Source organism: Bombina bombina, chromosome 3 (genome assembly GCF_027579735.1).
Source record: "Bombina bombina isolate aBomBom1 chromosome 3, aBomBom1.pri, whole genome shotgun sequence".
In the NCBI taxonomy this organism is placed as follows: domain Eukaryota; kingdom Metazoa; phylum Chordata; class Amphibia; order Anura; family Bombinatoridae; genus Bombina; species Bombina bombina.
Window position 1 is genome coordinate 331262411 of NC_069501.1, and position 144179 is coordinate 331406589.

Genomic DNA, 144179 nt, shown 5'->3' on the forward strand with positions numbered 1-144179 from the left:
GTTATATGTGATTGTTGCACCATTGTGCTCAGATGAAGAGTCAATACCCTGAAAGAACATGGAGATGGGTCTTACTGTGTGAGCTTCTGTCTTGACTCTTCCTGCCCCATTGCTTACTATGGAGTCCAGCATCAATCATATGGGGAACTATTGTAGCATGATTAGGTGTCAGAGACAGGGTTTAATTTCTTTTTTTATAGCAACATCATAAAACATGCATATCAGAACATTCAAGTACATTTACCAGTACACTTAGGGCCATATTACAAGTGGCGTGCCTTCGTTCATGCACATACAACATTAGAAGTAAACTTTTAATGTGCACAGGTTAGTATGCGTATTAAAAGTTGAAAGTAAACTCTTTGCATGCAAGTGAAATCTGTTGCATGCTAACTTCAGGACTTTGGATATTGTGATCATGCTAATGCTTTCGCCTCATAGACTTCGATGGAATGTGTTATGAAAAACTACCTAACACTTAAGACTCGCACCTCAACCCAACACCGCATAAGACCAAGTGCCCTCAACCCAACACAACTTATTTATATTTCACAACCCATGTTCTTAATATATATATATAATATAGAAAAAGATCAGCACAAACGATCCAATATCCAACAGCACGGTGCACTACAAACAAACGAATATTCACACTCCACTGAAAAACATAATTTATGTAAGAACTTACCTGATAAATTCATTTCTTTCATATTAGCAAGAGTCCATAAGCTAGTGACATATGGGATATACATTCCTACCAGGAGGGGCAAAGTTTCCCAAACCTTAAAATGCCTATAAATACACCCCTCACCACACCCACAAATCAGTTTAACGAATAGCCAAGAAGTGGGGTGATAAGAAAAAAGTGCGAAAGCATAAAAAATAAGGAATTGGAATAATTGTGCTTTATACAAAAAAATCATAACCACCACAAAAAAGGGTGGGCCTCATGGACTCTTGCTAATATGAAAGAAATGAATTTATCAGGTAAGTTCTTACATAAATTATGTTTTCTTTCATGTAATTAGCAAGAGTCCATGAGCTAGTGACGTATGGGATAATGACTACCCAAGATGTGGATCTTTCCACGCAAGAGTCACTAGAGAGGGAGGGATAAAATAAAGACAGCCAATTCCTGCTGAAAATAATCCACACCCAAAATAAAGTTTAATGAAAACCTAAGCAGAAGATTCAAACTGAAACCACTGCCTGAAGTACTTTTCTACCAAAAACTGCTTCAGAAGAAGAAAACACATCAAAAATTGTAGAATTTAGTAAAAGTATGCAAAGAGGACCAAGTTGCTGCTTTGCAAATCTGATCAACCGAAGCTTCATTCCTAAACGCCCAGGAAGTAGAAACTGACCTAGTAGAATGAGCTGTAATCCTTCGAGGCGAAGTTTTACCCGACTCGACATAGGCATGATGAAATAAAGATTTCAACCAAGATGCCAAAGAAATGGCAGAAGCTTTCTGGCCTTTTCTAGAACCGGAAAAGATGACAAATAGACTAGAAGTCTTTCGGAAAGACTTAGTAGCTTCAACATAATAATACAAAGCTCTAACAGCATCCAAAGAATGCAATGATTTCTCCTTAGAATTCATAGGATTAGGACATAATGAAGGAACCACAATTTCTCTACTAATGTTGTTAGAATTCACAACCTTAGGTAAAAAATTCAAAAGAAGTTTGCAGCACCGCCTTATCCTGATGAAAAATCAGAAAAGGAGACTCACAAGAAAGAGCAGATAATTCAGAGACTCTTCTGGCAGAAGAGATGGCCAAAAGAAACAAAAGTTTCCAAGAAAGTAATTTAATGACCAAAGAATACATGGGTTCAAAAGGAGGAGCTTGAAGAGCCCCCAGAACCAAATTCAAACTCCAAGGAGGAGAAATTGACTTAATGACAGGTTTTATACGAACCAAAGCTTGTACAAAACAATGAATATCAGGAAGATTAGCAATCTTTCTGTGAAAAAGAACAGAAAGAGCAGAGATTTGTCCATTCAAGGAACTTGCGGACAAACCTTTATCTAAACCATCCTGAAGAAACTGTAAAATTCTCGGTATTCAAAAAGAATGCCAAGAAAAATGATGAGAAAGACACTAAGAAATATAAGTCTTCCAGACTCTATAATATATCTCTCTAGATACAGATTTACGAGTCTGTCACATAGTATTAATCACAGAGTCAGAGAAACCTCTTTGACCAAGAATCAAGCGTTCAAACTCCATACCTTAAAATTTAAGGATTTGAGATCCTGATGGAAGAAAGGACCTTGCGACAGAAAGTCTGGTCTTAACGGAAGAGTCCACAGCTGGCAAGAGGCCATCCGGACAAGATCCGCATACCAAAACCTGTGAGGCCATGCTGGAGCTACCAGCAGGACAAACAAGCATTCCTTAGAATCTTGGAGAATACTCTTGGAAGAAGAACTAGAGGCGGAAAGATATAGGCAGGATGATACTTCCAAGGAAGTGATAATGCATCCACTGCCTCCGCCCGAGGATCCCGGGATCTGGACAGATACCAGGGAAGTTTCTTGTTTAGATGAGAAGCCATCAGATCTATTTCTGGGAGTTCCCACATTTGAACAATCAGAAGAAATACCTCTGGGTGAAGAGACCATTCGCCCGGATGCAACGTTTGGCGACTGAGATAATCCGCTTCCCAATTGTCTATACCTGGGATATGAACCGCAGAGATTAGACAGGAGCTGGATTCCGCCCAAACCAAAATTCAAGATACTTCTTTCATAGCCAGAGGACTGTGAGTCCCTCCTTGATGATTGATGTATGCCACAGTTGTGACATTGTCTATCTGAAAACAAATGAACAACTCTCTCTTCAGAAGAGGCCAAGACTGAAGAGCTCTGAAAATTGCACGGAGTTCCAAAATATTGATCGGTAATCTCACCTCCTGAGATTCCCAAACCCTTTGTGCCATCAGAGACCCCCACACAGCTCCCCAACCTGTCAGACTTGCATCTGTTGAGATTATAGTCCAGGTCGGAAGAACAAAGAAGCCCCCTGAACTAAACGATGGTGATCTGTCCACCACGTCAGAGAGTGTCGTATAATCGGTTTAAAGATATTAATTGAGATATCTTTGTGTAATCCCTGCACCATTGGTTCAGCATACAGAGCTGAAGAGGTCGCATGTGAAAACGAGCAAAGGAGATCGCATCCAATGCGGCAGTCCTAAGACCTAAAATTTCCATGCATAAGGCTACCAAAGGGAATGATTGTGAGTGAAGGTTTTGACAAGCTGATATCAATGTTAAACTTCTCTTGTCTGACAAGGACAGAGTCATAGACACTGAATCTATCTGGAAACCTAAAAAAGGTTACCCTTGTCTGAGGAATCAATGGACTTTTTGTAAATTGATCCTCCAACCATGATCTTGAAGAAACAACACAAGTCGATTCGTATGAGATTCTGCGAAAATGTGAAGACTGAGCAAATACCAAGATATCGTCCAAAATAAGGAAATACCAAAACCCTGTTCTCTGATTACAGACAGAAGGGCACCGAGAAACTTTGAAAAAATTCTTGGAGCTGATGCTAGGCCAAACGGTAGAGCCACAAAACTGGTAATGCTTGTCTAAAAAGAGAATCTCAGAAACTAAAAGTGATCTGGATGAATCGGAATATGCAGATATGCATCCTGTAAATCTATTGTAGACATATAATGCCCTTGCTAAACAAAAGGCAGGATAGTCCTACAGTTACCATCTTGAATGTTGGTATCCTTACATAACGATTCAATATTGATAGATCCGGAACTGGTCTGAAGGAATTGACCTTCTTTGGTACAATGAAGAGATAGAATAAAACCCCAGCCCCTGTTCCAGAACTGGAACTGGCATAATTACTCCAGCCAACTCTAGATCTGAAACACATTTCAGAAATGCTGAGCCTTTGCTGGGTTAACTGGGACACGGGAAAGAAAAAAATCTCTTTGCAGGAGGCCTTAACTTGAAGCCAATTCTGTACCTTTCTGAAACAATGTTCTGAAACCAGAGATTGTGAACGGAATTGATCCAAATTTCTTTGAAGAAAACGTAATCTGCCCCATACCAGCTGAGCTGGAATGAGGGCCGCACCTTCATGGGTACTTAGGAGCTGGCTTTGGGTTTCTATAAGGCTTGGATATATTCCAAACTGGAAATGGCTTCCAAACTGATACCGCTCCTGAGGATGAAGGATCAGGCTTTTGTTCCTTGTTGTGAGGAAAGGAACGAAAACGATTATTAGACCTAAATTTACCTTAGATTTTTTATCCTTTGGTAAAAAAGTTCCCTTCCCTCCAGTAACAGTTGAGATAATAGAATCCAACTGAGAACCGAATAATTTATTACCCTGGAAAGAAAGGGAAAGCAAAGTTGACTTAGAAGACATATCAGCATTCCAAGTTTTAAGCCATAAAGCTCTTCTAGCTAAAATAGCTAGAGACATATACCTGACATCAACTCTAATGATATCAAAAGATGGTATCACAAATAAAATTATTAGCATGTTATAGAATAATAATAATGCTATAAAATTATGATCTGTTACTTGTTGCGCTAAAGCTTCTAACCAAAAAGTTGAAGCTGCAGCAACATCCGCTAAAAATATAGCAGGAGTAGAGACAGCCCCATTAACCTTAGGGATTTTGTCCCAAAAACTCTAATCTGTCAGATGGCACAGGATATAATTGCTTAAAACGTTTTAGAAGGAGTAAATGAATTACCCAAATTATTCCATTCCCTGGAAATTACTTCAGAAATAGCATCAGGGAGAGAAAACACTTCTGGAATAACTACAGGAGATTTAAAAACCTTATTTAAACGTTTAGATTTAGTATCAAGAGGACCAGAATCCTCTATATCTAATGCAATTAATACTTCTTTAAGTAAAGAACGAATAAATTCCATCTTGAACAAATACGAAGATTTATCAGCATCAACCTCTGAGACAGAAACCTCTGAACCAGAAGAACCATTATCAGTATCAGAATGATGATGTTCATTTAAAAATTCATCTGAAAAAAGAGAAGTTTTAAAAGACTTTTATGTATACTAGAAGGAGAAATAACAGACATAGCCTTCTTAATGGATTTAAAAATAAAATCTCTTATGTTATCAGGAACACTCTGAAAATTAAATGTTGACGGAACAGCAACAGGTAATGTAACAGTACTAAAGGAAATTTTATCTGCATTAATAAGTTTGTCATGACATGCAATACAAACAACAGCTGGAGAAACAGATACCAAAAGTTTATAGCAGATACACTTAGCTTGGTAGCTCCAGCACCGGGCAGCGATTTTCCTGAAGTATCTTCTGACTCAGTTGCAACGTGGAACATCTTGCAATATGTAATAGAAAAAACAATATATAAAGCAAAATTGATCAAATTCCTTAAATGACAGTTTCAGGAATGGGAAAAAATGCCAGTGAACAAGCTTCTAGCAACCAGAAGCAATAAATAATGAGACTTAAATAATGTGGAGACAAAAATGACGCCCAATTTTTTAGCGCCAAATAAGACGCCCACATTATTTGGCGCCTAAATGCTTTTGGCGCCAAAAATGACGCCACATCCGGAACGCCGACACTTTTGACGCAAAAAAACGTCAAAAAAATGACGCAACTTCCGGCGACACGTATGACGCCGGAAACAGAAAAAAAATTTTTGCGCCAAAAAAGTCCGCGCCAAGAATGACGCAATAAAATGAAGCATTTTCAGCCCCCGCGAGCCTAACAGCCCACAGGGAAAAAGTCAAATTTTTTAAGGTAAGAAAAAATGATTGATTCAAATGCATTATCCCAAATATGAAACTGACTGTCTGAAAATAAGGAATGTTGAACATCCTGAGTCAAGGCAAATAAATGTTTGAATACATATATTTAGAACTTTATAAAAAAAGTGCCTAACCATAGCTTAGAATGTCACAGAAAATAAGCTTACTTACTTACCCCAGGACACTCATCTACATGTTGTAGAAATCCAAACCAGTACTGAAACGAAAATTAGCAGAGGTAATGGTATATATATATAAGAGTATATCGTTGATCTGAAAAGGGAGGTAAGAGATGAATCTCTACGACCGATAACAGAGAACCTATGAAATAGACCCCGTAGAAGGAGATCATTGCATTCAAATAGGCAATACTCTCCTCACATCCCTCTGACATTCACTGCACGCTGAGAGGAAAACCGGGCTCCAACCTGCTGCGGAGCGCATATCAACGTAGAATCTAGTACAAACTTACTTCACCACCTCCATAGGAGGCAAAGTTTGTAAAACTGATTTGTGGGTGTGGTGAGGGGTGTATTTATAGGCATTTTAAGGTTTGGGAAACTTTGCCCCTCCTGGTAGGAATGTATATCCCATACGTCACTAGCTCATGGACTCTTGCTAATTACATGAAAGAAATCAGGACCTGATGTGGATCCTATTGGATTTCCAAATAAAGTAGACACACAGGATTCTTTGTAAACATCTTTTACTCCATAACGTTTCGGCTCTACACAAGAGCATTGTTCACATGGAAAAAGCAAGCATACACTATACATCAAATGCACCCTTATAAATACCCCTAAATGTTAACTAAATCATGTCTCAGACCCGGGAAAACTATTTAAACACGCTGCATCTCCGGGCATGGCTGGCGTACCTATATCATCATAGTGCTGCCGTAGTAATGGTGACTGTGACTAACATTCCTGAAGCAATACACCCGACTTTGTTTGTGTGCAAAAGAAGCATCATCTCATTGCGCAGGAGAATATGCATCATCACCAATGGCCGTAACCATGATGACATGGCAACAAACTGATAGATAGATTGTAGTAAGTATTTTAATTGGTGTTGCATTGGTCTGTAGACATGCACTAACTTTATAAAAATAAAACAAAACACTCATTACCACATAGAACAGTTATCTCAAAGGTATATGCTATAATCACATGCAAATCATTGCCATGGACCCTACATACTTTGAATAAAACAACTTGTGTACAGATACACTGACAACAAATCTAAGGGCAAAGAGAATAAACAACATATCTCAAAGGATATGGTAGAAATTTCTTATATATGAAGAGACCCACAGTCTTATTTATAGAAACAGCTGTAGTCGATCATTGTGTTTAGTCCTTTAGGCATCAGTGTATTCAGAATGTATATCCATTTAGACTCACAACCCAAAAGGGCTTTCCCCCTGTCACCACCACTTTTAGTCTTAGGTTAGATTATAGTAAAGGGTGGGGGAGGGCTAGAGTATTAATTAACAGGAGACCAATATATGATAACAAATAAGATAAATCTTAATATATTAGAATTGGTTACCTGTCACAGATATAGAGCAGAAAACAGAACACAACTAACAAAGTAATTGTAATAGATTATACAATTGTATATAGTAAGCTCATATCCGTGTATCTATTTATACCTCTGCCCTAAAGATAATAATTAACATTTAAATTATAAATATCATTCATTCATACTTAAACCTTTAATGAAAAACATGAAAAAACTGCACACATACAATAGCTTAAGCTAATATTAAAAACACTAACGGCTAGATTACGAGTCTTGTGTTAGCCTTAAAAAGCAGCGTTGAGGGGTCCCAACACTGCTTTTTAATGCCCGCTGGTATTACGAGTCAGGCAGGTACAGGTGTACCGCTCACTTTTTTCCCGCGATTTTAGCTTACCGCATATCCCCTTACGTCAATTGCGTATCCTATCTTTTTAATGGGATTTTCCTAAAGCCGGTATTACGATCGCCTAAAGAAGTGAATGGTAGACCCTCACCTGTCCAGACTCCTACCGCATTTAAAAGTCAGTAGTTAAGAGTTTTATGGGCTAACGCCGGAACATAAAGCTCTTAACTAAAGTTCTAAAAAGTACACTAACACACATAAACTACCTATTAACCCCTAAACCGAGCCGCCTCCCACATCGGAAACACTTAAATAAAATGTTTAACCCCTAATCTGCCGCTCTGGACACCGCCGCCACCTACATTATACTTATGAACCCCTTATCTACTGCCCCCAACATCGCCGAACCCTACATTATATTTATTAACCCCTAATCTGCCCCCCCTCACGTTGCTGCAACTATATTAAATTTATTAACCCCTAATCTGCTGCCGCCAATGTTGCTGCCACTATAATAAATGTATTAACCCCTAAACCTAAGTCTAACCCTAACCCTAACACCCCCCTAACTTAAATATAATTTAAATACATCTAAATAAATTTACTACAATTAAATAAATTATTCATATTTAAAACTAAATACTTACCGATAAAATAAACCCTAAGCTAGCTACAATATAACTAATAATTACATTATAGCTAACTTAGGCCTAGATTTAGAGTTTGGCGGTAGCCGTGAAAACCAGCGTTAGAGGCTCCTAACGCTGGTTTTAGGCTACCGCCGGTATTTGGAGTCACTCAAAATAGGGTCTAACGCTCACTTTCCAGCCGCGACTTTTCCATACCGCAGATCCCCTTACGTAAATTGCGTATCCTATCTTTTCAATGGGATTTTTATAACTCCGGTATTTAGAGTCGTGTCTGAAGTGAGCGTTAGACATCTAACGACAAAACTCCAGCCGCAGGAAAAAAGTCAGTAGTTAAGAGCTTTCTGGGCTAACGCCGGTTTATAAAGCTCTTAACTACTGTACTCTAAAGTACACTAACACCCATAAACTACCTATGTACCCCTAAACCGAGGTCCCCCCACATCGCCGACACTCGAAAAAATTTTTTTAACCCCTAATCTGCCGACCGCCACCTACGCTATCCTTATGTACCCCTAATCTGCTGCCCCTAACACCGCCGACCCCTGTATTATATTTATTAACCCCTAATCTGCCCCCCTCAACGTCGCCTCCACCTGCCTACACTTATTAACCCCTAATCTGCCGACCGCAAAGCGCCGCCACCTACGTTATCCTTATGTACCCATAATCTGCTGCCCCTAACACCGCCGACCCCTGTATTATATTTATTAACCCCTAATCTGCCCCCCTCAACGTTGCCTCCACCTGCCTACACTTATTAACCCCTAATCTGCCGACCGCAAAGCGCCGCCACCTACGTTATCCTTATGTACCCCTAATCTGCTGCCCCTAACACCGCCGACCCCTATATTATATTTATTAACCCCTAATCTGCCCCCCACAACGTCGCCTCCACCTGCCTACACTTATTAACCCCTAATCTGCCGACCGGACCTGAGCGCTACTATAATAAAGTTATTAACCCCTAATCCGCCTCACTAACCCTATCATAAATAGTATTAACCCCTAATCTGCCCTCCCTAACATCGCCGACACCTAACTTCAATTATTAACCCCTAATCTGCCGACCGAATCTCGCCGCTATTCTAATAAATGTATTAACCCCTAAAGCTAAGTCTAACCCTAATACTAACACCCCCCTAAGTTAAATATAATTTAAATCTAACGAAATTAATTAACTCTTATTAAATAAATTATTCCAATTTAAAGCTAAATACTTACCTGTAAAATAAATCCTAATATAGCTACAATATAAATTATAATTATATTATAGCTATTTTAGGATTTATATTTATTTTACAGGTAACTTTGTATTTATTTTAACCAGGTACAATAGCTATTAAATAGTTAAGAACTATTTAATAGCTAAAATAGTTAAAATAATTACAAATTTACCTGTAAAAGAAATCCTAACCTAAGTTACAAATAAGCCTAACACTAGACTATCAATAAATTAATTAAATAAACTACCTACAATTACCTACAATTAACCTAACACTACACTATCAATAAATTAATTAAATACAATTGCTACAAATAAATACAATTAAATAAACTAGCTAAAGTACAAAAAATAAAAAAGAACTAAGTTACAAAAAATAAAAAAATATTTACAAACATAAGAAAAATATTACAACAATTTTAAACTAATTACACCTACTCTAAGCCCCCTAATAAAATAGCAAAGCCCCCCAAAATAAAAAAATGCCCTATCCTATTCTAAATTACTAAAGTTCAAAGCTCTTTTACCTTACCAGCCCTGAACAGGGCCCTTTGCGGGGCATGCCCCAAGAAATACAGCTCTTTTGCCTGTAAAAAAAAAACATACAATACCCAAGCCCCCCAACATTACAACCCACCACCCACATACCCCTAATCTAACCCAAACCCCCCTTAAATAAACCTAACACTAAGCCCCTGAAGATCATCCTACCTTGTCTTCACCATACCAGGTTCACCGATCGGTCCAGAAGAGCTCCTCCGATGTCCTGATCCAAGCCCAAGCGGGGGGCTGAAGAGGTCCATGATCCGGCTGAAGTCTTCATCCAAGCGGGCCAGAAGAGGTCTTCCATCCGATTGAAGTCTTCATCCAAGCGGCATCCATCCGGAGCGAAGCGGCAGCATCCTGAAGACCTCCACTGCGGAACATCCATCCTGGCCGACGACTGAACGACGAATGACGGTTCCTTTAAATGACGTCATCCAAGATGGCGTCCCTCGAATTCCGATTGGCTGATAGGATTCTATCAGCCAATCGGAATTAAGGTAGGAATATTCTGATTGGCTGATGGAATCAGCCAATCAGAATCAAGTTCAATCCGATTGGCTGATCCGATCAGCCAATCAGATTGAGCTCGCATTCTATTGGCTGTTCCGATCAGCCAATAGAATGCAAGCTCAATCTGATTGGCTGATTGGATAAGCCAATCGGATTGAACTTGATTCTGATTGGCTGATTCCATCAGCCAATCAGAATATTCCTACCTTAATTCCGATTGGCTGATAGAATCCTATCAGCCAATCGGAATTCGAGGGACGCCATCTTGGATGACGTCATTTAAAGGAACCGTCATTCGTCGTTCAGTCGTCGGCCAGGATGGATGTTCCGCGGTGGAGGTCTTCAGGATGCTGCCGCTTCGCTCCGGATGGATGCCGCTTGGATGAAGACTAAAATAAAAAAAGAATTACAATTTTTTTAAACTAATTACACCTAATCTAATCCCCCTAATAAAATAAAAAAGCCCCCCAAAATAATAAAATTTCCTACCCTATACTAAATTACAAATAGACCTTAAAAGGGCCTTTTGCTGGGCATTGCCCCAAAGTAATCAGCTCTTTTACCTGTTAAAAAAAATACAATACCCCCCAATATTAAAACTCACCACCCACACCTACCCTACTCTAAAACCCACCCAATCCCCCCTTAATAAAACCTAACACTACCCCCTTGAAGATCACCCTACCTTGAGCCGTCTTCACCCAGCCGGGCACAAGTGGACGTCCAGAGGGTCCAAAGTCTTCATCCGATCCGACCAGAAGAGGACATACAGACCGGCAGAAGTCTTTATCCAGGCGGCATCTTCTATCTTCTTCCATCCGGAACGGAGCGGGTCCATCTTGAAGACATCCGATGCGGAGCATCCTCTTCCATCCGACGGCGACTGAAGAATGAAAGTTCCTTTAAGTGACATCATCCAAGATGGCGTCCCTTCAATTCCGATTGGCTGATAGAATCCTATCAGCCAATCGGAATTAAGGTAGGAAAAATCCTATTGGCTGATCCAATCAGCCAATAGGATTGAGCTTGCATTCTATTGGCTGATTGGAACAGCCAATAGAATGCAAGATCAATCTTATTGGCTGATTACATCAGCCGATCAGATTTTTCCTCCCTTAATTCCGATTGGCTGATAGAATCCTAATTGAAGGGACGCCATCTTGGATGTCATCACTTAAAGGAACCTTCATTCTTCAGTCGCTGTCGGATGGAAGAGGATGCTCCGCGTCGGATGTCTTCAAGATGGACTCGCTCCGCTCCGAATGGAAGAAGATAGAAGATGCCGCCTGGATGAAGAGGTGTGGATGTCCTCTTCTGGCCGGATCGGATGAAGACTTCGGACCCTCTGGACGTCCACTTGTGCCCGGCTGGGTGAAGATGGCTAAAGGTAGGGTGATCGTCAAGGGGATAGTGTTAGGGAGTTGGGTGTGTGGGTGGTGGGTTTTAATGTTTGGGGGGGAATTGTATTTTTTTTTACAGGTAAAAGAGCTGATTACTTTGGGACAATGCCCCGCAAAAGGCCCTTTTAAGGGCTATTTGTAATTTAGTATAGGGTAGGGAATTTAATTATTTTGGGGGGCTTTTTTTATTTTATTAGGGGGATTAGATTAGGTGTAATTAGTTTAAAAAAATTCTAATTCTTTTTTTATTTTCTGTAATTTAGTGGGGGGTTTTTTGTACTTTAGTTTATTTATTTTAATTGTAGTTAATTGTAGGTAATTGTAGGTAATTTATTTAATTAATTTAATGATAGTGTAGTGTTAGGTGTAATTGTAATTTAGGTTAGGATTTATTTTACAGGAATATTTGTACATATTTTAACAAGGAAGTTATTAAATAGTTAATAACTATTTAATAACTATTCTACCCAGCTAAAATAAATACAAAGTTGCCTGTAAAATTAAATATAAATCCTAAATTAGCTACAATGTAATTATTAGTTATATTGTAGCTAGCTTAGGGTTTATTTTATCGGTAAGTATTTAGTTTTAAATAGGAATAATTTATTTAATTGTAGTAAATTTATTTAGATGTATTTAAGGGGGGTGTTAAGGTTAGGGTTAGACTTAGGCTTAGGGGTTAATAAATTTATTATAGTGGCGGCGATGTTGGCGGCGGCAGATTAGGGGTTAATAAATTTAATATAGTTGCAACAACGTTGGGGGGGCAGATTAGGGGTTAATAACTATAATGTAGGGTTAAAAATAATCTCCCCTTAGAAATAATGGGGCTGCGTTAGGAGCTGAACGCTGCTTTTTTGCAGGTGTTAGGTTTTTTTCAGCCAGCTCAGCCCCATTATTTCCTATGGGGAAATTGTGCATGAGCATGTTTTGCCATTTTACCGCTACCGTAAGCAGCGCTGGTATTACAGTGAGATGTGAAGCTAAATTTTGCTCAACGCTCACTTTTCTGAGGCTAACGCCGGTTTGAAGAAAACCTGTAATACCAGCGTTGGCTTAAGTGAGCAGTAAAAAAAAATGGCTCGTTAGCAATGCACAGCCTTACAGACAAAAACTTGTAATCTAGCCATAAATTAGGTTGAAGGATCGAATTCCCATATAATTCCTAAATCTCAGATTAGGACTTTATAAATTATAGTCAGCAGTGACAGAGATATTATAAATAAAGCCCTTACAATCCGAGGGCTATAATTAAGTTTCCGCACACGTGTGAAGGAAACTGACTGCTATTATTTAACACAGTCAAAAAAGTATAGTTTTTTTAAATCTACACTACTGTTACACCAGATATGAGTTGCACTGGGGTGACACTGTGCCCTGGCAGGCAGGCACTGAAACGCACATGTGTGAAGGAAACTGACTGCTATTATTTAACACAGTCAAAAAGTGTTTTTTTTTTTTTAAACTACACTACTGTTACACCAGATATGAGTTGCACTGGGGTGACACTGTGCCCTGGCAGGCAGGCACTGAAACGCACACGTGTGAAGGAAACTGACTGCCCTATTATTTAACACAGTCAAAAAAGTGTTGTTTTTTTTAAATCTACACTACTGTTACACCAGATATGAGTTGCACTGGGGTGACACTGTGCCCTGGCAGGCAGGCCCTGAAACGCACACGTGTGAAGGAAACTGACTGCTATTATTTAACACAGTCAAAAAAGTGTTTTTTGTTTTTTTTAAATCTACACTACTGTTACACCAGATATGAGTTGCACTGGGGTGACACTGTGCCCTGGCAGGCGGGCCCTGAAACGCACACGTGTGAAGGAAACTGACTGCTATTATTTAACACAGTCAAAAAAGTGTTGTTTTTTTAAATCTACACTACTGTTACACCAGATATGAGTGGTGGCACAAGTGGGCAAGTGGGCACAGTATACGCTGTGAGCCTGACACACATGCTGGCAGGCAGGCAACTGCAATTAGATTACACAGGAAAAAAAGCAGACTGATGTTCTAGCCCTAAAAAGGGCTTTTTAGGGTGCTGTCCTTACAGCAGAGATCAGATGAGTCCTTCAGGACTGTAGTGGACACTGAATACACTAGCCTAGCTATCAATTTCCCTATTAAATCAGCAGCAGCTACACTGTCCCTCCTCTCACTAAGAATGCAGCTTCCAAATGAATCTAAAATGGATGCTGTCCAGGAGGTGGGAGGGTCTGGGAGGGAGGGTCTGCTGCTGATTGGCTGTAATGTGTCTGCTGACTGTGAGGTAAAGGGTCAAAGTTTACTCAATGATGAATAATAGGGGGTGGATCGAACATCGCATATGTTCGCCCGCTGCGGCGAACACGAACATGCTATGTTTGCCAGGAACTATTCGCTGGCGAACTATTTGCGACATCACTAAAGTTTACATCTTTTGTATGGCCCCAGAGGCTGGCATGTGAGTTGTAATGAAGTTCAATCTGGTATCCACTGGCTTCTGTTTTCTCTGAAACAGAACCTTCTGTGTCAAATTATATGCTTTTTCACATTGTTGGCGAATCAATGGCTGGGTTTAACCTCTTTTGAAGAAACATAGAGACATTTCTTCCAGTTGGGTCTTCTTGTAGGTCTCTTTGGTGTTGTTGCATATATCTCGGAGGAGCTGAAAGAAACTAAGCCCAGTTTTTTTAATTTAGGGTAAAAACTTGAAAAGTGCAATAAAGAATTTTTATCTTTAGGCTTATTGAATAAGATAGTATTCAGCTGATAACACCTATCTGTTTCTACTTTGTAGACCTTCGCATACAAGAAATGTACACTATCTAGGTCACATTCCAATTTGAATCGTACTGTTGATTCCAACTCATTCAAATTATGAAACCACTGGTACAGAGCATCATTACCCCCTCTCCAAATAAAGAAAATTTTGTCAATATAACAACAATAAATCCTGATGGAGTCCTGACAGTGGGGAAGAATTTTTTCGCATTCATACATTGCCATATAAATATTGTTCAACCCCATTGCCATGCCTAATGTCTGTAAATAATAATTATTCTCAGAGCGAAAGAAGTTCTTCTCCAAGCAGAACTCCCTCAGGTGTATCAAAATTTCAATAGGAGGACCTGTATAGTTTTCATTATCAATCAGGATTCTCTGAATCATTTCCAATCCATGTCTATGTGGAATTATATTATATAGATTAACAACATCCATAGTAACCAAAAGATCAGTGGACTGTATATCCTCCAATGTTGTAATCTGGAAATGAGTTGAGAGGAATCACGAAGATAAGAAGTGGCTTGCACTACTGGTTGTAAATAGTAATTGATAAACTCTGCCAGTGGTTGAAATAATGACCCCCTGGCCGATACAATCGGTCGACCAGGGGGGTTATTCAAAGATTTGTGTACCCTCTGTAATTGGTACAGTATGGGACAAATTGGCTTATTGAACGTAAAAAAATTACAAGTGTCATCAATTATACCTGTATTGTACGATGAGCTCAAAAAGTCATCAACTTGTTTCTTGAAAGTGTTGGTGGGATTAAAAGTAAGTTTACGGTTATGGTACGTTTGGGCATCAAGTTGGCACATAGCCTCAGTCTGGTATACGGAATAATCTAACACCACTATTGCGTCGCCCTTATCTGCAGGGTGAATTACTATGGTGCTATCCTCAACTAGATTTTTTAAAGCACTGCGTTCCGGTGGTGTTAGATTATCCCAAGTTGTACTTTTTACCTTCTCATTTAGGACATCATTATTACACATCTGAGTAAATGTCTTAATAGTCATATGTGTATTCACTGGCTCAAAGTTGTTACTAACCTTGAATGGCTTATGTGTATAAGTAGAGTTTATAAAACAAAACAATCATTGCCACATAGAACTGTTCTATGTGTCAATGAGTGTTTTGTTTTATTTTGTATATAGTTAGTGCATGTCTACAGACCGATGTGACACCAATATCATTTGTACTACGGAACCGGAACGCAGTGCTTTAAAAACTCTAGTTGAGGATAGCACCATACCGTAAACATACTTTTAATCCCATAAACACCTTCATGAAGCAAGTTGATGACTTTTTGAGCTTATCTTACAATGCAGGTATAATTGATGATGACACTTGTAATTTTTTTACGGTCAGTAAGGCAATTTGTCCCATACTGTACCTTTTACTGAAGGTACAAAAATCATTGGATAACCCCCCTGGTCAACCGATTGTATTGGCCAGGGGGTCATTATTTCAACCACTGGCAGAGTTTATCGATTACTATTTACTACCAGTAGTGCAAGCCACTTCTTCTTATCTTCGTAATTCCTCTGAACTCATTTCCCCAATTACAACATTGGAGGATATACAGTCCATTAATCTTTTGATTACTATGGATGTTTATATACTATAATTTTACATAGACATGGATTGAAAATTATTCGTAGAATCCAGATTGATAATGAATACAACAAAGGTCCTCCCATTGAATTTTTGATACACCTGATGGAGTTCTGTCTGGAGAAAAATTGATTTCTCTTTGAGATATTTATATGGCAATGTATGAATGCGAACATATTCTTCCCCAGTGTCAGGACTCCATCAGGTTTTATCATTGTTATATTGACAACATTTTCTTTATTTAGAGAGGGGGTAATGATGCTCTGTACCTGTGGTTTCATAATTTGAATGAGTTGGAATCAACAGTACGATTCAAATTGGAATGTGACCTAGAGTACATTTCTTGGATGTGAAGGTCTACAAAGTAGAAACAGATAGGTGTTATCAGTTGAATACTACCTTATTCAATAAGCCTAAAGATAAAAATTCTTTATTGCACTTTTCAAATTTTCACCCTAGAGTCCAAAAAACTGGGGTTAGTTGCTCTCAGCTCCTCCAAGTAATACGCAACAACACAGAAGAAACCTACAAGAAGACCCAACTGGAAGAAATGTCTCTATGTTTCTTGAAAAGAGGTTACCCTTAGCCATTGATTCGCCAACAATGTGAAAAAGCATGTAATTTTAAGGATCTGTTTCAGAGAAAACAGAAGCCAGTGGATACCAGATTGAACTTCATTAACTACTGACAATGTGCTCATGCCCGGTATATGGTCTAGTCTAACCACCCTAATTAATATATGGCACAAAAAATCCCAGCACTTGAGACTTAGAATAGTTTATTCAACTGACAACTATAAACAGCATTAAACTTATTCACATAATCCTCTTCACACAAACCCCATGGGGTTTGTGTGAAGAGGAGTAGGCAAATGAGTTTAATGCTGTTTATAGTTATCAGTTGAATAAACTATTCTAAGTCTCAAGTGCTGGGATTTTTTGTACCACATAAATATATATGTGCATATTCATATACATATATATTTAAGATCTGCTGCCCATCTCTGCATGACTTACCCACTTTGCTGAGCTAGTTCTCATGCTGTGTCTCACGACATGAGAACGAGGCTTCCATTGGAGCCTTTGGAAGCGTGCCCTAATGAGTGCAATGCTTCCATGCGTTTGCATTGCACATAACTTGTAATACCAGCCCACATTTGCATGCGCTGGTATTACAAAGGGGAGTACAAATATCGCTTTAGCTAAAGCAATATTTTGCACTCCACTTGTAATCTGGCCCTAAGTGGTGCAATGCACAGCTATCTCAAACAGAAAGCAAATATGAAACAATCCGTCTCTTAAGCTACATAAAAGAAGCATTCTGAAGGCTTGAAATAAGTTTATACGACAGCACCTTTCACTAGAACAGTTGTATAATGAGCAATATCAGTTTCATATCCTCAGGACTTGTTCAAAGATCTCAATAACACAGAGTAGAGACTCATATAAAAGTCAAAGTTTTGTGAAAAGTTGTTTAATTGTCAGGTCAGAACCTGGAAAAAAAAATACATTTCACATCAAAAATTCCATTTTAAATTCTCCTATGGCAAATTCAGAACCGTGATTAGTTCAAGAACATCTCTAAGGCTATTTTTATTAAGCCCTGACAACTATTTAACATATACAGACACCTAATCTCAAACAAGTAGTTTGTTTAATTTTCACTCATAATGACTTATAGCTACAAAAACATTTGCGTATCTGTTCATGACATACTGCATTTATTTTAACTCAAAATAAAATTTAAAGGGTCAGTGTACTGTAAATTTTTTCTCCCTTTTAATGTGCTCACAATTATCTATTTTACCTGCTGGGGTGTATTAAAATAGTTACAAATAGTGTCTATATCTTATTTTGTCATTTAAAAGAGCTGTTTTATGCCAGTTATGTTATCGTGTATACTGAACATTTCTGTACTTAAAGGGACATGATATTAAAATGTTGAAACACTTGAAAGTGATGCAGCATAGCTGTAAAATATCATTTAAACATCTATATGTAAAAAAGAAAGATATTTTACCTCAAAATGTCCTAAGTATTCACACCCAGTTGTAAAGGATTTTAAGCAGCCAGTCAGTATGCCTGTCCCGGGACTTGCAAGGGAGCATGCCTCATGCACACACATGTTATTTCCCTATTAATTTTAGGGAAGTTTACTATGAAATCTCATGAGATCACAGTAAAACAGTTCATGATCTCAGCACTCCTGATGCTGATTGGCTGCTGTTCATTTATTTCTTCTTATTATTTTTTAAACCTGCAGCTGGGCAGTAACTGAAAGGTAAGTTTTTACACAAAACTTATTCTGGTGAGCTGAAGACATTTTGAGGTAAAATATCTTCCTTTTTTACATATAGATGTTAATGTGATTTTTTAAAGTAATTTAGAATATGAGTATTATGTCCCTTTAAAGGGACATAAACCCCATTTTTTTTCTTAAATGATTTAGATAGAACATACAATTTTAAACGACTTTCCAATTTACTTCTATTATCATATTTTCTTCGTTTTCTTGTTATCCTTATTTGAAAAGCAGAAATGTAAGCTCAAGAGTGTGCACGTGTCTGCAGCTCTATACGGCAGCAGTTTTTCAACAATGTTATACATTAGTAGGAGCACTAGATGGCAGCACTATTTCCTGTCATGTAGTGCTTCAGGCATGTGCACGCTACCTACCTAGGTATCTCTTCAACAAAGAATAACGTGAGAATGAAATAAATTTGAAAATGTAAGTAAATTGGAAACGTTTTAAAAATTGTGTTCTCTATCTGAATCATGAAAGAACATTTTTGGGTTTAATGTCCCTTTAAGGGCTCGATTTATCAAGCCCCTACGGCTGCAAGTTCTCACAAGAACTTGCTCGCCGTAATTTATCAAGCAGCGGTCACCAGACCGCTGCCTCCCTAAGCTCTTCGCCACCTCTAAGGTGGCGAAATTCAATCTCCGAGGTCGAGTCCGACCGAGGACTCCTGCCCACGCATGATTGGCTGTGCGCGGGCAGGGTGGCGGGATTGCAAAATTGCGCTCATGTGCAATGTTGATTACCTGTGGGTAGTTTCGCCCCGCCACAGGCGAGCTGAGGCGTACAGGGGCGCGTATACGTGCCCTTGTATGCCTCAGCTTTGATAAATCTAGCCCTAGGTATTCACTATGTAAAAGTTATGTAAACATATCCAGGAGAAGAAATTACACTCCCAGAGGGGGTAGTAGAGATAAGTACTGGAATGTACCTCAGTATTGGGGCAACATTATTTATCTTCCCTTCAAACTGCAGCAACTGTGATGAGTACCTAGACTACTGTAGAGGTTGCACAAGCACTCCACCTAATAGCAGCAATGCAGCATTGGACAAACAGCATTGCACAGGAGGTATGAGAGATTTAAAGCCAACACCACACCCCGTACAAGCTGTCACTCATTTAGCAACCCTATAAAGCACTGCTGTTCAGTGAACTCAGTGCCCAGTTATTAAAGAGCTATCCTTGAGTTAAGTCCTGTGTATGAATCTTAGTTACCTGAAATTTTTCCCTTGTTTTCTGTTTATGAACCTTTGCTACCTGCCCTGACCTTGAAACATTTAACCTTGCTTTTGGATTTTCCTTCTGTACCACACACTCCTGTGTTGTCTACCGTACGTACTAGCTATATTCCGCTACTGGACTCCTATTCTTCATTAATCCTGACAGCGGAACAGCAAAGAGAATAAAATACCCATGAAGGATTTTGTCCCTGGACTCCAATACAATTCAAATTCTGATAATAAAAAACACATTTTACCACTAATAAAATATTAAGGGCTAGATTACAAGAGGCCCGTTTCATTGGCGAGCATGCAATATTGAGATACCATAGGCGCGTTAAAAAAGTTGAAAGTAAACACATTTGCTTGAGTGCAATCGATTGTAATGCACGTTGGGTTAGGGATAAAATAAAAGTTACACCAAACACAGCATAAATACAGTACATTGAAATAAACAGTTACCCTCATATAGAGACTATCTGATAAAAATATTTATATAAATATTAATAGAAATAATTATTTATTCCAAGCTCACATTGAGTGTTATTTGGGCACCACAGAGTGTTTTGAGAGTGGGGGTATGTACAATTTGTTGTGCCCTATATAAATGTTGTATTTCACCATGTTTATTGTTCTGATGAAGGGGTTGTAATTTTACCCCAAGACAATTAAAGTTTGACCTGCATTGAAAAAAAACCCTGAGAATGCATCCCTTATTGCTACTATAGATTATATATATATATATATATATATATATATATATATATATATAGTCTTAGTAGAGATGAAAAAGCACTCCTCTGCCCAGGGTGCATACCAAATAGACAATACAAGTTCTGGATGCAAAGAGTAGCTCTAACTGAGTCTTAATCAAAATAATTAGTTTATTATAACCTGTAACATATCGGGGTTGCCCCTGTCCTCAGACAAAATTACAAACACAGTGTAAAACGTACTTTCTTTATACCCGCCACCTTGGGATCCAGGTCTCGCCGTTGCTGCTGGCATTCTAGAAGTGACATCATGGCTTCACTGCCCTCGTGTGTTCCGACAGGTGTGGAACTGTTGCCATAGTTACGGGACGCCACCATGCATGCAGGCTATCTGGATCCTATAACACATGATCAGTTTATTAAAAACAACATATTAAAGCGTAACTTATCAGCAATTGCTCAAGGTTGAGTCCTACTTCTGCAGGGATAAACAACTATTTTATATATATATATATATATATATATATATATATATATATATATATATATATCAATGTCCCAGCAGGATAAGCACAGTCCTTTTCATGTATAACTGCCAGGGTGCACATAAAAAAAAAGCAGAATAGTAGCAGAAGAAAGATAGGCACTCTCTGGACTTGCATACAAATGTAACCTTTATTTTTATAAAAATAAAAAGCGGCATAATGTTTCGGGATTCTTAAATACCTTTGTCAAATGCCAAAATATGATTCACAGCAGTGAATTCCTGTCCGTGAGCAGGCGGACAGGAATCGCCAGAATTCAACCCGATTGAGTACGATCGGGTTGATTGACACCCCCTGCTGGCGGCCCATTGGCCACGAGTCTGCAGGGGGCGGGGTTGCACCAGCAGCTCTTGTAAGCTGCTGGTGCAATGCTGAATACGGAAAGTGTATTGCTCGCCGCATTCAGCGAGGTCTTGCGGACCTCATCCGCACTGTCGGATCAGGTCCGCAAGACCTTTGATAAATAGGCCCCATTATATTTACTTGTTGTTTTGGTCCCATCTAAATGTTTGGGTTTTTTTTGTTCTTTTTTTATTTATTTTTTATTTTACAAAAAGAAAGATTTACAGTACTCTGTTACTTTATAAATAAGACGGTTGTCTGCTGAGAGGACTATGTCCTAGTCTGTTAAAAATTATTGACTTCTGCTATATATAGTGATTTACCTCTAAATATTACTTATCCAGTTTCTATTTGTTTGTTTTTTTATTTTAAATCTTGAATTTTTATTCTGTAATTTGTGTTTGTTTAAATTTGCTTGGGATTTGAACTTAAAATATATAGTCTAGTACAATTCAAATTTGGTTTTGTTTGAATGTTCAATTTTGTGAGAAAATGTTTCAGATTGTATTGATATTTTGTAGAATTTAAAGTTAGGAAAATAAAGTTTAACTTGGAGAATATGCTAAGCCATCAGCAGTTTAAAGCATAAACAACTCTAATTCATTATTTATTTTTGAAACTTTGTTTGAAAACAAATAGCTTAACTCTTGGGGTATATGCTAAGCTTAAGTAGCAGTTAAAAGTGATTTAAGACTTTCTATTCTCTTTATTTTTTTATTTATTTTCTTTTTCCCTCTGTTTTTCAATTTCTCTTGTGTTTCTCAATTCTTATTGCATTGTTTGAATATTTGTGAGCAGATGGTTCAGATTTTTTAATTAAGTTTGTATTGAATACAACACAAGGTGTAACCTTTGGGTAACAAAGTTAAAAAAAAAAATGCATTCTTAAACAACCATTGGTAGAAGCTTCTTGTTTACTATTTTATATATCCTGTGTTTGGAGCAGAGACTGAAACCAAAAATACAGTTAAAATTTGCATTTAAAATACAATAGTGGGCAGTAAAAATACAAGGTATATATGTTGCTCTTTTGTGGGTATTGTTACATTGCAGTCAGCTTTTTAATTAGGTTGTTAAGGAATACAAAACAAGGTGTAACGTTTGTTTGAGTAACAAAAAGTTAAAATTTGCATTTTTTAGAAAAATCTTTTTTTTTTTTATATATATAAAATTTACTGTGTTTGAAGTAGATAATGGAACCAAGCTAGAGTTGAAATTAGCATTTCAAAAAGTTCTATAAACACTATTTGAAACTACCTTAAACCAAAAGTTTTAAACTTCAATGCAGTTATACATAACCTTTATTTGCTTTGCTTAAAATATAAGTTTAGATTAATCTGACCCCCCCCTCTTCTAAACAATCAAAATTTAAAATATTATTATAGTTTTTCCTCAATTTAACACTGTATGCTTCCATTGCTTTAGCTAATTGTTTTGGGAAAATATCAGTAAAATGCTTCCTTGCTTTACTTTGTTCACTTATTTATTTGTTCCCCTTTTATCTCCTTCAATTATTTAGGTTATTATTATTGATGGTTTAAACAACTTTTAAAAGAGAACTACATTTTTTTTTAATTTTTTTTTTCTCTTTTCGGGTGTTACCTGTGATCTGCTAAAAATGCCTGTGAAAAACTTTATTTCACAAGAGGTTTGTAACTACTTTAAAAACTATATCCATAAATATAATGGTCCATTCCTCCTCCCAGAAGCGAAGAACCCCAACTCTGAAAGTTTCTTAGAGATACTGAAACAGGTAGTATCTATTAATAAGATTAATAATAATAAAAGAAAATGTATAATAGCACAGGCAGTTATTTTAACAATAAGGGGACTAACAAACATTATTGGAGACTTGACAGAGCAAAATAAAGATCTTAAATTAAAGTTAGATAAAATACAGTCTGACAGAAATTGTATTAAGCTTTCTGCTTTACCTAACACCATACCGATCAGTAAATTACAACGTCAATAAAAATTAACAGAACACAGCAGAAACAAATACTCAAATAAAATTACTGAGTTACAGATGAAATTTGAACAAGAAAAAAAAAAATTAGTAATATTTCTGGGAACAATGCAAATTGTAATCACTTACTGTCGCAAAGTAGACAGCCAAAACAAGTGATAAAACAAGATAATATACCACTGGGTCCCACTAAAAACTGAAGTTCTGTTCCAATTGCCCCAGTAATAATATCTGAGTATTTTAACACCCTGAAAGTTCCTACAGGTTTTTCAAGTCAGACTAGGCCAATGACTGTAGCAGATGAGGATCTTTTTAAGAAATGGTGGGGCACAATCCCCACAAACTGCTTTAACGTTTGACATTGGTTTCACAATGGGTCTGAAAAAGCCATAAAAATATGTATGAGCATGCAGGAAGGGACAGATTTGCTTCAAGATGCCATGGGCCCCTATGTCAACAGGTTATTATGATTTAACTCAAGCATATCTGATCAGGCTGGGAGAATAGTTAAAACCTTTTTCAATTTTACTAGTCTAGAAAAAGAGATTAGTGAAATTACTATGAGACCTCTAGATGGGCCATTTGAAGTAGCAAAAATATTTTTATTCTGGTGTGTGCTGTGCCAGCCACAGACCCAAATGGTCTGGGGGTCACCAGCTCACATACAGAGGGAACTTGAAGCTCTCCCTAGAATGTGTCAGGAGTTTGTAAAGCTGTATGATCCAAACTTCAAAAACTTAGAAATGGTGCTCACTAGAGCTGAGAAGTGGTGAAATTATCACCCATATACCATTAATGCAATTTCTGCAGTGAAATAATCCATGGAGAACAATCTGAATATTCACAGGCAAGAATCAGAGAAGGGTAACAGAAGGAATTTTTGGGGATATCAGAATAGTAGAGGATCAAATACAGGAGACTGGAGAGACAGGAATTTAAATGGCGATATTAACAGAGGAGAAAATAAGTATAACAATTGGAGGCTGAGGCCAAATGAGATAAGCAATAAGGCCAACTTAAGTTATTGGGAACTCAAACAACAAAACAGGAGAATGAGAGATGAAATTGTGTTTCTAAAGAAACAGCTGACAGAGCTGGAGTGCTCAAATGAAATCATTATTTTTTGTATATAAGCATATTTGTTTGCAGTGCATTCGTATCATGTAATGTGTACTTTAAGTGCTTTTATTATTAAGTTTTAAATATGCCAATTTTTAGAATGCATAGTTAATTGATGCATATTTTTTTTCCTAAAAACACAAACAACAGATATCTCCATTGTAATTACTTTTGGGAGGCCACATGCAAGAAAATTTCCATGTAATTGTCTGAAGTCTTATTTTGCAGGAAGAAAACCAATGAAGATAGAAGGCTTCTCACCCTTCCTTCCAGCTTTTCCCAATAACACATATTATAGATTGTTGTTTTTCAGGTGTCATCAGGACTGATCTAACCAAGAATCTATTATGGTGTCATTGGACAAATTAAATAAGTATAAAATGTATCACAATGGAGATGTAAAATGGTGTATTAGGCCAAAATAATATATGGCATAGAGGAGTAAATACTCAAATAGGGGCAAGCAACATAAGTTTAAGTAAGCGGGTGAGTGGGATGATGCAATGATAGCGACACATCACAACTTGAAGTTAATAACTGTGAATGTGGTTTCTACTGCAGATGGAGTGTTGTAGTGTGAAGAAAATATATACCTATTTTTAATCTCTTTTCATTCTTTTGAGGGTCTGGGAAAAAACCCCAAAGTGGTTCGAAGAGAGAGACGATTGGTAAAGCAAAAGCAAGGACCAGATGCCAAAAACAAGGACCATATGCCAAAAGATGACAACAAAGAACTTTAGTGAACCATTCTAACTTTTGATTTACAGGCAAAATTCACACTTTATTAATTAGCGGCTAGATTTAGAGTTCTGCGGCCAAAGGGGTGCGTTAGCTATGCGTGCTTTTTTTCCCCCGCACCTTTTAAATACCGCTGATATTTAGAGTTCACAGAATGGCTGCGTTAGGCTCCAAAATGGGAGCGTAGAGCATAATTTACCGCCACTGCAACTCTAAATACCAGCGTTGCTTACGGAAGCGGCCAGCTTCAAAAACGAGCTCGTGCACGATTCCCCCATAGAAAACAATGGGGCCATTTGAGTTGAAAAAAAACCTAACACCTGCAAAAAAGCAGCGTTCAGCTCCTAACGCAGCACCATTGTTTTCTATGGGGAAACACTTCCTACGTCTGCACCTAACACTCTAACATGTACCCCGAGTCTAAACACCCCTAACCTTACACTTATTAACCCCTAATCTGTCGCCCCCGCTATCGCTGACACCTGCATATTTTTTTAACCCCTAATCTGCCACTCTGTATACCGCCGCCAGCTACGTTATCCCTATGTACCCCTAATCTGCTGCCCCTAACATCGCCGACCACTATGTTATATTTATTAACCCCTAATCTGCCGCCCCCGCTATCGCTGACACCTGCATATTATTATTAACCCCCAATCTGCCGCTCCGTACACCGCCGCCAGCTACATTATACCTATGTACCCCTAATCTGCTGCCCCTAACACCGCCGACCCCTATATTATATTTATTAACCCCTAATCTGCCCCCTACAATGTTGCCTCCACCTACCTACAATAATTAACCCCTAATCTGCCGTCCGGATCTCACCGCTACTATAATAAATGTATTAACCCCTAAAGCTAAGTCTAACTCTAACCCTAACACCCTCCCTAACTTAAATATAAATTAAATCTAACGAAATAAATTAACTATCATTAAATAAATTATTCCTATTTAAAGCTAAATACTTACCTGTAAAATAAACCCTAATATAGCTACAATATAAATTATAATTATATTGTAGCTATTTTAGGATTAATATTTATTTTACAGGCAACTTTGTAATTTTATTAACCAGGTACAATAGCTATTAAATAGTTAATAACTATTTAATAGTTACCTAGTTAAAATAATTACAAAATTACCTGTAAAATAAATCCTAACCTAAGTTACAATTAAACCTAACACTACACTATCAATAAATTAATTAAATAAAATACCTACAATTATCTACAATTAAACCTAACACCACACTATCAATAAATTACTTAAATAAAATACCTACAATTATCTACAATTAAACCTAACACTACACTATCAATAAATTAATTAAAATACAATACCTACAAATAAATACAATTAAATAAACTAACTAAAGTACAAAAAATAAAAAAGAACTAAGTTACAAAAAATAAAAAAAATATTTACAAACATTAGAAAAATATTACAACAATTTTAAACTAATTACACCTACTCTAGGCCCCCTAATAAAATAACAAAGCCCCCCAAAATAAAAAAAATGCCCTACCCTATTCTAAAATTAAAATAGAAAAGCTCTTTTACCTTACCAGCCCTGAAAAGGGCCCTTTGCGAGGCATGCCCCAAAGAATTCAGCTCTTTTGCCTGTAAAAAAAAAAACATACAATACCCCCCAACATTACAACCCACCACCGACATACCCCTAATCTAACCCAAAAAACCCTTAAATAAACTTAACACTAAGCCCCTGAAGATCTCCCTACCTTGTCTTCACCACACCGGGTACCGATCTGTCCAGAAGAGCCTCCGATGTCTTGATCCAAGCCCAAGCGGGGGGCTGAAGAGTGACGTCCATCCTCGGGCTGAAGTCTGGATCCAAGCTGCGGCTGAAGAAATCCATCATCGGGCTGAAGTCTTGATCCAAGCGGGCGCTGAAGAAGTCCATCATCAGGATGAAGTATATTTATTGATAGTGTAGTGTTAGGTTTAATTGTAGCTTAGGTTAGGATTTATTTTACAGGTAATTTTGTAATTATTTTAACTATTTAATAGCTATTGTACCTGGTTAAAATAAATACAAAGTTGCCTGTAAAATAAATATTAATCCTAAAATAGTTACAATATAATTATAATTTATATTGTAGCTATATTAGGGTTTATTTTAAGTATTTAGCTTTAAATAGGAATAATTTATTTAATAAGAGTTAATTTATTTCGTTAGAATAAAATTATATTTAACTTAGGGGGGTGTTAGGGTTAGGGTTAGAATTAGCTTTAGGGGTTAAAAAATTTATTAGAGTAGCGGTGAGCTCCGATCGGCAGATTAGGGGTTAATACTTGAAGTTAGGTGTCAGCGATGTTAGGGAGGGCAGATTAGGGGTTAATACTATTTATTATAGGGTTATTGAGGCGGGAGTGAGGCAGATTAGGGGTTAATAACTTTATTATAATAGCGGCGCGGTCCGGTCGGCAGATTAGGGGTTAATAAGTGTAGGTAGGTAGCGGCGACGTTGGGGGCGGCATATTAGGGGTTAATAAATATAATATAGGGGTCGGCGGTGTTAGGGGCAGCAGATTAGGGGTTCATAGGGATAACGTAGGTGGCAGCAGTGTGCGGTCGGCAGATTAGGGGTTAAAATTTTTTAGTAGAGTGGTGGCGATGTGGGGGGACCTCGGTTTAGGGGTACATAGGTAGTTTATGGGTGTTAGTGTACTTTAGAGCACAGTAGTTAAGAGCATTATAAACCGGCGTTAGCCCAGAAAGCTCTTAACTACTGACTTTTTTTTGCGGCTGGAGTTTTGTCATTAGATTTCTAACGCTCACTTCAGCCACGACTCTAAATACCGGCGTTAGAAAGATCCCATTGAAAAGATAGGACACGCAAATGGCGTAGGGGGATCTGCGGTATGGAAATGTTGCGGCTGCAAAGTGAGCGTTAGACCCTTTCCTGACTGCCTCCAAATACCAGAGGGTGGTAAAATCCAGCGTTAGGAGCCTCTAACGCTGGTTTTGACGGCTACCACCCAACTCTAAATCTAGCCGAAAGATTTTACTACACACATATCCATCTAGTGTACCCACACTCACACACTCATACATGAAGTCTTAATTTTTCTCAATTTTAAGACCATTGTATAAATGTTGCTAATGGGGTTTTTCATAGGAATTTGTGTCTATGTATAATATTGTGTGCATTTTTTAAAATTAATTGTATAAAGTTAAACTAGGAATTGACAGTCCTAGGAAAGTACAGAAGAGCTCTTATCACTGAGGGAATGATTCCGAAGGGATGGTGGGAGAATTTTCCCTGACAGGTTTTCGCTCCCACTGTGTTCTTCTGTACTAGTGGGTATAACTAGATAACGGGGCAACATAGGAGAAAAAAAAGGGAGGGAATGTGGTGACATTATATCACTGGAATATTAAAATATAGCTCACAGATTGTATACCTGGCAATTCACATATTCAATTAGTTCTTTGGCCTAGTGTTTGTCTAAGTAGGACACTCCCAATAGCCTTTGAGTGGCATTTGATAAACCACTCCCTATTGAATTGGGGTATAAAAAAGTGGAACACCAAAACCTCTCTCTCTTTTTATTATCCTGTTCCTGCTGAAAAGATGGCTGATGGTGGACACACTGGAGAATGTGGCTAAGTATATTTCTATGATTATTTTAGTAGTGTTGCACAAACTGGGGTTGTAGTAGAGTTGCCCTGTATTAATTATTTGGACTGTTTTGCTGTAAAATAGATGTGTATATATACCTGTAAATCTTTCCCTTATTATTAACATATATTGATTCCTAATAAACTGTTTGGAAACAATGGAGACCTTTTAATTAATAACCACAGTCTTTGTCCCTTGAATGGGAGATTCTTATCTGTTTCCAATATTGGCCAGTACTTGCAAAATGTGGCTGCTGTTCTTTCATCTCCTAAGGTGTAGGTTAAAGCAATAGTTAGAGGATCTTCAGCTTCTTTCCCCATCTTTTTATCCAATAATAGTGAATATTGTGCGTCATCCTTAACTCTATTTCTGCTTTACTTTAGTATTTTCTTGCTGTATTCTCTCATACTGAATTATTGTTCTAGTTCCTGTAGCTGTTTCTCTTTATTCATTTTGGATGACCCTCTTCATCTGTGATGTTGGCAATGCTTTCTTTAGTGCCAGAGGATGACAGCTCTCTGCATGGAGTGAGGAGTTTTTATCCGTAGCTTTACAATATAAGGTGATCTTTAGTTTTTTATCCTTTTTGTACACCCTGAGGTCTAGGTAGGAAGTCTATATGTTGTTGGTCTTTTTCCTTTTTGAACTTTAGGGTGGTATGTATCGAGTTTACCTTGAGAAACCAGATATCCAGTGCTTCTTCCATTCCTTTCCACAGTATGAACAGGTCATCTATGTACCTTTTGAACATTATGACCCTGTTGTCCTTAAATACCTGTGTGCCCCTGGTTTTGAAGTCAGCCATGCATAAGTTTGCATATGCCGGGGCCACATTCGACCCTATTGCTGTTCCAGCTATTTGTAATTAATACTTCTGTTCAAACCTGAAATAATTCAACTCCAGGCACATTTGCAGTAGCTCCAAAACCATTTCCTCAGACAGTCCTATATATGGGTATCTCCTCAGTTGTCTTCTTATGGTATTCACACCCTCCCCATGCGGGATAACAGTATATAGGCTAGTAATATCTAAGGTTACTAGCAGTGTGTCCTATTCAATGTTCCTATTGTTCAATATTCTTATCATAGCAGATGAGTCTAGCGTAAAAGTATCCATGTTATGTACCATGGGTTGCTATATTGTATCAAAATATATTGCAATCGGCTGTAATAATGAGCCAATGGCTGAGACTATCGGTCTTCCCATAGGAGACTGCACGTTTTTGAGAATTTTTGGGACCGTATACAATACTGGAATTCTTGGATGCTCTGTCGTTAAATACTTCCATAGCTCTTCTGTAATGTCATTTTCCTTTTTGGCCTTATTCAATACTTGATCAATTTGTTGCTTGAATACCCACGTAGGGTTTCCAGAAAGAGATGTATAGGTACCCATGTCACTCAGTTGTTGTATAGTTTCCCTCCGATAGTCTTTATAATTCATTATAACGAGGGCTCCCCCTTTACCAGCTTTGCGAATTATGATATTCTTATTCTCCTTTAAACTTTTAAGAGCTTCCCACTTACTTTTGGTTGACATGGGTACCTATACATCTCTTTTTGGCAACCCTCATTGGTAGTCAAGCAACAAATTGATCAAGTATTGAATAAGGCCAAAAAGGAAAATTACATCACAGAGGAACTAAGGAAGTATTTAACGACAGAACATCCAAGAATTCCAGTATTGTATATGGTCCCAAAAATTCACAATAACCTGGAGTCTCCTCTGGGGAGACCGATAGTCTTGGCCATTGGGGTTAAAATAGCTGTGGTCATATATGCAAGCCTGCACTGCAATGACACTGAAGCTGCCCCACACAGTTTCATAAATGGAGTCCATTTTAAAAACGACAATACACATTTCTATGCAGAACCTTAAATTCAGGTAAATGTGTGCCTGTACCATTAACACTGTTTAAATGGTGTGAGTTTTCCCTTTTAAAGGGAATGTGGATTATGAGATGAGCTGTCCCTGAAATGCTTTGTGCTTGTGTTGTGAGTTGTCTCTTTAACCAGATGATGCAATTGGAACGTTCCATGTCATCCTAAAAGCACTGAGCTTACACGCCTCACATCTTAACTTCTGTAGCGTCCTGCTGCATTCTAAAAACAGATGGTGGTTGACCCGACTAGCAACTCAGACAGATCCCCATCAGCAACATTTTTGATGATCATGTACTTCATTTTCCTTTTTTTTTGTTCACGTTCAACTTAAATGGATAGGTCCGTCCTGAAGTGGTTCAAAATCTGTGTGTGTTGTGTGTTTTCAGTGCATATGGCATGAGCTGTCCTCATCAATTTAAGCCTATCTGTAGTGTTTTTTTTTCTGTTCAAACTGCGATTTGTCCCTTTAAGCTTATGTTTGGTTGTGCATGTGGAATGAAATGTCTATTTAAATGTTGTTTCTGCTATCTGTGTGCCTAACTCTTTAAGACTGTGTGTGCATGGTGTGAGTTGTATGAATTTAAGGTGATCTGTCCATTTTAGGCTTTATGCATTCTTGTTCATACTGTAATTTGTCCCATTAAGCTATGTGTATGCTGGATGTGCTTTTCCTTGAAGGCTGTGTTCACTGCCGACATCTGTACCATTAAAAATATAAATGTGTAGTTTGAATTATCCCTTTTAAAGGGAATGCACATTGACTGTGTGCATCCTGTGTGTGTGCCTATCCCTTTCCCTGAATGTGAGGTGAGTTATCCCTTTAAGACTTTGTGCATGTAGTGTGACTTGTCACTTTGAAGTATGTGTGCATTGTGTTTGTGCATGTCACTCTAGATAGATAGATAGATAGATAGATAGATAGATAGACAAGACCAGTATCAAGGTTTGTGGGAATTTTAGCAAGTATATATGCAAATACACACACGCGCACACACACACACACACACAAATGATCTTATCAATGTGCACATCCACAAACACACTTGTCAACATGAAAGTAAACACTGTTGCACACAACTTAAACACATAGTGCTAGATTACGAGTGGTGTGCTAACTGTTGTATGCAAGCGAAAAAGGGTTTATCGAGGCTCTTTGCGCATGACGGAAGTAGCTTGAGCACAATTGAATTTACTTTTCTTCTGCGTGACTTCAGAGCTCTGGTAAAAAAGTTGCACGAAACAAATAAAAAATACATTTAAAAGTACAGTTACACTCATAATAACAGTGTCTGATAAAAGGTAATAAAAAATGTCATAATAAGCTATAAGGGCACAAAGATATGAGGTCTCAAGTGTTTTAACATTATATATATATATAAATATATATAGATATAATAGAAACTAATAAGCGCAGGGTGTGATCACTAAACTCCTGAGTTACCTAAGGGTCCCTTTCAAAGGTGTGGAAAATCAACAAAAATAGTTAAATTAATCAGGAGCGCTAAAAAGCTGAAAGTGATTATCTAATGGTATTAATAAAGTGCCAAGTGTATGTGTAAAAGATTAATTGTGAAAATATTAATAAAGTGCAAAGAATTAGAAATTAAATGCTTTCAAATAGGTGAAGTTTAATTGATAGTTGCACAGGGAGAAACGCGTTGATGTTAGTTGCCTATGATCTTTGTTGAACTTTGTTGCTACATTTGCAGTTTGAATTGATATTCTGCTTTCAAAAAACTTTTTATTTCATAAATACTGCCTTGGTTAATAACTGGTTAACACAATCTGTGGAATAGCACCAGCACTTTCCATATAGGCACCAGCACTTTTGAAATAAAAGATTCTACATCTACTGCACATTTGGATACTATGTGCATCAGACCGGTTTTATTTTTAAAGTAAGGTAAGACTGTAGTACCTACACACCGCTGAGACTATTGTCCCCTTACAACGGATGATCTAATCAGTATCCTGCGTGCTCGTTGGCACTTAAGAGCGGATACTCCATTCAAAAGGATCACGGCAGTGAGAAATCTGACACTGCCCACCTAAGGACCAATCAGATTGCACTCTGCGGACAGCGCCTATAAAAAAGTGACGTCACTCCGCTACGGCGGTAATTTTCTATCTACGGGACTGACGGCTGAATTGTTTGGGGGTAAGTCAGAAAAATTCCCCCTCCAAACTGATTTCGTGGACTGATTACGGGTAAGATAAGATTTCCCGTTTATAATACAGACTGTTCAATTGGATATCCGGAATTTTTTGTTTATAAAGCCAATCTCTCTTTTTTGATATGTGGTGGCAACCTTAATTTTAACTTTAATGTTACACGGAGACGTCCGTTTTTAGTAATAATAAGATGTGTTTGCACTTGTTTATAACTGATTAAATTTTAGGGAGAGCCTAACTTCTTATTCATTGTGCTTTATTACCATCACCATTACATGCAATCCGAATGTTTTGAAACTTTTTTATTAACTGTAGATAATCTGTGTTTTTATCTCACATTGCACTATTTAAGTATTTGAATCTGTATTTATAGATTTATTATTTACAATTTTAATAACCAATGAAGACACTGTTTTCCTTCGCCTAATTTTAGCTTAAAGCACTCTTTAAACACCACACACAGTTTGTAAATTACAGACTGATTTTTGTAAACATTTGGCCAGAGGACCATTTCACTTTATATTTTGAGTAATCCATAGAGGCATATGCTAGTAGACATATACCTGTCTGGATTTATAGCTACACTCATTCACTTTATAATATATTTCAGATAAACAACTATCAATTAAACTTCACCTATTTGAAAGCATTTAATTTCTAATTCTTTGCACTTTATTAATATTTTCACAATTAATCTTTTACACATACACTTGGCACTTTATTAATACCATTAGATAATCACTTTCAGCTTTTTAGCGCTCCTGATTAATTTAACTATTTTTGTTGATTTTCCACACCTTTGAAAGGGACCCTTAGGTAACTCAGGAGTTTAGTGATCACACCCTGCGCTTATTAGTTTCTATTATATCTATATATATTTATATATATATATATATAATGTTAAAACACTTGAGACCTCATATCTTTGTGCCCTTATAGCTTATTATGACATTTTTTATTACCTTTTATCAGACACAGCTTTTTAGCGCTCCTGATTAATTTAACTATTTTTATAAATATATATATATATATACAGTATATATATTTATATATATATATATATATATATATATTTACATGTCTAAATATGTAGATGTATATATGCGTGTTCATATGTATTTATATGTGTATATATATATACAGTGTATATATATATATATATATATATATATATATACTTTTTTTTTTTTTATGCATGGCCTAGTACTCACGGTAACCTTTGAACCACCGGGTGCACATCAAAGAGATCCTGCATAATTCACAGATCCAACATATCACAAAAAGGAAGGCACTCGCCGGGTTTAATAAGGATAAAGTTTTATTCCTTATGAAGTAACATTTCAGAGTTTTACCTCCGTTTTCAAACCGACAACAAGAATCAATGCTATACACAGCCTTAAATACCCCTTCACCTTAATCACCTAGTGCAGGTGTTGCACAACACTTAGCAGGCATCATCAGACAGTGCCCGTATCTTAGCAACCAACAACAAACAACCTTAAGTGAACACCTTTCACTACAACTAATTGAATTGCTGCAATATTACACCTATTAGCGCTAATAAGGTAACTAAATACAATAATATATGTATCCAGCACAGCAAATTCTACAGTACTTTGTATACTAAACTGCATTATTAACTTAGGACTAATATGTACAGGATATAACCTCCATAATATACCGAAAACATCCACACATTTCCTAAGTCCAGTATTCTAATTTCTAGAAACAGATACATACGGCACTCAAAGGATTGCTAATCTCGGCTGTCCTGCATCAAAGGATGACATGAAATCTCTTTGTCATGCCAAACCTCAGTACCACAGCCTTAACTCATCCCAGCATCATACATATAACAAAACAAACAGAAAACTACCTGACAATACAACCAATACAATCATAAACCAGACTAAAAACATAAAATAAACAAACCACAAAAAACAATAAAAACAAACCAATGAAAGACAGCCACAAAAAAGGACACACAAAGAACAAAGTCAAAAATAAAAAATATAAAAAAAAAACACCATGAAAAGACATCACATAAACCAGACTAAAAACATAAAATAAACAAAAAAACAATAAAAAAACAAACCAACGAAAGACAGACACAAAAAAGGACACACAAAGAACAAAGTCAAAAATAAAAAAATATAAAAAAAATCATAAAAAGACAACACATCACCAAATAAACATAAAATACAGATACAAGATACTGGGTATAACTATCTCATGCAGAGATTATAGGAAACTATGCCACTCAAGTTTAGTGTTCAGTCCTTATTATAGTGTTCAGCTCGAAGGTCCACCTTGTCTCTCTTTGGAGTAACAAACTGTTCCTGTAGCCACCTCTGCTCATCTCCGGAATATGATCAATTATCGTGTTTCGCAGGTCAGCCACACTATGCCCTTGTTGTTGGAAGTGCCTAGCCACTGGTTGATTTGATTCTCCATTTTTGATGGCTTGTCTACTGGTGCTTCTATGGTTAGGTCTTACCTACATAGAATAGGCTGCAAGGACAGTGGAGCATATACACTATATAAGGGGTCATGCAGGTCACCCTGTGTTTATGAAAATATTTCTTATTATACCTTGGGTGGTTAAAGTATTTCCCTGCTGACTTCCCATTGCAGGTGGTACAACCGCTACACTTAAAACATCCTGGTTTCAGTGCCTGTCTGCTTAGCCAGTTTTTAGAATAACAGTGTGCAGAGTCCGTCAATTGCAGATTGTCCTTAAGGGATTTACCTTTTTTGTACCCTATTCTCTGTGTCATCATATCCTTAAAGGGGAGTGCATCATCACTCTGCAGGATTTCCCAATTTCGTCTCAAGATCCCATTAAATCCGTTCTTATCCGCTGCATAGGTAGTTGTAAATGTCAGCCTTTTCTTACTATCAACATTCCTCTGACTAGTACTCATCCTCTGTATTGCTTGTAACGGCTCATTAAGGGCAGTTAACTCTCTCGATGAAATTCCGTTTCATCTCCTTAAGCTGAACGCTGAGATTCTTTTCCAGAGTGTTATTTCTTTTAACCCGCATAAATTGCGATTTAGGGAGTGCCTTTTTAAGCGCAGGTGGGTGACAGCTAGATGCTTCAAGCAATGAGTTTCTGTCCGTTGGCTTAGTGTATAGAGTGGTTTGCAAGATTCCATCCTCTTTATATATCCTCAGATCCAGAAACTCTATGGTTTCCCTGTTCCAGCTCATCTTGAACTTTAAGGATCGATTTACTATGTTCAACGCATCAAACCACTCCTGAAGCAATTTAGCGTCTCCCCTCCATATAACGAAGAGGTCATCTATATATCTTCTGTAAGTTAAGACATTAGGATTTCTGAAGATATGGTTGTTATTGCTCTCAAATTCATCCATAAAGAGGTTCACATATGATGGGGCCACATTCGACCCAATCGCTGTTCCTGTCAACTGTAAATAATATGTTCACTCGAAGTGGAAGAAATTCATTTTAAGACAGCTTTCCAGAAGCTCAATTATGAACCAAATTGGGGGTCCCACATAGGGGTATTTCAGAAGATGTCTCTTAATGGACTCTATACGTTCCCCATGTGGGATGACCGTATAAAGACTTGTAACGTCCAATGTCACAAGTATATCCTCATCCCTCACTGGTCCTATATTTTTCAGCAATTTAATGACATCGCTTGAGTCCTTCAGGTAACTCAACATGTGTTGCACTATTGGTTGTAGTATACTATCCATGTATACTGCCAGTGGTTGAAGGAGTGAGTCTGTAGCAGCAACTATTGGTCGTCCCGGTGGTTCACTTAGATTCTTATGGATCTTGGGAAGTGTGTAAAAAACAGGAACCTTCGGATAATCCTTAGTAAAAAATTCAAATATATGTTTATCAATCCACTCCATAGCAAATGCCTCTTTTAATAGGTCATCAATCCGTTCCTTGAACTTAGTAGTAGGGTTGCTGGGTAGTGTCCTATAGGTATCTTTTTCATTGAGCTGTTGTAATATTTCTTTCCGATAATATTCATAGTCCAGAACGACCACAGCACCACCCTTGTCAGCCCTTCTTATGACAATCGATTCATCTTTAGTTAAAGCCTTTAGTGCCTCCCTCTCACTTCTGGTTAAATTAAACCCTACTTTCTGTTGTTGGGTATGTATTGAATCCTTAAAGTCTTTTTCAAGCTTATTAGTGAAAGTCTTAATGGTGCTGTTCTGCCTATTTGGGTCAAATGTGCTCTTTCTTTTAAATTGGCAAGAATCCCCACTAGTCCTTTGGAAACGCAATATATCTATATGCAAGTCAAATTCATCTGTAAGATCTGTTGACACATATGAAAAACCTTTTTGTAACATCCAGTGTCAAAACCCTACTACTGATGTTAATCACTATGCTGTCTCCTTTCATCTTCTCCTCTGGCGCGGCGGTCTGCCTCTTATACTGACTTCTCCGTGGGTGCGGGCGCCTCCCCAGTTTTTTGAACGGGTTATCACCCCTCTCTCTTCATATGCAGCACTGTTAGTCTGGAGGCCCTGTTATCAGAGTCAGTACCCGATCCTGAGGAGTCCACAGTAGTTAAATTCTGGGGTCTCCTAGCTCTATACGGCCTAGGGCGATACTCTCTCCACCTCTGTCTTTCCTCAGGTTTCAACAACCATTTATAGACACCTTTTTCCCGGTAGTCTTCTAATACAGCTTCAAATTTCCTATATTTAAAGTCAGTTAATTCCTTCTGATATTGATCAAGCTGCGCCTTAATTTTGTTTTCCAAATCACTTTCACCTTTCTCAACTAGTGTTGGTACATTCTCCTCCTTATATTGATCTATTTCACTCTTGCTAATAGTAAGTAATCTCCTCACTTCCTGTATCACCAATAAGATAAGATCTAAGGAGCACTTATTCAATATATGACACCATTTCTCGCAAAACAGAGGGTTATTTTTTGCCAATGGTCGGTACATTTCTCACTCTGAAGCCCTTTGGGATGTAATGTTTACGGTAATATTCAGAAAGATATTTCCCATGCAATTCAAGATCTTTATCCTTCTTTAATAACTTAGTAGGTGTAATAAAATATGAGTAGCAGGTTTATCTTGTAAATCTGTATCAAATGACTCAAACAATATATTAGCTGCGTCCTCATCAGAAAAATGAAACACTTTCGCTCTTGGGATCGCAGTGTCTGTTAGTCTTTTATCGCTAAATTCTTCATCAAATGCTAGCTCTGCTTGTGACATACTGTTATCAATATTCCAGCAATACAAAAAAGGCAGAAAAGTTACTAAACAGTACTTTGTACTAAATGGCCGGGTACTGTAGGCAAATAAATCAATAGTCTTCATAGCATAGCCTAGTGCTCACGGTAACCTTTGAACCACCGGGGTGCACATCAAAGAGATCCTGCATAATTCACAGATCCAACATATCGCAAAAAGGAAGGCACTCGCCGGGTGCCATATGTATCTGTTTCTAGAAATTAGAATACTGGACTTAGGAAATGTGTGGATGTTTTCGGTATATTATGGAGGTTATATCCTGTACATATTAGTCCTGAGTTAGTAATGCAGTTTAGTATACAAAGTACTGTAGAATTTGCTGTGCTGGAGACATATATTATTGTATTGTTACCTTATTAGCGCTAATAGGTGTAATATTGCAGCAATTCAATTGCTTTTAAATAAGTTAGTTTTACACGTTCATTATTAGTTGTAGTGAAAGGTGTTCGCTTAAGGTTGTTTGTTGTTGGTTGCTAAGATACGGGCACTGTCTGATGATGCGTGCTAAGTGCTGTGCACTAGGTGATTAAGGTGAAGGGGTATTTAAGGCTGTGTATAGCATTGATTCTTGAAAACGGTGGTAAAACTCTGAAATGTTACTTCATAAGGAATAAAACTTTATCCTAATTAAACCCGGCAAAGTGCCTTAATTTATGCGATATATATATATATATATATATATATATATATATTTACAGACATATATACACCTATAAACACATAAATGCATATGTATACATACACAGACATATTTATGCAATATTCATATTTAATAATGTGTTTAACTGTGAATATATATATATATATATATATATATATATATATATATATATATATATACACCAACATCGCACACACACATATATATATTTCACATTTTTATACATATTGATTCTATGTTGATAACTTTATGTCAGTATATGCTTTGTGTATAACCATATATTTCCCCTGTCTGTTATCCTTTACTGGACACTGTCTGCCTCTGTCTCCTAAACCCCCATCATGATTTTACAACACCCCTTCCTCCCCCTGCATTCAGACCTCTGTAACACTTTCTGTCTTTTTAGCCTGTGTTTTAATATATAACCTGTAAATTCCATCAAATTGGTCAGTATTGCTTCAGACTAGAAATAGGAAGACATTCTTCCGTAAGCTTTTCATCTTATAAATGTTTAGTTAGTCCAAAAAAAAAAGTATCATTGCTTAATGCAATACTCTTGTTATTTTGATATATATATATATATATATATATATATACACACACTGTATATATATATATATATATTATGTATATATGAATAATTATAACATATTCTGCTATGTGAAGAATATTGTAATGTGAAATATTAATATTTCATGTCAGGTTAGCGTACTTGAGAAAATGCAATTTGGTTTGCACAACTTGTTAAGTGTTAGTTTTTTCCCCCCACTTTTCAGGCTCCATTTAAGTCTATGGGGTAAATAAGTTAACATGCTCACAGTATTCCAATTTTGCGCGTGTCGGGTTGGCACTCATGTGAAAGCAGTTTACTTTCAATTTGTAATACGCTACCTATCCAAGGCACTAGCGGGACCATAAAATAGAGCTCCACTCTTAATCTAGCCTATAGAAATGCACATTCATGCACACAAATGCAAACACACTTGAAGAAAGTACAAACACACAGTTGCAAACAATCAGCATTTCAATCAATTAAATTCCAAATAAAAAATAGGTATTGTATAATTATAACATCTAAAATGAGCATGAGCACGAGCACTTTTATTTAACATTAAAGAAAAGCAGGGCAAACAACCAAGATGTGAAAAAGTCCAAAATGCTGGAAAAAAGCTGTTGTAAAGAACTTTCTGATTGATTGGAATATCTCCACTGAATTTTGTTTAGGGAGTGTTATCATGCCACATATGTATTTGAAAAGCTTGCAATATGAAGGTTATCAAGTTTTTTTATACTGGTTTAGCAATTTGCAAATTAATTTGTATTTATTGGCAAAAACCATTAAAGGGACAATGTATTCAGGTAGGCAGCAGATTAAACATCATTGCATATAAAGCTGATTCAGGTCTCTTTCTTCCATCCTCCCACTGGGAGGATGAATTCTGCAGCTTTCTTTGGCTTACATAACTTTTCTGTAGCCACTATTGCAGAATTGAAATGTTAAGTATAAGCAGAGTGTTCAACTATAAAAACAGCTATTACAAATGACAAAATTAATGTAAAGCAAATTAGCTATTTGTAAATGTTTTAATACACTCCAGCAAGTACAAAAATGTCATGTAACAACATCACTCATAAAAACTATATTACTATACTATGGAATCGTATACACACACTGGCAATAGAAATCATCATATATGTCTACTGTTTCCCAATCAAATCTACTTGTCCACATTTTCACATATATTTCTCTTTTTTTAGGTCTCTACACTAACTTTTTTTTTTACCTATGTGGGTTCACATCAAGCAAATTTTCATCTCAGCTACTATCCTTAAATATTAACAATAAATATTTTTTTATTTTATTGGAAAGATAGTATACAGTTCAAATAAAAGATTAATCAAATGATACAATTAATTATGCTTGTCAATAATTAACACACATATACATATTTTATCCCATTTCCAATTACAATGTTACAGTGATGGAACACATGACATTCATAAGATTTAAATCTCGATAAATGAGAATAGCAAATCTTTGTCCATTTCAATTGTTCCATCCTCAGAGTGGTGAGATTGTCTTTGTAAAACTTTAGACATTTTCCATTTTAATATTTAAACATAAACTAAACAGATGAATCACAGAAAACGTATAATTAGTTCTGGTGTACAAAATAATGTAATGTTTAGTTTTACACAAATAGCCAGTGGTCAAGTGGTTAAATATATCAGTGGGAGGGGAGACAGGGAGAAAAAAAAAAAGGTCAGGCAAAAAATTGCAAAAGTGGTGTGAGTAGTTATTTTTTTAATTAGACTTTCCTATTTACAGAGGAAGGAGGCCTACTGGGTCTTAACGGCCATTCTCACATCTAATTGCTTTATAAACATTTGCTGTTTTAGGGTCTCAAAAAATTAAGGGAAGGAGTAAGCTGTCCTCTTCACCCAATGTTTTAAAATGCATTTCCTTGTGATTAGAATAAGAGTTGCATTATGGGTAGACTGGATTCCTTTCCACAAAAAAAAATAAAAAATAAAAACTTTTTAAGCTGCAAAATAATTTTAAATTCACTGTAAATCAAAAAATGAATTCCTACCAAAAAACTGGTTAATCCTGAGTCATTCCCAAAAATTATGTAAAATATTAGTGGTAGTCGACTGACATTTAGAGCAACTCCCCTCATTTAATCCAAGACCATTTAAAAATGTCTTTAGGTGTAATATAATCTCTATGTAAGATCCTAATATCGGATTCTCTCAATGAGGCAGAAAAAGTAGCCCTTCTTAACTTTTCTAGTCTGTTTTTTACCTTACCAACCTAACCTCCAAATCCATAATTCCAGCTCATTTTCAGTTGCTTCATAAAAAAGGATTGATAAACCTTATAAATGGAAAAAGTTTTTTTTATTAAATCTTTTTGTGAATTAATAAATGGGGCCCATTGTATAAACTTGCTAATTGCCACTATTCCCATGACTATTTTTATGCTACTTGCTTTATGGCATAACATTTTTTTTTTTTTATTTTAATTTTTTTATTTTATTGAGAACCAAAAGTACATACAGTCAATAAACAAAAAGGAAAAAAAAACATTTTCCATAAGGACATCAGAGTCAATACATAGGTTTGACAAATGGCATCTAGACACATTTCTGAGTGATAAACATCCAAGTATACTGTTAACAAAATGTATATTTCTAGATATTTGCTAAGAAACATCCTCAGGTTTCATAGGGATCTCAAATAATGGACCATAAATCTAGCTTCTGTAGTAAAAAGGTTGTAAGTGACAAATATAACCACATATCTCAAGTGTCAAGTCGGTCTCTAGTTCATCTTGATTATTCAGAGGTGTTGTGTGGGAGGGATAGGCCGAAGGGGAAAGGGCAGAGGAGTCATCTCATGGGAGGTGGTGGGGAAGTCCAGGTAAAAAAGGAGGGTAGGGTAAGAGGTAACAGAGAAGAGAGAGTGATAGCGGCAAGGGTATTGTAGGGAATAGGAGGGAGGGAGAGAAAAAAAAAAAAGGGAGTTGTAGCAACTTGTGCGCAGTGTCCCCGGACCCAGTTGTCTGGGGAAAAGAACCGTAGCATGAGGGAGCATTCGGATCTACTGGATCTGAATCCAGTCTTCCTATATTGCCCAATAGTACTCAATCCGTTCCAGCGAACCGTAAGCAAATTTCTCCATGTTAGCCAAGTATTGTATTACCTCGCAAACATCCGAGATTGTGGGCGGAGCGACCTGCTTCCATGCTCTAGCAATACAAAGCTTAGTGGCTGCCATCACATAGATCACCAGTTGCTTGCTACATTTAGGGAGGGCTTTATCCAGGATATGGAAGAGGGCCAAGCTCGGCATCAATTGTGTAGTCAGATTCATAGAGTGCAAGAGCGTCTCAACATCCCCCCAGAGATCTCAGATCTTTGGGCACGACCACCACACATGGGAGTTGGAGCCTTCCCCTCCGCATAGTCTCCAACATTCTGGGGATACGCTAGGAAACATTTTCGACAGTTTGGTAGGCACTTTGCACCATTGTAGCAAAAGTTTCATGTAGCTTTCAAAAATTGTTATGCAATGAATCGTTTTTTTCTGTCAGTTGGATCGCATCCTTCAGCTCCATGTCTGAAATGTATAAGGCCAACTCCCTACACCACATTTTAATTTGGCTCGGAAGGCCCACCGAATGATCTTGTAGCATGGCTTTGTAGTGGAATGTGAGAGGTTTTACTGTCCCCATCTCATGCAGCCATCTCTCCTCCCATTTAGAATGGGGTCTGAGATCACGAGTCCCAAATTTCCAGGAGCGGAGCAAACTAAGTATCCTACAGCATTCGAAGTAAAGCCATAGGGGAGAACCTCTTAGTAAGTCGAGTACTTGGTGGACTGTCATAAGCTTACCATTGGAGAACAGATGCTTCACCAGTTCTAGATTATGTTGTATCCAGAATTCAACATGGATGCTAGGGAGGTCCCATAGAAGACCCCTCATCTGGTGGATCGGCGAGGGGTGTGGGGCAATCTTTGTGTGATGTCTGAGCTCGTGCCACATTTTAATGTTTTGCTGTACTATGGGGTTAGTAACCCTATCAACTAGTTGTTTGTGTCTGTGAACACACAGAACACTCGGAAGATCCAAACCTTCAGGTAGGTGTGATTCCTCAAGTTTGAACCATTTTGGTTTCTCTCTAGCAGGGCCCCAGGCTGTGATCTGCGATAGTCTGGCAGCTTCATAATAAAGAAATATGTTTGGGAAAGCCACTCCACCTCCAGAGAACTCTCTCTGCATGGTTTTGTAGCCAATCCGGGGTGTCTTTTTCCCCCAGACATATTTAGAAAAGAGCCGATGGATTTGCTGTAAGGTGTCGTGCGGAATATTCAACGGGATACATCGAAATAGGTACAGCGCCTTAGGGAGTAGCGACATTTTCACCATAGCTATATATCCCATCCAAGAGATTTCCTTAAAATCCCATCTGTGTGTTAAAGACTGTAGTTCAGTAATTAGAGCATCGAAGTTTAAAGATAAAATGTCATCCAGGTTCGCACTTAAATGGATACATAGATGTTTGATAGACGTTGTGGACCAGTGGAAATCATACGTTTCCCGTAGGTTCAAGAGCTGCTCACCAGGTATATTGATACTATATGCCTCTGTTTTCGACATGTTTATCTTATAGTAGCTCAAAAGACTAAACTGTTCTAGGGTGGTGAAGACTGCCGGAACTGAGCGTAAAGGGTTCGTGAGAAAGAGAGTGACATCATCTGCGTATAACGCAATTTTTTCCTGACAGGGGCCCAAATAGCAAGGGGGGACAGTGGGCAGCCCTGCCTGGTTCCATTGGAGATGTCAAAGGGGGGAGAGCAAAAGCCCAACCCTCTCACCCTAGCACTTGGACTGGAGTATAAGACTCTGATCATGGTTATAGCTTCGGGTGGGAAACCGAACGTCTCCAAGACCCTCCACATATACTCCCATCTGACCCTGTCAAACGCCTTATCGGCGTCTAGTGACAGGGCCAGAAGGGGGGTGTCCTGTCTCCTTGCCTCGGAGAAGATAGATATCAAACGTCTCGTATTGTCTGGGCCCTGCTGACCGTTAACAAAGCCAATTTGGTCTGTATCGATCAGCGACGGTAGCAAGGGGGACAGCCTGTCCGTGAGAATTTTAGAGTATAATTTTGTGTCCACGTTAATGAGTGAGATAGGGTGGAAATTGCTGCATTGGGATGGCTTAGGTATCACGACGATAGTCGCTTCAAGGTATTCTTTTAATATCCGTCCTTCCGACCCAATTTCATTGTAAGTGTGACACTGCTTAAATGCCAGTCCAATCTCTATCTCAGTAATAGGTTCAACTAGTTTATCTTTATCCTCTTCCGAGAGCGTAGGTAACTTTAATTTCTCCAAAAAGGAGGAGATGGCCTGAGGAGGCACCCCTTCAGGCCTCTCGTGAGAGTCAATGTTATAGAGGCGCTCGTAGAAGTCTGCGAAGGCCTTCCCTATGTCATCAGGGGCATGTACTTTTTGTCCCCCGAGGACAAGGTACGGTATCCGGGAGCACGCCAGTCTCTGTTTCAATTTATTCGCTAGCATCGAGCCCGCTTTATTGCTTTTGGAGTACATAACCATTTTGAATCGCGAGAGGGCTCGTTTAAATTTTTCCACTTCCAGGCTTTTAATTTGTGATTTTAAATTCAGAATCTCAGCGGATAAGCTAGCTGTGGGAGCCAATTTATTTTGTCTTTCTCTCATCCTCAGGTTGCAGGTTAGTTTGCCTAGTGGTGCCCCCCACTTTTTTTTAATACTAGATGCCTTTGCAATACAGAATCCCCTGATATATGCCTTTAAGGCTGCCCACCTAATTTGATGCGAGGTCTGACTAGGTCCATTGGACTCCAAGAATTCCTCTATCTTGTCTACCAGTTCTGGGACAAAGGATGCATCTTCCCACAAGAACTTCGGAAGTTTCCATGACGGCCTGATCAATGCGGATCTCTCCATGTCAATTGACATTACGACAGCATCGTGATCTGACCATGGGCAACTGCATATTCTAGAATTTGTGATGTTGTTCATAGACCAGGAGTCAACAAAGAAGTAGTCTAACCTCGAATACGACCGGTGAGGGGGCGAGAAGTACGTATAGTCTCTTGATTCTGGGTGACATGCCCTCCACACATCGTAAAGCGCGGACTGGTATATGAGGTTTTGAAATTTAGGGGCCGTGGATTTAGAGTAGCTATCCAAAACATTATCATTCGGGATTTTTTTGTCTGTGTAGGGGTCCCAGACTAAATTAAAGTAATATCAGAGTGCCTTGTTTCAGGCCATCTATAAAATGCAACATTGTGCGCAGGAAAGTTATCTGACCCTGATTGGGGGCATATATGTTTACAAGAGTGTAGAGGTGTGAATTGAGTTTGCAAATCACTAATAGAAACCTCCCTTCTGGGTCCGTTTCCATATGTAATTGTTGAAATGCCACCGCTGCACTGATACAAATTGATACACCTCTGCTCTTCTCATGGTAAGTCGAGTTGAGGACCACCGGATAGTGCTTAGATTTCAGAACTGGGGTGTTAGTTGAAGCCCAGTGTGTCTCCTGTAAAAAGGATACATCACATCGCAGCTTCCTTAAGTACGATTGCATCATGCTTCGCTTTGCTGGCGAGTTAAGTCCCTTCGCGTTGAGGGAGACAAATTTGAGGCCGGGGTTCATTGCCACAAAAAAAAAAAAAGAGAGAGGGGGGGGGGAGGGGAGGGTTAGAGAGTTAGTACTAGTGTGGTTTGGTTGTTGTTGTCCGACCCTCAATTATGAGGATATGAATAATAAGTCACTTAGTGAGTGCGATTGAATCTGTGTTCTTTTGCTTACTTTCGGTAAGCTATGGTGTTACCCTTGGGGGGGGGGTGGAGAGATACAGTCTTAACGACCGTACAAACTGGTGTCCAAAAGGAAAGGGAAAAGAAAAAAAGGAGGGGGATGAGGTCCGGACCGAGGCAAAGTTCGTAGGTAGGGGGGAAAGGGGGTGTTATTAAATAGGATTTTCTTTTATTCCTATGTCTTCTCCCTCTCTTTCTCTATTTCTTTTCTATATCTCTAATTTGTTTCTGTGATTATAGACAGGAGAGAAAGCCAAGTCGTACCAGACCACGTAGTAAAACGCCACATGTCTCAAATAGGCAAGCCCTATTCTATATGTCTCCCTCAAGACGTGTCTATGTGGGTTAGTGTTGTCAAGTTAGTCATGGGGAGAGGTGGCATGTGGACTTTGGGTGGGGTCTGTCTGTACCTGGTTGGAAGTGTACATGTCAGTGAGAGGGAGAAGGAATATTAGACAAGCTATCATAATGTCTTAATGATCTTATTAACTTTATCTGGTCGCAACAACAAGATAAGTTGGTATGGTGCTGTGATGGTCCCTAAGACATAACTGGTTGTAACAAGAACTTTTCAAACATAAATTGGCATACAATGTTTTCTTTGCTGTCTGGTTTAGACATTTCTGCTCTAGTCAAACACCTTACTTATTGATATCCACCTATGGTTTAACTAATCTATGCTTAAAAGTACAAAAACAGATATATCAAGATAATAATTAACTGATATAAAGAACATAAAGCCCAAAGAGGTTAGTAGGACCCTTTGTCAGTGCATGACAGTTTGGTATTTTAAAAACCTAGGCTAGAAACGGCTTTCATAGTGTGTCTGAGAGTTCTCATTTTCCCGCAGGGCGGGGTGAGGTGTCTCTCAAAGTATAACTAATGTGTGGTGGCTCTCAACCTCAATTCCAGGCTAGGTAGGTTAGAGCAAAGAGGTGAAGAACTAAATATCTTCTCTTGATATGTCAGACATCAAATATAGCCTGGTGAATCATCTAACGTCAATTGTATGTAAGTATAGCCTAACTAATAGCGTATTGATCTTTTCTTATTGCTAGGGTCAGACTCACTATGTCTACAACGGAGAGATATTTTGGATATGTGACTATGATTCTTCTAGTGTCATGTTCATTTGTTCCTGACTTTTGAGTGGATCTCTTACTCCCTTGCTTGCCAAGGGGAAAAGGTGTCTGGTGGGTGCGAAAGTAAGACCTGACGCGTTGTGATCCACATATTAAACCTTGATGTGCCAATTACCTAGGATCCCTAACAGTAAACTTAAGCGCTGCTAGTTTAACCGGTTTCCTTTGTATCTCTGTCAGCATCTAGTAAGTGTGCCTACAGGGCACAAACATGTCTGCAGGGCTTAGTGGCTTGAGATCCGATACAACTAGGTATAAGTATCTGGGAGGGTGGAGTACGCCAATTCAGGTCTTGACATTTGGCAGAAACCCTAGAGCGCAATAAAGTATGTCTTATCGTCTGTTTAACTATGTTAATTTGTTGGGTGTTACATGCTTCAATTCTACAGGTACACACAATATAAAGTAAACATGGCCTTCTAAAGAAGACATAACAATACTTGCAACCAGCATCAAAGATGATAAACGATAACCATAAACATTGCAAAAGAAACATAGAACTCAATCATTTTCGTTGTTAGCAACAAGTCAGGATAATGATAACTGGGGTAAAGAGTCTCTAATCATATGTCCATGGCCCTGTAACATGTCCTTGCCTAGGCCTACTAAGTAAGGCTCACCAGTGCTTGCACCGATTGGCAGAGATGATAAAAGATAATTATAAACATTTCAAAGGAAATATATAACTCAAACATTTTCACAGTTAGTACCAGATCAGGATTTTGATAACCAGGGCAAAGAGTCTCTTATAAAATGTCCATGGCCCTGCTACATTTCCTTGAGTGGGGCTAAACGTCTCTAGACCTGAAACAAAACATTTCTTTCTTCCCACAATTATACAACTAGGGAATAAACAAAACACCCCCCTACAGAGCATGATAACAAGGAACATTCAGTAATGAAAAATATACTTATCAATCTTCATCATCTGAGGGATCTTCAGCTCGATCTGATGACAGCTGTTGTGATGTTAAGTTCTGTCTTTTAGAAGGGACATTTCTCTGAGCAAGAGGCCTCCATTCAAATGCTGTATATGGCATAACATTTTTAAAATACTGACATACTTCTGTATTTGAAAATGTTTTTGAATAATTATTTTCATATTTTTTTTTTTTTTTAATGATTTTTATTGGAGGTTCAAAATAAAGCATACATAAATATCAAACAGTGACAAATGAAAGCAACACATTGTTTGCATAAAATAATAAGACAGTGTCAAGCTGACAATGAATACATCAAAAAATAAGTTTAAAGAGAATAATATACTAGCAGTATGCCAAGTGATGAGCGCACCTCCTAAGAAACACAAGAGGCCACTCTTGGGCCGCAGAAGTATCAAACAAAATCACAGGAGGTTACCTTTGATCAAAGGAGACCACTCTTGGGTCCCAGATGACTGAACTCATTTTTCAATTTTTATATATGTACATAAAAAAACATTACACTGAACAATTGTTACAGAACCTAAAACAATATTAAATATGTATAGTTGTGATTGGGGAGAATCGGTACTATCATTAGCATAGCGTGTAAAAATAACTTTCCTAGGAATTTGACCCTCCCAAAGTACTGTAGAGAGCTTCATATTAGTAATTCTTACATTTCCAGAACCCACCAGCAACCTCAAATTTAGGCATCAGACATGGAGTCTTCATTAACAAATCTGGGTAAATTAGGATAGATTGGTGGCCATCTAGCCACACCAACCAATGTACAGGGTCAGATCTGGTATGTGGTGGCATTAGCAAGTCAATATATAATTTATGGGGTGAATTATTTATAGGGTATAAGCGTCTCATCTCCTGCAGTGCTAACAGGGCAATATAGCCAACACCCGGTCTTATAGTATGGTAAGCATAACTAGTGTGTCAGAGGATCCTAGGTGCAGTGGGATCAGTTTGCTAGGGCAGTACAGGGGAAGAAGGCCTTGTGTATTAGCACATATACCCACATTCACACGTACTCCCGTACATACGTACCTATGTGTGCACCCCTACTCGCCTCATGTTGGATAACGGAATCTGCATGTTAGTAACATTTTGGAAAGCAATTGGCGTTCTATAAGGTTACCCCCACATATCATATAAGCGGAGCAAACTGGGTAGCAGCATATGTAAATACAGGGCAAGTGTATGTGTCGGGTAGATGGATCTTAACATGCTATTTTGAATAAAAACATAGCGAGGAGGGAGGGAGATGTACACCTCTATGAGCAGTGCAGTGACTTAGTTAAAAGCGACTCAAAACCATTACTACATATAGAGCATAGTAGGAGCAGATCGAAATAACTGACATATCTTTTGCATTCAATATCGAAAGAGCTCTAAAAAACAAACAGTTTTGTACTTGAAATATGTTAGTCTTGCTACCAGCCTGCAGTCCAAAATGAAATGAGTCCACCGGAGCCGACAAAGCTCGGTACACTAACTGCTTACAATTTAGCCCACTCCTGATTTGACTAGTGTCCATGACGAGTGCAGGGAGTTATGGAGTTCAAGAATAGATAAGTGTCCATTTGAGTATATGGCACCCATCTTACCTCCCGTTACCAGATATCTCCGGTTGTCATAGCCGGAGCAACAATTCTCTCTCACCCTGTCTCTAGATGAAATCGGGACCCGAGATACGTGAGCCGGAACGGTCCCCCTCCTCAGGTGCGGCCGCTCTAGCCCTGTGGATCCGCTGCTGTTCCACTGTCCCCCAGCGGCTGTAACTCTGTTACTGGGTACGTGGATGGGAATCGACTCCTCTCTTGGATCCGATGCAGCATCCGCCCAGGGCTCCGGTATAGCTGTGCCATATTCACTTGCTGTGCCCTGCTCTACAGTGTCGGACATGTCTCCTGGGGCCATAGATCTTTCCACCTGGAGATTTGAGGTAGGCGGGGGTGGTTTAGATGCAGTAGTTTTGGGATCTTTAGGGCCTCTGCTGTTGGGAATCTCTGGATTGATAGCCCCTACGTCGCTAGTTATAGGACCATCATCCGGTTCTCTATGCAGCTTAGTATTGGATTCCACTGTTGCCACATCGATGTGTGGGGCATTCATGAGTAGGCTACACAGATCCCTCTCCAAGGCCCAGAAGTAGTCTGCTATATGCCGGGTCATTTGGGATTCCCATCTTCTCAGGCCCTCCATTTTCGGCGAATAGTCTAGACAGGTCGCTACGGAGGCTCTGTGCAGCAGCTTTATTTGGGTAGGTGATTCCCTCTGTATTGTGAGGTGAGTTAAGTAGATAGCTCTCTGGAACTAGTTATAGATGAAGGGCTGCACACTCAGGCACAGTGAGATTGGGGACAATGTTAAGGCTTCAGGTATAGGAGAAGCCCTCAAGAATAAAAGTCCAGTACTGAGGGCTTTCAAGCCACGTCACAATCCAAGACCCTATAAATCTCAGTTTAGGATGCCCAACAGCTAACTTTCTGCACTATTTTGAAAAGAGTATATTCACTTCTGGAACTCAAAATTAGTGTTTTTTAAAGAGAGCTTGAAGGAGCTGATGCTCAGTGCGACCACTAAGATGGCCGCCGCCCGGAAGTCCCCCTATTTTCATTTTTAATGGGACATGATACCCAAATGTTGAATCACTTGAAAGTAAAAAGATGACTATAAAATATCAGTTGAACATCTCTATGTATACAAAAATGAATATTTTTTACCTCAAAATGTCCTCAGTAGCCACATCATATTGCAGGACTTGCAAGGGAGCGTGCATCTGGCATGTGCAGTACAGTCACTTTATTTTCTTCCTCGGTTAAAATTAAAGCAAGTTTACTATGAAATCTAACAAGATTTCAGTGAAATTGAGATCACAGTAAAGCAAAGTGTGAACTAGGCCCTGATGAAGCTAATTGGCTGTTTTTTCCCCTCACCAAACAGATGACAGCAAAAAGAGTAGCTCTGGATCACAGAGCAATTACATTAATTAGGTAAAGAAAATTTAAGGTAAAATATATTCATGTTTTTACAGAGAAGTTCAGGTGATATCTTCTTGTCTGCTATTATAGTTATGCTGCATCACTTTCAAGTGATTTACAATATGGGTATTATGTCCTTTTTTAGGAAGGCTTAATAAAACTTTCACAGTTGTCTTGTGTTCCCTTCAAACATAATATTTATTAATTTACCTTTGAAGTACTTTACTGGTTGGGTTGTTATGTCCCACAATCTCAAGCTACCATTTTGTCATTATTATATCCGAAAACTATCAACATGTCCCCCTGTAGGCCGTCTTTATTCAGAAATATTACACATGAAAACCAAACATTATGGACTATGCTGTTTCTTGGACTATTCTTCTGGGGACTAAATGTTTACAAAAGTAATGGTGTATGAATTACAATTCTTTCAAACCTAGAATGTCCCTGTTTTCTAGATACACAGGTTTCTTCAGTGTTTTATATAAAACTATATGACTTGGCCATGTGAAACATTACCTATCTACTGTTTCCACATTCCTCAAGCACTTGAGAACATTTCAGTAGCTATCATTATTTAAGAAATAGACCCATTTACCTCAGTGGGTGCTTTGCTTCCATATCACTTAATTTTTTCCTTTTGCTGATTTTTTTTTAAAAATTTTGTTACATAGTGTGTGGTGATCTAAAGGATAGGTAAATAAGGAGACAACGTTTTACAGGACTTATTACCTGCATAGGAGCTAGACATCCTATAATATAAAAGGCCAAGTGTGTTTGTCTGAAGCTGTCCTGCGCAGTAGAGACAGCACAAGGACAAAAAAACCTGGCCTTTGAGTCCCTAACTGATCTGCGGCAGAAGTGGGCGTGGCCGGGCAGGGGCATGGCCAATGTGAAGGGGGCATGGCCGGACATGAATGACCGTGAAGGGGGCGTGGTCGGGCGTGAAGGGTGTGTGGCCAGGCACTGTCACGCGATAGAGTGGAGAGAGACAGAGAGGGGAGAGAGATAGAGGGGGGAAAGAGAGGGGGAGAGAGAGGGGGAGAGAGAGGGGAGGGAGAGAGAGCGAGAGAGGGAGAGGGGGGAGAGAGAGAGAGGGGGAGAGAGATAGAGAGAGGGAGGAGAGAGAGAGAAGGGGGAGAGAGAGAGAGGGGGGGGAGGAGAGAGAGAGGGGGGGGGGAGCGAGAGAGAGAGAGAGGGGGGAGAGAGAGAGAGAGAGAGAGAGGGGGGAGAGAGAGAGAGGGGAGAGAGAGAGAGGGGGGAGAGAGAGAGAAAGAGATGGGGGGGAGAGAGAGAGCAAAAGAGAGGGGGGAGAGAGAGAGCAAAAGAGAGGGGGAGGGAGAGAGCAAAAGAGAGGGGGGAGAGAGAGCGCAAAAGAGAGGGGGGAGAGAGAGCGCAAAAAAGGGGGGGAGAAAGAGGGCAAAAGAGATGGAGAGAGAGAGCGCAAAAGAGAGGGGGGGAGAGTGCAAAAGAGAGGGGAGAGAGAGCAAAAGAGAGGGGGATGGAGAGAGCAAAAGAGAGGGGGAAGGAGAGAGCGCAGGGGGTGGGACCGCTGTACTGCAAACAATGGCCCGTGTGAATGGGCTTTAGGACTAGTTTAAAATAAATAAGTACAGCAACACATTCAACAGTAGAAGAATCTAGTGGTTTCTGAGGCTTGGATCGGCCCTAGTAACACTATGGTTCACTACCTCTATTACCATTGCTCTGCCCCTAGGTATACAAGCTTTATGGATATATGGGGTTAGCACTAGTTTCTCAGTATGGGACAACCCTGAAATCTGGCTTTGATTAAAATAACCCTTTATCTACTTAAATTTAGCATATTGTACAACTTCTAGATACTCCAAACCCCCACAAAAACATAAAAACCTATACACAAACCAACATACGCACACACACACATAGATACACACACACATACATACACACACACATACATACACACATACATGCACACAAACCTAAAAAACTGTTTTAATTTGATATTACTCAAATAAGTTTTGGTAAATCCATACAGTGCACTTACACATCAATGTCATATTTGCTAAATTAATTTTAGTATTATTCATTTGACAACTTATGCTATATAGTTTAAAGAATGGCTATTGAGAAGATGAATGATTAAATGCTTATGTCTTACCCTCTGACAGATGACAATAATGACAATAATGCTATGGATCCATTATTTTTACGGAAATCAACAAATCCCAGTATTCTGATCTATTTAGCACAATATAAAACTATGTCTGGTATTTTCACAAGCAATGTATTGTATTGATCGCATTTTAAGAATAATAGCTTCTTTTCCCAAGGGTATTATTAAATTTACATTAATTTATAAATGCCAGAAACCTCATTTATCCTAAAACAATACACATATATTGTCAAAACATGTGCTCGGTGCCACCGAATATTTATTTTTAGAAACATTTAAAATTCATTTAATGATTACTTTCATTCTAAAGAGGAATTTGGCATCACTGATCCATGAAAACAAACATTATGTTAAGCTCTCGTATTTCTTCAGACCTAAATCACTCACTAGAGGGAAGTATTGGTCTGTAATGCTGTTTTGTCTTCATTCAAGAAACAAAATAAATGTAAAATCAAACGGAAAAGTGATATGAGGAGACTTGATAAAAATGTCTTGTAATGCCAGGTTCTGGCAAGGAAAAGCAGAGAGAGCCATACTCCAGATGGAGCTTCCTTTTAAATATAGGTGACACAAACAACCTGAAGCCAACCTATAATCCAAATTCATTTCACATGGATTTGCATACTTAAGCGTGGCACAATTTTATGACACCAACTGGTTCAAGTATAAAAAAAATGAATACAGATAGAAAAAAGAAAGAAAATAGCCTTTAAAATATTTAAAGAATCTAACAAAAAAATAATAATATTAGGTCCTGGTAAATAGCACCGAACTGGATCTTGATTTTTAATAAAGTAAATAACATTAATTATTTTGTAATTCACAATCTTCATTTTAACTATAAAAAAATAAAAATAGGTTTGTATTAATGCAAAATCTCCATTAAAAATATACTGTTTCAAACATGAGACCTGTTTAAAAAAAAATAAAAAAAAAATAGAATTTTAACTTTAGAGAAGAAATTAACTTTTAGATAAACATCAGAAAATATGTTATTCACCAGTGTATTTTTGTATATATAAAGGGTTATTTAGATTTTCCATGTTTTTCTAAACAAAACACATAGAGATTATTTGACGGTGCTAACAAAATATTATTTTAATTTCTTTTTACTGTAATAAATTTGTTTAATGTAAAGTCAGTTTGGTTATTTGTTTCATTTTGGCCACGTAGCTAAAGAAAGAAACAGGTTTCTAATAGACCTGCTACAACTGTTAGCTGCAAAATGTTATTTATTCTGTTTAGCCAAAGGTAGAATAATGTGACCTTTGTGCAGCTGGTACACAGATTTAGTTAGAAACAAAACACTGGTGGAAAATGTGCAATCTCACCCAGGGGCAATTCATCTAAATTTTCAGGTACATTTATAATAACATTTATTCTTTGAAATAAATATTAACACTATACATGCAAAAGTGTATGATTTCCCAATTTAGGTCCAGATTACAAGTGGAGCACTATTTAACCTTTTTGCACATGTCGGGTTGTCTTTCATATTGCAAGTTGAAAGTAAACTTTTTTCCCTCTCGCGTTATCCCGATGTATGTAAAAAGCCAAACTGACAATATTGCATTTTTCTCAAATGCGTTAACCCAATACAAAAATATTAATATTTCACATTTCAATGTTCTTCACATAGCAGAATATGTTCTTTTTATTCATAAATACATATTTCTACATATATCTGATGGGATATATATACATGATTATAGTGAGGTATAGATATATACAGACATATATAGGAATTTATCAAAGTCTGGCAGACATGATACAATGTAGCATATCATGTCCGCCAGACTTTGCTGAATGCCGACAGCATACACTGTTGGCATTTAACATTGCACAAGCAGTTCTAGTGAACTTCTTGTGCAATGCCGCCCCCTGCAGATTTGCTAGCAAGGGGTGTCAATCAACCCGGTCATACACGATTTCTGCAGCCTCAGAGGCAGTGGACCAATTAAGGAGCAGTGGTCTTAAGACTGCTGCTTCATAACTGCTGTTTCCGGCGAGCCTGAAGGCTCGCGCGGAAACAGGGGCATCAGGGGACATTCTGCCCATGATAAATCGTCCCCTCAGAAAGTATTCTGCTGTATGCAGAACATTGGAATGTGAAATATTAACAGTAAATACATAGTTAAAACCATTATTAAATATGAATATTGCATAAAAATGTGTTTTCATGATTTCATCTACTTAACTGCAAAGGGCTCCAATGTCCTTATATATATGTCTATATATGTTTACATATGTATTTATGTTTTTATATGTGTATATATGTCTGCAAATACATATATACACATATAAATACATAAAAACATATATAGACATATATAAGTCAGATATTTGGTAGTCCTAGGATTACCCGGGTAAAACAGACATTACCCAATCAGCTGTGGGTAAAGCCTGATGTATGATCATAAATCCCCTCAGAGTACTATCTGTTTTGCCTCCACCTGGGGGGTTCAAAGGGGGCAAAGCCCCACTTGTAAACCTCATTCCCCAAGGTTTACTTGGGGTAAATGCCAGAGGATCGGCTTTTACATCTGGCTTTACCCACAGTTGCTTGGGTAATGTCCGTTTTACCCGGGTAATCCTAGGATTAAGCGGATTTCTTACTAACCCGTAACATACATAATAAAGAGTGTTGTGTTTTAAATCCAGCGAGTGCATATTTATAGAGCTTTGTTTGAAGATTTATGCACCCTGGTCTTGGGACTTTGGCGAGTGGGAGTGCACTATCCTGTGCTTATATATATATATATATATATATATATATATATGTATCTCTATGTTAAAGCATTTTGCCTGTCTTTTTTTCTAACATCTGAGACCTAATACCTTTGAGCCCTTAGAACTTTTTTGTGCAATATTTTTTTAAAATAATTTTTATAAGGTGATGCAATTCTGAGTATGACTGTACTTTGTAATGTATTTTTTGTGTTTTTTTTGTTTTGCAAAACTGTTAACCAGAGCTCTAAAGGTCATGCTCTCCCTCTTTGCTCTTGTAAATTATTGGAGGTGGATGTGCAGTTGTGGGTAAAATGCTCATCTGTCATCTTTGTTACTCCTAAGGATCACATGTTTAAAGGGACAGTCAAGTCCAAAAAAACCTTTCATGATTCAAATAGGGCATGCAATTTTAAACAACTCTCCCATTTACTTTTATCACCAATTTTGCTTTGTTCACTTGGTATTCTTAGTTGAAAGCTAAACCCAAGAGGTTCATATGCTAATTTCTTAGAACTTGAAGGCCACCTCTAATCTAAATGCATTTTGACAGTTTTTCACAACTAGGGTGCGTTAATTCATGTGTTTCATATAGATAACATTGAGCTCATGCACATGAATTTACCGAGGATTGAGCACTGATTGGCTAAAATGCAAGTCTATCAAAAGAACTGAAATAAGGGGGCAGTCTGGAGAGGACTAGATACAAGGTAATTACAGAGGTAAAACGTGTATTATTATAACTGTGTTGGTTATGCAAAACTGGGGAATGGGTAATTAAGGGATTATCTATCTTTTAAAACAACAAAAATTCTTGTGTTGACTGTCCCTTTAATGTATATTTATATATGAAAATAATAAAATGTGCTTGTCAGTCTAGGGGTGGTTATAACACTTACCTAAATCTCATTAGATACTGCCACTCCATGTGATCCTCCAACTCTGACTGCACTGCCTCCCCTGTGTCTGCTCTGTGTTCTGGGGCTCCCTTTCCTCCTCCCCATGGGGTGATGATGCACTTACAGACACTGGCCTCTAGTTATCAAACCGTCAACCGCAAATACGCTGGAATTCTGCAGCGTATTTGTGGCGAGGCTGATTCGCCTTAGTTATCAACCCCTACTACCTGGCAAAAGTAGAATCTAGTGAAATAAGCTTCGATCCGCCGGACTCAGTCCGACAAAGATCGATTCTTACGTCACTACAGATGTTCCGAACGCAAGTTCGGCACAATCTGACTACTTTTGGTAGTTATCAAACTACTACCAGGTACGCTCTCGCCACTATTCCGGGCCAGCGTACCTGGATTTCAATCCACCGCCCTGGAGGCGGCGGATCCCATAGGAATCAATGGGAGTCTGACCATAGCGGAAAGCTCAAGTTCGCTGCTGCCCGATATCCCTATTCCTATGGGAAACGTCTGCACCTAACACCCTAACATGTACCCGAGTCGAAACACCTCTAATCTGTCCCCCCCTACACCGTTGCAACTAAATAAATTTATTACCCCCTTAACCGCCTCTTCCGGACCCCGCCGCCACCTATATTAAAATTATTAACCCCTAAACCTAAGTCTAACACTAACCCTAACCCCACGCCCAACTTAAATATTATTTTAATAAATCTAAATAAATATTACTATTATTAACTAACGCCTAGATTTAGAGTTATGCGTTAGCCGTCAAAACCAGCGTTAAGGGGTCCTAACGCTGCTTTTTACCGCCCGTTGGTATTTAGAGTCAGCCAGGAAAGGGTCTAACGCTCACTTTCCAGCCACGACTTTTCCATACCGCAGATCCCCTTACACCAATCGCGTATCCTATCTTTTCAATGGGATCTTCCTAACGCCGGTATTTAGAGTCTTGGCTGAAGTGAGCGGTAGACCCTCTACCGACAAGACTCCAGCCGCAGAAAAAAGTCAGGAGTTAAGAGCTTTATGAGCTAATGCCGGTTTATAAAGCTCTTAACTACTGTGCTCTAAAGTACACTAACACCCATAAACTACCTATGTACTTCTAAACCGAGGCCCCCCCATATCGCCACCACTATAATATTTTTTTTTAACCCCTAATCTGCCGACCGGACACATCACCGCAACCTACATTATCCCTATGTGCCCCTAATCTGCTGCACCTAACATCGCCGACACCTGAGTAATATTTATTAACCCCTAATTTGCCCCCCCCCAATGTCGCCCCTACCTTACCTACACTTATTAACCCCTAATCTTCCGACCAGACATCGCCGCCACTATTGAATCAGCCAATCAGATTGAACTTCAATCAGATAAAAATAAATCCTAAAATAGCTACAATATAATTATTAGTTATATTGTAGCTAGATTAGGGTTTATTTTATAGGTATTTATTTTTAAATAGGAATAATTTAGTTAATAATAGTAAGTTTTATTTAGATTTATTAAAATAATATTAAAGTTAGGGGGGTGTTAGTGTTAGTGTTAGACTTAGGTTTAGGGGTTAATAAGTTTAATAAAGGTGGCGGCGGGGTCCGGGAGAGGCAGTTTAGGGGTTAATGAGTTTACTGTAGGTTGTGGCGGTGTAGTGGGGGGCAGGATAGGGGTTAATAACTTTAATGTAGGTGGCGGTGGGCTCAGGGTGCGGCGGTTTAGGGGTTAAACAATTTATTTAATTTTGGCGAGGTCCAGGATCTGCAGGATAGGGGTTAATAACTTGAATATAGGTGGCGGCGGTGTAGTGGGGGGCAGGATAGGGGTTAATAGGTATAATGTAGGTGGCGGTGGGGTGCGGGAGCGGCGGTTTAGGGGTTAATACATTTATTATAGTTGCGGTGGGGTCCAGGAGCGGCAGTTTAGGGGGTAATAACTTTATTTAGGTGCGGGGGGCTCCGGGAGCGGCAGTTTAGGGGGTAAAACAGTATAGTATAGTGTGGGTGCTTAGTGACAGGCTATCAAAAATATTTTCATATGGACACATATAGACAACAGATTATTTTTTTAGATATTACTGTAGAAATAATAGATAATGAAATCAAGACCAAAACCTTTTTTTTATTCTAATAATTACATTTATTTTAACAGCTGCTATTATGACCAATGGAAAATGAATGTTCCCAAAGGTCAATTGTTCAGATATTAATGATTTTGCTATACAAGCAAATACACTTAAAGATCGTTTTCTTGAAAGGGGTATAATGAGGAATTAGTAACTGAAGCTCTAAAAAGTGCAGAATTAATTGAAAGGGAAATATTATTAAAAAGATAAGGAAAAACTTCCGGTGGGCGGGCTGACATAGGCCTAGATTTGGAGTTCGGCGGTAGCCGTCAAAACCAGCGTTAGAGGCTCCTAAAGCTGGTTTTGGCTGCCCGCTGGTATTTGGAGTCAGTGATTAAAGGGTCTAACGCTCACTTTTCAGCCGCGACTTTTCCATACCGCAGATCCCCCTACGCCATTTGCGTAGCCTATATTTTCAATGGGATCTTCCTAACGCCGGTATTTAGAGTCGTTTCTGAAGTGAGCGTTAGAGCTCTAACGACAAAATTCCAGCCGCCTGAAAATAGCAGGAGTTAAGAGCTTTCTGGCTAACGCCGGTTCATAAAGCTCTTAACTACTGTACCCTAAAGTACACTAACACCCATAAACTACCTATGTACCCCTAAACCGAGCTCTCCCCACATCGCCGCCACTCGATTAAAATTTTTAACCCCTAATCTGCCGACCGCCACCTACGTTATACTTATGTACCCCTAATCTGCTGCCCCTAACCCCGCCGACCCCTGTATTACATTTATTAACCCCTAACCTGCCCCCCACAACATCGCCGCCAGCTACTTAAAATAATTAACCCCTAATCTTCCGACCGCAAAGCGCCGCCACCTACGTTATCCCTATGTACCCCTAATCTGCTACCCCTAACACCGCCGACCCCTATATTATATTTATTAACCCCTAATCTGCCCCCCTCAACGTCGCCGACACCTGCCTACACTTATTAACCCCTAATCTGCCGAGCGGACCTGAGCGCTACTATAATAAAGTTATTAACCCCTAACCCGCCTCACTAACCCTATCATAAATAGTATTAACCCCCTAATCTGCCCTCCTTAACATCGCCGACACCTAACTTCAATTATTAACCCCTAATCTGCCGACCGGAGCTCACCGCTATTCTAATAAATGTATTAACCCCTAAAGCTAAGTCTAACCCTAACACTAACACCCCCCTAAGTTAAATATAATTTAAATCTAACGAAATAAATTAACTCTTATTAAATAAATTATTCCTATTTAAAGCTAAATACTTACCTGTAAAATAAATCCTAATATAGCTACAATATAAATTATAATTATATTATAGCTATTTTAGGATTAATATTTATTTTACAGGCAACTTTGTAATTATTTTAACCATGTACAATAGCTATTAAATAGTTAAGAACTATTTAATAGTTACCTAGTTAAAATAATAACAAATTTACCTGTAAAATAAATCCTAACCTAAGATATAATTAAACTTAACACTACCCTATCAATAAAATAATTAAATAAACTACCTACAATTACCTACAATTAACCTAACACTACACTATCAATAAATTAATTACACAATTGCTACAAATAAATACAATTAAATAAACTATCTAAAGTACAAAAAATAAAAAAGAACTAAGTTACAAAAAATAAAAAAATATTTACAAACATAAGAAAAATATTACAACAATTTTAAACTAATTACACCTACTCTAAGCCCCCTAATAAAATAACAAAGCCCCCCAAAATAAAAAATTCCCTACCCTATTCTAAATTAAAAAAGTTACAAGCTCTTTTACCTTACCAGCCCTGAACAGGGCCCTTTGCGGGGCATGCCCCAAGAATTTCAGCTCTTTTGCCTGTAAAAGAATAAATACAATACCCCCCCCCCCAACATTACAACCCACCACCCACATACCCCTAATCTAACCCAAACCCCCCTTAAATAAACCTAACACTAAGCCCCTGAAGATCTTCCTACCTTGTCTTCACCATCCAGGTATCACCGATCCGTCCTGGCTCCAACATCTTCATCCAACCCAAGCGGGGGTTGGCGATCCATAATCCGGCGCTGAAGAGGTCCAGAAGAGGCTCCAAAGTCTTCCTCCTATCCGGCAAGAAGAGGACATCCGGACCGGCAAACATCTTCTCCAAGAGGCATCTTCGATCTTCTTCCATCCGGAGCGAAGCGGCAGGATCCTGAAGACCTCCAGCGCGGAACATCCATCCGGACCGACGACTGAACGACGAATGACTGTTCCTTTAAGGGACGTCATCCAAGATGGCGTCCCTCGAATTCCGATTGGCTGATAGGATTCTATCAGCCAATCGGAATTAAGGTAGGAATTTTCTGATTGGCTGATGGAATCAGCCAATCAGAATCAAGTTCAATCCGATTGGCTGATCCAATCAGCCAATCAGATTGAGATCGCATTCTATTGGCTGATCGGAACAGCCAATAGAATGCGAGCTCAATCTGATTGGCTGATTGGATCAGCCAATCGGATTGAACTTGATTCTGATTGGCTGATTCCATCAGCCAATCAGAAAATTCCTACCTTAATTCCGATTGGCTGATAGAATCCTATCAGCCAATCGGAATTCGAGGGACGCCATCTTGGATGACGTCCCTTAAAGGAACAGTCATTCGTCGTTCAGTCGTCGGTCCGGATGGATGTTCCGCGCTGGAGGTCTTCAGGATCCTGCCGCTTCGCTCCGGATGGAAGAAGATCGAAGATGCCGCTTGGAGAAGATGTTTGCCGGTCCGGATGTCCTCTTCTTGCCGGATAGGAGGAAGACTTTGGAGCCTCTTCTGGACCTCTTCAGCACCGGATTATGGATCGCCAACCCCCGCTTGGGTTGGATGAAGATGTTGGAGCCAGGACGGATCGGTGATACCTGGATGGTGAAGACAAGGTAGGAAGATCTTCAGGGGCTTAGTGTTAGGTTTATTTAAGGGGGGTTTGGGTTAGATTAGGGGTATGTGGGTGGTGGGTTGTAATGTTGGGGGGGGGGTATTGTATTTATTCTTTTACAGGCAAAAGAGCTGAAATTCTTGGGGCATGCCCCGCAAAGGGCCCTGTTCAGGGCTGGTAAGGTAAAAGAGCTTGTAACTTTTTTAATTTAGAATAGGGTAGGGAATTTTTTTATTTTGGGGGGCTTTGTTATTTTATTAGGGGGCTTAGAGTAGGTGTAATTAGTTTAAAATTGTTGTAATATTTTTCTTATGTTTGTAAATATTTTTTTTTTTTGTAACTTAGTTCTTTTTTATTTTTGGTACTTTAGCTAGTTTATTTAATTGTATTTATTTGTAGCAATTGTGTTTAATTAATTTATTGATAGTGTAGTGTTAGGTTAATTGTAGGTAATTGTAGGTAGTTTATTTAATTATTTTATTGATAGGGTAGTGTTAGGTTTAATTATATCTTAGGTTAGGATTTATTTTACAGGTAAATTTGTTATTATTTTAACTATTTTAGCTATTAAATAGTTCTTAACTATTTAATAGCTATTGTACCTGGTTAAAATAAATACCAAGTTGCCTGTAAAATAAATATTAATCCTAAAATAGCTATAATATAATTATAATTTATATTGTAGCTATATTAGGATTTATTTTACAGGTAAGTATTTAGCTTTAAATAGGAATAATTTATTTAATAAGAGTTAATTTATTTCGTTAGATGTAAATTATATTTAAGTTAGGGGGGTGTTAGTGTTAGGGTTAGACTTAGCTTTAGGGGTTAATACATTTATTAGAATAGCGGTGAGCTCCGCTCGGCAGATTAGGGGTTAATAATTGAAGGTAGGTGTTGGCGATGTTAGGGAGGGCAGATTAGGGGTTAATACTATTTATGATAGGGTTAGTGAGGCGGATTAGGGGTTAATAACTTTATTATAGTAGCGCTCAGGTCCGCTCGGCAGATTAGGGGTTAATAAGTGTAGGCAGGTGTCGGCGACGTTGAGGGGGGCAGATTAGGGGTTAATAAATATAATATAGGGGTCGGCGATGTTAGGGCAGCAGATTAGGGGTACATAGGGATAACGTAGGTTGCGGCGGTTTACGGAGCGGCAGATTAGGGGTTAAAAAAAATATGCAGGGGTCAGCGATAGCAGGGGCGGCAGATTAGGGGTTAATAAGTGTAAGGTTAGGGGTGTTTAGACTCGGGGTTCATGTTAGGGTGTTAGGTGCAGACGTAGGAAGTGTTTCCCCATAGGAAACAATGGGGCTGCATTAGGAGCTGAACGCTGCTTTTTTGCAGGTGTTAGGTTTTTTTTAAGCTCAAACAGCCCCATTGTTTCCTATGGGGGAATCGTGCACGAGCACGTTTTTGAGGCTGGCCGCGTCCGTAAGCAACTCTGGTATCGAGAGTTGCATTTGCGGTAAAAATGCTCTACGCTCCTTTTTTGGAGCCTAACGCAGCATTTGTTTGAACTCTCGATACCAGAGTTAATTTTATGGTGCGGCCAGAAAAAAGCCCGCGGAGCGTTAACAGCCCTTTTACCGCCAAACTCCAAATCTAGGCCATAGAGAGCGTGAAGTGTAACTGCTCCAGCCTATGCATCATGAACACCGCATAGCAGACCCTAGGCCATAGCAGGCCGGGAAAAACCATGCTGCTTGAACTCACTAGCCTAGGAAAGAACAGGACCGGGCTGCAAGGCCAGTGTGCTGGCGAAAAATCTTCTTTTGGGAAGCACTTAATGAACAAGCAGTAAGATGGTGACATCAGTGCGAGAGTGAGTCTCTCCCCGGGAAGCAATACATCCGTGACAAGCAGGTATCGTAGCGGATACCCTGTTTTCTGTTGGACGAATAGTCACTAGCTGAATCCTTTCATGCTGTGGACATAATCATAAAAGCTGGGGAGAGGAGAGCCTGGAAAACAACAAAAAGATAAGTGCCACTGAACTGTATTTATTCTACATTGGCTGGATGCCTGACAGGGGCTCTTTTGCAGAAAGCAGGTTAATTGGTTTGGAAGCCTGGGGTAAGTGTGAATGAGGATTTTTAGCTGTGACTTTTTCTTATTGACTGTTAATACACTATCCCAGTGAAGAAGCCTGTCTCTATACCTAAGTTAAAGCTTTTCTGACAAGTAAAAATTCTGTCTTGGTTATGTTCTGAAAAATCTGAAGTGAGAAATGAATGTGAGTCTCCGGCTGTGGAGAGATGCATGAGAATATCAGTGGAATTATTATATGATCTGTAAGTCTGGGGAAATTGAGCAATTAAACTGTCAGCAATTGTTATAATACCCCAGTGAAGAAATCTGTAATAAAGAGATATTGCTTGATAGGGGGTTCCCCGTAGAGGACATGTTAAATGGCTTTGAAGTCTGGGGTAGGTGTGAATGTGGATTTATAGCTAGATCTATGGCCGACTAAGCACTTTCCCAGTGAAGAAGCCTGCCTCTGTATCTAAGTAAAGCTCTATTGATAAGCAAAAAAATCTGGTCTTGTGGTATCCTGAAAAATTGAGATGAGAAGTGTGAGTCTCCAGATGTGAGTTTCCAGTTGTGGAGGGTTGCATGAGAATATATGGGGATTCATTATATGACCCATAAGGCTGGGGAACTTGTGGAATAATATCATCAGTAATCTTATGATTACCCCAGTGAAGGAGTCTGTAATGAAGAAGATTTAGTGCCTCTCTGTGTGAACTCAATGTAAAATCAGAGACAAAGTTACCTGGAAATATGAATAAGTGTTTTATTTGGGTTAAATTAAAAGTTTAGTCCCTTGTCTGGATGAAAGAACTGTATTCTCACTTAAAGGAGAATAGGAGGTATCTGAGGAGGGATACTGTCTGTAACTTCCATTTAAACAGGAGCTGAGTAAACATGACTCTGTAAACGGTTGAAGTTGTTATTGAAAGGCCCTAAATACTTATTAAATAGAAGATTTAAGAAGACTTAAGAAATCAAATTGCTGGGTTTGTTGGGACATACTGTAACAACAATTATAAGTTAAAAGGAAGAGTGGATTTCTCTTGTTTAAAGATTAATGTATTAGTCGAATGAGTATGACTTGATCTGGACTTTGAATTTCTCCTGTTATTTTTTTTTTTTTTTAAACTTTTCTTTATTAGCCACATAATCAACAATAACAAAAAAAAAACAATATACACAAGAATAGTCCTCCTATACATAAGCAGTGAATATGAAATAACATGCAAAATATCCTCCACGGATCAGTAGCGTCTAACAAAATCCACATAGCTCAAAAATAAATCATCACTCATAGAAGAGTTTTTTCCCCTTTTTTTCCTTTTCCTTCATATTTTTGTAACAAAAATCCTATTCTTGTCTTTAGATGACTCTTGAGGGGGGCTATTCTGGAATGACTAATCCCTTTTTCCACCATTTTTTTTCCTACTCAATACATTAAAAAAAAAAAATAAACAACCAAAAAAACCACAAATAAACAAAGAAGAAGAAAGAAATAGAGAAAAAAAAAGGGGCATAACCTCTCCTCCCCCCCTCCCCAAATCCCAAGACACCAGGAAAAATTTACCTATCATAACTATCATTGCGAAATAAGGATTATCCAACCTCGTTCCTATTTCTTAACCACGAATCTGGAAAAACCCCATGTATAACCAATTCTGCAAAACTTACTGAAGCCAGAAATGGTCTCAGGATCTGTCTCTGTGAGCCACAAGGAAATGTCTTTATAACCACCGCCCAATCGTTCAAAAAAAATTCGAATTTTCCTCTCAGAAACAAATTGTATATGGAAAGATTCAAAGATAATCTGTGCTTGTATATCTCTTAGAACTTTGGACAAAGTGGGGGCCCTCTTCACCATCCAATTTTTAAAAATATTATATCTAACTGTGAGTATAATTGTATTAAGAGTATTCAATCTATCCCCTCTTTTTATTTCATAGAAGAGTAACACTATATCCTGAAACGACAGCAAAATAGTAGCATTAAACACTCGATTATACCAAAATTGAACTTTCATCCATAGCTGAAATATTTTAGGGCAGGTCCATAACATGTGGCGGAGGTCAGCCCGGTTAAAGGCACAATGTTCACAGGAATAACTTTTATGTGGATAGAACTTAGCCAGACGGTCTGGCGAAAGATAAGAATTATTTAAATGGGATTCTTTCCATGTAACCGGTACCATGAGTTTAGCAACTCCTGCAAGGCTATCACTGACCTTCTCAGAATCAATGGACGTAATATGTGGACGCCAGGGGTTGATTATTTTATACCCTATCAGTATACCTTGCTTCGTCAGCATAATATCATAGACCAGGGAAATTGAACAGTCGCCCAATATGAATTTCCTGATGCAGCCCTTAATCTCAGTCCAATCGCTCACTCTGCTTGCCAACCAATCTTGAGCATTAACAAAATGCCGAACCTGAAAATAAGCGAACCGCTGCCACCTAGAAAGAGAAAATTGTTCCCTAATAGTATCCCATGAAAGCATCTGAAAATCATCATTAACCAATTGTTGGACATATTCTAATCCCTTAACCTGCCAGTCATAGAAAGATTTCTGATCAATACCCGGGGGAAATAGTGGATTCCCCCTAATTGGTAGATATTCCGAAAAGGAAGGATCAATTTTCAGCAGTCTGCAGATTTTATCCCAAGCTATAATTAAATTCCTAAAAGACATCAGTGACGATACCTCCACCGGGAGAGACTGCGGGGGACAGTGTATAAGGGCTTTTAATGACCAAGGTTTAACCATGAAAGATTCAATGTCAAAGGCAGTAAACTGCTCCACTTGCGAGATCCAATCAAAAACAAACTTGCTTAAAGCTGCATAATTATAGAGCTGGATATTGGGGAATGCCAAACCAGCACTGGTGTATTTTTGTGTAAGTCTGTTTTTTGGATTTCCAAATAAATTTTGAGAAACTGGCTGTCAATTTTTTAAGATCTTTATTGGAGATCAAGAGAGGTAGGTTTTGAAGATAATAAAGGATTTTTGGGAAAATTATCGTTTTAATAAGATTAACCGCTGTCGTAAATGATAAAGGAAATGTTACCCATATTTTAAGATCCTCTTGGATTTTCTGAAACAAACCTTCAAAATTAGCCTGATACCACAATTTTGGATTTCTATTGATCTCTAATCCAAGATATCGGACCGCCTCCACATTATGAAAAATAGTAGGGGGATGAACCCTATTCGGCTCCCCTAACCACATCAATTCACTTTTTTCCATATTGATCTTATAACCTGCAAATGAGCTAAATTGATTTATCACATAGATCACGTTCGGAATTGTATCAGACACTTTATTAAGAAAAAGAAGGATATCATCTGCATAAAGTAATATTTTCAAATTTTGGCTACCCAATGGAATCCCAGGAAGGATTTGACGTAGTTTAACAGCCAGAGGTTCTAATACTATATTAAAAAGAAGAGGTGAAAGCGGACAACCTTGTCTTGTTCCTCTTTGCAAAAAGATCCCAGAAGAAACCTTACCATTGATTAATAAATATGACACTGGGTTTTGATATATTTTTTGCACAAAACTGGAAAAGTTACCAGCGAATCCAAATTTAGCCAATGACGAAAACAGATGCTTCCAGGAAATACAATCAAAAGCTTTAACCGCGTCTAAAGTAAGAACCGCTATGTTTTTGTAGTCCCTTCTTTCTCCCCTCCGTTCTACATTCCAGATATAATCCACCAAGGTTATTAATTTTCTAATATTCTTAGAGGAACATCGGGCCGGCATAAAGCCCACCTGATCCGGATGAATAAGTTTTTCCAGACAAAGGACAAATCTATGCGATAAAATAGCCGCAAGAATTTTATAGTCCGCATTGAGAACAGAGATAGGCCTATATGAGGCCGGGTCTTTTGGATTTTTCCCTTTTTTAAGAATCAAAGAAATATTAGCGGCTGTAAAAAATGAGGAAGGGGTATTATCTGCTGTAAAATAACTGTTAAATAACTTTTCTAATATTGGAGTAAGTGGTTCTGACAAAGTTTTATAAAATTCGGCTCGAAACCCATCCGGGCCTGCAGCTTTATTCAACTTAAGTCTTGAAATCGTCCCACTAATTTCTCCTGCTGAAATGGGAGCATTCAACATAGCCAAATCTTCTGATTGAACCTGAGGAACCGAAATTGTAGACCAAAAATTAATTTCATTATCCCGATTAAAAACCCCTTCCGAATATAATTGTCTATAGAAATCAAGAAAGATTCTAGAGATTTCTTCCGAGTCCGAGGTGCATTTATCCTTATACTGTAACACCGGTATGGAATTCTTATGTTTCCTCACTTTAACTAATCTTGCTAAACTCTTTGCAGAACTGCCATGAATACTCTTGAAACGCAAGTTAATTTTCACCTCTTCTTCTTGATGTTTTTGTATCAAAACAACATCTCTCTCTTTCTTGGCAGTCAAATAGACATTCCAATTAATTCTAGAAGGTGAGCCACAATAATTCCTAAGTGCATTTTTTACCTGGTCAGATAGATGTACCTCCCTAGCGTGGATTTTCTTATTCCTTAAATATAAAAATCCCTTTATTTCACCTCTTAAGACCGCTTTGCCTGCTTCCCAAAAGGTTTTGATTTTACAAAGATAATCCACATTCAGACTAGAATAATCATTCCATCTCTCCTCCAACCAGGCCACAAATCTCGGCTCATTAGATAGATATCTAGGATAGATAAATCTAAAATTCCTGTCCTCCAAACCGTTTTGTGTAATCAAGGTAAGCATAATTATCGCGTGGTCGGAGATCATTATATCTCCAATTTCAGCCTCCAATTTAGTATTTGGCATTGAACCTGCCACCAAAAAGAGATCTATTCGCGAAAACGTTCTGTGCGCTTTAGATTCACAAGTAAATCTTTGGATATCCGGGTTTAATCCGCGCCACACATCATGAATCTGCAATTTCTGACAGAATCTCTGAAAAAAATTTGAGTTTCTCTTGTTGTCTCTTGTTATCACCTCCCCTACCCATTTAATCTTAAGCTTATTAGCCGCCTTTTCATCTAGATGAGTTTCTTGAAGAAAAGAAATATCTGGGTTCTTCCTTGTCATAAGTTTAACAATGAGTTTACGCTTGGAGGGTGAAGAAATCCCCCCCACGTTCCAAGAAATAATCCTAAGTGACATTAATTACTGGGAGGTATTATCTTAACACCTAAACCTGACGACGGAGAAGGAAGAGGAAGAAGGAGAGGAGAATAGGAGAAAGAAGAAGAAGAAGGAAAGAAGAGGGAGAAAACAAAAAAAAAACAAAAAAAAAAAAACAAGTAATATTCTTAACTTGCGTATCATAAAACAGCAAACTTAACTTTTTAAAGTTTAACCCCTCAAATTTTAAAGCATACCTATAATAACTACATAAATCTGAATTTCCAACCATTTTTAAATTCTCATAAGCCATTTTATCCAGCTTAGACTGGCACACATATTTGTCTCATCAAATTTATTTGTCTTTAAGAAATTCTTTAGCTTCCTCAGCCTCAGAGAAGGTCAGACGCGATCCCCCGTACTCAACTATAATTTTTGCAGGATAAATCATGCGTGCCTGAATTCCTTTATTGATAATTTGCGTACATAAGGGGGCCATCGTCCGTCTTCTCTGAGAAGTTTCCACTGAAAAATCCTGGAACAACATAACTTTATTGTTACCAAAACTCAGGGGATCCTTTAATTTTTTGTAAAGTTTCATTATTTCTAATTTGTCTTGGAAATTCAATACCTTGCATATAGCAGTCCTATTTCTACCCTGCACTGATTCTAGCGATTTCTTTTGACCAATCCTATGGGCTCTCTCAATTGCAATAGGAAGCATAGATTGTGGGACTCCCAGTCTCTGCGGTAATACCATAGACGTGAAATGTAGCAAATCTTCAAACTCCGAAGCCTCTGGGAGACCCACAATTCTTATATTGTTCCTTCTTGCCCTATCCTCCATGTCGTCTAACCGGCTCTGTAGGGTATTAATTTTCATATCTTGTCGGGTAATAATATTATCTTGGGTACTGACCTGATCTTCTAAGTCGGATATCCTAATCTCCGCTTCCTGCATTCGATTAGAGAATTGTCTTACCTCGGCTGATAAGGATATAATTTCTGCAGAAATAGAGCCCAATTCTTTTTTAATCATGTTGAATTGTGGTGTAAATAAGTCCGATATTTGGGAAATCAAGGTATGTGTTTCAGTAGTATTAGCTATTAATTCTGTAGAATCATCAGTATTAGCCTCTGGAGCTTTCGCTCTTTTGTCTTTTATTTTACTTGGCATTCTGGGGGAGGAAGACTTCCCTTGTGAAAGATATTTATCCATAAAGTAGTGCACAGAAAATCAAAAGTGATCCACCCGTGGAAAAAAAAAAAATAAAATTATATAAATTGTGAGACGTGCTTGTGTGAATATTCTAAACTACGTGGATTAGGCCGTGAAAGCACCAACCGATGATTGGTTTATATAAGTATTCAATCCCAAGGATCCCTAGGGGGGTGTCGTGAATTCTTCTAATATCCCCGCCAATAATCCCCAAACCCCAAATGAAAAGATAATAAAGTGAATTTTAAGAGGGAAGAGAAAAAAAAATCCTCCACAGGATGCCACGCCGCTATTTGTCCGAATTAGGCCCTATACCCAAACAGAGATTAGACAATTCCTGACTATACTAACACTCTGCTAATTCGCTAGCTTAATATTAAATAACAATTTAAACACAGATCTCCTTCTTTGTTTCAGAACTGGAATAGATCAAGCACTTAAATCTTTTAAGGCAACAAAAAATATTCTAGCAATATAACATATCTAATCTACTTGTCAAGTGGCTAAGGTGATGACCAATTTTAAACACATTTTGTGCAGGTAGCTAAAACAGCACAGAAAAATTAGACCATATACCCACCCAAAAATTGGATCACTTCTAGCTATACTCTCAATCTACTAATTCGTTAGCTTGATATGAGTAACAATTTAGACACAAATCTCCTTCTTTGTTTCAAAACCGTAATAAAGCAAGCACTTAAGTCTATTAGAGCAACAACAACAAAAAAAAACAAAAAAAAAAACCCCTCTAACAGTGCAACATATCTGGTCTACTTGCAAGGTAGCTAAGGTAATAATCAGTTTTAAACACATTAGTACAGACAAATAATACAGTGTTGTTGGTACAGAAAGAGAACTGGCCTTAAGATTATCTATAACAATCGACATAGGTCTCTGTTTATCACTTAAAATATGCAGCAGGGGAAAATGTCAACCAGTAAACAAACCTCTATATATCAACCATAGCTCTTTAATACATTCTCTTAATGCTTTAATTTCCTGCTATTCCTCCTTCTACTATCTATAGGACAAGGAGTCTCCACTAATATCTAGTTCCCCTCCTGTAATGCATTCATTTAAGCAAACAAGATTAACACAACGAGACCTATAAAAGAGCCCTTGCGTGGTACTCATTACCAACAAAAGAAATATTCAAGTACCATAGTCCCAAGTACTGTGATAATAAGTCAGAGTGGAGCCTGTTCCGAGGTTATTTCATGGACCCATATCATAGTCCCAGCACTGGACTTTTCAGGACTTTTCAAGACTACAGGACCCCGTTTTGTAGAAAAAACACAAAGCTATTACCCGCTCCAGATATTCAAAAGCGCCAGTTGTCAGGGTAGTCACTTTTCCTGTGCTTGCTCCTATATCAATTGCTGTCAAGGCTCCCCCACGAAAGTAGAATTTTGACCACCTTTGGCGGTCACCAGGGAGTATCTTGGATAATCTAATTGAGACCGTGATAACCAAACAGCTTACCAGCGCTTTCACTTCAGCTCACCCAGACAGCTCCGGATCCAGCCAACACCGCTCTGCGGCATCACCATGCAATCTCCGCCAGCCAGAAACACCCCCGACCAGGTGACCACAGGAAACAGATACACGCGCCGGCTCTACAGCTTACCAGGAAGCCCTTGGAGTGGATCAGACAGGCAGCAGGATCTAAGTGCAGAGAGACTCTCGGGGGCCAACAGGTATGTTCAAATCTTAGAATAGACCGGCCAGGGTAAGATTGTTTTAATCAATCCAGTTAGAGTATCATAGTTTGTACAACTCACCAGGGAGCGACAACGTGCGGCTACACGAGCAGTACTGCCACAAGATCACAGGGGGGAATTAAGCAGATATTCCCAGGTAGCTTCGTTTCGAGGAAACTTGTAGCAGAGGGGGGAGCCCTTGTAAGGCAAGATAGAACTCAGAGAATCAGAGAAAGTTTAAAAGACACTGCAGCTAGAGAGTAGCTGCTACCATTAGGCTTGTGTAGACTTCCACTCTCGTGCGGGTCCAGGCCCAGCTGAGCGCCACACTCAATCACCTTGGAACGTTTCCAGGACAAGTGGCAGAGAGCGGGGAGCTGCTGGAATCGGCCTCCTCTCACAGCACCGGCATGCAGCAAACCTGCACGACTCCTCCCCCAACGGAAGTCTTCTCCTGTTATTTACTTGCTCTCTGTTTTGTTTTTTGTTTTTTTTTCTCCCTTCTCTCTCTTTTTTTTTTTTCTTCTTTCCCTTTAAAGTGGTCCTATACACCCGGATTGAAGTAATAGGGATTGTCATTCTTGTAAAAATCTAGATTTCCACACAACTTTTTTTTTCTTTTTATTTCTTTTTTAATTTTTTTATTTTCTCTCCCTATCACCCCTGGAGATCACTCCCCTATAATAAAAAAAAAAAACCACAACAAAATAACACAAACACATATAAATCACTATTTTTCTTTTTTTTTTCTTGCTTTTTTTTATATACACGTTTCACTGATTGATAGATTTTTCACACATACACACACTTTTTGCACTATTCACAGTTTTACCCTCTAATATATGGAGAAATATGTTTATAATCTGAAGGACAAATTTCCTATGATGGCGGCTAAAAATAGGGAGAGAAACAAAAATAAAAATATCACAGAAAGTGGTATTATAGAAGCAGGGGAACAGGCGACTTCGTCTTGAATCTCATTTAATTATCTCCCAATTATCGAATCTAATACTACCACAGTTTGAAAATATAAGGAAAGATATCTTAGAGATATCTACCGATTTAAAACAGTTTAATGCTAGAATGGAAGAGGCTGAAAGCAGAATCTCCAATTTGGAGGATCAATTGGGGGAAAAAGAATTAACTATTACAAGGTTAGTCTCACAAACTAGAAAGCTTCAGGAAAGGCTAGATTCAATGGAGGATAGGATGAGACGGAGTAACATCCGAATACTTGGGGTTCCAGAGAAAGTCTTAAATGAGGATTTAGAGAAATTAGTATCAAGAGAAATTCCAAAATGCCTGTAAATGTCATTAACGAGAGAGATAATAGTGGAAAGAGTTCACAGGATTGGATATATAAGTCCTGAACTTCAGACTAGACCCTCAAATAGAACTTATCCCAGACCTGTTATAGCAAAGCTTTTACATTACCAAGACAAGGTAGCAATTATTGAAGGCCTTCAAAAGATTGAAAGAACCCTTGATATTTGATGATTCAAAAATCCTGATATTCCAGGACTTTTCAATAGAAACAGCCACTAAAAGAAAGAGCATGTCTCAGATTTGTGGTCAACTGATTCAGAAAGGATTAAAGGCATATGTAGTGTATCCTGCAATATTAAAAGTCGAATATAAGGAAGGCACTAAAATAATGTCGAATGTACAAGAAGCTAAAATTTTCTTAGACAGGTTATTACAAGAATAAGTAACATGGAGAATATTTAAGATGTTAGTTCAGGCAAGATACATTGCTTTATATCTTTTATGGATGAAGGCCAGTGACATGTTAGAGAAAGTTATTAATATAAACAGGAAATGTTGTATTTTTGTAGTCCCCCCCAGATCTGGTCCTAACAATCTTTTTCTCTTTTTTTTTTTTTTTTTTTTTTTTTTTGTGTTTATCCCCTGCCGACCTTATCTCACTTATAGTATATGGCCATAAGAAAGTAGAAATAAAATGAGTAATACAGTGTCTTTAACATCTTGGAATGTGGCGGGTATCACCTCACCAATAAAAAGAAAAGCAATTATTAAACACTTTAAAAAACTAAATACTGATGTGGCTCTTCTGCAAGAGATTCGGCTAAAAGATAAGGAAATTTGTAAATTAAAAAGCAATTGGGTTGGTGAGGTATATGCGACACCATGCTCCAAGAGAGATAAAGGAGTAGCTATACTAATCAGTAAAAATTTGGATTATAAGGTCTTGGAGACAGCCATAGATGAAAATTCAAAATTCTTGATATTGAAGTTAGAAATAAAGGGGGCAGTTCTGGTGATATGTAGCATCTACGGTCCGAATGAAATCGATGTTGATTTCTGGTCTAGAATTCAAGCACGCTTAATAGAATATATGGATTATAATTTAGTTGTGGCAGGAGATTTTAATTTAACCCCCCAATTTCCAATAGATAGACTCAGCACTCAAAATAGAAGCTTCGACAATAGGCTCAAAAAGGAAGGATTTTTTTTTAGGGATTTATGCAAAACTATTAAACTACGTGATATTTGGAGATTCCGAAACCCTGATGAAAAGGCATATACAGTATGTGTTTAGCAAAAAGATTTTCTTCTTTGTCAAGAATAGATATATTCCTGATCTTGGAATCATTGATGAAAAAAGAAATAATGGCAGATATTAAAGAAGTTATACTATCAGATCATGCCCCAATAACACTAAAAATATCTACAGAAGCAGGGAATAAAGGCCACAGAAATAATAATTTCTTTTTTCCTAAACATATGAAGGGGAATAGCGCATTTAGAACATGGCTTAAAACGAAATGGAATGATTTTTTAGAAAATAATGTAGATTATGCAGACAAGATTGAAGTGTTGTGGGAAACAGCGAAAGCTGTTCTCAGGGGAGAGGTAATTAGTTATATGTCCCGGTTCAAAAAAAAAAAAAAATGTAAGTCTAGGGAGATTCAGCTAGCTAATCAATTAATTAACCTGTATTACAGATATCTCCAAGATACATCTAAAAGTAATTGGCAAAAATATATTAATGCGAAACGTGAGAGGGATGTATTTTTTTTACAAAAGGCATATAGAGAAGATTTAAAAAATAAAGCAAACTTCATGACATATGGAAATAAGACGGGCAAAAATCTTGCAAAACTCATTAGGTCCCTTAAAAATCTACCCAGGTAGAAGCTATAAGACAGGACCAAACTAGAGTGATAAATCCTGATCACATCTCTCAAATTTTTTATAATAAGTTTCAAGATTTTTATTATGGTAGGCCAATTAACGAGCAGAATAAAAAAGAGTTTTGGGAAAATATCGTTTTATCTAAAGTAAACGATGAAGAATTGGAAGTTTTGAATAACGCTATTACTGAGGATGAAGTAGAAACAGTAATTTAAAAAACAGTAGATAATAAGGCGCCAGGTCCAGATCAGTTGCCAGCAGAATTTTATATAATGTTATGTGAAGATTTAGTCCCTATCTTAACCAAGCTATTTAATGCCTACTACATTAAGAATATCTAAGTCTCCAAAAATTTTACAAAAGCAGTAACAGTACTAGTCTTAAAAAAAAGATAAAGATCCAGAGTTAACGGAAGAGGAACAAGGCAGGGCTGCCTTCTATCCCCCCCTCTTGTTTAATCTTTCAATTGAACCGCTGGCTTTTAAATTAAAGCAGATTTTGCAAGGAGCTGTATGTAATACAGTTGAAACAAAAATATTGCTCTATGCGGATGACGTTCTTCTATTTATCAGAAATACAAAGAGGAACATACCACTGCTAATTGATTATCTGGATAGATATAGCTCATTTACGGGGTATAAAGTCAACATGTCGAAGTCTGATCTGATGTGGTTAAGGAAAACTAAGGACTCACCAAAAGAAATTATTTTCACGGTTGTAAATACAATTTTATATCTGGGCATATGGCTAAATATGAGCCCAAATGAATGGTATAAAGAAAATTATAAGAATCTTTTTGCAAAAATAAGGGGACTATTAGAAATGTGGAGAAATCTACCACTGTCCCTCACAGGGAGAATTAATATAGTTAAAATGATATTGTTTCCAAAAATTTTATATAAACTTCAAAATTTGCCTCTTATAATTAAAAGAAAGGATGTTCAATTATTCAATAGTTGGTTGACATCTTTTTTCTGGGGGAAAAAGAGAATAAGATTCTCATTAAGGAAACTAACTCAATTAAAGAGTTTTGGAGGTTTTGCATTCCCCTATTTACAGGATTATAATATATCGTGCCTAGTCAAAATAGCGGCAGAATGGCTGATTTTACAGATAGGCAGTTTGAAGAGACATTGGTAAAACCTTACGTGATAAAAGCATTATTACATGTGGATAATAGATTACTTTCCAAGGAATGTAAAAAAATTAGAACGGTTTCCACAGTAATAAGGGCTTGGCAATTTTTTTGTAAAAAAGTGGGGATATCTCATGAGTTTTCTAAATATTGCACAATAACAGGGAACCCATTATTCCCAGAAGGATTGAAAGCTAGACATGTGCATGGCGAGAAAATTCGGTTCGGTTCGGATCGATTCTGATTTTTTCTAATTTCGGTTCGGAGCGATTCGAATTCGGAAAAATTTGAATTAATTCGGTTCGGATTTGTTTCGGATTCATTCGGATTCGAATAAATTCGGCTGGATTCAGTTCGATTCGGTTCGGAAATTCGGAATTTCGGTAAGTGTTAGGTGGGATTAGACTAGTATTATGTACTGTACATTAGGTGTTACCCATAGCAGAGTGATATAACCTAATATACTGTACAATACTAGTGTAATCCATGGCCATCCAAATCTACCGAATAAATCCGAATAAATCTGAAGTAATTCGGATTTATTCTGTAGATTCGGCACTATTTTAATTCAGAGATTCGGTTCGATCCGAATCTCCGAATTTGCCGAATTTCCGAATCGAACCGAACCGAATCACACATGTCTATTGAAAGCTGAAGTGTTTCACAGATGGAGAAGAGCAGGGTTGAACTATATATATCAAGCATTAGAGCAAGAAGAAAGGGTGAGAAGGATGAAATCTTTTGAAAATTTAAAAAGAGAATTTGGACTAATGAATAAAGATTTTTTTGCTTATTTGTAGCTTAGGCATTGGGTTGATAAATCTTTTTAGAGTTAGCAAGACAGAGGAGAGCTGGGATAAAATAGAGGCCGGCTTAGGTATATGCAAAGCAGGAAATTCTTCAATAAAGAAATGGCATCATATTATTATGAAGGAAGAAGGAAGGTCTGCTCTGAATCAGTTAGTTTTAAAATGGCATCTTAAAGGAATATCTGAGGTGAATACAGAGATGATTCAGAACAGTATAGACAGTGCACAGGATGCAGCCAAAGCTGCTAATTTTAGAGAAGCACATTTGAATATTCTGCATCAAGTTTATCTTACACCATCACTGTTACATAGATGGAATGTAACAAGATCAGATAAATGTAGTAAATGCCAATGCCCTTCGGCCGAGATGTTGCACTATTTCTGGCACTGCCCCAAAATTAAACAATTCTGGATGAAGGTAAATTACTGGTTACAGAAAATAATAACTGAAAATATTCAAATACGATTAGAGCTAGTGATATTCTTACTGCCAAAGAATAATAGATATAGAAACAAAGAATTTATCAATTATATGATAATGATAGGAAGGAATTTGATTCTGAAGAAATGGATTGATAGGAAGACTCCAACTATCGCAGAATTCTGTAATAATGTACATAATTATATGATTATTGAACATTGTGCAATAGACCCAGAGAAAGAAATGGATATTACCCGCTTCTTTCAGAAGTGGGTTGATTTAATTAAAATTTATCCAGAGGATCTTCAGAAAAAATTGATATGGCCCTTTTGTTATTCAGTGTACACCAGTGAAATGATATTGAGAGGTAAAATACCTCCAAATATTCTAAATATAAGATAGAGGACGTCAGTGAGGGAATTTTTCCTTTTTTTTTTTTTTTTTTTTTTTTTTCTTTTCTGTTGGGACCAGAGAGGTGGACTGGATGAGGTATGATCAGTAATTCTGATCTAAGGTGAAATGTAGGAATAGGAAAATATGAATAAAAACTGACAATGTATGTTTTATTTTATGTATTAAGAAATGGAGGAGAAGCAGAATTAGTTATTTGAAGATGTATGGTTAGGAGGCATATGTTATATATGAGATGTATATGCTATTGTATACGCCTTTTTTGTTTTGTTTGCTATTTATCCTCTTGGCTGTTTGTTTGAGTTGTTGGGGAAATAAAGATATATAAAAAATAAAAAAAAAAAGAGAAGGAAAAAACTAATAAGAAAGAGAAGAGTTTTGATACATCATTTATTACGCAATACAATTCATATTTTAAATATATCAAGAAAATTATTCATGAACACTGGCACTATATACAAAAAGATCCTTTCCTCTATGAAATATCAGAAACCAAACCCAAGATAATCTATCATAAATCAAAAAATTTAAAATCTTTTTCAGCCCCCAGTAAGTTCAAGAAAAAAGATGTACAAGGTAACCAACTAGAGGGGTTCTATCCATAACATAGATGTAAAGCTTGCAAGTTTAGCAATAGGTATAAATTGGTTGAGGCAACTAACTCTGATTTCAAAACTGAAAATAAGAGACACTATAAAATGTACAGATTCGAATGTAGTTTACATAATACAATATCCATGTAAAAAGCAATATGTAGGACAAATGGGACAACCTTTGAGAGACAGAATCAGACAGCATCTCAATAATATTGAAAACGTTTTTAAAGATCATCTCATACCTATGCACTTTAAAGAAATTCATAATCAAAGTTTTGAAGGTTTAATATACTGGGGGGTAAAGAAGGTCACTATGAAAAGAGGGGGCAATATCATTAAACAATTATTATACACAGAAGCAGAGCTTATTGTAAATTCTGCCACTCTAACCCCAGGGGGACTTAATGCAGAACTAGATTTAAACCATTATAATTAATTTCTCATTTCTCCCATATCCTTATGTATTCTACAAATATTATTTGTGACACATGTATGTGATTCCACCAATAGTGACATTATTAAATATTCAATATTATAAATATTCAAAATTAAATATTAAAAATGAAAAATTATAAATGAATAGAGGCTTTAAGCAGTTTAAATCCAGCACCCTAGAGTAAGACTTCAGAGAATTATATAATGAGGATATAGATAATGGGCAAATAGGGATGTGTTTATTAGATATCTGTATGTATGACCAGTAAAGAAGTTTGAATGTAGTCTTTATCAGTATTATACATGATTAAAAATATGCTTGAAAAAGTTTGCAAAAGAATGATATAAGTGCAATATATAGCAAATTGTTTTAATATCTAACATTGTTGTGCTATATATATATACTGTTATAAATTGAGTAATCAGTAACACCCATTTACTGATATAGGGAGATATATAATCGAACATTGGATCACAATACACCTTTAAGATTCAAGAGAGGGAATATCCCTTTAAAAATGGAAAATGGCAATATGAGTAACACTGGTATAAATAGAAACCAACCAGCCCTAACAAGTCATCTTGATAAAGGCAGTGTATGCCAAAATGCGTTGAAGAAGTGATTTGTTTTAAAATCCTTATGGAACTTTGCTATCAGAAAATTTACATTGTTTGAATTTACAACAGGAACTCTTATCCGGTTTCCTGATTGGCTTACCTAAGGTCAGGTGACTGAGCCGACAACACAGGCAATGAAGACGCTGAACTTTTCCCGCTACCGCTAACAGCACCAAGCGAGGGTGAACGAAACAGCTAGGGAAGTTGGCTACTAAATGTGTCCGCTAAAGAGGATCCAATAGACAATTCAGAAGTCTGGTAAGACTATGACACTGACCAGTCAGGTACTTTTCTGTGACTTTGTTTTCCAAACTTGAAAAGACTTGATCAATACATAGCTTAAATCTACTGTTACATTCTACACTGAAGTGATAGCATCTATAACGCAACATTATCAGCACATATAACGGGAATCCATACCGACATTGAATTGGCTGGATGCCATCCAACCTATAAGTGTTACAATTTATATCAGCCTTTGATACCAACAACAGTGTGTTACATAATATTGATTTACATCTAAGGAGCTCAATATCTTTTATTCTAAAACACCCCAACATTAACAATTGGAACTTTTCAAAGAACCTACTCCCTATATAATACTCAGTGGGTTTTATGCTATAGCACTATATTTTGCACTAAATTTCCTTACTGTATAGTATCAATAGGGTTATGACCTGTATGTGTAAACATTGTTTCTAGATACTAATTTCAGATACATTTTTCTTTAGCTAGGATTATGTTATGCATTGCTCCATTATAACTGTTAGTCAGACATCTTATCTGAATTACAGCATTGTCTTTATACATGTGTTTTTAAAGACACCTTGTATATTTATATAGTGTCTGTTATTTAGAGATGTGGCCATAACTATTACTCTTGTATGCTGTATACACATGTCACATTTTTTATAGATATATTTCTTTTTAATATCGTTTTATATTTCAATTGTGTATATTAAATATTTATTCCTGATTGATTACAATGTGTTCTTATTTTATATGTCCCTTTATGGGAATTTGTATTGACACTTTGTTTTACTACATTATTCCTCAGCTCTAGTAGCGCCACTCATTCCCTCCCATTTTTAAAGAGTTCTTATAGAGTTTCCAATTGTAAATGTATATACTTTACAAAATATAAAACAGAATCTAGAATACCTAGGGGCAAATCGTCCACAGGTAAGCCCCAAAAGTGCTACCAGCAAGGGAAACCAGACTACTATGATATATTGTATTTCAGTATATTATGTTGATAAATCTAAAACTATAGCAGCCAGTCCTCAAACTTATCAAATTAATAAAGTCCCTCAAACTTATCAAATGAGTAAAAATATAGGAAGATTAGGGATGGCGCTCAATCTATAAAAATGTATACCAGTATTTATGGATACTATTGCAGGAGACTATTTTTCCCTAGTCACATCAATGGTAATGTCAATAATACAAAAACATGTGTTTATAAACAGACCAATAAATATATGTACATGTCAAGCATATCAAGCCTAGAAAATTGCGTATTTAAAAAGCATAACAGAACATGACATAAAATGGATAGATCAATACAGATTTTATCTAGATAAAGAAATAAGTGGGTGCAAAAAGTCCTTAGTTTAAAACATGAGTAGTAGGTGCCAGAGAGAAGGGTTCCACACCCAATCAGATGTGCACTTAATTGATGAACCCTCAATCAGTATGAGGTAAGTAGATGGTTTCAATCAGGCACTCCCAGAGTATTGATCAAAGTGTCAATAGGTCATGGAATCCTCAGTTACCACTGCTTGTGAAAAACAGAAACTTCCAATTTGGCCCTCAATAAGCTCTCCCTCTGTCCGTATATAGATCGTTAGGTTCACAGATATGGAGAAAAACACAAGCCACAAGATCATCTGTGTGATGCCTGTGTTAGAGCTGAATCAGAAGCAGGCAAGTTATCCCCACAGCAAACACCAACAAGCAGGCTGCAGCAAAATATGTAAACAAAAACCCCTATCATCTATTAGCCCGGGAGCTTCTCCAAGACACATATTGCCACTTCAGCAGTTGACTCCAACCCCCTATAATGTATAAATAAAGTTTGCTGCTATTGAAATCTTCCAGGATGTTTTGGACTCAAGCCTCTATAATATTAGTACATTACTGCACAACTGTGCCCCATTCTGATGTTAATCATAGCCCCTCTCTCTCTCCCAATCATTGCTTATCTCTATTATACGGGTAGAGAATACTGATGAGTGTTTTGTTTTTCATCTTTCTGAAAGCAGAAAAATTGGCAAAAACACTGTAGATCTTAAAGCTTTGGGAGTCTGCTTTGCCTGTTCTTACATTATAAATTGTTTAAAATAGGAGTTCCCCATTCAACTGGTCAGGAGAGGTAAGATCTCTGGGAGACAGTCTAAGATAGCTAAAACAGAAAAAATCCAAGACAGAAATAAATGTATCTCCACTTTTTTGAGTTACATTTATTTATGTCATATGAGAAATTTTATAACAGTTTGAGAAGATTATTAGGAAGAAAATGTCTTAAGCCCTGATGATTGAAACATCCACAATGTGGCATTATATTGAAAAGGGATCCATTGCGGATCAAGGGATCAAGATTGACAGTGAAATATTTAAAACTGCTGACATCAATGTTTGAAGGTAGTCTCTCTGAGAGGAGTTTTACTATACATCACAGTGGGTGGCAATGCTGGCAATGCTTTCAAAGCAGCTTTGCCACCTATATTGAAGATGCAATGTAAATGATCACGTTTACACGTTACACATGTACATTGCCTAATTTGTCCATTCCATACCGGCAGCCTTACGGCTAGATTTAGAGTTTGGCGGTAGCCGTGAAAACCAGCGTTAGAGGCTCCTAACACTGGTTTTAGGCTACCGCCGGTATTTGGAGTCAGTGATTAAAGGGTCTAACGCTCACTTTTCAGCCGCGACTTTTCCATACCGCAGATCCCCTTACGTCAATTGCGTATCCTATTTTTTCAATGGGATCTTTCTAACGCTGGTATTTAGAGTTGTTTCTGAAGTGAGCGTTAGAGCTCTAACGACAAAACTCCAGCCGCCCGAAAATAGCAGGAGTAAGAGCTTTCTGGGCTAACGCCGGTTCATAAAGCTCTTAACTACTGTACCCTAAAGTACACTAACACCCATAAACTACCTATGTACCCCTAAACCGAGGTCCCCCCACATCGCCGCCACTCGATTAAAATTTTTTAACCCCTAATCTGCCGACCGCCAACTACGTTATACTTATGTACCCCTAATCTGCTGCCCCTAACACCGCCGACCCCTATATTATATTTATTAACCCCTAATCTGCCCCCCTCAACGTCGCCGACACCTGCCTACACTTATTAACCCCTAATCTGCCGAGCGGACCTGAGCGCTACTATAATAAAGTAATTAACCCCTAATCCGCCTCACTAACCCTATCATAAATAGTATTAACCCCTAATCTGCCCTCCCTAACATCGCCGACACCTACCTTCAATTATTAACCCCTAATCTGACGACCGGAGCTCATCGCTACTATAATAAATGGATTAACCCCTAAAGCTAAGTCTAACCCTAACACTAACACCCCCCTAACTTAAATATAATTTAAATCTAACGAAATTAATTAACTCTTATTAAATAAATTATTCCTATTTAAAGCTAAATACTTACCTGTAAAATAAATCCTAATATAGCTACAATATAAATTATAATTATATTGTAGCTATTTTAGGATTAATATTTATTTTACAGGCAACTTTGTAATTATTTTAACCAGGTACAATAGCTATTAAATAGTTAAGAACTATTTAATAGTTACCTAGTTAAAATAATAACAAAATTACCTGTAAAATAAATCCTAACCTAAGTTATAATTAAACCTAACACTACCCTATCAATAAATTAATTAAATAAACTACCTACAATTACCTACAATTAACCTAACACTACACTATCAATAAATAAATTAAATACAATTGCTACAAATAACTACAATTACATAAACTAACTAAAGTACAAAAAATAAAAAAGAACTAAGTTACAAAAAATAAAAAAATATTTACCAACATTAGAAAAATATTACAACAATTTTAAACTAATTACACCTACTCTAAGCCCCCTAATAAAATAACAAAGACCCCCAAAATAAAAAATTCCCTACCCTATTCTAAATTAATAAATGTAAAAGCTCTTTTACCTTACCAGCCCTGAACAGGGCCCTTTGCGGGGCATGCCCCAAGAAAATCAGCTCTTTTGCCTGTAAAAAAAAACATACAATACCCCCCCCAACATTACAACCCACCACCCACATACCCCTAATCTAACCCAAACCCCCCTTAAATAAACCTAACACTAAGCCCCTGAAGATCTTCCTACCTTGTCTTCACCATCCAGGTATCACCGATCCGTCCTGTCATCCGGTGCTGAAGAGGTCCAGAAGAGGCTCCAAAGTCTTCCTCCTATCCGGCAAGAAGAGGACATCCGGACCGGCAAACATCTTCTCCAAGCGGCATCTTCGATCTTCTTCCATCCGGTGCGGAGCGGGTCCATCTTGAAGCAGCCGACGCGGATCCATCCTCTTCTTCCGTTGTCTCCCGACGAATGACGGTTCCTTTAAGGGACGTCATCCAAGATGGCGTCCCTCGAATTCCGATTGGCTGATAGGATTCTATCAGCCAATCGGAATTAAGGTAGGAATATTCTGATTGGCTGATGGAATCAGCCAATCAGAATCAAGTTCAATCCTATTGGCTGATCCAATCAGCCAATCAGATTGAGCTCGCATTCTATTGGCTGTTCCGATCAGCCAATAGAATGCGAGCTCAATCTGATTGGCTGATTGGATCAGCCAATCGGATTGAACTTGATTCTGATTGGCTGATTCCATCAGCCAATCAGAATATTCCTACCTTAATTCCGATTGGCTGATAGAATCCTATCAGCCAATCGGAATTCGAGGGACGCCATCTTGGATGACGTCCCTTAAAGGAACCGTCATTCGTCGGGAGACAATGGAAGAAGAGGAGGATCCGCGTCGGCTGCTTCAAGATGGACCCGCTCCGCACCGGATGGAAGAAGATCGAAGATGCCGCTTGGAGAAGATGTTTGCCGGTCCGGATGTCCTCTTCTTGCCGGATAGGAGGAAGACTTTGGAGCCTCTTCTGGACCTCTTCAGCACCGGATGCCAGGACGGATCGGTGATACCTGGATGGTGAAGACAAGGTAGGAAGATCTTCAGGGCCTTAGCGTTAGGTTTATTTAAGGGGGGTTTGGGTTAGATTAGGGGTATGTGGGTGGTGGGTTGTAATGTTGGGGGGGGGTATTGTATGGTTTTTTTTTACAGGCAAAAGAGCTGATTTTCTTGGGGCATGCCCCGCAAAGGGCCCTGTTCAGGGCTGGTAAGGTAAAAGAGCTTTTAACTCTATTAATTTAGAATAGGGTAGGGCATTTTTTTATTTTGGGGGTCTTTGTTATTTTATTAGGGGGCTTAGAGTAGGTGTAATTAGTTTAAAATTGTTGTAATATTTTTCTAATGTTGGTAAATATTTTTTTATTTTTTGTAACTTATTTTTTTTTTATTTTTTGTACTTTAGTTAGTTTATGTAATTGTAGTTATTTGTAGCAATTGTATTTAATTTATTTATTGATAGTGTAGTGTTAGGTTAATTGTAGGTAATTGTAGGTAGTTTATTTAATTAATTTATTGATAGGGTAGGGTTAGGTTTAATTATAACTTAGGTTAGGATTTATTTTACAGGTAAATTTGTTATTATTTTAACTAGGTAACTATTAAATAGTTCTTAACTATTTAATAGCTATTGTACCTGGTTAAAATAATTACAAAGTTACCTGTAAAATAAATATTAATCCTAAAATAGCTATAATATAATTATAATTTATATTGTAGCTATATTAGGATTTATTTTACAGGTAAGTATTTAGCTTTAAATAGGAATAATTTATTTAATAAGAGTTAATTAATTTCGTTAGATTTAAATTATATGTAAATTATATTTAAGTTAGGGGGGTGTTAGTGTTAGGGTTAGACTTAGCTTTAGGGGTTAATCCATTTATTATAGTAGCGATGAGCTCCGGTCGTCAAATTAGGGGTTAATAATTGAAGTTAGGTGTCGGCGAAGTTAGGGAGGGCAGATTAGGGGTTAATACTATTTATGATAGGGTTAGTGAGGCGGGTTAGGGGTTAATAACTTTATTATAGTAGCGGTGCGGTCCGCTCGGCAGATTAGGGGTTAATAAGTGTAGGCAGGTGTCGGCGACGTTGAGGTTGGCAGATTAGGGGTTAATAAATATAATATAGGATATAGGGGTCGGCGGTGTTAGGGGCAGCAGATTAGGGGTACATAGGGATAATGCAAATTGCGGCGGTTTACGGAGCGGCAGATTAGGGGTTAATAATATAATGCAGGTGTCAGCGATAGCGGGGGCGGCAGATTAGGGGTTAATAAGTGTAAGGTTAGGGGTGTTTAGACTCGGGGTACATGTTAGGGTGTTAGGTGCAGACGTAGGAAGTGTTTCCCCATAGGAAACAATGGGGCTGCGTTAGGAGCTGAACGCTGCTTTTTTGCAGGTGTTAGGTTTTTTTTCAGCTCAAACTGCCCCATTGTTTCCTATGGGAGAATCGTGCACGAGCACGTTTTTGAGGCTGGCCGCGTCCGTAAGCAACTCTGGTATCGAGAGTTGCATTTGCGGTAAAAATGCTCTACGCTCCTTTTTTGGAGCCTAACGCAGCATTTTTTTGAACTCTCGATACCAGAGTTAATTTTATGGTGCGGCCAGAAAAAAGCCCGCGGAGCGTTAACAGCCCATCTACCGCCAAACTCCAAATCTAGGCCTTAATGATTTATAATAATAAAAAAAGAATGTAGTAATGAAATTCATTAATACATTTTTCATTCCTTTTTCTTTTAATGCAAAAGACCAATCCAACAAAAACTCTACATAGCCCTATACTATTAACCCGTAAAGCATCATAACCCCTGATGCAATCTAACCCCACTACACTACTAACCCCTAAAGCCACATATGCTACAATGCAAGCTAACCATACTCCAATATTAACCCCTAAAGCACCATAACCCCAACACAATCTAAACCCACTACACTATTAACCCCTCAGAAAATAATATATTAATATTTTGATGACACATATATTTAATATACAGATTTAAAAAATGAACAAATGTCTACAATCTCTCAATATCAAATATTTCCATAAAAAATAATGTTAAATAGTTTACCATCCATAAAAATATGTGACTGATAACCAGAATGGCATCCAGGCTGGTATCCAATAAAATGTCTGTTGAAAGGGTTAAGCAAATGGCTTTGAATAGATCTTTATATAGTTTTTTCCGCACTAACACAACATTATGTACCATCAATGTGTCACTCAATTTCGATAAACAAACAGTTGCCTTAGTATGTCACGGTCCCATGCAACTAATCCCAGTGCTCTAGAACTCGGCGTACCTCATTGCTGTGGCATTGCTAATCACGTGATGTATTTTTCCCGATCAACTTCTTACCTAGCTAGGTATATATAGATGAGTTTAAAGTGCACTATTTGAAGCCAATGTCCTTTCCAAATTGTTAAACAAACCCGAAGCTCACCATAAAGTAATTATACATCCTCATGCCAATCCACAGCAGGAATAGACTGTCGCTTTTCTGCTCCAGTGGTAATCGGATCAAATCAATCAGGTGATCTACGCATTTCAGCAAATATGTATTTGTCAAGATATCTGATCTTATCACACACAGAGTCCTTAACTCTTTCTTCACCCTTTGTTCCTCCATTGATACAACTCCTACATATCTGTTAGAAACACTTTCCCCAGAAAGTGTGAATATAAAAAGACTGTGCAAAATTTGATAATGGAAGTGAATTGGAAAATTTCTTAAAACTGCTGCTCTGTCTGAATCATAAACGTTTATTTTGACTTGAGTGTCCCTTTAATATAAAAATACAAAACAGTTTGTCATTATAATGATTATAATAAATATATAGCAAAATATATTGTGCATTAATTTGGTTTATTTATTTCCAAAATTATATCAATCTTTAATAAATATTTTAAAAAACTAATCTTGCCATATTGCATTAAGTAACTGTATTGCAGTATATTATTTTGACTCCCGGAAGACCGATTTCTAATAATTGCGTATGATAGTAAAATAAAAATAAAACTTCATAGTATAATGTTCAAATCTGATTCACTATTGAGACCAGAGGGATGGAGTGTCCTAAATCTATAAATTAGTTCTGCTTCCTGACAGAGGTGTCTTTTTTCCACATTACCCCCTTTCCATCACTGTTAACTTTCCTTATCCCCCAACATTTTAATCTCCTTTAAATTACCTATATGAATATATTTAAAATGCTTCAGACCTTAAAAAGTGTTCCCTATTTATTAACAGGAATTTTTTCGACATTTCGCCTAAAGAATCTGTTATGATTTTATGAGGTGGGGTTTAATGAGAAAGTAATTTCTAACATTTACTTTAAACACCCCTGTTTATTACATTTTTTTTTTATGGAACAATCTGATTATTTGTAATGGTGTGTTCATTTGATAAGTATATGGCATAAGATAAATAAAGTTGGATTCTTTAAAAATAAAAAAGAACCCCCAACGCTTTTATGCACAAGCACAATAAAAAAAGAAAATGAAAAGAAAAAAAGAAACCTAATATATAAACCTAATATATATTAAAATGCCTGTTTTAGATAAAACAAAGAAAAATACTCCAATGGATCTCAACATTGCAGTCACCCCCTTAAAAGGACAGGAAACCCCAGCATTTTTTTGTCATGAGTTGGATAGAACATAAGATTTTAAACAACTTTCCAATTAACTTATATTATCAAATGTGCTTCATTCTCTTGTTATCCTGTGCTGAACAGCATTACTGGCACTACTGGCAGCTAGATCAACACATCTAGTTAGCCAATCAGAAGAGACAAATGGTTGCAGGAACCAATCAGCAGCAGCTCCCACTGGTGTAGGATATGTGCATATTCTTTTTCAACAAGGGATACCAAGAAAACGAAGCACATTTCAAAATAGAAGTGAATTTAAAAGTTTCTTAAAATTGCATGTTCTATCTGAATCCAGCAAGTTTAATTTTGACTTTCCTATCCCTTATGCCGACCAAGTTTACTACTTTTATCAATTGTATCTTTATTATAACCAGAGTGGCAAATAAGAGGCAGGGTTTTTCTTTTATGTCCATACAAGAGTGAAGCTTCCATAATAAATCTACTGCAATAACATTGTGGCATATTAAACTCTAGAAATGTATATCAGAAATATTTATTATACATGCTAAAGGGCATTATTTATTTCTTGAGTTGCATTATTATTTATTTATTTTATTTAAAGAAGATTATATTAAAGGGATAGGAAACACAAAACATTTTTTTTCCAGCATTAAAAACATTGTTTAAAACATTTTAAGTATGCAAATAACATCTATAAAGTCTTTTTTTTAGTTGTCCTGTATTTTCCATATGGGCACAAACCTCGTACCCATAGCGGTCCCCTTAGTTTGAAGGAAGTATCTTCCATTGAAACTGAAATAATTATTAGTTAAAATGAAATGAATACATTGTACAAGGAAATCTGCCTGAATAGTCGGTAGGGTCTCATCTTTGTGAAGATAAAATTTAGTGGACTCAAGGACTAGGTTATGTTTAATATTAGTATAAAGGGCACTTACATCACATGCAACTAATAAAATATCTTTCTTCCATGTTATTTCTTTGAGACTATTTAGAATGATGTAGAATCTTTTAGATATGTAGGGAGAGTAGTGACATAAGATTGTAAAAATGTGTCCACATATTGTGAGAGATTAGAGGTTAATGAATTGATGCCTGAAATAATGGGCCTTCCTGGGGGTTTTTTTGTAGGGATTTATGAATTTTGGAGAGGAAGTAGAAAATTGGAGTTATGGGATATGATATTTTTAGAAACTTTAATTCTTTGTCATTCAATATATTTTCTTGTTTCACATTAAATATTAACTCATCTAGAGTTGTTGTCTCTAATAGGGTTAGTATTAAGTATTTTGTATGTTTCTTTATCGTTTAAGAGGCGATAAGCCTCTTCTAGATAATCGGTGGTGTCCAGTATAACTAGACCGCCACCCTTATCCGCTGTTTTAATGATGATGTCTGGATTGTTTTTCAGTTCAATAAGCATACTATTTTCCTTTTTTTGTAAGATAATATTTCTGTTTATTTTTGGGTTTACATTTGTATAAATCCTCTTTTACTGCTTTATCAAACATTTCTAAATATTTGCTTTTTTCATATGTTGGGAAAAAATTAGACTTTGTTTTAAGATCTGTGTGTGTGTATACATCTTTATAATCGTTAGTTTTTTTTTTTGTTTTTTTTCCTGTATTAAGATAAGGAACATTTAGTGTACATTCAATTGGATTTTTAAGATAGTATCTCTTCAAAGTTAGTTTTCTGACATATTGATTGACATTGATCAATGTATTAAATGTATTGATCCTGCATGTAGGGGCAAAGGAAAGACCTTTACTTAATACCCTTTCTTGTTCCTGATTTAAATTATTATTACTTAAATTAAATATACCGCCTGTATTGATTACTTCCATCTTTTTGTTTCCTGTTTTCCTTCCTCTCCCTCTCTTTCCTCTAATCTTCTTTTTCCTTTTTGAATCCATTCCCCCTCTCCCAGTGTTTCTGTATTTGTTCCCTATGATGTTCCTTCTAGTGCTGGGCCTGGGCCTATCTCTAAAAAAGATCTTTCTACATTAGTGTCATCTCTAATCTCCTCTAGAATCTATTTATTCTCTAATGTAACTGTTTGTGGTTCAGTATATCTTCCATTATGTGAATTGTTTCTCCATTTGTTTTCTACATTTGGCCTGTATCCATATCTATGATTAGATCTGTCTCTAGTCTGTTTAGAATGGTAGTACTCTCTATTAGGTCTTATATGTTCAGTTTTTCTCCATTGATCCTCATAATGTCCCCTATTTTCAATGTTCCCTTTGTTATTACATATATCATCTCTATGTTGTCCATAGCTTCCATGATTGTATCCTCTTTGTTTTCTAAAATCTGAATTTCTTGGATAATCTGTATGCTGATATCTATTATAGTCATGATTTTCATAATTATTATAAATTTCATTTCTACGGTTTTGATTTTGTTTATAAGAGGTATTAGATACAGCATGATCTCTGTTATTCCATCCTATGTTTGTATGATTGTTAGAATCTAACGGCTAGATTACGAGTCTTGCGTTTGTATGATTAATGTAGGGCTCGACGATGTTGGGGGCAGCAGATTAGGGGTTCATAGGGATAATGTAGGTGGCGGCGGTGTCCGGAGCGGCAGAGTAGGGGTTAATAATTATAATGTAGGTGACAATGATTTCAGGGACGGCAGATTAGGGGTTAATAAGTGTAAGATTAGGGGTGTTTAGACTCGGGGTTCATGTTAGGGTGTTAGGTGTGGACATAAAATCACTTTCCCCATAGGAATCAATGGGGCTGCGTTAGGAGCTGAACGCTGCTTTTTTGCAGGTGTTAGGTTTTTTTTTCAGCCGGCTCAGCCCCATTGTTTCCTATGGGGAAATTGTGCACGAGCACGTTTAGCCAGCTTACCACTACCGTAAGCAACGCTGGTATAGAGGTGAGATGTGGAGCTAAATTTTGCTCTACGCTCACCTTTTTCCGGCTACCGGCTACCAGCTACCAGCGTTGTCTTCAGGTAGCGTTAAAAAAAAAGGCTCGTTAGCAACGCACCCCTTTTAATGTAAAACTCGTAATCTCGGTGAATGTGTTTATTAATAATTGTATTATTTCTCCTAAATAGGGTTTCTATTTTGTTTTCTTTATTCTGAGGTGTATCTCAATTCCTCTCATTTGTATTGGTATTTACCTGAATATTTTGTTCTTCAGGTTTATTTGAATAATCTTGTTCATCTCTATTGAATTTTTTCCACTTATTTTCTAGTATTTCATTTTTTATTTTTGTGACATTGACAATCACTTCTTTTTGTTTGTCCTTGAGTCTCAAATCATCTGCGTGTTTGGTTAGTTTCTCTTTAAATTCATTAATAGTTTTTCCTAAATTATCTAATGCTCTATTCCTTGATTTAATAAAAACCTTTAACAAGTCTAAAGAGTCTTTTTCTAAGACTTCATACCCCTCCTTGTTTAGGTCGTCTTCTAGTGTAAATGTACAATTCTTTTTAAGTCTTAGGCCTCTTGGTACCATCGTTGTATCTATATATTTCTGTGTAAATGTTAAAGGGACACTGTACCCAAATTTTTTATTTCGTGATTCAGATTGAGCATGAAATTTTAAGCAACTTTCTAATTTACTCCTATTATCACATTTACTTAATTCTCTTGGTATCTTTATTTGAAATGCAAGAATGTAAGTTTAGATGCCGCCCATTTTTGTTGAACAACCTGGGTTGTCCTTGCTGATTGGTAGATAAATTCATCCACCAATAAAAATGGGCTGTCCCGAGTACTGAACCCAAAAAAGATTAGATGCCTTCTTTTTCAAATAAAGAGAATGAAGAAAAATTGATAATAGGAGTAAATAAGAAAGTTGCTTAAAATTGCATGCTCTTTCTGAATTACAAAAGAAAAAATTTGGGTTCAGTGTCCCTTTAACTCTGCTTTCAATTTAATCTCTATAATGAGACTTTCTTCTAATTTTTCTAGTATATCTATGCTGTTGGTTGGAATTTTATCTATTGCAAAGTTTGGATAAGTATCAATGATTCCTAATATGTCTTTTTGAGATTAAAAATATCTATATTAACATATGGGGAATTATAGAGCATAGTATCAATAGGGTTATGGCCAGTATGTGTAAACATTGTTTCTAGATACTAATTTCAGATACATTTTTCTTTAGCTAGGATTATGTTATGCATTGCTCCATTATAACTGTTAGTCAGACATCTTATCTGAATTACTGAATTGTCTTTATACATGTGTTTTTAAAGACACCTTGTATATTTACAAAGTGTCTGTTATTTAGAGATGTGGCCACAACTATTTTCTATTTTTTTATACCTGTGTATGCTGTATACTCACATTTTTTATAGATAGAGTTCTTTTTAATATCTTTTTATATTGCAATGTATATTAAAGGGCCATAATACCCAAATGTTTAAACACTTGAAAGTGATGCAGTATAGCTGTAAAAAGCTGACTAGAAAATATCACCTGAACATCTCAATGTAAAAAAGAAAGATATTTTACCTCAAAAGTTCCTCAGTAGCCACATCCTATTGTAAAGGACTTCTAAGCAGCAAATCAGTATGTCTGTCCCGGAACAGTGGAAGGAGCGAGCTTTCGTGCACACTCATCTTATTTCCCTATTCAGTGTAAGGAAGTTTACTATGAAATATCATGAGAGTTAAGTGAAATCTCATGAGATCACAGTAAAATAGTTCATGACCTCAGCACTGTTGATGCTGATTGGCTGCTGTTCATTTCTTCTTCATTTTTTTTTTTTTTTTAACCTGCAGCTGAGCAGCAGCTGAGTATAACTTTTTATACAGAACTTACTCTGCTGAGCTGAGGAAATTGTGAGGTAAAATATCTTTCTTTTTTACATAAAGATGCTCAGGTGATATTTTCCTGTCAGCTTTTTACAGTTATACTGCATCAGTTTCAAGTGATTTAGCATATATGAGTATTATGTCCCTTTACATATTTATTCCTGATTGATTACAATCTGTTCTTATTTTATATGTCCCTTTATGGGAATTTGTATTGACACTTTGTTTTACTACATTATTCCTCAGCTAGTAGCGCCACTTATTCCCTCCCCTTTTTAACTTTTTTAATTCCTAACTGTGTTAGAGAGATCACAGTCTAATATTTTGAGTAGGCTTAGAGGATTTCATAATAAACTAGGGTCCAGATACTTTGTTCTTTATTTTATAAGAACTCTTGCCTACTGGTACACTAGAAGATTTTGGGAGCACTTATCAGGGCTGTTTCTGTGACCTATGTTCTTTAGTTATTATTATCAGCGCTGCGGAATCTGTTGGCGCTCTACAAATAACCGATAATAATAATAATAATAACAAAGTGTATTGTAGCCCTTTGCAGTTAAATGGATTTATTTAGTTTAAAATGCTTAGCTGATATTTGTGTATCTTCAACCATATGGTTCTTATTTGATATACCGAATACCAATATGCTTTATTGCCTGGTTGTGTAATAGTTTATTATAGTTTTTCACTGCCTATGGGCTAGATTACAAGTGGAGCGCTAAAATATCACGCTCCCCAAAATGGGCAAATTTGTGGCGTGCAATAAGTAACCAGCAAGTGCTCGCGGTAGCAATTAGCACTCTGAAAATTAACCAGAGATCCAATCTCTGGTTAATTTTCTAAACATGCCCCAAATGCCCTCAAAATAGAGGGCATTGTAGTTTTTATTTTAAAAAAAATCTAAAATTTATTTTTAAATAAAAAAAACTGCACTAAGCAGTTTTGGGGCTTTAAAGTTGGTGGGAGTGGGAGTGGGGTGTTAGAAAAAAAATGACACTGAAAAGTGCCTTTACATTGCGATCTATGGGAACTGTGTGTACCCACAGAAAAAAATGGCACTGAAAATTGCCTTTACATTGCGGTCTGTGTGTTCCCAGTAAATATATATGAATATTCTTATATACATATATATTTATGTGTTAATATATGTATATAATTTAAAGGGGGATTGCAGGCCAAACACTCTAAAGTTTATATATATAGTTCATATATAGTTGATATATATTTCTGTGTTGTCTGGAGAGGATGTTAGTCTAGGCTGACCATATTGCCGCTTTAAGAAGGAACACATATGAAAAATACATATGTGAGGGTTCTTATACAAAACCATTTCTTTAAACAGCCCTGAAAACAGCCCTGACATACGTATTTTTCATATGTGTCCCTTTTTAAAGCGGCAATATGGTCAGCCTATGTTAGTCCCATAAAGGTGCCCCTTGAAAAGAGTGCTAGTGGTGCTGAGAGACCCGTGGAGATATATGTGTGGCAGTATTCACCCTGGGATATATTCCCTCTCGCACAACTCAAATGCGGACTAGGTGACAGACCTTGTGTGTCTGAAACAATTCTGTGTTATAACTGTAATAACAAATATTTCCCACTTCGAGTGCACATGAATAGACACGGTAAAAGGTCGGACCTGTGCGTCTCCGTCTCTGTCTCCCATCAGCACACCGCCGCAGTGCAACTCTTCCGTGTATCCTACGTCTTCAGGGTAAGGGGTGTGATATCCAGTGTTAGTTGTAGGCTGCATTAACATTCATATTAGAAAGTTCCTTGCTGTACACAATATATTTATGTAGGCTTTAGGAATCTGCTTATGGCAACAGATCGCAACACGAGTTTACAAATTATGCAGTATTCTAAGCATGTATTCTAGTTTCACTCTCAGGACAATATACTACCTATAGAGAATAGTAACTATCTTTGTTTTTCGTCTACTATAACACTTTGCATATGTGTTTCCCTTTTTACAAATGTTTGTTCTCCTCTCATATATTTAATTGGTTAATGTGTGTGACACAAGATGTGCTGAACACACAGGTGGTTCATGAGAATAGCGCTACTTCTCCCCCATTTTAGACCAATAAATTACCTGTATAGGATTTTTAAGGATTCTAGGACATGCACAGCTCAGGCTATGACTACGGGTAATACCTGAAACGCGTAAGCATTGTGCTGCGCTCCTCATGGAATTTTTGTATTGGTGGCTTGTTATATATATTTTAAAAGAAGTTACAAATAAATGTTAAATTTTATCTAATGGAACTTTCTGAGAGCATGTTATTATCCACTTATTGCAATATATGTATATACACATATTAATCAGCAAAAAAAAAGTCTCTCAATCCTGGATACAATAAAAAACTTCACTTTTATTAGTTGAATTGAAAATCACACAATGGAAAGGGGTAGTGTAATGGAAACCGGCGAAAAGCCGTAGTCATAGCCTAAGGTTCCATCACACTGTGCACATAGAAATAGCATATACTAGTGTTTTATTGGTTAAACTATTAATAACAAATAAACACACCCACCTCCTTTCTTCAACTAATAATGCAGTCTGCAGCTTAATAAAAAAGAACTGATATTCTCCTGTTATTTAACAAAACCTTTTGAATATTTATATTTATGTATCTGTGTCACCATAGATCATAGATTAGTAAACAAACTTATTCCTAATAATATTTCTTGTAGCCAAATATACACAACAACACACATATAGGGGCCAATTATCAAGGGCCAAACGGCTCGTGATGCCCCTGTTTCCGAGTGAGCCTTCAGGCTTGCCAGAAACAGCAGTTATGAAGCAGCGGTCTTAAGACCGCTGCTCCTTAACTGGTCCACCGCCTCTGAGGCTTCAGACATCAATCCGCCCGATCTCATAAGATTGGGTTGATTGACACCCCCGGCTAGCAGCCAATCTGCAGGGGACGGCATTGCACAAGCAGTTCACCAGGCATTCAGCGATGTTTGTCGGAAATGATCCTCTGAGCGGATTATGACGGACAGACATTTGATAAACCTGCCCCATAATGTCCACTTCTAGATCAAGACAAACTAAGCTAAGTTAGTGCAAAATATTATTACCAATAATTTATCAAATCATAGTCAGAATTCAGTCTATAAGGGACTCTTGTTTTGAGTTTAAAAATCAAATACATATCTTTTTTACACAATATTTTGTACCGGTCTCCTCCGCTCTTCGGCACACTGACTTTTTCAATAGCACACCATTTAAAGGAATTTCATGATTTATTATGGTGTGTTGCAAAATGTTGCACAAGAGGGGTGGAAATTTTACCAGCACCTACAGGTATTGTTGGAAAATGTTCCCTTATGCGTGAATTTATATCTCTGGTAGTGAGTCCTATATATTAAATTTTACATAAGTGACAACTAATTAGATATATCTACATATATCCTATGTAAATAACATTGGAATGTAAAATAACCACAAAGGGCTCCAATGTATATACAGTATATATATATATATATATATATATATATATGTGTGTGTGTGTACATATGTATTAATGTGTTTATATGTGTATATATGTCTGTAAATACATATATACACATATAAATACATATGTACACATATGTAAATATATAAATCTACATATATATATATATATATATATATATATATATATATACATCTTTAGAGATGCATTTCAGTATTAAAGCCCTTTGCCTGCCTTTTGTTTCTAACACCTGAGACCCCCTATGTTTGAGCCCTTTTTTTTGCAATATTTTATTTTAAATATTTTTTATTAGATAGAGTTATTATGAGTGTAACTATACTTTGTAATGTATTTTTGATGTGTTTTGTGAAACTTTTATGTTTCGCGAAACAGTTAACCATAGCTCTGAAGTTGCAGTAATCTCTCTAGCATAATATTACTTGAGCGCAATCACGTTTACTTTCAACTCATAATATCAGCGGTTAGTCCGACAAAAGTTATCATTACATATGGAGATTATTATTGTTACGATCTAGATAATATGACAGATATAACAGTTATGAGATCTAATATAAAATGTTTTATTGTACATATAGCAGGCTTTGCTATGTTTTAAACTAGACAAGATATGAGGGGGCTCTCTAAAATATATCTAATTGGTTGCTTAAAATGAATTAAATGAGTGACAATATAAATTGCATATATGAGTCATGTACTCAAATAACATATAACACAATAATCAAACCATGTGATCCAATGTGCACGGGTGATGGTAGTCCCAAAAGTCCCAATTGGTAAATGGGAGTATTAACTGTATACAAAGTTCAACAGAACCAGATAATCCAACTGTTAATGGATCCCAAATCGATGGCTGCTCTCCTCCTCACAGACTTATCCGGATAATGACTATGGAAGAAACAGAAGACATAGGGGTGCCTCATGTGTATATCAGCATATCAATAATGGAGACAAAGTCAAGTGGATAATGCCAAATGGATACTCACATTTAGCCCAAGTACACTTATGTACTGGTAGAAACAGGCTGGTAACTTGGGGTGTACCAGCTAACCCTCTCCAGGTGAAGAAGAGAAGTGCAGGTGTATACTGCCCCCTCAGTATATTGTGGATTTCCAATGGTAGGGTGTCAGGAACCGTAGGTATGCTACTAAGTAAGGTGATAAACCAGTGCTTGTATAAAAACAAGTTGTTTATTAAAAACAGTTTAGAATGAGTAACAAGCAATGGTTACAGTGATCATAAAACATAAATGATCTGTCTTATGCAACGCGCTTCTCAGCCTTAGCATTGGCTGTTTCATAAGGCATATAGCACCTTTCAACTGACAAACTATTTAAACAAGTTCAGGCCAATAGCAGAACAGTGCACACCCAAAGTGGGCGTGAATAAGTACTCATTCATTGATTAATTGGTAACTAACAGTAACATGTAACTAAAACCAAAACACAATCAGAATATACAATATAAGTAAAAACATAAGTTGTAATCAAACTGTTTCTCCAAAGTGGTTACATTTGTAACGAACTTAGATATAGCGTGTTTGTGACCCAATTGTACATATATACGATCTGACATATTAGACATATTAATTAAACAAGAAAAAAACAATACATTTATATATATATATATATATATATATATATATATATAAATTATAATCAAATTGATAATGACAGTGTTGGACACATGCATAACCATCATAAATGTGATATTTGTAATCTTTGTACTCTTTTTGATTATAAGCCAGTGCTATAATGGAGTTGATCACAATATTAATAGTCCAATTCATCTGATTTCAATGCCTTAAAGTATGATAAGGAATAAATAAATATGTGTATAAAGTTCACCTTGTCGAGTACAAATCCACCATACTTGTGATAACAACATTTAAAGTTCTATTTTACTTATCTTAATTGATATTGTGTGCTTGTTGTTTTGCTGTTTTATCTCCAAACAAAAGCTACCGATATAAAACACTGTGAGGGGGGTGTATTGTGTAGCCTAGGCGGGCCAATTAAAACTATGCTGGTGAAGTTTACTCCTTGTTCTGGAGTGGAGCCAATCGGAATTTTTTATTCCTAGCGACATTACTACATTTTAACAATAATATGAAGCTCTATGGGTGACGTTATGAAATAAGGCGTGTGCCCATAAGATCTGAATTGGCTCGTGTCTAACTTTGTGTTGTCTGAACTCAGTCCATTCAATCATTTCTATTTTCATCCAATAAGTGGGACTGATGACACACTAAAACAAGGCGTGGCTTACTCCCGTAGTGTGAAATATAAACAATGTACATGCTGTAAAAAAATCACAGCTACTCTTAAGTGATATATATGAGAACTATATAATTGCTAATTGGCTTTAGCCAAGTGTTGTGTAAGTGATACTGTGTGCTAGAAAGCTTGTCTAGTAAGTGACTTTGTGATAGATATATGTTGATATAATAATCATATCCTAGATTGTAAGTTCCCACGGGAATAGGGCCCTCAATCCCTCCTGTATGTGTTTGTAAATTTTGTCCTGTCTCTTACAAGTCTTGTATTGTTTTATTTAAATGAATTGTATCCATGGACAGCGCTGCGGAATATGATGGCGCTTCATAAATAAAGTATATTAATAATAATTATAATATCCTGGACATGTTATTCCTATCAATCAAATTGAATACCACTAAGTGCCTACTGGTGGGTTATTAAAATATCTATGAACATGAACAGTTATTAGTGGAACTAACAGGCGATATGTTAACTCCCTAGTGTCTATATTTATATTTTATATATGTGATTAATTTAATATCTATTAACAGACTATAATTTGTACTTATTGTGACTAATAGCAAACAAATGGTGATAAGAGTTTGAGTGCCTCATATTAGATTTATGCTATTAAAAGATGATTACAATTATTTATTAAACTAGTCTATGGTGGGGGTCCCTACACTTATGAATTTAAATAGGTAATGGCAGTTGCTTATCTTTTAATAGTCACTAAGTGGAAAGATTAAGATTAGTACTATTGGAATGTGTACTATTATGACTAGTAATCAACTAGTAGTGGTAAATAATAATATGCATCATGTTTGTGAAATCGAAATCATAAAATTATTAGACTAATCTATTATAAAAGTCCCTACATTTATAAGTTGAGAGATCTATCACTCTTATAAATTTTAAGTATGTGGCTCAGTCTGTGTATTGCTATTTGGATGTCACTTTCAGTTTTAATTGCCACAGTCTGCTCCTTGCTAATTCCTTATTTTATCTGAGTATCCTGAACCTTACAGGTTTGACTAACTTATTGACTACCTTAAGATATGGATAGCTGCTCTCCTTTCGCTTGGGTTTTACTACCTAGAATTTACATTTTCATCACCTTGCAGCTAGTATCCTTTATTTCCAGAGGGCATGTTCCAATAATTCTAGAATAACTGTCTGAATTTTAAGATTGAATTACTTTGGAATGTTATATTATATAATTAAAGCTTGTCATATACTCATATTGTTTAGGATTCTCCTACTAATAATTAGACATGTGCGATTCATTTCGGATCGATTCGGAAATTTGTCCGAATTCGTAAAATTCTGGATTCGGATCGATCTGAATTTCCGAATTAAAATAGTGCCGAATCTACCGAATACATCCAAACTAGTTCGGATTTATTCGGATTTATTCAGATTTATTCGGTAGAATTGGATGGCCATGGATTACACTAGTATTGTACAGTATATTAGGTTATATCACTCTGCTATGGGTTACACCTAATATACAGTACATAATACTAGTCTAATCCCACCTAACACTTACCGAAATTCCGAATTTCCGAACTGAACCAAATTGAACCGAATCCAGACAAATTTATTAGAATCCGAATGAATCCGAAACGAATCCGAACCGAATTGATTCAAATTTTTCCGAATTCGAATCAATCCGAACCGAAATTCGAAAAAATCCGAATCGATCTGAACCAAATTTTTTCGCCATGCACATATCTACTAATAATGGCATTCCATTTATGATATCTTTGTTTTGACATTTTCTCATTTGGCTGCCATTATAAGTACTATTTTGCAATTTTTACTGCAGTTTGTGAAAGTTATTATTACATATGGAGATTATTATTGTTACATTCTAGATAATATGACAGATATAACAGTTATGAGATCTAATATAAAATGTTTTATTGTACATATAGTAGGTTTTGCTATAATTTATGGTATAATATCCACTATCTCAGTAACAAGATATTTTTCTTTTTCTATTTGTTATATAATAGTTTTTTGTTATTTTATGCTGTCAGACATATAAGGGGTAGTGATGTCGCGAACCTAAAATTTTGCATTCGCGAGCGGTGGACGCGAACTTCCACAACGGTTCGCGAACGGGCGAACCGCCATAGACTTCAATAGGCAAGCGAATTTTAAAACCCACAGGGACTCTTTCTGGCCACAATAGTGATGGAAAAGTTGTTTCAAGGGTACTAACACCTGGACTGTGGCATGCCGGAGGGGGATCCATGGCAAAACTCCCATGGAAAATTACATAGATGATGCAGAGTCTGGTTTTAATCCATAAAGGGCATAAATCACCTAACATTCCTAAATTGTTTGGAATAACGTGCTTTAAAACATCAGGTATGTACACTACTGTTACACCAGATATGAGTTGCACTGGGGTGACACTGTGCCCTGGCAGGCAGGCACTGAAACGCACATGTGTAAAGGAAACTGACTGCTATTATTTAACACAGTCAAAAAAGTGTTGTTTTTTTTTAAATCTACACTACTGTTACACCAGATATGAGTTGCACTGGGGTGACACTGTGCACTGGCAGGCAGGCACTTAAACGCACACGTGTTAAGGAAACTGACTGCTATTATTTAACACAGTCAAAAAAGTATTGTTTTTTTTAAATCTACACTATTGTTACACCACATATGATTTGCACTGGGGTGACATTGTGCCCTGGCAGGCAGGCACTTAAACGCACACGTGTGAAGGAAACTGACAGCTATTATTTAACACAGTCAAAAAAGTGTTGTATTTTTTTAAATCTACACTACTGTTACACCAGATATGAGTGGTGGCACTGGGCAAGTGGGCACAGTATACGCTGGGAGCCTGACACACACGCTGGCAGGCAGGTAACTGCAATTAGATTACACAGGAAAAAAAAGGGCTTTTTGGGGTGCTGTCCTTACAGCAGAGATCAGATGAGTCCTTCAGGACTGAAGTGGACACTGAATACACTAGCCTAGCTATCGATTTCCCTACTAAATCAGCAGCAGCTACACTGTCCCTCCTCTCATTAACAATGCAGCTTCCGAATGAATCTAAAATGGATGCTGTCCAGGAGCTAGGAGGGTCTGGGAGGGAGGGTCTGCTGCTGATTGGCTGGAATGTGCCTGCTGACTGTGAGGTACAGGGTCAAAGTATTACTCAATGATGACGAATAGGGGGCGGATCGAACATCGCATATGTTCGCCCGCTGCGGCGGACGCAAACATGCTATGTTCGCCGGGAACTATTCGCCGGCGAACAATTCGCGACATCACTAATAAGGGGCATTGCTCATTGTGTGAGTATGTAAATAGCAGTAAAACTGTACTCTGTGTCATTTGATATTAATATATCATTGTCTTTTAATTTGTGTGCCTGTATGTGTACAGCTAGAAACTTTTATTTTATTTTGCCTATTCAAACCCCAATAAAAAAAAAAATATTAAAAAGAAAAAATTGTATGCATTATTTTGCAGTAAACTGTAAATAGCAGCTATGAGAGTTTGATCAGGTTGCTAAAATAAAGCCCCATAGCCACTTAATTATAGCACCTTATATAGGATCTAATCTAATGATTTTGAGCCAGCATTTTAATTGAAAATTGCTGGGGATCAATATTATTTAATGGGATAATGTACTTAAAGTCTATCATGCATATAACAGTGCAACATTTAAACACTGAACATATATATTTTGTTGCCTGAAAAGAACGTTAAAGCTTTTTAACTTTATAATATCTGCAATATCAGTGTGTGGGGGTGGGGGTGGGGGGGGTTGTATTTGAAGAATTCCTAAACAACATAGACTGTGCGTTTGCTGAAACAAAAAAAAAGGTTTCTGTGTTGTAAACTTCACATAATGCCCATGCGAACTTAGTTTCACTGTACATTCTTTACACACTGGAAATTGCTGAAAAGGTGCATCTAACATGAAGGGTGGTACTTTGAATATTACAACCTCACTGCAATGTTTCCCATTAAAATACAGGTTACTCCCATGGAACTCCCATCAAACTGCCACAGAACATCTATATATTCATTATGTCTGCTATCTACCTTGCTAATAAAGACAAAAAAAAACCCTTCCTGTTAAACCTATAGTAGCTGTGGGTATACATTTATATATATATATGTAATTATTTATTTGTATGTATTTTATTATATAATGCGATAATATGTATTTTAAATATTTTCATTTTAAAAATGTTTTTGTTTATCGTTGTGTACATTTGTTGACTTTGTGCTTGTTTATTGTATACTTTTGTTGACTTTGTGCTTGTTTACTGTGCACTCTTTGTTAATGGTTTAGTTACGTTGTTGTGGTTTACTGCTGTGGGGTTTTTGGTTATTAATTTGTTTTTGTTTACTGTTGTGGCTTATGTGGCTTTAGGGATTAATAGTGTAGTGTGATTAGGTTGCATTGGGGGGTTATGGCAGTTTAGGGGTTAACCCCTTAATGACCGGACCGTTTTTCAATTTTCTTACCCTTAATGACAATGGCTATTTTTACATTTCTACAGTGTTTGTGTTTAGCTGTAATTTTCCTCTTACTCATTTACTGTACCCACACATATTATATACCGTTTTTCTCGCCATTAAATTGACTTTTTAAAGATACCATTATTTTCATCATATCTTATAATTTACTAAAAAAAAAAAGATAAAATATGAGGAAAAAATGGAAAAAAACAAACTTTTTCTAACTTTGACCCCCAAAATCTGTTACACATCTACAATCACCAAAAAACACCCATGCTAAATAGTTTCTAAATTTTGTCCTGAGTTTAGAAATACCCAATGTTTACACATTCTTTGCTTTTTTTGCAATTTATGGGGCAATAAATAAAAGTAGCACTTTGCTATTTCCAAACCACTTTTTTTCAAAATTAGCGCTAGTTACATTGGAACCCTGATATCTGTCAAGAATACCTGAATATCCCTTGACATGTATATATTTGTTTTTAGAAGACAACCCAAAGTTTTGATCTAGGCCCATTTTTATATATTTCATGCCACCATTTCACCGCCAAATGCGAAAAAAAAAAAAAAAAAAGTTCACTTTTTCACAAATTTTGTCACAAACTTTAGGTTTCCCACTGAAATTATTTACAAACAGCTTCTGCAATTATTATTATTATTATTATTATTATTATTATTATCGGTTATTTGTAGAGCGCCAACAGATTCCGCAGCGCTATTAACAAAGGCGGAGTAAAAAAAAAAAACAGTTATAGGGATCAAATGGGTAGAGGGCCCTGCCAAGAGTTGCACTGTTGTAGTCAGCTCTTGAGAAGGTGATCAACAAACAGCTGGACTCTTAAGCTTACATGCCAGGGGGGGTTCAGGGGATAGCAATGGAGGAGAGGAACTGGTATAAAGTAAGGTTAGCGTAGGTTGTATGCATCCCTAAACAGTAGAGTCTTTAGGGAGCACTTGAAGCTTTTAAAACTAGAAGAGAGTCTTGTGGAGCGAGGCAGAGAGTTCCACAAGATGGGAGCCAGTCTGGAGAAGTCCTGTAAACGGGAGTGTGATGAGGTGACAAGAGAGGAGGAGAGTAGGAGGTCTTGAGCAGAGCGAAGGGGACGGGAAGGAGAGTATCTGGAGACAAGATCTGAGATATAGGGGAGAGCAGTGCAGTTGAGGGCTTTGTATGTCAGAGTGAGAATTTTGTGTTTGATCCTAGAGGCAAGAGGAAGCCAGTGAAGAGATTGGCAGAGAGGTGCAGCAAATGAAGAGCGACTTGTAAGGAAGATGAGTCTGGCAGAGGCATTCATCAAGGATTGTAAAGGAGCTAGGCGGTAGGTGGGGAGACCAGAGAGGAAAGAGTTGCAGTAATCGAGGTGGGAGAGGATGAGAGAGTGGATTAAAATCTTAGTTGTGTCTTGTGTAAGGAAGTGTCTAATTTTAGAGATGTTTTTAAGGTGGAAGCGGCAGGCTTTAGCCAAAGACTGAATGTGAGGAGTGAAAGAAAGATCTGAGTCAAATGTGACCCCGAGACATCGGGCATGTGGGGTAGGGGTAATGATGGAGTTGTCGACAGTTATAGAGAGATTGGGGGTGGAGAGTTTTGAAGAAGGGGGGAAAATAAGGAGCTCAGTTTTGGAGAGATTTAGCTTGAGGTAATGAGAGGACATCCAGTTGGAGATGTGAGAAAGACAGTTAGTGACACGGGTTAGCAAGGAAGGAGAAAGGTCTGGTGCAGAGAAGTAGATTTGAGTGTCGTCGGCATACAAATGATATTGTAAACCATGGGACTTTATTAGGGAACCTAGTGATGACGTGTAGATTGAGTTGAGTGTTTGATTTCCGAGCTATGGTAAGAGGGGCGAGATTGTCAAGGACGGATGTAAGGGTGGAATTATAGTGGCAGATAGATTGGTCAGGGCATGAAAAGGAGGAGAAGGATGAGAGGAGAGGTTTGATGGAATTAGAAAGCTGTTGTTGATCTAATGACGTAATGCTTCTGTGAAGTTTGGTGTGAGGAGCAGAAGGAGGGAGAGTTGTAGGGAGGGATGATATGTTGCAAGAAAGGATATGGTGGTCAGAAAGAGGAAAGGGTTTGTGAAGTTTGAGAGGGTGCATCGATAGCTAAAGATCAGGTCAAGGGAGTGACCATCTTTGTGAGTGGGAGAATCAGTCCATTGTGACAAACCAAAAGAGGAAGTGAGTTGCAGAAGTTGTTTTGCAGAGGAGGCAGTGGGATTGTCAAGAGGGAAGTTGAAGTCACCAAGAATGAGGGAAGGGGTGTCTGAGGAAAGGAAATAAGGTAGCCATGCAGCCAAGTGATCTAGAAATTGAGTTGAGGAGCCAGGAGGACGGTATATGACTGCGACACGTATAGAAAGAGGAGAGAATAAGCGAATCATGTGGGTTTCGAATGAAGAAAATGTGAGGTAAGAGATGGGGTGTATTTGTTGAAAGGTGCAATGAGAGGAAAGTAAAATACCAACACCACCTTCTTGTCTATTACCAGACCTAGGAGTGTGGCTGAAGTGGAGACCTCCATGTGACAGAGCAGCAGTGGATGCTGTGTCTAGGGGAGAGAGCCAGGTTTCTGTTAGGGCCAGAAGTTTGAGGGAGCGGGAGATAAAGAGGTCATGTAAAGAAGTGAGTTTGTTGCAAACAGAGCGAGAGTTCCAAAGTGCACAAGTGAAAGGGGAAGTGGCTTTTGATGCAAGATGAATGTGAGTAAGGTTGTCAGAGTTTTGTTTTTTGAGTCTGTGGGATGGTACATATGGATGGCACAAATGGTTGTAAATGTTTCTCTGGGATCCCCTTTTTTCAGAAATAACAGACTTATATGGCTTTTCGGTTGCTTTTTTTTAATTAGAAGGCCGCTAAATTTTATGCCCAGGAATGAAGGGGTAAATTAGGGAGCTTGTAGGGTTAATTTTAGCTTTAGTGTAGTGTAGTAGACAACCCCAAGTATTGATCTAGGCCCATTTTGGTATATTTTATGCCACCATTTCACCGCCAAATGCGAGCAAATAAAAAAAAAACTTTACATTTTTCACAATTTTAGGTTTCTCACTGAAATTATTTACAAACAGCTTGTGCTATTATGGCAGAAATTGTTGTAAAAGCTTCTCTGGGATCCCCTTTGTTCAGAAATAGCAGACTTATATGGCTTTGGCGTTGCTTTTTGGTAATTAGAAGGCCGCTAAATGCTGCTGCGCACCACATGTGAATTATGCCCAGCAGTGAAGGGGTTAAATTAGGTAGCTTGTAGGGAGCTTGCAGGGTTAATTTTAGAGATCAGCCTCCCACCTGACACATCCCACCCCCTGATCCCTCCCAAACAGCTCTCTTCCCTCCCCCATCCCACAATTGTTACCGCCATCTTAAGTACTGGCAGAAAGTCTGCCAGTACTAAATAAAATAGTTTGGTTTTTTTTAAATAAAAATAATAAAATATTTTAGCTGTGATGGGCCCCTGCCTTAGCCCCAACCTCCCTGATCCCCCCCTCCAGCTCTCTAACCCTCTCCCCTACCTAATTACCGCCATCTTGGGTACTGGCAGCTGTCTGCCAGTACCCAGTTTGGCCCCCAAAAAAAGTATTTTTATTTTATTTTTAACTTAACTCTTTCTGTAGTGTAGCAGCCCCCCCACAATACCCCCACCCCCTCCCCCTCCCAGATCCATTTATATTTAAAAAAAAATTTTTACTTTTCTCTCCCTTTCTGCCCTCATTGGTGTCAGTGTGGCTAATGCACACACGCCTAGTGCACGCGCACGATCCCTCCCACGCGGACAACTGCACCATTGCTACCGGTGCAGAGAGGGCCACAGAGTGGCTCTCTCTGCATCGGAGGCTTGTAAAGGGGTATTGCAGGATGCCTCCATATCGAGGCATCACTGCAATACCCTCATAGCTGCTTGAAGCGATTGTGATCGCTTCCAGCACTCTTTTAGACAACTGACGTACCAGGTACGTCCATTGTCATTAACTGTTAGTTTTTGCATGACGTACCTGGTACATCAGTTGTCATTAAGGGGTTAAAGTGACATGAAACACAATTGTTTTTCTTTCATGATTTAGAAAGAGCATGCAATTTTAAACAACTTTCTAATTTACTTCTATTATCTAATTTGCTTCATGCTCTTGATATACTTTGCTGAAAAGCATATCTAGATAGGCTCAGTAGCTGCTGATTGGCTGCTGCACATAGATTCCACATGTGATTGGCTCACCCATGTGCATTGCTATTTCTTCAACAAAGGATATCTATAGAATGCAGCAAATTAGATAATAGAAGTAAATTGGAATGTTGTTTAAAATTATATTCTCTATCTGAATGATGAAGAAATGTTTTTGGGTTTAGTGTCCCTTTAATAGCGTAATGGGGTTTGGATAACAAATTTTTGGTATTTTGTTTGTCTTTGTACTTGTTTATTGTTGTGTACTTAGGTTAATTTGAGGTATAATTATTGTTGTGTACTTAGGTTAATTTGCTGTGTAATTATTGATGTGTACTTAGATTAATTTGTTGTGTGATTATTGATGTGTACTTAGATTAATTTGCTGTGTAATTATTGATGTGTACTTAGATTAATTTGTTGTGTGATTACGGTTGTGTACTTTTTGTTAATGGTTCATTCACTTTCTTGTATTCTACAGTTGTACTGTAGTGCTGTTAGGTTGCGTTGGGTGTTATGTGTGTAAATGAAATAGCAGGCACTGCACACAGGGTTCCGATGCAAATAAAATCCCAAGTTTATTGGATAGAGTAAACTGTAAATACCAATCCAAAGATGACAGTCCATCAAAGATACTCACAGACAGGCTGAGGTGTGGACAGTGGCAATGGTCTGACGCGTTTTGCGACCCCTACAGGCGCTTACTCAAAGACCTAGTACATGTCTAAACAATATGCTCTTTATATACCCTGCTAAAATTAACTCTATAGTGACCATAAAAACAGGACACAAGAATAACAATTGATGCAAAATACTTGGACAAGCAATATACATGTAACAGACAGCAGAACTATGTGCTAATCAGATGAAAACTTTCAACTTTCTATTTGTATACTAAACTGCATATTTTGAACAATGGCAAAGCATGGATAAAAAGACATGTTAGGAACACTACATGTTAGCAGAGGAGTAAATCCTAACAGCAGATTCAAGACATTAAAACAAGACTATATAACAAAATATTCCATGACAATGTGCAAATCTTTACAATATGGACACAATAGACAGACATTATTAATGATAAATTACATATTTTCACTATATTCTCTAAAAATTCTGTTAAATAGATATGGGAATGCTGACATGATACATTAACCAGTTAGATGTAATCGAAAAGGAAAATAAATATTTGAAAATGCAATTGGATATTCCTTTCAACAAAGTTTAGGCATCAATAAAGAAATTGATGTCACATTCTCTATTCATTCCAAATGGACTTCTTGTCTTTAATTGAATGATCCAATAGGTTTCCTTTCTTTGTAGTATATTATATCTATTACCTCCTCTGGATGGCAAGTAGCAACATCTACAGGGAGTGCAGAATTATTAGGCAAATGAGTATTTTGACCACATCATCCTCTTTATGCATGTTGTCTTACTCCAAGCTGTATAGGCTCGAAAGCCTACTACCAATTAAGCATATTAGGTGATGTGCATCTCTGTAATGAGAAGGGGTGTGGTCTAATGACATCAACACCCTATATCAGGTGTGCATAATTATTAGGCAACTTCCTTTCCTTTGGCAAAATGGGTCAAAAGAAGGACTTGACAGGCTCAGAAAAGTCAAAAATAGTGAGATATCTTGCAGAGGGATGCAGCACTCTTAAAATTGCAAAGCTTCTGAAGCGTGATCATCGAACAATCAAGCGTTTCATTCAAAATAGTCAACAGGGTTGCAAGAAGCGTGTGGAAAAACCAAGGCGCAAAATAACTGCCCATGAACTGAGAAAAGTCAAGCGTGCAGCTGCCAAGATGCCACTTGCCACCAGTTTGGCCATATTTCAGAGCTGCAACATCACTGGAGTGCCCAAAAGCACAAGGTGTGCAATACTCAGAGACATGGCCAAGGTAAGAAAGGCTGAAAGACGACCACCACTGAACAAGACACACAAGCTGAAACGTCAAGACTGGGCCAAGAAATATCTCAAGACTGATTTTTCTAAGGTTTTATGGACTGATGAAATGAGAGTGAGTCTTGATGGGCCAGATGGATGGGCCCGTGGCTGGATTGGTAAAGGGCAGAGAGCTCCAGTCTGACTCAGACGCCAGCAAGGTGGAGGTGGAGTACTGGTTTGGGCTGGTATCATCAAAGATGAGCTTGTGGGGCCTTTTCGGGTTGAGGATGGAGTCAAGCTCAACTCCCAGTCCTACTGCCAGTTTCTGGAAGACACCTTCTTCAAGCAGTGGTACAGGAAGAAGTCTGCATCCTTCAAGAAAAACATGATTTTCATGCAGGACAATGCTCCATCACACACGTCCAAGTACTCCACAGCGTGGCTGGCAAGAAAGGGTATAAAAGAAGAAAATCTAATGACATGGCCTCCTTGTTCACCTGATCTGAACCCCATTGAGAACCTGTGGTCCATCATCAAATGTGAGATTTACAAGGAGGGAAAACAGTACACCTCTCTGAACAGTGTCTGAGAGGCTGTGGTTGCTGCTGCACGCAATGTTGATGGTGAACAGATCAAAACACTGACAGAATCCATGGATGGCAGGCTTTTGAGTGTCCTTGCAAAGAAAGGTGGCTATATTGGTCACTGATTTGTTTTTGTTTTGTTTTTGAATGTCAAAAATGTATATTTGTGAATGTTGAGATGTTATATTGGTTTCACTGGTAAAAATAAATAATTGAAATGGGTATATATTTGTTTTTTGTTAAGTTGCCTAATAATTATGCACAGTAATAGTCACCTGCACACACAGATATTTCCCTAAAATAGCTAAAACTAAAAACAAACTAAAAACTACTTCCAAAAATATTCAGCTTTGATATTAATGAGTTTTTGGGTTCATTGAGAACATGGTTGTTGTTCAATAATAAAATTAATCCTCAAAAATACAACTTGCCGAATAATTCTGCACTCCCTGTATAACACGGATAGAGAGATTTGCTATATTCGTAAAATGTTCACCATTAAAATGGTTGGCTATAGCTGACTCCTTGACATAATTTTTGGTGTCCCTGAGATGTCCACTAAATCTTTTTCTGACCTCCCTAGAGGTTTGGCCAACGTATTGTAGCTGACACAAATTGCATGTAAGTAAATAAACAATGAAGGTAGTGCCACAATTGGCATAAAAGTTGATGTTATACCTCCGTTGAGTGATGTTACTAGTAAAATGATCTCCCAAACCAATACAGGCACACATTCTACAATTTCTGCTGAGGCATTTAAAATTCCCTTGCTTATTAAGCCACCTAGAGCCTGTTGAATGTGCTCTTGTTACATTACAGGGAGAAAGGCTTCTAGCTAAAACTTTTGTTTTTTTAGCAACAAATTTACAATTTTTGATGATGGGAGCTAATATAGAATCTCCTTAAAGTATATGAAGATGTTTCTTTAAAATTTTGGCTATTTTTGTATACTGACTGGTATATTCAGTAGTAAAGACAATGGGGGGTAGTTATCAACCTGTCAACTTTCCTGCCTTCGCCGGACAGTACGCCCGCCTAAGCTCGCCTACCATCGCCGCCGCGGACCTGAAAAAATTCACCTAAGTTATCAAAAAAGCTGTCAAAAAGCCGCGCACCAAGTACAGGGCGATGAGCAGCGGACTGTGAGAGTTATCACTCATCCGATCTCGCTGCTCTTCAGCTTGTTTACAGCTTTCTTGCTAGCCTGTCACTAAGCACCCACACTAAACTACACTGTTCTACCCCCTATACCGGCGCCCCTGGAGCCCCCCGCAACTAAATAAAGTTAGTAACCCCTAAACCGCCGCTCCTAGACCCCGCCGCAACTCTTATAAATGTATTAACCCCTAAACCGCCGCTCCCGGACACCGCCGCAACCTACATTATACCTAGTAACCCCTATCCTGCCCCCCCTATACCGTCGCCCTCTATAATAAAGTTATTAACCTCTATCCTGCTGCTCGCCGCAACTAAATAAATAGTTTAACCCCTAAAACGCCGCTCCCGGACCCTGCCGCAACCTATATTAAATTTATTAACCCTTAATCTGCCCCCCCTCCACCGTCGCCACCTATAATACATTTATTAACCCCTATCCTGCCCCCCACTACACCGCCGCCACTGTAAGAAATTTATTAACCCCTAAACCTAAGTCTAACACTAACCCTAACACCCCCCTAACTTAAATATTAATTAAATAAATCTAAATAATATTTCTATTATCAACTAAATTAATCCTATTTAAAACTAAATACTTACCTATAAAATAAACCCTAATATAGCTACAATATAAATAATAATTATATTGTAGCTATCTTAGGATTTATTTTTATTTTACAGGCAAATTTCAATTTATTTTAACTAGGTACAATAGCTATTAAATAGTTATTAACTATTTAATAGCTACCTAGATAAAATAAAGAGAAATTTACCTGTAAAATAAAAACTAACCTAAGTTACAATTACACCTAACACTACACTACACTTAAATAAATTATTCCTATTTAAAACTAAATACTTACCTGTAAAATAAATCCTAAGATAGCTACAATATAATTAATAATTACATTGTAGCTATTTTAGGATTTATATTTATTTTACAGGTAACTTTGTATTTATTTTAGCTAGTTAGAATAGTTATTAAATAGTTATTAACTATTTAATAACTACCTAGCTAAAAGAAATACAACATTACCTGTAAAATAAATCCTAACCTAAGTTACAATTAAACCTAACACTTTACTATCATTAAATAAATTAAATAAATTAAATACAAATAACAACTATTAAATACAATTACATAAACTAACTAAAGTACAAAAAATAAAAAAAGCTAAGTTACAAAAAATAAAAAAACAGGTTACAAACATTTAAAAAATATTACAACAATTTTAAGCTAATTACACCTAATCTAAGCCCCCTAATAAAATAACAAAGCCCCCCAAAATAAAAAAATTCCCTACCCTATTCTACATTAAAAAAGTTCAAAGCTCTTTTACCTTACCAGCCCTTAAAAGGGCCTTTTGTGGGGCATGCCCCAAAGAAAACTGCTCTTTTGCCTGTAAAAGAAAAATACAAACCCCCCAACATTAAAACCCTCCACCCACATACCCCTAATCTAACCCAAACCCCCCTTAAAATAATCTAACACTAATCCCCTGAAGATCATCTTACCTTTAGTCGTCTTCACTCAGCCGAGCCACCGATGGAACTTAGGAGGAGATCCGGAGCGGCAGAAGTGATCCTCCAAGGGGCGCTGAAGAAATCTTCCATCCGATAAAGTGATCCTCCAGGCGGCGCTGAAGAAGTTTTCCATCCGGGCGATGTCATCTTCCAAGCAGCGCTGAAGAAGTCTTCTATCCGGACGATGTCATCTTCCAAGCAAGGTCTTCAATCTTCAATCTTCATCCCGCCAACGCGGAACATCCTTCTTTCCCAAAGACTACCGACGAATGAAGGCTCCTTTAAGGGACGTCATCCAAGATGGCGTCCCTTCAATTCCGATTGGCTGATAGGATTCTATCAGCCAATCGGAATTAAGGTAGGAAAAATCTGATTGGCTGATTGAATCAGCCAATCAGATTGAGCTCGCATTCTATTGGCTGATCTGTAAATTCCTCTCCCTCTGTATATCATCTCTGAATCTGTCTCTCAAAAAGCCCCAAAACGTGGGGATTAGTTAAATATATTATATTTCTAATCTAAGATTGGTCCATTTAAAAGACCAATTCACCTTATTAATATTAACCATCACACTTACATGTAAGGACATTTATAAAACTCAAACTTAGATTTGAGAACATTTACGTATTTCAATATGTAACAATATCACAGATGGGAAAAGATCTCATCCATAAAAACCTCCAGTATATTGGAAACCATATTAAATATATTAGTCTTTATGAATGTGGTCTATGTTTACACACTCCCTAATTTGATCACTTCAAAAAAGAAAAAATGAGACGACCAGACATGTTACTCTAATCCCTTAAACCAGTGGCCCCTACGATCGGCGCTCCAAAACTCAATAAAATATTTTTATAACAAAACCCACTAATACAATAGGAGCCCTATGATTGGCCCTCCAACACTCAACAAAAGAATATAATGGGATTTTTTACAACGTAACCCAAAAACACAATAGGAGCACTTAGAAATACCCAGTCACTAGAAAAGAACCATTACCCAATCCTCCAAAAAAAATGTAAGCTGGATAATCAGAAAGAATTTTAAAAACTTTAAGAAAACATGAATTAATCCAATGAAGATTAACCAACAATAAATTTATGATATCCCCCCTTCTATAACAGATGTGATTAAAAAAGTACGGGTCTATCTGGTTAATAATATATGAGAAAATATTTACAACTACAAATATGTTAATTTATTTTGGAAAATGTTTAATACGCATAAGATTTAAGTATCATGAAAAGTCAAATACAAAAAGTATGACTGTATTTGTTAAAATATTTTTATTACCTTAATCCCCATTCCCATTTTTCATTTTTTATCTTGTACCCATAATGGTGGAGGTATAACGGAAAGTTAAAAATGCACAATACAAAAAGTAAACTGCATTTGTTGAAACATCGTTTATCACCTTGATCCCCATTTTTTATTCTTTGTTTTTGACCCATAATGGTGGATGTCAAACACAGCACCTACACCATTTCATATTAACCTAACCGGAGTACAAAGGAACATTTCCATCTCATAATCAATATTCATTGAAGACAGCATGGAATTCGTCATCATACTACTAACACACTAATAAATAGGGACCAATAAGAAGACGGATGTAACACACGCCCTCACATATAATAGGCTGTTCGAGTCTATTCATAAGACTCAGACATACCACCAATAGCAAGATGCATAGAGAATACGCCCCATATCTGACCAATCAGATTACTAGAAAATCGGAAATATAGGGAAACACGTAATACATCAAATTGTATATATCCGAGACACAAGCCCTCATCCCTACTTTTAAATAAATAAAACTACAGCAAATAGACAAATAGAAAGTTTTTTCACATAAGGAGATCATCTAATAATCGCCACCCGAAACCGGAAGTGTGAAACTGCACTTCCGGTAGTACGAAAATCCACAATTGTACAAGGGTATAAAAAGGCACAAGGAATTAGCTAAAACCAGTCTTGATAAAGGTCAATGCATGACCGAAAAGCGTCGACTGGTAAGTGAAACTCTGATAGGTAGTTACTTTTGAAAAACGTCTGCACTATTATTGCTTTTGTTTTCTGACAGAAAGGATCAATATGGCAGAACACTGAGCTGACCGATTGGGTCACCACTTAGGAATTCTACCTGCACCTCACACTTGGGAGAAATAGCACTAGGAGGAATACTACTGAATCTTTTTGGGACATACAAGTACATTTGTTTATTCTGACATTCCTTATTATTGTTGTCTGACTGTTCACTATATCCAGGATTTTTTCATTTTTTCATCATTTTTTTCATTTTTTCCATTCCTTTTTTCCAATTTTTGCTTGCTTATTGCTTGATCACACCACACCATTGCAGAGATTGGTTGTTGTGTTAAAAATTGTTGATTTCACACTGTTTATACTATTTTTTTGTTAATGGAGTTTTGCACTATTTTCCACAATAATTTGAAACACAAGCCTTCACCACATTTGTAACACAAACCTTCACCACTTTATTTCACCACCTTTAACACTGTCAATTTACCTTTTGACAGCCACCCAAGCCACGGCTCTACCCCTCAGCAGACACACTGCCTGTACATTTCAATTCTTAGACAGTCCAAATTACTGATTTAGTCAAGTTTTGTATATTTTGTTTTTAACCTATATCTACTTATTGTAAAATCTTGGATCCATGATTATATCTTTTTATGTACTCTAGGTAAATTTTATTGTTTCTTATAATTATACTGTGTTAAATAAATGACATATTTTTAACTTAGACCCGGCCTTTGTCCTTTGGCGCTTTAATAATTCTCTCTCTGATTATCCACTTCCCTGACCGCTAGGGGTCAATTTATTAAAGCTAAGGGTCCCTCTAGCAATAGGCGCTTAGTGTCAACCCCAATTACTGTATGTGGGTGGTGGGTTTTAATGTTGGGGGGGGGGGTTGTATTTTTCTTTTACAGGCAAAAGAGCAGTTTTCTTTGGGGCATGCCCCACAAAAGGCCCTTTTAAGGGCTGGTAAGGTAAAAGAGCTTTGAACTTTTTTAATGTAGAATAGGGTAGGGAATTTGTTTATTTTGGGGGGTTTTGTTATTTTATTAGGGGGCTTAGATTAGGTGTAATTAGCTTAAAATTGTTGTAATATTTTTTAAATGTTTGTAACCTATTTTTTTATTTTTTGTAACTTAGCTTTTTTATTTCTTGTACTTTAGTTAGTTTATGTAATTGTATTTAATTGTAGTTATTTGTATTTAATTTATTTAATGATAGTGTAGTGTTAGGTTTAATTGTAACTTAGGTTAGGATTTATTTTACAGGTAATTTTGTATTTCTTTTAGCTAGGTAGTTATTAAATAGTTAATAACTATTTAATAACTATTCTAACTAGCTAAAATAAATACAAAGTTACCTGTAAAATAAATATAAATCCTAAAATAGCTACAAAGTAATTATTAATTACATTGTAGCTATCTTAGGGTTTATTTTACAGGTAAGTATTTAGTTTTAAATAGGATTAATTTATTAAAGTATAGTGTTAGGTGTAATTGTAACTTAGGTTAGTTTTTATTTTACAGGTAAATTTATCTTTATTTTAGCTAGGTAGCTATTAAATAGTTAATAACTATTTAATAGCTATTGTACCTAGATAAAATAAATTGAAAGTTACCTATAAAATAAAAATAAATCCTAAGATAGCTACAATATAATTATTATTTATATTGTAGCTATATTAGGGTTTATTTTAAAGGTAAGTATTTCGTTTTAAATAGGATTAATTTAGTTAATAATAGAAATATTATTTAGATTTATTTAATTAATATTTAAGTTAGGGGGTGTTAGGGTTAGTGTTAGACTTAGGTTTAGGGGTTAATACATTTCTTACAGTGGCGGCGGTGTAGTGGGGGGCAGGATAGGGGTTAATAAATGTATTATAGGTGGCGACGGTGTAGGGGGGGCAGATTAGGGGTTAATAAATTTAATATAGGTTGCGGCGGGGTCCGGGAGAGGCGGTTTAGGGGTTAATATGTATATAGTAGCTTGCGGTGGGCTCCGGGAGCGGCGGTTTAGGGGGTAATAACTTTATTTAGTTGCGGCGGTGTAGGGGGGACAGATTAGGGGTGTTTAGACTCGGGGTACATGTTAGGGTGTTAGGTGTAGACAGCTCCCATAGAAATCAATGGGATGTCTGGCAGCAGCGAACTTGTACTTTCGCTATGGTCAGACTCCCATTGATTCCTATGGGATCCGCCGCCGCCAGGGCGGCGGATTGAAAACCAGGTACGCTGGGCCGGAAAAGTGCCAAGCGTACCTGCTAGTTTTTTGATAACTAGCAAAAGTAGTCAGATTGTGCCGCACTTGTGTGCAGAACATCTGGAGTGACGTAAGAATCGATCTGTTTCGGACTGAGTCTGGCGGATCAAAGTTTACGTCACAAAATTCTACTTTTGCCAGTCTCTAGCCTTTGATAACTAAGGCGAATCAGCCTCGCCACAAATACGCTGTGGAATTCCAGCGTATTTGAGGTTGACGGCTTGATATCTAGAGGCCAATGGCTTTATTGAAAGTATTCTCTTTGGTTTTATCATTACGGACATCATATGATTTAATATCTCCTACATTTCTCTAATGTGCGTTCATTGTATCCTCTAGCTATAAGCCTCTTTTTGAGGTCTATTGATTGTGATTCATAGATTTCTGGTGACTGAGTATTTCTTTTCAATCTTATAAACTGTCCTCTAGGGACAGCTTTAATGAGGTGATTTGGGTGCTGGGAAGTAGCGTGCAATATCGTATTGCCCGCAACTGGCTTACGATAAGTTTTAGTAATAACCTTATTGCCACTAATCTGTAAAGTTAAATCAAGATAATTCACCTCGACTCAATTCAAAATTCCAGTAAATTTAAGATTCATAAAGTTATTATCTAAAAAGCCACTAAATCTATTAAACATCTCTTCATCCACAGGTTTTTTTAAAATGATCAAAAGATCATCTATGTATCTCACAAACAGCAATATATCCTCCAACCATGGGTTAAGCGCACTATAGATATAAGTTAACTCCCACCAAGAGACGTATAGATTTGCAAATGCAGGGTCAAATTTTGCCCCCATAGCCGTCCCACAAATTTGTCTGTAAAAGGTTCCTTCAAACTTAAAATAATTGTGGGACAACACAAACCGAAGTACATCACCAATATATTTTTTGGTATCATATTTCAGACTCAATTCTCTTTCCAAAAAAAATTCTACTGCTTCAATTCCAAGATGTTGTGGTATGGAAGTATAAAGTGAACTAATTTCTACTACTAACCATGTGTAATTTGGTTCCCAAACCACAGTATGTAAAGTATGTATAAGATGTGAGCTGTCTTTAAGATAAGATAACTGTTTAACAGCTAATGGTTGAAGAATGCTATCTAACCATGCCCCCAGAGGCTCAAACAAGGACCCCACTCCAGAGACAATAGGTCTACCCGGAGGGTGAGTGAGGTCCTTGTGAACCTTGGGGACATGGTTAAAGATAGGTACAAGTGGATTCTTAGGTACTAATGTATCTAAACCAGTCTCTCTAAAAAAAACAGGTGTATACCTTCAGTTATCAACTTCACAAGGTCACTTTTATAACGTATGACAGGGTTTCCTGTAAGCTTTTGATAAACCTTGGAATCTGACAGTTGAGAAATTGCCTCACAGAAGTAAAACTCCTTATCCAGGACAACAATGCTTTCCCCCTTATCCGAATTTCTAATGACAATCTGATCATTGTTCTTGAGAGTCTTAATGGCCATTCTCTCCCTATAGCTCAGATTTTGGGGGGATGCACTGTCATTCAGAGTCTTTTCCAACTGTAGGATATCCTCCTGAACCAATCTTTGGTACACATTTATGTGAGGGCCCCTGTACTGTACAGAATAAAAATCAGACCTTGATTTGATAGGTTTCAACATGTCATTAGGTAGGGTTTCATTTCTCTCTCCACTATAGAGTCCAGTAAGTTGTACTACAGAACAAGTTTCACTAAAAGGTTAATGAGTTCTGTCTGAATGGGAGGAAGTAGAGCAATCAGCCAACTCCTCTGTATCAATTTCTACTGTGTCTCGAGTGAGAGAAAAATAACATTTAAGTGCCAATTTTTGTATAAATTTATTTAGATCAAGGAGTGTGTTAAAACTTGAAAAGTTGGACGTTGGAGCAAAACCTAATCCCTTAGTTAACACTTTACTTTCATCAGTAGTAAGATTATGATGAGACAGATTAATGATGCTAAATCCAACAGTATTTTTAATATTTGAACAGTCTCCTTGAGTACTGAAAATGTCACCAATTAATGTCCCTTATTCTTCTTTTGCTTTCCTGCCCCTTTCTTTTCTCCATCTTTTTCTTCTTCCTTTTCTGATAGGCCCGTCTGTCTTGTCTTGGGTCTTACTACTAGAGGTATGTCTTCCAATCTGTCCCTTGGTGTGCCCTGTAAAAAAGCAGAGGAAGGAGGGGAAGGAGAAGAGGAGACAGAAGACAGGGAGGAGGAGAAAGTGGAAGCATAAGATGTTTGCACAAATGATGATTCTGCATCTGACTTGTCCCCTTCAGAACCACTGAAAACCACTTTCTTATAATTTTTCTTCTTTTTAAGTATGGACTTGGGAACCTGTAGCGTTGAATCTTCCTGGTTTTCATTCAAATTATTCATATTTGTATGTTGTTTTTGTTGCCTTTTGCATGTATTCCTGTTTGCTCTCTGTAATTTTCTAAGAGCCGCCCAGTTATACACCTTGTCAGTGTCATAATCTTCTTTATCCCTAAGGAACTTTATGCCCTTTCTTTGGGCTTACTCTTTATCTTGTTTAGCTATGTTGTCACTAAGTTGCTTTTGGAAACTTTCAAATTTTGCAGAGGAAGTATATTGCTTTAAATCCTTCTTAAGACCTGAGATGGTGGAACTCAATGTATTGCGTTTATTATCTTTTACACAAATCAGTATTCTCATCAATTTAAAGGAACATTCTGAGAGTGCTGCGTTCCAATCCTCTGTATCATCAACATTTTCAAATTGAAGAGAGGGATATTTTTTAATTTGAAGCCCTCTAGGTATCCTATGTGCGTTGGGTGTTATGTTGCTTTAGGGGTTAAGTTGCTTAAGGGGTTAATAATGTAGAGGATGCTTTGGGAGTTATGGCACTTAAGAGGTTAATAGTGTAGAGGAGTTAGGTTGCATTGGGGGTTAGGTCGCTGAAGGGGTTTATAGTGCAATGCTGCATAACGGGTTTATTGGGTTGTTCTTTTTATAATAAAAGAATAAGGAATAAATTAATGTATTAAAGCTAATGTATTAAAGCTTTACATTAATACATTGTTTCTTTAATCTTTTCATTCTTGGAGGCTGCTGTTTGTACATGTGTGATATGTGTAAAAGGGACCATTAACATTGCATATTCAATGTAGGTGGGGATGTTGCTTTAAATACATTGCCAGCATCACCACCCACTGAGATGTATAATAAAATGCCTCTTGGCGAGACTGTGATTTCAGATGTTTTGAATATTTCACAGGCAATCTCGTTCCCAAGACCCTTTTGAATATATTGCCACATTGCGGCCGTTTTGATCATCATGGCCTGAGTGATATGGACAAATATTATAGCTCTATTGGTAGAATGGGATATAATTGTATAAGCCAGCCAAGAAAACATTTTTTTAGCTCTGGAAAATATATTTTCCAAACTGTATAATATATTGAAATACAATATTTAGACTTAGCAAATGAATATTACCTATTTAGACAAAAAAGATTCTAATTTAACAGAAATCTTACAGGACCTCAAACATTCTGAACTCTTTATGAGATAGAGTTAATGCCTCTCATATGGAATAGTCTAATTTATTGTATTAAAGGGAAAATAAATAAATGCTTGACAGAATTATGCATTCAAAGCAAATATTATCCTGAGACTAAATAAGTGTAAAGTTTTAGTGTCTATAAAGCAACCCAAGTTTCATTATCTGCTCAGGCAAATTAAGGGCAGTTATAATATAGTCTCAATAATGTAAAACCAGTGACTGTGGGGAATATAGCATTGTTAAATAAATATATGATTTGTTTTTGTAAAATATATAGCTATATCTACAGTCTATATTTATATTATTACACACACACACACACATATATATATATATTTATATATATATATATATATATATATATATATATATATATATATATATATATATATATATATATATATATATATATATATATTAAAGTGAAACAAGGCGGTTTTAGCTTTCTTTTCATGTGTTTAAAAACTTGAAAACATGTTTAAAATAACATATATTAGGGGTGCAATAGTGCTACATTTAGTATAACACTAGCACAGCACAGTATTCAATTAGTATTCAATAAATACTGTACCTGTAAAATAGTGACAATTACTGTAGTAAAATTTGCCAGACTATAACACTGAGACACAGATTGCACTGTAATGCTGTAAACAGAGTGAACTGCGCATAGCAAAATGGTGCCAGTCACTTTTCTCGCAATCTCACGAAGATTACAGCACTGTTTCAAAATCCTTTGAGGTTGAACTTCAGCTCCACAAAGCGCTGTATTAGCAAAGCGCTGTAAAGTGAAGCGCTGTGAAGTGAGGTATACCTGTATATATATATATAGATATTTAAAAATAAAAATAACACCTTTTTCTATGTAAAGAACATAGGAATTTCAAGTATTTCTATTAAAAAACAAAATAAATAAAAATGACATTGCATGTTTCAAGGTATTTGACTGTGAAGGGTTCAAAATTGTATATATATATATACAGTATGTTTATATATGTGTTCATATGTGTATCTATGTATGTATGTGTGCACAAAAATATTTACACAAATTAACACATAAATACACATATAAACATGTATACATACACACATACACAAATTAAGATATACACATTGGGGCCCTTCCCAGTCAAACTTATTAAAAAGTGTATATATGAGTGTAATTTTTTATTTTAACGTGCTTTGTGAAGAAAAAAATAACCCATAAACTTTACTTCTGGTCACAAGTTGTGCTAAATATTCTAGCGCAGATTTGGCTTATATTCAAGTGCAATTTATAACTTGTAATAGCAGAGTGGTTGCGATATCCATTGAAAATATACACCTAGATTTAGAGTTTTGTGGCCGAAGGGGTGCGTTAGCAAGCGTCTTTTTTTTCTAGCGCTGCTTCTAAACAACGCTGGTATTGAGAGTTCTCTGAAGGGCTGCGTTAGGCTCCAAAAAGGGAGCGTTGAGCCGAATTTACCGCCACTTCAACCCTCAATACCAGTGTTGCTTACGGTAGCAGCTAGCTGGAAAAACATGCTCGTGCACGATTCCCCCATAGGAAACAATTGGGCAGTTTGTGCTGGAAAAAAAACCTAACACCTGAAAAAAAGCAGCGTTCCGCTCCTAACGCAGCCCCATTGTTTCCTATGGTGAAACAGTTTCTAAGTCTGCACCTAACACCCTAACATGAACCCCGAGTCTAAACACCCCTAACCTTACACTTATTAACCCCTAATCTGCCGCCCCCGCTATCGCTGACACCTACATTATATTATTAACCCCTAATCTGCAGCTCTGGACACCGCCTCAACCTAAATTATAGCTATAAACCCCTAATCTGCTGTCCCTAACATCGCCGACACCTATATTATATTTATTAACCCCTAATCTGCCCCCCCAACGTCGCTGCTACCTTACCTACACCTATTAACCCCTAATTTGCTGACCGGACCTCTCCACTACTCTAATAAATGTATTGACCCCTAAACCGCCGCACTCCCGCCTCACAAACACTATAATAAATATTATTAACCCTTAATCTGCCCTCCCTAACATCGCCGCCACCTAACTTCAAGTATTAACCCCTAATCTGCCGACCGGACCTCGCCGCTACTATAATAAATGTATTAACCCCTAAAGCTAAGTCTAACCCTAACACCCCCCTAAATTAAATATAATTTTAATCTAACGAAATAAATTAAATCTTATTAACTAAAGTATTCCTATTTAAAGCTAAATACTTACCTGTAAAATAAACCCTAATATAGCTACAATATAACGAATAATTATATTGTAGCTATTTTAGGATTTATATTTATTTTACAGGCAACTTTGTATTTATTTTAACTAGGTACAATAGCTATTAAATAGTTATTAACTATTTAATAGCTACCTAGTTAAAATAATTACAAAATTACCTGTAAAATAAATCCTAACCTAAGTTACAATTAAACCTAACACTACACTAGCAATAAATTAATAAAATAAATTACCTACAATTACCTACAATAAATAAACTAAACTAAATTACAAAAAAAACAAACACTAAATTACAAAAAATAAAAAAGATTACAAGAATTTCAAGCTACTTACACCTACTCTAAGCCCCCTAATAAAATAACAAAGCCCCCCAAAATAAAAAAAATTCCCTACCCTAATCTAAATTAAAAAGTTAACAGCTCTATTACCAGCCCTTAAAAGGGCTTTTTGCGGGGCATGCCCCAAAGTAATCAGCTCTTTTGCCTGTAAAAAAAACACAATACCACCCCCCAACATTAAAACCCACCACCCACATACCCCTACTCTAACCCAAACCCCCCTTAAATAAACCTAACACTACCCCCTGAAGATCTCCCTACCTTGAGTCGTGTTCACCCAGCCGGGCACCGATGGACCAAAAGAGGACATCCGGAGCGGCAGAAGTCTTCATCCTATCCAGGCAGAAGAGGACATCCGGACCGGCAGACATCTTCATCCAAGCGGCATCTTCTATCTTCATCCATCCAGGAGCGGAGCAGAGCCATCTTCTTCCAGCCGCCGTGGATCCATCCTTCTTCCCCGACGCCTAATCACCGAATGAAGGTTCCTTTAAATGACGTCATCCAAGATGGCGTCCCTCGAATTCTGATTGGCTGATGGGATTCTATCAGCTAATCGGAAATTAAGGTAGGAAAAATCTGATTGGCTGATTGAATCAGCCAATCAGATTCAAGTTCAATCGGATTGGCTGATCCATCTGGAGTGACGTAAGAATCGATCTGTTTCGGACTGAGTCTGGCGGATCAAAGTTTACGTCACAAAATTCTACTTTTGCCAGTCTCTAGCCTTTGATAACTAAGGCGAATCAGCCTCGCCACAAATACGCTGTGGAATTCCAGCGTATTTGAGGTTGACGGCTTGATATCTAGAGGCCAATGGCTTTATTGAAAGTATTCTCTTTGGTTTTATCATTACGGACATCATATGATTTAATATCTCCTACATTTCTCTAATGTGCGTTCATTGTATCCTCTAGCTATAAGCCTCTTTTTGAGGTCTATTGATTGTGATTCATAGATTTCTGGTGACTGAGTATTTCTTTTCAATCTTATAAACTGTCCTCTAGGGACAGCTTTAATGAGGTGATTTGGGTGCTGGGAAGTAGCGTGCAATATCGTATTGCCCGCAACTGGCTTACGATAAGTTTTAGTAATAACCTTATTGCCACTAATCTGTAAAGTTAAATCAAGATAATTCACCTCGACTCAATTAAAAATTCCAGTAAATTTAAGATTCATAAAGTTATTATCTAAAAAGCCACTAAATCTATTAAACATCTCTTCATCCACAGGTTTTTTTAAAATGATCAAAAGATCATCTATGTATCTCACAAACAGCAATATATCCTCCAACCATGGGTTAAGCGCACTATAGATATAAGTTAACTCCCACCAAGAGACGTATAGATTTGCAAATGCAGGGTCAAATTTTGCCCCCATAGCCGTCCCACAAATTTGTCTGTAAAAGGTTCCTTCAAACTTAAAATAATTGTGGGACAACACAAACCGAAGTACATCACCAATATATTTTTTGGTATCATATTTCAGACTCAATTCTCTTTCCAAAAAAAATTCTACTGCTTCAATTCCAAGATGTTGTGGTATGGAAGTATAAAGTGAACTAATTTCTACTACTAACCATGTGTAATTTGGTTCCCAAACCACAGTATGTAAAGTATGTATAAGATGTGAGCTGTCTTTAAGATAAGATAACTGTTTAACAGCTAATGGTTGAAGAATGCTATCTAACCATGCCCCCAGAGGCTCAAACAAGGACCCCACTCCAGAGACAATAGGTCTACCCGGAGGGTGAGTGAGGTCCTTGTGAACCTTGGGGACATGGTTAAAGATAGGTACAAGTGGATTCTTAGGTACTAATGTATCTAAACCAGTCTCTCTAAAAAAAACAGGTGTATACCTTCAGTTATCAACTTCACAAGGTCACTTTTATAACGTATGACAGGGTTTCCTGTAAGCTTTTGATAAACCTTGGAATCTGACAGTTGAGAAATTGCCTCACAGAAGTAAAACTCCTTATCCAGGACAACAATGCTTTCCCCCTTATCCGAATTTCTAATGACAATCTGATCATTGTTCTTGAGAGTCTTAATGGCCATTCTCTCCCTATAGCTCAGATTTTGGGGGGATGCACTGTCATTCAGAGTCTTTTCCAACTGTAGGATATCCTCCTGAACCAATCTTTGGTACACATTTATGTGAGGGCCCCTGTACTGTACAGAATAAAAATCAGACCTTGATTTGATAGGTTTCAACATGTCATTAGGTAGGGTTTCATTTCTCTCTCCACTATAGAGTCCAGTAAGTTGTACTACAGAACAAGTTTCACTAAAAGGTTAATGAGTTCTGTCTGAATGGGAGGAAGTAGAGCAATCAGCCAACTCCTCTGTATCAATTTCTACTGTGTCTCGAGTGAGAGAAAAATAACATTTAAGTGCCAATTTTTGTATAAATTTATTTAGATCAAGGAGTGTGTTAAAACTTGAAAAGTTGGACGTTGGAGCAAAACCTAATCCCTTAGTTAACACTTTACTTTCATCAGTAGTAAGATTATGATGAGACAGATTAATGATGCTAAATCCAACAGTATTTTTAATATTTGAACAGTCTCCTTGAGTACTGAAAATGTCACCAATTAATGTCCCTTATTCTTCTTTTGCTTTCCTGCCCCTTTCTTTTCTCCATCTTTTTCTTCTTCCTTTTCTGATAGGCCCGTCTGTCTTGTCTTGGGTCTTACTACTAGAGGTATGTCTTCCAATCTGTCCCTTGGTGTGCCCTGTAAAAAAGCAGAGGAAGGAGGGGAAGGAGAAGAGGAGACAGAAGACAGGGAGGAGGAGAAAGTGGAAGCATAAGATGTTTGCACAAATGATGATTCTGCATCTGACTTGTCCCCTTCAGAACCACTGAAAACCACTTTCTTATAATTTTTCTTCTTTTTAAGTATGGACTTGGGAACCTGTAGCGTTGAATCTTCCTGGTTTTCATTCAAATTATTCATATTTGTATGTTGTTTTTGTTGCCTTTTGCATGTATTCCTGTTTGCTCTCTGTAATTTTCTAAGAGCCGCCCAGTTATACACCTTGTCAGTGTCATAATCTTCTTTATCCCTAAGGAACTTTATGCCCTTTCTTTGGGCTTACTCTTTATCTTGTTTAGCTATGTTGTCACTAAGTTGCTTTTGGAAACTTTCAAATTTTGCAGAGGAAGTATATTGCTTTAAATCCTTCTTAAGACCTGAGATGGTGGAACTCAATGTATTGCGTTTATTATCTTTTACACAAATCAGTATTCTCATCAATTTAAAGGAACATTCTGAGAGTGCTGCGTTCCAATCCTCTGTATCATCAACATTTTCAAATTGAAGAGAGGGATATTTTTTAATTTGAAGCCCTCTAGGTATCCTATGTGCGTTGGGTGTTATGTTGCTTTAGGGGTTAAGTTGCTTAAGGGGTTAATAATGTAGAGGATGCTTTGGGAGTTATGGCACTTAAGAGGTTAATAGTGTAGAGGAGTTAGGTTGCATTGGGGGTTAGGTCGCTGAAGGGGTTTATAGTGCAATGCTGCATAACGGGTTTATTGGGTTGTTCTTTTTATAATAAAAGAATAAGGAATAAATTAATGTATTAAAGCTAATGTATTAAAGCTTTACATTAATACATTGTTTCTTTAATCTTTTCATTCTTGGAGGCTGCTGTTTGTACATGTGTGATATGTGTAAAAGGGACCATTAACATTGCATATTCAATGTAGGTGGGGATGTTGCTTTAAATACATTGCCAGCATCACCACCCACTGAGATGTATAATAAAATGCCTCTTGGCGAGACTGTGATTTCAGATGTTTTGAATATTTCACAGGCAATCTCGTTCCCAAGACCCTTTTGAATATATTGCCACATTGCGGCCGTTTTGATCATCATGGCCTGAGTGATATGGACAAATATTATAGCTCTATTGGTAGAATGGGATATAATTGTATAAGCCAGCCAAGAAAACATTTTTTTAGCTCTGGAAAATATATTTTCCAAACTGTATAATATATTGAAATACAATATTTAGACTTAGCAAATGAATATTACCTATTTAGACAAAAAAGATTCTAATTTAACAGAAATCTTACAGGACCTCAAACATTCTGAACTCTTTATGAGATAGAGTTAATGCCTCTCATATGGAATAGTCTAATTTATTGTATTAAAGGGAAAATAAATAAATGCTTGACAGAATTATGCATTCAAAGCAAATATTATCCTGAGACTAAATAAGTGTAAAGTTTTAGTGTCTATAAAGCAACCCAAGTTTCATTATCTGCTCAGGCAAATTAAGGGCAGTTATAATATAGTCTCAATAATGTAAAACCAGTGACTGTGGGGAATATAGCATTGTTAAATAAATATATGATTTGTTTTTGTAAAATATATAGCTATATCTACAGTCTATATTTATATTATTACACACACACACACACATATATATATATATATTTATATATATATATATATATATATATATATATATATATATATATATATATATATATATTAAAGTGAAACAAGGCGGTTTTAGCTTTCTTTTCATGTGTTTAAAAACTTGAAAACATGTTTAAAATAACATATATTAGGGGTGCAATAGTGCTACATTTAGTATAACACTAGCACAGCACAGTATTCAATTAGTATTCAATAAATACTGTACCTGTAAAATAGTGACAATTACTGTAGTAAAATTTGCCAGACTATAACACTGAGACACAGATTGCACTGTAATGCTGTAAACAGAGTGAACTGCGCATAGCAAAATGGTGCCAGTCACTTTTCTCGCAATCTCACGAAGATTACAGCACTGTTTCAAAATCCTTTGAGGTTGAACTTCAGCTCCACAAAGCGCTGTATTAGCAAAGCGCTGTAAAGTGAAGCGCTGTGAAGTGAGGTATACCTGTATATATATATATAGATATTTAAAAATAAAAATAACACCTTTTTCTATGTAAAGAACATAGGAATTTCAAGTATTTCTATTAAAAAACAAAATAAATAAAAATGACATTGCATGTTTCAAGGTATTTGACTGTGAAGGGTTCAAAATTGTATATATATATATACAGTATGTTTATATATGTGTTCATATGTGTATCTATGTATGTATGTGTGCACAAAAATATTTACACAAATTAACACATAAATACACATATAAACATGTATACATACACACATACACAAATTAAGATATACACATTGGGGCCCTTCCCAGTCAAACTTATTAAAAAGTGTATATATGAGTGTAATTTTTTATTTTAACGTGCTTTGTGAAGAAAAAAATAACCCATAAACTTTACTTCTGGTCACAAGTTGTGCTAAATATTCTAGCGCAGATTTGGCTTATATTCAAGTGCAATTTATAACTTGTATTAGCAGAGTGGTTGCGATATCCATTGAAAATATACACCTAGATTTAGAGTTTTGTGGCCGAAGGGGTGCGTTAGCAAGCGTCTTTTTTTTCTAGCGCTGCTTCTAAACAACGCTGGTATTGAGAGTTCTCTGAAGGGCTGCGTTAGGCTCCAAAAAGGGAGCATTGAGCCGAATTTACCGCCACTTCAACCCTCAATACCAGTGTTGCTTACGGTAGCAGCTAGCTGGAAAAACATGCTCGTGCACGATTCCCCCATAGGAAACAATTGGGCAGTTTGTGCTGGAAAAAAAACCTAACACCTGAAAAAAAGCAGCGTTCCGCTCCTAACGCAGCCCCATTGTTTCCTATGGTGAAACAGTTTCTAAGTCTGCACCTAACACCCTAACATGAACCCCGAGTCTAAACACCCCTAACCTTACACTTATTAACCCCTAATCTGCCGCCCCCCGCTATCGCTGACACCTACATTATATTATTAACCCCTAATCTGCAGCTCTGGACACCGCCTCAACCTAAATTATAGCTATAAACCCCTAATCTGCTGTCCCTAACATCGCCGACACCTATATTATATTTATTAACCCCTAATCTGCCCCCCCAACGTCGCTGCTACCTTACCTACACCTATTAACCCCTAATTTGCTGACCGGACCTCTCCACTACTCGAATAAATGTATTGACCCCTAAACCGCCGCACTCCCGCCTCACAAACACTATAATAAATATTATTAACCCTTAATCTGCCCTCCCTAACATCGCCGCCACCTAACTTCAAGTATTAACCCCTAATCTGCCGACCGGACCTCGCCGCTACTATAATAAATGTATTAACCCCTAAAGCTAAGTCTAACCCTAACACCCCCCTAAATTAAATATAATTTTAATCTAACGAAATAAATTAAATCTTATTAACTAAAGTATTCCTATTTAAAGCTAAATACTTACCTGTAAAATAAACCCTAATATAGCTACAATATAACGAATAATTATATTGTAGCTATTTTAGGATTTATATTTATTTTACAGGCAACTTTGTATTTATTTTAACTAGGTACAATAGCTATTAAATAGTTATTAACAATTTAATAGCTACCTAGTTAAAATAATTACAAAATTACCTGTAAAATAAATCCTAACCTAAGTTACAATTAAACCTAACACTACACTAGCAATAAATTAATAAAATAAATTACCTACAATTACCTACAATAAATAAACTAAACTAAATTACAAAAAAAACAAACACTAAATTACAAAAAATAAAAAAGATTACAAGAATTTCAAGCTACTTACACCTACTCTAAGCCCCCTAATAAAATAACAAAGCCCCCCAAAATAAAAAAAATTCCCTACCCTAATCTAAATTAAAAAGTTAACAGCTCTATTACCAGCCCTTAAAAGGGCTTTTTGCGGGGCATGCCCCAAAGTAATCAGCTCTTTTGCCTGTAAAAAAAACACAATACCACCCCCCAACATTAAAACCCACCACCCACATACCCCTACTCTAACCCAAACCCCCCTTAAATAAACCTAACACTACCCCCTGAAGATCTCCCTACCTTGAGTCGTGTTCACCCAGCCGGGCACCGATGGACCAAAAGAGGACATCCGGAGCGGCAGAAGTCTTCATCCTATCCAGGCAGAAGAGGACATCCGGACCGGCAGACATCTTCATCCAAGCGGCATCTTCTATCTTCATCCATCCAGGAGCGGAGCAGAGCCATCTTCTTCCAGCCGCCGTGGATCCATCCTTCTTCCCCGACGCCTAATCACCGAATGAAGGTTCCTTTAAATGACGTCATCCAAGATGGCGTCCCTCGAATTCTGATTGGCTGATGGGATTCTATCAGCTAATCGGAAATTAAGGTAGGAAAAATCTGATTGGCTGATTGAATCAGCCAATCAGATTCAAGTTCAATCGGATTGGCTGATCCATCTGGAGTGACGTAAGAATCGATCTGTTTCGGACTGAGTCTGGCGGATCAAAGTTTACGTCACAAAATTCTACTTTTGCCAGTCTCTAGCCTTTGATAACTAAGGCGAATCAGCCTCGCCACAAATACGCTGTGGAATTCCAGCGTATTTGAGGTTGACGGCTTGATATCTAGAGGCCAATGGCTTTATTGAAAGTATTCTCTTTGGTTTTATCATTACGGACATCATATGATTTAATATCTCCTACATTTCTCTAATGTGCGTTCATTGTATCCTCTAGCTATAAGCCTCTTTTTGAGGTCTATTGATTGTGATTCATAGATTTCTGGTGACTGAGTATTTCTTTTCAATCTTATAAACTGTCCTCTAGGGACAGCTTTAATGAGGTGATTTGGGTGCTGGGAAGTAGCGTGCAATATCGTATTGCCCGCAACTGGCTTACGATAAGTTTTAGTAATAACCTTATTGCCACTAATCTGTAAAGTTAAATCAAGATAATTCACCTCGACTCAATTAAAAATTCCAGTAAATTTAAGATTCATAAAGTTATTATCTAAAAAGCCACTAAATCTATTAAACATCTCTTCATCCACAGGTTTTTTTAAAATGATCAAAAGATCATCTATGTATCTCACAAACAGCAATATATCCTCCAACCATGGGTTAAGCGCACTATAGATATAAGTTAACTCCCACCAAGAGACGTATAGATTTGCAAATGCAGGGTCAAATTTTGCCCCCATAGCCGTCCCACAAATTTGTCTGTAAAAGGTTCCTTCAAACTTAAAATAATTGTGGGACAACACAAACCGAAGTACATCACCAATATATTTTTTGGTATCATATTTCAGACTCAATTCTCTTTCCAAAAAAAATTCTACTGCTTCAATTCCAAGATGTTGTGGTATGGAAGTATAAAGTGAACTAATTTCTACTACTAACCATGTGTAATTTGGTTCCCAAACCACAGTATGTAAAGTATGTATAAGATGTGAGCTGTCTTTAAGATAAGATAACTGTTTAACAGCTAATGGTTGAAGAATGCTATCTAACCATGCCCCCAGAGGCTCAAACAAGGACCCCACTCCAGAGACAATAGGTCTACCCGGAGGGTGAGTGAGGTCCTTGTGAACCTTGGGGACATGGTTAAAGATAGGTACAAGTGGATTCTTAGGTACTAATGTATCTAAACCAGTCTCTCTAAAAAAAACAGGTGTATACCTTCAGTTATCAACTTCACAAGGTCACTTTTATAACGTATGACAGGGTTTCCTGTAAGCTTTTGATAAACCTTGGAATCTGACAGTTGAGAAATTGCCTCACAGAAGTAAAACTCCTTATCCAGGACAACAATGCTTTCCCCCTTATCCGAATTTCTAATGACAATCTGATCATTGTTCTTGAGAGTCTTAATGGCCATTCTCTCCCTATAGCTCAGATTTTGGGGGGATGCACTGTCATTCAGAGTCTTTTCCAACTGTAGGATATCCTCCTGAACCAATCTTTGGTACACATTTATGTGAGGGCCCCTGTACTGTACAGAATAAAAATCAGACCTTGATTTGATAGGTTTCAACATGTCATTAGGTAGGGTTTCATTTCTCTCTCCACTATAGAGTCCAGTAAGTTGTACTACAGAACAAGTTTCACTAAAAGGTTAATGAGTTCTGTCTGAATGGGAGGAAGTAGAGCAATCAGCCAACTCCTCTGTATCAATTTCTACTGTGTCTCGAGTGAGAGAAAAATAACATTTAAGTGCCAATTTTTGTATAAATTTATTTAGATCAAGGAGTGTGTTAAAACTTGAAAAGTTGGACGTTGGAGCAAAACCTAATCCCTTAGTTAACACTTTACTTTCATCAGTAGTAAGATTATGATGAGACAGATTAATGATGCTAAATCCAACAGTATTTTTAATATTTGAACAGTCTCCTTGAGTACTGAAAATGTCACCAATTAATGTCCCTTATTCTTCTTTTGCTTTCCTGCCCCTTTCTTTTCTCCATCTTTTTCTTCTTCCTTTTCTGATAGGCCCGTCTGTCTTGTCTTGGGTCTTACTACTAGAGGTATGTCTTCCAATCTGTCCCTTGGTGTGCCCTGTAAAAAAGCAGAGGAAGGAGGGGAAGGAGAAGAGGAGACAGAAGACAGGGAGGAGGAGAAAGTGGAAGCATAAGATGTTTGCACAAATGATGATTCTGCATCTGACTTGTCCCCTTCAGAACCACTGAAAACCACTTTCTTATAATTTTTCTTCTTTTTAAGTATGGACTTGGGAACCTGTAGCGTTGAATCTTCCTGGTTTTCATTCAAATTATTCATATTTGTATGTTGTTTTTGTTGCCTTTTGCATGTATTCCTGTTTGCTCTCTGTAATTTTCTAAGAGCCGCCCAGTTATACACCTTGTCAGTGTCATAATCTTCTTTATCCCTAAGGAACTTTATGCCCTTTCTTTGGGCTTACTCTTTATCTTGTTTAGCTATGTTGTCACTAAGTTGCTTTTGGAAACTTTCAAATTTTGCAGAGGAAGTATATTGCTTTAAATCCTTCTTAAGACCTGAGATGGTGGAACTCAATGTATTGCGTTTATTATCTTTTACACAAATCAGTATTCTCATCAATTTAAAGGAACATTCTGAGAGTGCTGCGTTCCAATCCTCTGTATCATCAACATTTTCAAATTGAAGAGAGGGATATTTTTTAATTTGAAGCCCTCTAGGTATCCTATGTGCGTTGGGTGTTATGTTGCTTTAGGGGTTAAGTTGCTTAAGGGGTTAATAATGTAGAGGATGCTTTGGGAGTTATGGCACTTAAGAGGTTAATAGTGTAGAGGAGTTAGGTTGCATTGGGGGTTAGGTCGCTGAAGGGGTTTATAGTGCAATGCTGCATAACGGGTTTATTGGGTTGTTCTTTTTATAATAAAAGAATAAGGAATAAATTAATGTATTAAAGCTAATGTATTAAAGCTTTACATTAATACATTGTTTCTTTAATCTTTTCATTCTTGGAGGCTGCTGTTTGTACATGTGTGATATGTGTAAAAGGGACCATTAACATTGCATATTCAATGTAGGTGGGGATGTTGCTTTAAATACATTGCTCGTTCCCAAGACCCTTTTGAATATATTGCCACATTGCGGCCGTTTTGATCATCATGGCCTGAGTGATATGGACAAATATTATAGCTCTATTGGTAGAATGGGATATAATTGTATAAGCCAGCCAAGAAAACATTTTTTTAGCTCTGGAAAATAACTATTTAATAGCTATTGTACCTTGTTAAAATAAATACAAATTTGCCTGTAAAATAAAAATAAACCATAAAATAGCTACAATATAATTATTCGTTCTATTGTAGCTATATTAGGGTTTATTTTACAGGTAAGTATTAAGCTTTAAATAGGAATACTTTAGTTAATAATATTTAATTTTTTTTATTAGATTAAAATTATATTTAATTTAGGGGGTGTTAGGGTTATGGTTAGACTTAGCTTTAGGGGTTAATACATTTATTATAGTATCGGCGAGGTCCGGTTGGCAGATTAGGGGTTAATACTTGAATTTAGGTGGCGCCGATGTTAGGGAGGGCAGATTAGGGGTTAATACTATTTATTATAGGGTTTGCAAGGTGGGAGTGCAGCGGTTTAGGGGTTAATACATTTATTAGAGTAGCTGCGAGGTCCGGTCGGCAAGTGTAGGTAGGTAGTGGCGACGTTGGGGGGGGCAGATTAGGGGTTTATAAATATTATGTTGGTGTCGGCGATGTTAGGGGCAGCAGATTAGGGGTTCATAGGGATAATGTAGGTGGCGGCGGTGTGCGGTCGGCAGATTAGGGGTTAAAAATATTTATTATAGTGGCGGCGATGTGGGGGGACCTCGGTTTAGGGGTACATAGGTAGTTTATGGGTGTTAGTGTACTTTAGAGCACAGTAGTTAAGAGCTTTATAAACCGGCGTTAGCCCAGAAAGCTCTTAACTACTGACTTTTTTCTGTGGCTGGAGTCTTGTTGGTAGAGGGTCTACTGCTCACTTCAGCCAAGACTCTAAATACCGGCGTTAGGAAGATCCTATTGAAAAGATAGGATACGCAATTGGCGTAAGGGGATCTGCGGTATGAAAAAGTCGCGGCTTGAAAGTGAGTGTTAGACCCTTACCTACACGACTCTAAATACCAGCGGGCATCCAAAAGCAGCGTTAGGACCCCTTAACGCTGCTTTTGACGGCTACCGCAGAATTCTAAATCTAGGCGATAGGTTGCACTAGAGAGATGTCGACCGCACTAACCCTTCTCTGCTAAGTGGATTCCCCACGGACTTGTAATATCAAGTTGCACGCTAATGTTAGTGCGGCCCAGCAGTACAGCTAATTTACTTTAAGCGCACCACTTGTAATCTTACCAATGATAAGGATAAAGGAGACACAGGCAATTTTGACATTGTTTTCCTGTATTGATTTCACCACAATTATCCACTATCTTGAAACTTTCACCCATGCATATTATATACCATTTTTTAATAACAGACCAAACAGGGTTTTCCTGTGATACCCTAAATTGGCATACAAAGTAACAATAAATATGAATTGAATACTGTTTCTTTATAATCATTACTATACAACTAATGTAGCTAAAGAAAAATACTTCAAAACAGATTTTTTATTTTATCCTGATTTTAGGAATACCTCATATATGTAGGTTTCCAAGTAATTCTAAGTAGCATATATAGGCCAAATACTACAAGGATGGAATTATTGTTTTAGCGCTAAAATGTGCTATGCTTGGAATATTAGCAAAACCACTACACAAATGTATATACTTGTAGAGACTAGACATACTAGGGTATTTACCTAGAGGCATTTTAACACTTTTAATTTAATCATTTTCTTGCCGAAATTAGAGCTTAGGGATAAAAAGAAAAAACGTTATTAAAATAAAATTATAAACTCACTGTAAGGCATTGCTGCTCTGTCAACAAAGGATACCAAGTGAATGAAAAAAATGTAATAACAGAAGTAAATTGGAAAGTTGTTTAACCCTTTCACTGCTGAGTAATTTTAACACCACTGTGCTAGTAGTGTTTTCATTTGTTTGGCCATTATTGCATTTACACATACATTTTAATTGTTTTTCTGTTTGGTGCCTAAACAAAGTATACTGCATTTTTATTTACAGCAGACCAAACATTTTGTGCAAATATATTTAGTTTGCAAAAATACAAAAAAATGAGAAAACACTACCATATGAAAAGCAAAAATGTGTTTCATTTTCTATGATGTACATAGTAAATAGCAGCACAGAAGTCATTATTTCCTAAATATATTATATTGTATATAGAATTTCACAAAACACCACTAATTTTTACATTCTCCCAGTTCTCCCATTTATTTTGATTCTTATAATTATTTATTAGTTCAAACAAATATTGATCTATGAACTTTAACATCAACAGTACAACAAAATAAGGGTAACGGTTAGTGCAGGTTATTAGACTTACTATGGCGATCACTTATAGCTGTTAGGATATGAAACCCCTTATTTGAATTGTAATAAAAGCTGAGAAATATTTGTCTTTGTTACAACAATCAAATGGCAGTGGGCAGACACAGATAAGGGTTTCACGTGTATTTACATATTGTGGGGGGCAACATAGGGGACACCCCACCCCTCTAATGTTGTTCCATATGTTTATTGTTCTGACAGGTGATCAACATTAACACAGAGGCCAGCGAATGATAACTAGGGCTTATGAACTCTCTTTGAAAGAGCGGTCACCTTCCCCATTGTAGTGCACATTTCAAACTACAAGGGTAGTTTGAAATGTGATTGCTAGAATGTGATTGCTATTGCAATCATCTGCTATTTAATGAGACAAAGGACCACTAAGTTGATTATGGGCAATCCCTTGAGAAGTATTGTGCGTGTATTTGCTTTTAATGCTGTCTTTATTGGATATAGCCACCATTGGGACACACTTCCCTCTACTCAAACAATGTACAAATGTATACTCGGGTCAGGTGATTAATACTACCATGGTTATCGCCTGAAAATTATAGGGGGAGGTGAATCCGCATTTAAATTAGGGAAATACCCTCTTTCAAATGAGGGGTCTGATACCTCTCTACTTTCTAATGATAGTGGCTTTGTAGTAGTCTGCCACCTCCACTAGAAGTCCTTTTATTTCTAGTGGGGAAGATGATAATTTTTAAGGGTGATCAGGTGCATCCCCAGGATGACAAACTATGTCCATCATCTACACTGCAGCAGTAAATGTGCTCTTTCATTTTCATTTGTAATCATTCCATCCATGCTTGTCTTTTTTAACAAATGTTTACTATAGCAATAAAATGTAAAATTAATATTTTTTCCTGTATATGAAAACCCCATACAAGTTACAACTGTTCTGTGATACCACTGTAAATAAAAAACAAACAACAACAAAAAAAAATCATTGATTTAACAAACACAAAATATTTGAAAGCAGAGCTCAAATATCCTTTTTTTCCCATCAGGGATTTCATCAAAGATTTGGAATCAAACTGTTTTTAAACAACCTTAAATACTTGCATAGCTATTAAAGTGTATAATCTTTAAAAGAAAATAATAAAAACAGTAATGCTTCTAGTATTATTATTTTATTGTATTGTTACCTCAATATATCTGTCAGCTTTTAATGAACAGTACTGCTGTATACTAGAATTTGATTTATAATCTTATTGCTAATCTAATCCATGTAATGTTACCTCAGAATAAAATCAGTAATAACTGAAAGTGGCTTTCACATCCTTGTATACATATCATTGTTGATGTTATTATATGTCAATGATAAATATTGTAACATCTGGATTTTCTATTTCTGATGCAAAAAGTGCAGTCTCATTAGAAGTCGGAGGGTTAATGGAGATAGTTTGTTATTTTATTTGTAGATAACAGACCATGTAGCAAGCCCTGTGCCATATGAACAGATTTGGTGCAAATCTGGACTAAGCACCAGGTAACTCCAAAAAAAAAGGAAGGTATCATTCCCTTCCACTAAAAACTATAGTGCCCCCTGAAAATAAGGTGATGGTTATTTATTTGTAAAGCACTGACAATCTGCTAGATTACGAGTTTTGCGTGTTAACAGGTCCTAACGCTGCTTTTTTACTACCGCTGGTATTGCGAGTCTTGCAGGTTTAGGGGCACGGCACACTTTTTTGGCCTTACCGCAAAACGACTTACGTAAACTTCGTAAAGTCTTTTTTTCTATGGGACTTCCATAGCGCCAGTATTATGAGTCTGTACTGGGAGGCCAAAAAGTGAGCGGTACACCCTCTACCTCCAAAATCCCTAGCGCATTTTAAAGTCCACAGTTAAGAGTTTTACGGTACAACACCGTAACATAAAACTCATAACTAAAGTGCTAAAAAGTACACTAACACCCATAAACTACCTATTAACCCCTAAACCGAGGCCCTCCCGCATTGCAAACACTAAAATAAATTTTTTAACCCCTAATCTGCCGCTCCGGACATCGCCGCAGCTATAATAAACATATTAACCCCTAAACAGCCGCACTCCCTAAACAGCCGCAAACACTAGTTAAATATTATTAACCCCTAATCTGCCATCCCTAACATCGCCGCCACCTACCTACATTTATTAACCCCTAATCTGCCGCCCCCAACGTCGCCGCCACTATACTAAATGTATTTAACCCTAAACCTAAGTCTAACCCTAACCCTAACACCCCCTAACTTAAATATAATTACAATAAATCTAATTAAAACCTACAATTATTACCTAAATAATTCCTATTTAAAACTAAATACTTGCCTGTAAAATAAACCTTAAGCTAGCCAATAGAATGCAAGCTCAATCCTATTGGCTGATTGCATCAGCCAATAGAATTTTTTCTACCTTAATTCCGATTGGCTGATAGAATTCTATCAGCCAATTGGAATCTAAGGGACGCCATCTTGGATGACGTCACTTAAAGGAACCGTCATTCAGTAAGAAGCTGTCGTTTGAAGAGGATGCTCAGCGCCGGATGTCTTGGAGATGGACCCGCTCTGCGTCGGATGAATGAAGATAGAAGATGCCGTCTGGATGAAGACTTCTGCATGTCTTGAGGACCACTTCGCCCGGCTTGGATGAAGACTTCTCCCGGCTTCATTGAGGACTTCAGTCCAGTTGGATGAAGACTTCTGCCGCTTCCTTGAGGATGGATGTCCGGTCTTCAGAACAGTAAGTCGATCTTCAGGGGGTTAGTGTTAGGTTTTTTAAGGGTGCATTGGGTGGGTTTTAATTTTTATATTAGGGTTTGGGCCGCAAAAGAGCTAAATGCCCTTTTATGGGCAATGCCCATCCAAATGCCCTTTTCAGGGCAATGGGGAGCTTAGGTTTTTTTAGAAAGTATTTTATTTGGGGGGTTGGTTGTGTGGGTGGTGGGTTTTACTGGTGGGGGTTGTTTGTATTTTTTTTACAGGTAAAAGAGCTGATTACTTTGGGGCAATGCCCTGCAAAAGGCCCTTTTAAGGCTAGGGTTTTTTTATTTTGGGGGGGGGGGGCTTTTTTTTATTTTGATAGGGCTATTAGATTAGGTGTAATTAGTTTAAATATCTTGTAATTTGTTTATTATTTTCTGTAACTTAGTGTTTATTTTTGTACTTTAGCTAATTTAATTTATTTAATTGTTGTTAATGTAGTTAATTTATTTAATTATAGTGTAGTGTTAGGTGTTATTGTAACTTAGGTTAGGTTTTATTTTACAGGTACTTTTGTATTGATTTTAGCTAGGCAGTTATTAAATAGTTAATAATTATTTAATAATTATTCTACCTAGTTAAAATAAATACAAACTTGCCTGTAAAATAAAAATAAACCCTAAGCTAGCTACAATGTAACTATTAGTTAGGGTTTATTTTACAGGTAAGTATTTAGTTTTAAATAGGTATTATTTAGTTAATGATAGTAATTTTTATTTAGATTTATTGTAATTATATTTAAGTTAGGGGGTGTTAGGGTTAGACTTAGGTTTAGGGGTTAATACATTTAGTATAGCTGCAGCGACGTTGGGGGCGGCAGATTAGGGGTTAATAAATGTAGGTAGGTGGCAGAGATGTTAGGGACGGTAGATTAGGGGTTAATAATATTTAACTAATGTTTGCGAGGCGGGAGTGTGGCAATTTAGGGGTTAAAATGTTTATTATAGTGGCGCCAACGTTGGGGTGGCAGATTAGGGGTTAATAAGTGCAGGTAGGTTGCGGCGACATTGGGGCAGCAGATTAGGGGTTAATAAATATAATGTAGGTGTCGGCGATGTTGGGGGCAGCATGTTATGGGTTCATAAGTATAATGTAGGTGGCCGCGGTGTCCGGAGCGGCAGATTAGGGGTTAATAAATATAATGCAGGTGTCGGCGATGTCGGGGAAGGAAGATTAGGGGTTAATAAGTGTAATATTAGGGGTGTTTTGACTCGGGGTTCATGTTAGGATGTTAGGTGTAAACATAACGTTTATTTCCCAATAGGAATCAATGGGGCTGTGTTACTGAGCTTTAGGCTGCTTTTTGGCAGGTGTTAGACTTTTTTTCAGTTAGCTCTCCACGTTGATTCCTATGGGGAAATTGTGCACGAGCACGTACGACCAGCTCACCGCTGACTTAAGCAGCGCTAATATTGGAGTGAGATATGGAGCAAAATTTTGCTCTACGCTCACTTTTTGTCGGGTTTGTAAAAACCTGTAATACCAGCGCTGCAAGTAAGTGAGCAGTGAGAGAAAACTGCTCGTTAGCTCCGCATAGCCTCTAACGCAAAATTTTTAATCTAGCCGAATGTTTGTAGAGCTGGGTACATGAGATGGGGTACACAATTACACTGATTCATTAAAAAAACATAATTTATGCTTAAAATGGCAGAATTTAGTGAAAGTATGCAAAGAATACAAAGTAGCTGCCTTGCAAATTTGGTTAACTAAAGCTTTATTTTGAAAAGCCCAAGAAGTGGCAACTGATCTGGTAGAATGAGAAGTAATCAGTTTAGTTGGAGGCTGATCGATCTGCCATTTCCTGAAACCAGAAAAAATTAACAAACAAACTGGAAGTTTGTCTAAAATCCAAACCAGAACCAAACATATTTTCCTGAAAAAAAAGTAATAAAATATTGGATTTAGAAACCATATCAGCAGCCAAGACTTTAACCATAATGCCCTTCTGGGAAGTACTGCCAAAGACATAATTTTAGCATTAATCTTAATGATGTCAAAAACAGCATTATAAATGAAAACATTAGCACATTTAAGCAACTACAAAAGGCTTACAAAATCTTTATTAGCAGATTCTTCAGAAAACTGCCCAGAAATACTATTTAACCAAAAAAGAAAAAACAGCAGCCACATCAACAATAGAAACTGATGGTTTAAAAAGATATAACACTTACTGAAAAATCCTCCTAAGAAGGGTTCTAAATTCTATCTAGAGTCTTTACAAGAAGAGCTATCTTCCAAAGGGTAATGCCATGTTTAGCCAAAGTTGAAATGGCCCTATCCACTTTGGAAACAGTTTTCCAAGATTTAGTGTTAGAACATAGAAACATAAATATTGATGGCAGATAAGAGCCATAGGCCCAGCAAGTCTGCCCGATATTACCTAACACTATACACTTATCTAGTTTGTAGGATAGCCTTATGCTTGTCCCATGCATTTTTAAAGTCCCCCACAGTGTTTGTCGCTACTACCTCTTGAGGAAGATTATTCCAAACTTTTTCCCATCAGGGATTTCACTGTAAAGGATGCATCTTCTTAAAACTTGCAGAAGAATTAAAAGCAATACCTTGCTTAACACATTCTCTGGAAATTATCTCTGCATCAGGAATAGGAAACACTTGAGGAGATTTAACTATATGTTTAAAAACAGTATCTAAATGATTAACAGGCTTATCCCCATCTATTTTAGGATCTTTAACCTCTAAAGTAAGCAAAATCACCTTTAAAAGATAATTAATATGTTCAACTTTAAATGAAAAGGATGACAATTCTAATTTATCAGAAAAAAAAACTCTCCCTCTGATGCTTCAACAGCTTCACAGAAACATTAACGTTAATTAATTAATAATTGACTCTTTGGAATTGTACACGAAGATGATGGTGGATGAAAACTCAAATTTCAAGATGTTATTTTTGTCAGTAGATTTAATATAAATATCTATTAACAATCTTGCATTATTTTTGTACACCCTCTCTATAAATTGTATTGTAGACACAGGATTCTCAGCAAGCACAGGATACCCAGTGAGTACTGTTGGTGAGAATGTCATGGTATACTAGATTGATACAGCAGGCACAGCTGGTTTGAGGAAGGTTTTCACTGGCATAGTAGACACAGAATTTTCAACAGGCACAGGATACCCAGCTGGTATTGTTGGTGGGATTGTCATGGGATACCAAATAGGTACAGCAGGCACAACTGGTATAGTAGACAGTATTCTCATTAGGCAGAGGATACCCATTGGGTACTGTTTGTGAGACTGTCATGGGATACCAGATAGCTAAAGCAGGCACAGTGGGTTTGAGGAAGGCTGTCACTGGTATAGTAGATACAGTATTCTCAGCAGTCACAGGATACCCAATGGGTACTGTTGGTACAGTTGGTGAGACTGTCACAGGATACCACAGGCAAGTTTGATTGGCTTCCAGGAACCAGGTAAGCATACACAGGTGCAAGGTAAGTATGCCTGGTCTCTGCAATGAGGTGACCATACACAGGTATTAGGCAAGACTGCTTGGCTTTCAGGAACCAGGTAAGCATAGGCAGGTGCAAGGTAAGTATGCTTGGTCTCTGGAACAAGGTGAGCATACACAGAAGCAAAGTAAGTAGGCTTTGGCTTTCAGGAACAAGGTAGGAAAGGCAAAAACTCTGCCCAGAACGATGGGCTGAGTGAGGTTTTTTGTGTGTGAATATTCTTTTATTGAGGTTGTGCAAGTACAGAACGTAAAAACAAAACATACAATGCCATATAAAAATGATAACTGCCATTCAGTTAATTAAAAATTATGAAGGGGAACAAGAATGGTTGACAAAAGAGAGAAAAGAAAAAGAGCGGGCTATTGAAACCTCTATTTTTTCCATATTAGTTGCGTAATTGAGTGGCTATTTAGCCGGTCACTTATGGACCAAGTGATTCAGGATAGGGATGGAGTAGGGTAGCCACATTAAGGACCCAATGGAGATTCAATGACAATATCAAGATACATAGAATAAAGCAAGAGTATAGTTATAATGCTAAAATACAAACTTATGTTGGGTGCTAATTAGATTCTCAGTGGATAAACACAGCTTAATATCTGTATTGAGGGGGGGAGAGGACATGGGCAGCGTTATATAGTTTACAAAAGCTTTGAGACAGCATGGATCTTAAAATTTAGATAGAGAGCTGTAACAGGGTTACTTTTGGGCTTCATGAAACCTAGTATAGATATAATAGCTGCTTAGCACTGCTTAGGGTTTAGCATAGGTGGTCTGCTGTATCAACTGATATAATATTAAAAAAAAAAATTAAGAATCAAACAAGGTGAAGAGCTATCATATACACCAATAAAAACATATTCTCCCAGTGACAGATGGTTTTAGCTGAGATTAACAATAAAGTAGAATAATGAAGACAAGAATATACATACTAGGTACACGTAAAATTACTTTCAACTGACTACACAATAGAATAATCACTGTCTCTGGAGCAGATGATTACTAGATATTACTAGGTAGGATCTATAATATATCCAAATTGACAAATATATGTTAAGCTTGTCTAACGAGCCTTTACAAAACTTCATCTCATTGTACTCATCAATTGTATAAAATAAAAAGGGAAAACATGTATAATATAGCTAGCCCTCTTATAATAATCCAATTACATTGATGAACAACTATTAGTAACTTTTGAACCTTTGACATATTAGTACGGTTTAATTAATTGGTAGCCTCAAAAAACTATTATTGTAGGGTGCTAACTTATATGGAGACCAGTATGAGGATATGGTGTGTATAATGCATATTAACAGTTAGCTATGGCTATGCTATGCAAAATTAGCAACTGAGGATTTGGTAAACCTGCTTAGTGTAGAAAATGTAAGGAATAAAATAGATACATATCTGGCATTACTGAGAGGAATGAGTCTCTAATTCCTATCTACAGGGAGTGCAGAATTATTAGGCAAGTTGTATTTTTGAGGATTCATTTTATTATTGAACAACAACCATGTTCTCAATGAACCCAAAAAACGCATTAATATCAAAGCTGAATATTTTTGGAAGTAGTTTTTAGTTTGTTTTTAGTTTTAGCTATTTTAAGGGGATATCTGTGTGTGCAGGTGACTATTACTGTGCATAATTATTAGGCAACTTAACAAAAAACAAATATATACCCATTTCAATTATTTATTTTTACCAGTGAAACCAATATAACATCTCAACATTCACAAATATACATTTCTGACAT